General features: G+C 41.9%; 2 protein-coding genes across 10 annotated transcripts in view; both read right to left on the reverse strand.

Moving 5' to 3' along the window:
- DNAJC6 (DnaJ heat shock protein family (Hsp40) member C6) overlaps positions 1-19,894 on the reverse strand; it is a 144,100-nt gene extending 124,206 nt beyond the window's left edge. Inside the window, exon 1 of one of the 2 annotated variants that reach the window (XM_032427043.1) lies at positions 10,490-16,158. In XM_032427043.1, coding sequence (XP_032282934.1) covers positions 10,490-10,511 — 22 coding nt within the window. In that variant the 5' untranslated portion in view covers positions 10,512-16,158. Of the gene's footprint in view, positions 1-10,489; positions 16,159-19,707 lie in introns of those variants that run through there. The other variant, XM_032427024.1, reaches the window with a different exon arrangement.
- A 29,511-nt stretch (positions 19,895-49,405) lies between these two features.
- Positions 49,406-121,522, reverse strand: AK4 (adenylate kinase 4). Of its 8 annotated transcripts, none has more exons than XM_032427066.1 (6): positions 121,504-121,522; positions 116,667-116,944; positions 81,336-81,455; positions 59,902-60,074; positions 56,692-56,810; positions 49,406-55,136 (listed from the first exon to the last, which is right to left on the reverse strand). In XM_032427066.1, the coding sequence occupies exons 2-6, from the start codon at positions 116,809-116,811 to the stop codon at positions 55,022-55,024; spliced, it is 672 nt and encodes a 223-aa protein (XP_032282957.1). In that variant the 5' UTR covers positions 116,812-116,944; positions 121,504-121,522; the 3' UTR covers positions 49,406-55,021. The 8 variants fall into 8 exon arrangements, with proteins under 8 accessions (XP_032282957.1, XP_032282965.1, XP_032283004.1 ...); XM_032427074.1 differs by lacking the exon at positions 121,504-121,522 and adding an exon at positions 117,499-117,604 and having other exon boundaries at positions 53,782-55,136; XM_032427113.1 differs by lacking the exon at positions 121,504-121,522 and adding an exon at positions 117,410-117,484 and having other exon boundaries at positions 53,782-55,136.
- Between the last annotated feature and the right edge of the window lie 8,987 nt (positions 121,523-130,509).

A 130,509-nucleotide genomic window follows, 5' to 3' on the forward strand; every position in this document is an offset into this window, starting at 1 on the left:
TGCTGAGGGAAACATCTAAGGCTCTCAATCAGTACTCCTGGGGGCCTAGGATTGGGAAAACCCAGAAATAGACAAATCTTAAAAGTCTGCAAAACACACTTAATTAGACTGAGAGCCTGCTTAGATTGAGGTGATCTTTCTACTGTGGGCAAAGAATAGGGTAAATACTCTCATAAAGGAGATGACATCATCCACAGCATCTTCATACACAATACTGGACATTTAATTAAAAAAACAAAACAAAACAAAACAAAAAAACGCCAGGCATATGAAGAGAACCAAGAAGAAAAACAGAAAATATAAACAGATTCACAAACAACCCACACATAGGAGTTAATAAGTATAGTTTTTTTAAATGACTATGATTGGGACACCTGGGTGGCTCAGTCAGTTAAGCATCTGCCTTCAGCTCAGGTCATGATCCCAGGGTCCTGGGATCGAGTCCCACATCGGGCTCCTTGTTCGGCAAGGAGTCTGCTTCTCCCTCTGCCTCTGCTGCTCCCCCTGCTTTTGCGCTCTCTCTCTCTCTGAAAAATAAATAAAATCAAAAAAATAAAATGACTGTGATTAATATATTTGAAGAAATAGGTAAAATGGAAAACCTATTTTTTTAAAGATTTATTTATTTGAGAAAGAGAGAGAGAGCAGGGGGGAGGGGCAGAGGGAGAGGAAGAGAGAGTCCCAAGCAGACTCCATGCTAAAGCATGGAGCCGAACACAGGGCTTGATCCCATGACCCTGAGATCACAACCTGAGCCAAAACCAAGAGTTGGTCACTCAACTGACTGAGCCACCCAGGCACCCCTGGGTTTGGGTTTTTTTTTTTTCCTTCTTTTTTTTTTGGAGAATGTATTATTTAAAATAATCTAATAAAAATTTGAAAGCTGAAAAATAGAAAATGATATTAAGTTAACAGATTGTGTAATAATAAAGTAGACACAGCAAAGAGCTAGTGAGCTCTAAGACAGCAAAATATAATCAAAATGGAGAAGAGAAATGAAGACTAAGAATACAGATAATAAAATCAGACATGTATGGAACAGAGTAAAAAGTTCTAACATAAAAGTAATTAGAATCCCAAAAAGAGAGGAGAAAACAAAGCAAAAACAATATTTGAAAAGATAATGGCAGAGAATTATGAGAATTACAAAAAACATTAAGCTACACAGATTTAAGAAGATCTGAAAGCCCCAAGCAGGATAAACACAAGGAAAATCACACCTAGAAAAACTGCTGAAAACCAAATATATAAAGTCTTTTTTTTTAAGATTTTATTTATTTGTTTGAGAGAGAGTGAGCCAGTGAGCATGAGGGCGGGTAGGCAGACTCCCCACTGAGCAGGGAACCCGACATGGGGCTTGATCCCAGCACCCTGGGATCATAACCCGAGTGGATGGCAGATGCTTAACTGACTGAGCCACCCAGGTGCCCCAAGAAAAGTCTTTAAAAATTGCCAAAGAAAAAAGATGCAACATCAAACAGCAACAATAAAACTAACAGCCAACTTTCCAAGAAAGGAACAAAGCCAGCAACAATGGAATGGCATCCTTAAAGTGTTGGGGGTGAAGGGGGGGATCTTCCTCCCCAGAATTCTATAAATCCAGTGAAATTACCTTCAAAAACAAAGGCAAAACTAATCATTTCCAGACTGAAAGCTAAGAATATTATTTTATACCAGATATGCATTACAAGAAATACTAAAAGAAGTTCTTTTATTGTTGTTGTTTTGTTTTGTTTTGTTTTTTATGCAGAAGGAAAAGATCCCAGAGGGAACAGATGGAAGTAATGAAAAGTCATGGCTAGGGTAAATATGTGAGTAAATCTAAGCAGAGACTGATTGTAAAACCAATAATATCAGTGTCTCATGGGGAATTAAATATATAAATAAAATGAATTATAATAATGCCAAAAGAGGCAGAAGGGGAAGAGGAATTGTGAAGGGAAGGCAGGGAAAATAGAATTAAAGTATCCTCAGAGCCTAACTTCATCTGGAATGTGATTAAGTAAAAGTAGCATTGGATCAATCACATACACACAAAAAGTAAAATGGAAACAAATGTGTAACATGCTAGTAGAGAGGAAAAAGGGAAAATTGAAAGTAATGCTTGATTAATAAAAAAAAAGCAAAGAAGAAGAAAAATGGTACATAAAACAGGTGGAACACAAACAGGAAACAAATAGTAACATGGTAGCTGTAGACCTTAATATATCAATAATTACATTAAATGCTTTAAATACTTGAACTAAAGACTAAACTGTCAGACTGGATTTTTTTAAATTCTTGTATATGCTACTTACAGAGGATACAGATTAAATATAAAAGCAAAATTAAATTGAAGTATAAAGATGAAAAAAGATATACCATGTATGTATTAGCCCAAAGAAAGCTGGTATGGCTCCATTAATATTAGAAAGGTAGACTTCAAGATAGGAAGCATTACTAGATATGAGAGACATTTCACAATAAAGATATAACAATTCTAAGTGTATATGGTATGTACCTAAAATCATAGCCTCAAAGTTAAAGAAAGCAAAAGTTAGCAAATATAAAAAGAGAAACAGGCAAATCCAAAGTCATAATGGGAAAGTAAGGATATATAAGATCTGTGCTACAAGATTTTAAAAAGTGATATAATTGACATATATAGAACATGGAACCAAATAACTTCAGTATGCACATTCTTTTAAAGTAGACATGTAAGGGGCAGGTACCCAGCTGGCTCAGTCGGTAGACCATGCAACTCTTGATCTCAGGGTTGTGAGTTCAAGCCCCACACTGGGTGTGGAGCCTACTTAAATAAATAAATAAAAATAAAGGCCAAATCAGCCTCAAAAAAAAAAAAAGACATGTAACATACATATATAAAAATTGACAATATGCAGGGCCCAAAGCAATTGCAACAAACTTCAAAGAACTAAAATCATCCAAAGTATGTTCTCTGACCACAGGAAAAGTAAGCTAGAAACAAACAGCAAGGGAAAAAAAGCCAAAAACCTAGAAACTCCCCAACTGCTTAGTAATGAAGAAGTACACTTCTAGGTGGGTGGGGGGATGGGTGAAATAGGTGATGGGGATTAAGGAGTGTACTTGTGATGAGCACCAGGTATGGAATTGCTGAAGCACTATATTACACCCCTGAAACTAATATAACACTGTATGTTAACTAACTGGAATTTTAAAAGAACACAATTTTTTAAAAAAGAAGTACATTTCTACATGACGCTGTCAGTCCAAAAAAAAAAAATCACAATGGAAATTATAAAATATTTTGAACTAAATGACAACAAAAATATGACATAATAAAACTAACAGGATGCAGCTAAAGCTATGCTTAGAGGAAAACTGATACCCTTAAATGAAAATATTTTTTGGAAGAACACTGATAATCAAAGATATAAACTTATATGTTAAGAAACTAGAAAAAATTTCAGAAAATTGGAATCAAGTGTTAAAGTAAATAATAATGATAAAAGAACTCATGAGATCGAAAACAAATTTATAATATAAAAAACAACCAAATCAAAAATACTAGCTCTTTGCAAAGATTAATAAAATTCATAAAACTTTGGCAATATGCATCAAAAAAATGAGAGGGGCACCTGGGTGGCTCAATCTTCAAGCGTCTGCCTTTGGCTCAGGTCATGATCCCAGGGTCCTAGGATCGAGCCCCACATCAGGCTCCCTGTTTGGCAGGAAGCCTGCTTCTCCCTCTCCCACTTCCCCTGTTTGTGTTCCCTCTCGCTGTCTCTGTCAAAAAATAAAATCTTAAAAAAAATTTTAAAAAAATCTTTGAGGCTCAGTCTTTAAGCGTCTGCCTTCGGCTCAGGTCATGATCCCAGGGTCCTGGGATCGAGCCCCACATCAGGCTCCCTGCTCAGCAAGAAGCCTGCTTCTCCCTCTCCCACTCTCCCTGTTTATGTTCCCTCTCTCGCTGTGTCTCTCTCTGTCAAATAAATAAATAAAATCTTTAAAAAAAAAGAGAGAGAATTACCAGTATAAAAAACAGAGAGAAATATCAATATTAACAATAAAAATAGAGACAAGACCATACAACCTACAAATATTAAGATCTTAAAAGGATAAAAAGAAAACCTTTTACTAATAAATTTGAAAATTCAGATAAAATGGATAAATTCCTAGAAAAACACAACTTAACTAACACAAAAAGAAATAGAAAATCTGAGTAAATCTATACCTATTAAAATAAATGAATCCACCTTTTAAAATCTTCCTACAACAAAACTTCCAGGCCCAAATGGTTTCACCAGTAAATTCTTCCAGACATTTAAAGAACAATTCCAATCTTACAAAACCATTCCAAAGAACAGAATAAAGAGGAGAAATATCTCCTAACTTGTTTTATAAGGCCAGCAAAACCTTGATTACCAAACCTGGCAAGGGGACCACAACAATAGAAAATTATAGGTTAATCCTCTCGTGAACAAAAATATTCCTCAACAAAATATTAGCAAGTCAAATCTAGCAACATATACAAAGAATAACATATCACAACTAAGTTGAGCAAAGTTAACACTCAAAAAAAATCAATGTAATTCATATTGACAAAATAAAATAGTACAATCATGATATCATGATACTTTTGATAAAATTCATGATAAAAACTTAGCACACTAAGAAGATAACTTTCTTAATCTGATTTTTAAAAGCACCTATATAAATCCTACATCAATATTGTACTTAATGTTCAAAGGTTGATAGCTTTTCCTCTGAGATGAGGAACAAAATAAGGATACTCACCATCACGACTTCTAGTCAACATTGTGAGAGAGATCTTAGCTAGTGCAATAATGCAAGGGATAAAAAGTCTAAGGATTGGAAAGGAAGAAATAAAGCTGTCATTATTCACAGAAATCTAACCACCTATAAAAATCTAAAACTATTAAAATTAATAAGTGAATTAGGCAAGGGCCCTGAAATAAGGTCAACAAATAAAAATCAGTTATATTTCTATATTCTAACAACAAGCAATTAGAGAGTGAAATTTTAAAATTCCAGTTACAGTAGCATAAATAAAAATCAATTAACAGTGACATTTTTTAGAAGATTTGTAGCACCTATATCCCAGTATTTCTGCCTCAAAGAGGGCAGTTTATGCTCAGTTTAATTTCATTGTTTTAGATTGTTCTAATTTTTTAAATGAACCTGAAATATAGAATTGTGTATATAATCTCCAAAAGTTGTAATGTTGGCTCAAATTCCTTAAAATCATTAAGGAGGTCATTTTGTATACTCTGAGTAACACAAATATATATAAATATAAAAATATTTTGTATTTCCCTGTTTAGTATCTCAAAATGAAACTGAAAGGTAAAATAGCCTACTTCACAAAAAATTAAACAAAAATATATACACTATACCAACTATAATGTAAGTAAAAAAAAGTTATAATAAAAATATGGATTTCAATATGCAAATGCTCAAGCAATACTATATTAGAGAACACAGTAAAGTAGTCAGGTACATGTACCTCTATATAGATTGAATGAGACAGGTGTGTTTTATTGGTTTCTCAAATACAAGCAGTGTTGCTTTGGGTAAGTGGTTTTTCTGAACAAAATTAAGTATGATCTCTCCTCAATTTACACAGCATTTTTAATCCTGGAAATTTCACTGCATATATATATATTTCAGCGTAAAACCAATGTATGTTCTAGGCTTGGAAAACTATAGAGGGTTTTCACTTACCTCCTCAGCAAAACATTTGAAAGTTGCACCGGACACGAGATAATTTGTCACTGAATGTAACAGTCCAGAACATTGTAGGACATCTACAGCATTTCTGGTTTTTGCCCAGTGAATGCTTCTAGAGCCCCTAACATATTTCCAATGTGCCTCCCCCCCCCCCCCGGAAGCAGTACGTTGCCCATTTGAGAACCACTGGAATAGGCCAGGCTGAAAACCCAGTTTTATCCCATGCTAGCCCTGAAAACTAAGAAATCAGTCAGCTATTTACAGATCACCCCAGCCAACATATCATTTCTCCAACCTACCCAGTCACAAGCAGCAAATGACAAAAATCCTTGAAAGAATTTGAGTTTTCTCTAAAAGTATCAACACAGTCATAGTGGTTAAGAAAAATCACAATATTTTCTAATTTCCTTCCACTTACTGTATTTGGATTATAGATTGGGGGATGTACACCATAGTCTTTTTAATATTTAGCACCTAAAAGCCTGGATCTGTCCATATTCAAACTCCCAATCAGATTTTGTAATGATTTTCAGTGAAAAATCAAATTCTTTCAAGAACTGCTGGCATGGACAATGCTCCACACCTAGTTTTACCATGTTAAAACATTATCCATAACTCCCATGTGTTCAAAAAAATACCATGCTTATTTTTCTGAGATAAAATATAGAAAAATAACAAAGTTTAAAAGAGAACTTTTTGCCCTACACTCTTGCAGAAAAAAATTTTCCAACCAAAGTTTCAAATTCTCCACTCCTATTCTTTCAGATCCCTGCTTTTAAAACATTGTTGCACAAAATACTCAGAAACTTTCTAAATAAAAGGAAAATTTCAAGCTGAGTTGGAATGCCTATTTTCCAAATAAACATAATCCAGAAAATTAGTCAAAAGTCATCATTTCTATGGTTCTCATTTCCCTTTTTATAATAATCTATTATTCTTAATAATAGATGATGTTGAAAATTTTATTAATAACTATGCAATTTCACCATGCTACTTATTCTCAAGCCCTTGCCTACCAGGTAAATGGTTTGGGAGGTAAAATGACCTGGGTTTGAATCCTGACTCTGCTACTTACTAGCCATGTGTACCTATACAAAATTCTTAATCCATTTCTTTACATGCACAATACCCCCTACCCTACAGTGTTGTGACAACATGCAAAGCACCTCACAGAGCTTTTCACATACTAGTTGTTCATTAAATAGGAGTTATGGTTGTTATTATTATAATTAGCTGTCATGTTTGCCAATATCTACTTATTAATGCATTCAACGATTTTCTTCTTAGTTGTCTCATACGTATTTTTTTTTCTGGCTTGCAAAGCATTTTGAGATATGCAGGGTAAATGTTATACAATAGCTTTTGTATTTAAAAGCCTCACTGAGGGGCGCCTGGGTGGCTCAGTCAGTTAAGCGACTGCCTTGGGCTCAGGTCATAATCTCAGGGTCCTGGGATGGAGCCCCCAAGTAGAGCCCCACAGGGGGCTTCCTGCTCAGCAGGGAGTCTGCTTCTCCCTCTCCCTTTGCCCCTCCCCCTGCTCATGCTCTCTCTCTCTCTCAAAAAAATAAAAATTATTTTATACTGAACTGTCTTTAGTACAAGAGGTACCAAAAGGAGGAAAAAGAAAGGCATTTGTTAAACCACAACTCAACATTTACTGAACATTAGTCATGTGATGGTAGCTTATAAAAATTCAGTTTCTGCCTACCAATATCCTGATGATTTATTTGCCCCTGTCAACCTCCTCAGATTTTATCTGATTCTCATTTTCAGTCTCTGCAAGGAGAGTTGACTTCCGAACAATTCACAACATTTTAAGTTTTTCTGTGATAGTTTTCAGCATAAAGAATCAAATTTTTAGATATTTATGTTTCATATTCAGGTCACCAACTGGTACTTTGGAACCTACAAATAGCTCTCATGGTCTGGTTACCATGGTCACACCTTTTCCTCACCACTGGGCACAGGCACCCCCCCCCACACACACACACACACCCCACCTCACATTGTATACTCAGCTGCCCTCTGTCAACACATACACATCTCCTGGCCCTGAAAAGATTCTTTGATCCCTAAAAATCGGCTTGGGAGGGCCTTGGGAGACCTTAGAAAACAATCATTCAGAACGTGTTGGGGATCTTAGACCTTTTTGAAAATCTGACAAAAACTATTGATGTTCTCTTCATACATAAACAAAATGGACATGCATATAAAACTGCACTTCACAGACTCCTTGAAAACCAAATTAGTAAACTGTAATGTATTTCAGTGTTTCTCAAACTCCTGACTGAGATTCACAGTAAGAAACAGATCTGACATCAAGACAGCCTATACCTACATGCATAAACAAGCGTAAGTACCCAAAACAGAAGTTTCAGTAAACAATGTTTACCCTTACCATGTGTAATGGTGTCTGACATTTTCTATTCTATGTCATCTTTCTAAAATGTTGCTCAAGACTCACTACATTACTGTCTTACTACCCACAACCCAAAGGGCAGTGATCCAGTCTAACATTTCTCCATTTTAAGTAAACTAAGATCCAAAGGAATAAAAGGTCTTGTCCTTAGTCACTAATAAATTAGGTGAAACAAGCCAGAACCTAACTATCTTGATTCCCAACCAAAGGCTCTTTCCAAAACAAAGTGAAACAAAAATTCTAAATACCAACTCCCCTCAAAAAGCAGCTAGGGATTTGAAGCTTAAAACACGCTGACACGCTGAGAAACTGAGTGTTAAAATTCCAAACAGTAGTGAATATTAGCCTCATCCTGAGCCTCCGGTTGAGGCAGTCTTAACTTTTTCTAGAACATGAGCATGGCCTAGCATGACATGGCATATAAGCAATTTTTTTTTTCTTTCCAAAAATCCTTTCTCTGGCCACTGAAAACAACACAGGGAAAGCCAACACTACTGAGTTCTTTAAATACTTTGGATTACATAGGCACAGGTTTTATTTGTTCACCAGAGGCTGGCTTAGCAGTGGAGAGGCCCTGTTTCCACTTGCCAGGCCCATGCATACATAGTTCTTTCCCCCCACCTAAGGCTGCTTAATTAATATTTAAACATCAAAACCACACAGATCAATACGTGGATGTGAATGATCCAGAGCCTATTAGATGTTAATACTACCAACACCAACTACCCCTGCCCCTTTTAAAGCCTCACTTACAGAAAGCGGCATTGCTTGGGAGACTTCATTACAGTTTAGTAGATTAAAATACCAGTCTCCTCACTGGCATCAGGCTGTTTGTGGCTTTGGGGTTTTGTTTTTTGTGTTTTGTTTTTTTGGTTTGGTTTGGTTTTTTGTCGGGGGGGTGGGGGGGCGGTTGGTCAGGGGAGGGTGGCTTTTCTTTTTTAATGTGGAATAAACATCACAGACCATCACAAGGTGAGACTCTTACAACAAGCCAGAGAGTGGCTGGGTACTGGTCTGGGGAAGGCCAAGCCTGGGGGCCCTGGCGTAAAGGGAGGAGGTAAAGGCTTGGGGCCTGTGTCGTCTCCCTGGTCACCCAAACAACTTAACTCGGTGTGGGAGAGGCTCGGTGGGCGCAAGTAACCTGCCCGGGGTTGCTGCGTGCCAGCCTCCACCCGCGCACCCCAACCCCGGTGTCCAAGGGCAAAGTGCTGGGGCCTCCTTAACGCAGAGCTCACAGCAAGGAGAGGGTGGGGTGCAAATTGCTGCGCAGCGGCTCGGGTGCGAGAACAGCGAAAGCCCTAGGGGAAAAGGGGGGCGGGCAAACCCTAAAATTAGCGCCTGGGAAGCAGGGGCTGGGCACGGTGGCGCGGAGATGGCGTCTTCTGCTGCGGCGGCTGCCCTGGAGCTTTCCTGGGGGGCGGGGGGCTTCCCCGGGAGTCTGGCCCCTCTGCGCCTTCCACTGCCACTAGGACCAGGACCAGGAGCCGACGCAGCAGGAAGGGCTCCTTCCGGTAACAGGGTCGGGGAACACGTGTAGCCTCCGGAGACCTGGAGGTCTATCGCTCCTCCCCCAACTGCGGCAGAAAATTTAAGGAGCCTCGGAATTTAAAACACCAGAATCCTTCAGAATCCCTGTTGTTGAACTAAAAATTTGGTTGGCTCATTTTAGTGAGCCCTGTCCTTTCCTGAGTTTTCATTTAAATCCATTTTTCTCTTCCCCCTTGCCTCAAACGGAATTCGGAATTCGAGTAATGGGGTGGGGGGGTGGTGATAATGTACCAGGGATCTAGGGTCTGGAGGCTGGAGGGGTGGGAGTAGTTTGCATGCGAACATCTCTGCAAGATAAACAGTTCTGAAGGTCAGTGACGGCTCTCCATTGGGTCCTCCTGAACGGGTGAACATTCATTAAGGAATTCTCCGTCAACATTTTTCTTGTGAACCCAAACTGTAAAAGTCCTAAGTATTTCAGATATTCCAATTGCAATAATGCATCAAAAACCTACATATTAATTAACTATTGTGAACTCTCCTAAAATAAAATTATCAAAATCCTGGGAGCTCTTATAAGAATATCTGTGAAATGGAAATGTGTGTTATTCAGCCAAGATTAAATGAAGAATGCAAAAATATTGTTCTATTTGGTAGCACGGATATGGAAAATTAAATGACACAATCTTTGGAAACCAGAAGCCAGTCATTTAAAAAAAAAAAAGAGTCATGTTTATTATGTAACTAGAATTTTAAATATATATATACACAGTAATCTAAAGTCAGCCATTAATACAAACTAAGCATATCTGTGGAGTGACATTTCATCCCTAGCATCTTTTAGCCTCCCCTCTGCAGCTGGCCCCTTACCTTTATTTTCAGAATCTTTCATTCTCTCTTTCCTCCCTGTGCTGCAAATGAGCAGGAAAGTCCGGCTGATTCTGCAAACCTGACTTTTGATTTGTCATTCACAGAGAGTCAGCGGTCTCAGGGGCGAAGTCCCTCAACGGAGGAGCACCCGAGCTCTGATAATTGCATGCAAGTCAGTGTGCAGGGTGATAATTTTGCTTATGCTGGAGCAGAAAGGATGGGGATGAAGGCCGACGTAAACACAAATTCCAAAACATGGCATGGAACTGGATCTGGAGTCTAGGCTTGCCTTTCCTTCTCTTAGATTAGGGAACCAACTGTTTAGTGCCTCCTCAGCTCTGTAGAGATTAGGTTCAGGTTGAAAGGGGAATGTCTGTGCCATGTGACAAGCTTATTCTCAAACGGAGACCTTAATTTTGGAGGGAATTAAGAGACCCATGCTTTGTGTTCTTTTTCATATTCATTCATTCAACAAATATTTCTTTTACCTCTCTGTGGCCCAGGCTCCATGCTAAGTAGTGGGGATACAACAGTGAAGAGGACCAGTCCCACTCCTCAAGCTGCTCCCAGGCTGTTACAGTACAGAGGCATACGGTGACCCGTGTCTGCTGCATGGACATGGATTACTGAACCCATTTCATCCAGGCATAAGTTGATTCTCAAGGCTGAGCCAGAAGTGGGCATGAGGAAGCCAGACCATGAGAGCCCTCTCTTAGAGGGCAAGGAAAATTCAAGCAAATCTTTCAATCATCCAATTCTGGCTTACTTTCAATCATTACATAGCTCAGATTCATTCCTTCATCCCTTCATTGAACAAATGTTTATTTGTACCAGGTAGAATTCCATCTGTTAGGGATTCAAGAGTGCAGAAAACAGACCAAATCCTGCTCTTGTGGCTATTACATTTCGGTGAGTGTATCCAGACAGATAATAAACAAACAAACGTAAACATACAGTAAATGGCAATAAATGCCATGAGGAAAAATGAAGCGTGGTAACGACGTAACAGACATGCCATCTTAGCGTGGCCAGAGGAAGTGACCTTTAATTTATTTTATGAAAAATGGGTCAGAGGCATCATAGTCCCTTCCAAATATCTTCACTCAGATGTTGTTCTTTAAGTGCTGACTCCTCACAACCTCCTCTGCTCTAGGTGATAAGGGGTGTTTATTCCCCATTATACATGGGTAAACTGATATCCAAAAAGATTAACTGACCCAATCAAGGACCTCACTAAGTTGTAAGAAGAGCAACAACAAGAAATACACCTACCTGTTGCTCTCATCCCCAGAAATTGCGGGGTTAAATGCAATACTGACATGGAAAATCTGCTGGAGTAGGAGTTGAGATAAGAGGGTTGAAGACCTATCTCTACCACTATTAACTGAGTGGTGCAGGGTAGGTGACAACCTCTCTGGCACCAGTTTCCTCATCCATAAAGTGGGGCTAATCATATCTGCCCTGTGTATGTGCCCGGCCTTTCAGAAGATCAAAAGGGAGAATAGATGTGGTACTTTGCAAACTAAGCCCTATATAAATGCAAGGTATAATTATCAGCATACATGGGCACATTGAAGAGAACTAATTGCTAGTGTTCACCTGGTCATTACTGTAGCCCAAGAGTCAAATACAGCTGTAGAGGGAAAGCTTGCCACAGCCACTAGGGGTCCTGGAGTTGATTTCTAGCTGCCACAATTGAAAGACTCCCTGAAAGTTTTGGGAAATGTTAAGTACTGCTTTTTGTTCCCATCTTTCCTTGGCAGGGGGGTAATACCTTTATGCTTTTCTTTGATAACTTAAGACCGGTGAGGAAAATCTGCCTTCATTGGAACTCCTTGCTGGCCACCAAATGAGCCATGTTGGTGCATAGACCACATCAAAGAAACAGGCATCTCCATCTCCAAGGACCAAGTCCAGGACGGTCAAAATGTGCCCAGTTAGGAGCACTTTGGGGGCAGAGAGGGGAGAGAAGTAGGTGGTAAGAAGCCACCGTTTGTGCACTCTTTCATTCAATAAATATTCATTGTGCCAGGCACTGCTCTGAACACTGGGAATGACACAGTGCTGAAGAAAGCATTCTGTCCTCAAGAAGCCTGTGGCTTCAGGGCAAGAGGTTCCTACGAGGTATGCTGATTTACTGATTAGGTAGAGGAATGCCAAGGCCTGGGTTTGAATAGTAGGGCAGGGTCCATAAAGCAGGATAGATGGTTTGAACATGGGCTCTGCTATGTCCTGGCCCCTAAAGTAAGCTGGGACCCTCTCCTACACCTCTCTATGTCTGTATTTCCTGCTCTGTAAGATGAAGACAATAATGGAACCTACCTCCTAGGGTTGGGTGAGGCTCAAACGAGTTAATACATGTAAAGTACATGGCACAAAGCCTGACACATAAAGTGAGGCTTCCATAAATGCTGTAAGACTAATATTACTACCTTGTGACCTGGGTCAAGTTTACCCCTCTGCACCTTCTACAGAAAATAGTAACTAGCTGGTAGGGCTGCTGTGAGAGTTACACATCCGAAAGAACATACGGGCCTTGGCATAAAGGAGTAGCTCCCCCTTGCCAGCCTCGCTCCAGGAGGTGAGCTTTAATCAAGGAGGCTTCCCAGGAAAAAAAGACTAAGTCTGGGAGGAGTGAGGAAGTAGGAAATGGGCTGCCATTTATATTAAAAAGGAAGCCAGCTGTTTTCGAGAGTGTGGTCATTTCTAGGGGAACCTACATTTTACCCAACATTGTACTTTGAAAAGTTTCACACATATGGAAAGTTGGAAGTGTTGCATGGCGATCATCTTTGACTACATTTTGCTATTTGCTTTATCACATATGTGTTCATCTCTATCCATCCTTAATTGACTGGTTGTTGTTTTTTTTTAATTAAGTGGAAAGAGGTTTGAAGTCCTCTTCAAATAAAAAGAGCCTTTACTTTCCCTCCTGCTACAATATTTACAAAAGCCTTAGATCTCTGGTTCTGGGGCTATTCCAAGCAGGGTCAGGTGAATTCTCAGAAGTCTTGTCTTGCCCCACAGTAAACCTCAAGGCCCCATCCAGTCGAGGGACCAGGGCTCAAGCCTTGGAGCTTTCCAAAATAAAGCAGTGTCTCTGACAAACCCCACACTTCAAAGAAACTGGTATCAAGGACCTCTGTAAACACCCATTAAGGGAAATGATGCCCTATGTCAATAGCTGGGTTTAGCGAAAGCTCAAACAGGCTCCGCTGGCCACCAAGTCCTTTCACAGCTCTGCACAGTCCTTGTCTTGTTTGATGCCACTTCTGAGTCACTAGACCAGTGAGTCATGCCCAGTAAGGGAGGCCATCTTGAAAGCAAAACCAAATAGAATTTTCAAGAACAATGAGTGAAACCCTGAATTGAAAAAGAATAAGGCTTTTTATTGTCCTTGTAAAACAAAAATGAAAGAAAAAATGCTGTTGTTAATATTGTGGGTTCAACTTCCCAGCTGTAAATTTTACACTGAAGAAAAACTGAGCAAAAAAGAGCTTTTACATTCTTTTGGAAATTTGAGAGCAAAAGAGGCTTGAAGGCTATGTCCCAAATTAGGCAGACCTAATGACCTTTCAGTGACTAGCCCTGACCCTCTTCTAGCTGAGACATTCATTCCCAAAACATGCTGAGGTGGTGACAGCAGGGTGGCTTCACTTCGTCTTCCTCCAGCCCACCAAGCCTCTGGATGGTTTGCTCAGAGCATCTGAGCGGCCATAACCGAGATGAATAGAGAAAAATTGCTGCCTGGGGGTGAAGGAAGGTTAGTAAGGAGGGTCACCACACAGGAGGGCAGCATGACTATAAGAAAAGCTGCAGAGGTTCCCATGAAGCCACACTACAAGGCAAAGGGAAGGGAACTGATATATGGAGCATCTACTCTGTACCAGGCACTCTTCTTATCATCATCTTCAGACATTTATTGAGAACTTACTTGCTAAGCATTGTGTTGAAAGCAAAGGCTTTCACAGCACCCTGCCTGGGTTTGAATCCCAGTTTACCAGTTGTGTAACTTTGGAAATGTTACTTAACCTCTCTGTGCTTCAATTTTCTCATTGGTAAAACAGATGGCAAAACAAGGTTATTGTCAGAATGAAATGAAATAAAAATATGCACAGGTCTGGCCAGTGGCTGGTACAGAGTAAACAGTGCATACACGATAACTCTTGCCATTCCACCTTTTTTAGATGAGAAAAATGAGGCAGAAAGGAGGAGAAGTGACTTGCCAAAGGATACACAGCTAAAAAGTAGCATAGCTAGGATACTTTGTTCTCAAAACAACATTGTGAGGGAGGTGATACCATCTTCCTTTTACAGAAGAGGGACCTAGTAACTTGCTCATGCCATAAGCTGGCAAATGAGAGAGTTAACATTTTAGAACACACATTTGCTGACTTTAAAGCCTTCGCACATCCAGCTAGGCCAGTGGTTCTCAAACGTTAGCATACATCAGAATTACAGCAAGGCTTGTTAAGACAGATTGCTGGACCCTATCTCCAGAGTTTCTGATTTGGTAGCTGTGAGGTGGGGGCCAACACTGCATTTCTAACAAGTTCCAGGAGAGGTTGATACTGCTAGTCTAGAGACCACACCTGGAGAACTACTGTTGGACAATTATGCACCTGTATGCAGAAGAGATGGTAGGGAATAGGGCCTAAAGATCGTAGGTCAATGAGTTTTTCCCACTCTGACATAGGGTTGGTTACTTCGCAAAGCCTAGCAAATATCCTTATATTTACAGAGGTCTTTCATATTTATGATCTCATTTGATCTTTCTAATATCCCTCGGTAGTAATCATTATTTCCATTCAATGTGATTTGTTTTTAGGGGTATATGGTTAGAAATGGCAGTGAAGGATTAAACCGCAGATCACCTGTCCTCCTCTCCAAGTAACTTGTCCTGGAAAGCACCATCTGCTGATGGAGACTGGCTCAAGTTCCAGTCTCTGTCTTTCCAGGGAATATTGCAGCTCAGGAAAGGGTTCTTTGCCCCAGCAGGATTTCGGGCAGGTAATTTCTGGTGGGAGAAACTCGGGGCCAGTTTTCTACCACTGTTTCAAGACCTACTTCTTACAAAATACTTCCATCAACTGTTCACTCCCTTCTCTATAACCTAAAAGCTTTGATATTTGTCTAAAATACAGTTCTCTAGAAAGGTTGGAAGCATTTGGGGTGTTAATTTCCATTGGGCACAGCTTGTTCATATTCCCATTTGGAATAGCTTGCATGCTTAGGTATATTTTTTAAAATTGTTCGGACATATAAGCCAACAAATTATTAGTATCCAGAGTACTTAAAGAACTGTAAGTGGATAAGAAAAAGACAAAGCATCAAGTTAAAACAAAAAATGGGGAAGACATGAAGAGGCCTTATTCACACATGGCCAATAGTCATGTGAAAAGATCTTCACTTCATTATTTGTTAAGGAAATTCAATATAAAACAACCATGCAGTACCATTTCACACCCATGAAATTGGCAAGCATTAAAAAGTCTGACAGTACTCAATATTGGCAAGGATGTAAGGAATCCATAATCGCACACACTCCTGGTAGGAACTAGATTAGCACAAATGAATGGAGGTCAGCTATTTTTCCAAATTAAAAAAGCATATACCTTTTAACCCAGTAATTGTCCTTCTAAGTATTTATCCTACTTACAGTCACAAGTGATCATATAGTAAATTTCAGATGCATTTTCTTTGGCTATATATATATATAATATATAAATATATATATATATATATATATATATAGGCTCTTGTCTAGATAGATAGATAGATAGGATCTCCTAAAGGATCTTTTCATTACAAACATATTTATTGAATGTCTGCTATATTCAGGACAGGGTTTTAGGCTGAAAAGATGCCAAGAGTCCCCAAAAGCTAAACTACTTCTCACTTGCAGCCTCCTGGTGGAAAAAAAAAAAAAGGTGGGAACAAAAAGGATGGTGTGAAAGACCTTCTGGTTAGTACAGAAGGAACAGCTGCCCCTAAGGAGCTTCCCAACCATGTTTTATTCCCATAGGTTACTGAGCTTTCCAGCCCTGTGACTAACCATTGTTGGGATGTGATCATATGGTACACTATCTGGACTAATATTAATAAAAATAATAACTACCACCTTGTACACTACTGTGTACCAGGCACTTTATATACATTAACTCATTTAATCATCACAGTAACATTGTGACATAGGAATTATCATCTCTATTTTATATATGACATATAACTGAGTTTTAGAAAGATTTAGCACCTTGCCCAAGATCACAGCTTATTACTGTGCCACTTACTAATGACAGATTCAAATCAGAGTCTGGCACCAAAGCACATGATTCTAGATGCCCAGATTGGTGTCTATCACTTATGAGATGATGTCCCATCATTATGAGAAATTCAGGCCACCTTTAAAAAAAAATGGAGATATGGATTTCTTTCATTGCATCATGTTTATTAATTTTACTTCTCTCCATGAGTATAGATTTTGGAACATGTTTATTTTGTGCAGGGAGATGTGGCAGAAAGAATGCTATATGGGCAATCAGGCCTGAGTCTGCCACTCCATCAGTTATAATGACCTCCTGCAAGTCACTCTGTCTCTTGCTTCACCTTCCTCATCTATAAAATGGGAGAAATAAACACCATCTGCCCTCCCTCCTTCAAGGGTGCTGTTAAGATTGAAACAAGATCTTGTAGTTGACCTATTCTATAAACTGTAATGTACCATATAACATAAGACATTATAATGGCCTTACCCCAGGTTGTATGGGAGTAGGGGAAGTAGAGAAATAGTGATCAATCATGATTCTACTTAAGAAAAAAGAGGTGTGGGGATGCCTGGGTGGCTCAGTCAGTTAAGCATCTGCCTTTGACTCAGGTCATGATCCCAGAGTCCTGGGATCAAGCCCCACATCCAGCTCCTTGCTCAGCAGAGAGCCTTCTTCTCCCTCTGCCTGCCGTTCCCACTGCTTGTGCAGTCTCTCTCTCTCTAACAAATAAATAAATAAAATCTTTTAAAAAAGGAAGAAAGAAAGAAAGAAAAAAGAGATGTGGTATGGCAGTGGGTTCCAAGAAGCCATGGGTGACCTCTAGGACAGAAACAGAGAAGAGAGGAGAGGACAACTATATGCACAGTATAGACCTGGCTTTAAAAACTATTGAACCAGGAGACTTACTCTAACCCATTTTACTATGGTAGAAATATCTAGTTAGTCCTCTTTTGTAAACATTCACGCAACACCAGGAATTACATTCTGCATGTAATTATCACTCAAGGAATACTTGTTGCAGTGACCCTTCTATTCAACTCCTCAGGCAAGCTAAAGTAAAAGGGTGGTTAGCCTTCAGACCTACTAAGGTTCAGCAACAGTTCAACAGCAGCGGGGAAGGAATTTAATTATATATTGACTAAAAGTAATAACACATTCTTTGAAAGCCAGTGAGATGACAATACCAAGCCTTAGTCTAACTATCAACAATAGAAAAGCTTGTTTCTAACTCAATAAATAAATATTTAAAAGATAATTCTTGCATTGGGTCAAATTTAGTTTTAGAATGTTTACTCTGCGCCAGCACTTTACAATTATTAACTCATTTAACTCATCAATTCATTTAATCTTCAAAACAATCCTGTGGTGGAGGTGGAGGGCGGGGGGTGAGGACTGTATCGATGACAGGGCCCTGGTGCAGTGTAGCTTCTGCCCTGGATCAGGTCGGCCATTTTAGAAATCAAGGCATGTCAGCCTCTCAGAAAAAGAATCCTCAGATGACAGAAACAGATGGAAAGGACAAGACAGGACACACACACACACTAGCCAACAGGTATCTAGAAAGTACCCAGCCTGGACATAGCCTGGTAGGGGATGCAAAGATGAACCCGCCCACGTGGAATCTATAATACCAGATGAACAGTGACAGATACCCTACTCAAAAAGAGGTTACAGGTGGCAGAGACCCCAGGAAAGGCTTCCCAGAGGAAATGGCATTTGCGCATCCCTGATGGGTAGGCTGAGAGACAAGGGCATGGCCACTGCAAATACACACAAGGCAGTGAGCTAGCAGATCATGTCATGCCCTTGCTGAGAACACTTCAGTAGCTTTCCAGCTCACATTAGAAATAAAATCCAAACTCCTCCTCGTCATGTCCTACCTAGACCTGGATCCAGGCCCTGCCTCCCTCACTTTCCCCTTGCTAAGCTCAGGCACACGGGGAACCTTTTCCACTTGTTATTGTCTCTGGCAGGAATGCTCTCCCCAGGCTCCATGCTGGAGTAACTCCTACTCAGTCTTCTAGTCTTGGTTTAAATCACATTGCCTCAGAGAGGTCTTCCCTGTCCATCTGCTGTGCAAGCCAGGGCGCCTCTGCCTTTTTTCCTCTCCCAGGACACTATGTGATTCCTTCCCAGCACACATAGCAATCTGTAATGGGGATGTTTACCTATCTTATTTGTGTAATGTCTGTTTCCCCCTCTAGAAGTGCCATGAGCTGGGCCTTGCCTACCTTGTTCACTCCAGGCCCTGGCACACGGGAAGAGCTCAATACAAATTGTGGAAGGAATGAATGGAGTGAATCTGTGATTAAATAAATGTGAGTTAAGGCCATGGTGGGAACAGGGTGTACTGTGTTTGGTAAGTAGTTTACTGTGACTAGAGCTTAGGAGATAACAGGGAATCACTGCAGACAGGTTGGAAAGGGGGTGGGTCCAGAAGGGGAAGACCCTGAAGGTAGCCTTGGGTCCAGATTGATTCGCCCCAATGACTACTGCATTGCAGGCAACCGGCCAGGTGTTGGGCGGGACGCAAACCTGAGTAGACTGGGTCCCGGAGGCAGCCTGAATTCCTTCTGTCCAGAGTCAAAAGCACAGACGGGCTTTTGCAGGAAATAAGCTGCAACCACCTGGCCCAACGAGAGATGCTTAAGGGGTGAAGGGGTGGAAGGAGAAAGGAGACAGTGCCGAGACCGGCCCCCGCACTTCGGTGAGCAGCCCCGCGAGAGCTTGGGGGATTGGGTTTGTCACAGGGGCCGAGCGTCAGGGTGGAGGGTCGCCCGGGCCAGCCCGGACATCCAGGCCGCGCCGCCCCCGCCCTCAGGTCCCCGGGGCCGAGAGGTGGGCCTGAGAGGCCGCCCCCGGCTGCGGGAGCCACCGCGGCCCCCCGCCCCTGCAGTCCAGTCCTAGGCGGCCGCGCGCGGTAACAGGTCCCCCCGCCGCGGCCACACTCACCCTGCGCCGCCTTGGGAGCCGAGCGCGTCCTCCACAGCCGCCGGGTCGCCTTCCACGGCCGCAGAGAAGAAAACAGCCTCCGGCTCTTCTTGCCGCCCTTCTCAGTTGCTCCCATCTGTGCGCCCGCGCCCCTCCCCCGCCGCCGCCGCCGCCGCCGCCGCCCGAGGGTGGCTTCGCGCTTCCCCGGCCGCCGCGCGTCTGCAGGTGCCGCGCGGTCGCCGGGGTGGACGCGGCCGCCGGGGGAGGAGCTTGCGGCCGGGGGTGGGGGTGGGGGGGCTGGCTGCTCGCGCCCAGCCCGCGGGGTGCGGCCGGCCGAGGCGTGGACACTGCCGCGAGGCGCCCCCTCACGAAGCCCCGGAGCGCCAGGCAGCTGTGTAGGTGAACGCTTTAGTCCCCCGTCCTTCGATCAGAAGACGGCGATGGAGTGCCAGGTACTGCTAGGCATCATTAATTAACACCGGAATCCCCGGGGAAGTGCACTGATTTTTATCCCCAAATTCCAAATGGTAAAATTGAAGCTCCGAGAGGTGAAGTCATCTGCCCATAGCTGCTAAATGGTGACAGTTCCCAAGTTCTGGGCTCTAACCATATTTTTTCATACCTCGCTATTGTCTCAGAATGATCCCACATTATATATTTTTTTTAAATTGTTAAGTCTGACAGATACTCCTACTCGCCTCATACAACAACTTATGAATCACTAATGATTTTTTGAGAACCCAGTCTAGGTCCAGGCACTTTTACATACATGCCATTAAACCTCACAGCACCCCGTGGGGTGGGAGGCATTTTCCCATCTTCCCGTTGAGGAACCCGAAATGACAGAGCTGAGGCTGCCCCTGCCCCCACCACTTTGTCTCTGTCGTGATTTAGCTTGTAATTTGGAGTGTCTGAGAGGAAGATCCAAACCAAGATCCCTTAACACTTGCTGGCTGCAGTAAGTGTAGCCAATATTTATTGGGTGCTTTTTATGTGTCAGATTTTACATACATTACCTTATTTAACCCTCCCAATGATACTCATGGGAGAGAAATTATTAATCCACACTTAACAGGTGAAAAAAAAAAAAAACAGCATCAGAGAGGGCAAGTTACACATATAAAACCTTAATAAAGTTTATATGTTCAGTGGGATCATGAAATTGCCATTTTTTAAGGCCCAAACAAATATCATACAATTGCTTCACCTGGTGATCAAAATTAAAATGGAGGCAGATGAAATGTAATGCCTCCAGATGTGTTACACTAGAGAAAAACACATCAGCTTTGTAATATTTTGGCCACAAATGCACAACCTGAATCTAATCATAGGGAAATCTAAGATAAACCCGAAATGAGGACTGCACTTTAAAAGTGGGGGTGGGGATGGTTCAGTATTCTTCAAAAGTGTCAATGTAATAAAAGATGAAGAAAGGCTGTGGAGATGTTCTAGATTAAAGAAGGCTAAAGAGGGGCACCTGGGTGGCTCAGTCAGGCTTAGGTCATGATTCCAGGGTCCCGGGATCGAGCCCCCCCTCCCCATCTTCGGGCTCCCTCTCCCTCTGCTTGCTGCTCCCCCTGCTTGTGTGCTCTCTCTCTGTCAATTAAAAAAAAAAAAATCTAAAGGAGGCTAAATAGACATGGCAACTAAATCTATAAATCTAATACCAGACCCTAGACTGGACCCAGTGTTGGAGGCTTTTTTAAAACTCTAAAGGACATTACTGGGCCAACTTTCAAAAAAAATTGAAATATGAATAGTAGATTAGGTAAAAGTGTTCACCAATGATAAATTTATTGGAGTTGATAAGTATATTGTGGTTATGTAAGAAAATATCCGTATTTTTAAGAAATACACATTAAGGTATTTAGGAATAAAGGGCCATGATGAATTCAACTTAGCTTTAAATGATTTAGAAAAAAAAAGTATCAAATATATGTTTGGGGGGGCAAGTGATAAAGCAAATGCAGCAAAATGTAAATAATTGGTGAATCTGGATAAAGAGTACATGGGTATGTTTCATACTATTGTTATTTTTGCAACTTTTCTGTAAGTTTGAAATTTATTCCCAAGTAAAATGGTAAAAAACACAAGTTCTAAGTTCCATAGAAAAAGAAAATAAAGTGGCAAGAATCATTCTACCTGATATCACTCTATAGTTATCAAAACAATGTGGTGTTGACAGAGGGATAGACATATAGGTAAATGAAACAGAATAAAGAACCCAGAAATAGACCCAAATAAATGTGCCCAAGTGATTTTTGACAATGGTGTGAAAGCAATCCAATGGAGGAAAGATAGCTCTTTCAACAAGTGATGCTAGAACAATTGGACACCCATTGGCCAAAAAAATGAACCTCAACCTAAACCTCACACTTTATACAAAAATCAACTCAAATAGATTACAGACTTAAATATAAAATGTAAAATTATAAAAGTTATAAAAAAATAGGATAAAGTCCTCTAGGATCTACAGCTATGCAAAGAATTCTTAGACATGTTGCTAAAAGCATGATCCATAAGAGGAAAAATTGATAAATTACCTTATCAAAATTAAGTACTTTTGGTCTGTGAAAGACCCTGTTAAGAGGATGAAAAGACAGGCTACAGACTGTGCAAAACTACTTGCAAACCACACATCCAACAAAGGACTAGTATTTATAATAAATAAAGAATTCTCAAAACTCAACATTTAAAAAATCCAATTAGAAAATGTACAAATGACATGAACAGATATTTCACTAAAGGAGATATACAGATGGCAAATAAGCACATGAAAAGATATGCAGCATCATTAACCATTAAGAAAATACAAATTAGGGCGCCTGGGTGGCTCAGTTGGTTAAGCGACTGCCTTCGGCTCAGGTCATGATCCTGGAGTCCCAGGATCGAGTCCCACATCGGGCTCCCTGCTCAGCAGGGAGTCTGCTTCTCCCTCTGACCCTCCCCCCCCTCACGTGCTCTCTCTCTCTCAAATAAATAAATAAAATCTTAAAAAAAAAAAAAGAAAATACAAATTAAAACCACAATGAGATATCCCTACGCACCTTATCAGGAGGCTAAAATGAAATATAGTGGCAACACCAAATGTTGGCAAGGATGTAGAGGGAGAAACTAGATCAGTCATACATTGCTAGTAGAAATGTAAAATGGTACAGATACTCTAGAAAACAGTTTATCAGTTTCTTATAAAACTAAACAAACAACTACTATAAGACCAGCAATTTCACTCTTGGGTACATATCCCAGAAATAAGGAAAACTTATGTTCACACAAAACCCTATACACGAATGTTCATAACAGTTCTATTCCTAATAGCCAAAAAGGGAAACAACCCAGATGTCCTTTAATGGGCAAATGATTAAACAAGCTGTGGTACCTCCACACCACAAAATAATACTGAGCAATAAAAAGTAACAAACTACTGATATCGGCACCAAACTATATAAATATCCAGGGAATTATGTTGACTAAAAAAAAGCCATCCCAAAATGTTTCATATTGTATGATTCTATTTATAGAACTTTCTTGAAATGGCAAAATTATAGAAATAGAGAACAGGTTGCCAGGAAGGAGGGGGAAGTTGTTCCTATAAAAGAGCAACACAAGGAATCCTGTGGTGATGGAACTGTTCTGTACCTTGACTGCATTGATGTCAACATACTGGTTTTGATATTAGACTATAGTTTCGCACAATGTTCCCATTATGTAAAAATGGGTAAAAGTGATTGTGGGATCTGTTTTATTTTTTACAACTGCATGTGAATCTATAATCATTTTTTAAATAAGAAGTTTAATTTTTTTAAAAAGTTACATATCTACAATTTAGTATAATTCGTCCCAATATCTAAAACAAAGTTGGGCCAGGATTCAACATAGATCTGTGCCTTCATGGCTACACTCAACCGTGTCATGACTCCCGGCTCACTGTAGGAAGCCAAGGAACATCTGGTAGGTGTTGGGGAGGACTTCAAAAGGTGACAGGAGCACAGAGACCCAGGTCAGTGAGTGAAGGCTAAATTAACGGTCCTGTTTGGTATGAGCCCTTAGTGGTCTAGAGAAATGACACTCTAAAAGTAACCATAGGACAGCCCTATTTTATTCTTTCTCTAATCCAGAAGAATTGGAAGATTTGAAATAAGGAAGGAAAGTGGAAGTGACCGAGAAGAGAGTAGAAATTGAGAGTATCCTTGCGTTCTCTATCAGCAATAAGCTGACTTTTCTTCTCTACCAACCTTTATTCTCCATGGCATCCAGACTAAAGTCTGAAGAAATAGGCCCTAGAACAAGTGATCTAATTAACAATGCTGCTCAGAAATAGTGGCCACGTGCCACCAACTAATACCCTAGACTAAGGTTGCCCTCTGCTCCTGGGGGCTTCCTATCTCGCCTTGGGGTTAGGACATCTGGAATCTAGTCCTGGTTACCCAAATGGTCTATAAAATATTGGTTATGTCCCTTGTCCTCCTAGCTTACCATTTTCATCACCACCACCACCCTCATTCCCTTTAGTATAGGAGATTTAACCAGAGGATCTAAAAGTTTCCTTCTGGGATCTGCCACCATCCTTCCCTGTATGTCCTGACTCTCACTAACTGGTTTTAGAATTTTGCTAAGTGATAGCAGCCCCAGTGGGCCTGGCTTAGAGACTCATCTTTTTCTTCCATTGCCCTTGCATGTCTAGTGGACTGAAGCAGCAACTTGGAGGGACCCACCCACTTGCTCACTGCTTGGATTTCACTGGCCAGGGCAGGATGAGAGAGACATTCTTTGGCTTGCCCTTTTAGTCCAAACATCATGTGCTTTCATGGCACTCCTCCAGCTCAGAGCTGAAACCAGTCCAAAAGCCTCTGGCTCCCACAGTCACAGCTTGCTCCAGGCAGATCCAGTGGGGAGCCTTCCCCACAGTCCCTGGGGTCCATGGGAAAAGAATGCAGCCTGAAAGAAGATCTTCTGAGTAGAAACCCCAAGTGCCCTAAGGCACATTCATGAGCACTAGCAACATGGAATTTCTTTTCAAATGTCAAAAATGCAAAACAAGCCCACTTATTTGTACATCTGGATCACTGGGCATAGGAAAAAAACAAAAAACAAAAAAAAGAAAAAAAAAAACAGAAAGAAAATAAACCTTGAATTCCACTCCTGTCATTGTGTTTACAGAGCTAAATCCAGGAATATGAAAATGACGGTCCTCAAAGTCAATGTGATGCAAGACATGTGTGTGTGTGTGTGTGTGTGTGTGTGTGTATGTGTGAAGGGGAGAAGGGGCTGGTAGAAAGAACCTAGGCTCTCCAGCTAGGCAGAGCTATGTGAATCCTAGCTCTGCCACTTACCAACTTGCCCAGCTTCTCTAAGTCTCAGTTTCCCCATCTGTAAGATGGAGACAGCAAACAGCACCTACCTCAGAGGGTGGCAGTGTTTTATTATTACATGTAATGGACCCAACAGGCAAAATAAATGGTAATTTATTATAATACTGTGTCCATTTAGAGAGTCAATGACAGATTTTAAAAGAATGGCATCTTTTTTTTTTTTTTTTTGCAATGAATAAATGTAGTGTGTATGTATCTATAGAGAGAAATGGAAAGGTCTTGTTCCCCATCCTCCCTCACAGAAAGCTCCAGCATATCAATGAAACTGCCTAACCTAAAGGCATCTCAGGTGTCTTTGGAACCATTAGAATTAATGGTGGTGTTTCTCGTTACCCTAGTGGCATGCTAATAGGACTATTATTAGTGTAGGAAACAAGGGCAGTCTCCACTTAAACTTATTTTTCAGTCTAAAATTCTCCAAGTGTACAGCATTATGATATAGTCAGGATTTAAGGAGCAATACCTACATAAAGCCTCCCAACCATGACATTTTGGGACCTTGTGTGAGAGGAGGAGAAACTGCTCGTGTAAAATGTTTTCAGGGTTTCTAAGAAATTAGTTTCAATTACCTTTTGCTGCATAACAAACCACCCCAAAACTTAATGGCTTAAAACAACAATAATCATTTATTTTGCAATTTGGGCAGAGCTCAAAGGGGACAGCTCATTTCTGTTCCACATGATGTCATCTGGGGTTGTTCAGGGCTTGAAAGTCAGCTTCTCAGGTGGCTCACCCACATAGCTAACAAGATAGTGCTGGCTGTCAGCTGGGTGCTCAGCCAAGAGCCTCGATTCTTCTCCACATGGTTGCTTGGACTTCCTCACAAGACAGTGGCTGAGTTCCAAAAGGGAGGAAGCTGAAACTGCTGGGCTTCTCTCAAAGACTTGGCTGAAAAGTCCCCAGATGCCTTGGCACAAATGTTCCCAAAAAGTACTTCCTGCACATTCTATTAGTCAAATCAGTCACAGGCTCAGCTGTTCTAGACAGGAGCCATAAGCTCTAGCTCTTAATGGGAGGACCTGGCATGCCTGTACAAGGAGGGCAGAAGTATTTGAGGTCATCTTCAGGGACAAGCTAGCCTGGGCCCCCACCTGCCAAAGAATAACCCCAACCAGCAGGTGAATGCCCAGGGTCTCCTAATTAGCAATCAGCTTACCCTCAGGAAATTGGGGTTCTGCAAGAGGCCCATGAAATGGAGAAATGGGCACAGATAGAGGTAATCATTCAAGGGCAAAACTATAATATCACAGATTAAAACCATAAGAAACCTTTTTGAGCACCTTCAGTGCTCAAACTAAATCTTCTGCTTTTCTCTCCCACTGAGTAATATGAAAAGAGCACCAGGCTTGGGCTCAAAGACCTGGACTGAGTCTAGTTTACTTGCCATTTTAGTGCTCTTGCAAAAGTCACATAATTCGTCTGAGCCTCACTTTCATCATCTGTAAATTGAGGATAATATTTGCTTTACCCTGTTCATAACAAGGTAATTCCAATTATCCTGGAATGTGGAGATCCCATGAAAACATGTGAAAGTACTCTGTCTATAATAATCTAATAAGTTACTTTCAAGTGTTTTATTAACAAGTGGTGCACTGACTTTCAATATATCAGAACTTTAAAGGGAACAAAACCTCTGGACTTCACTTTCTGCCAAATCTGTGCCTGGATGAGGGTGGATTGAATCCATCACCTGAGATGCAGACTTGTCATGGCAGATGGCGGGTTCAAAGATGGGGTGAGGTGGGAGGTTAAAAAGTAGAAAGTCCAGAATGGAGTTTGTGTGCCTACCTCATGCAATAGAATGTTACTATAATGCACCTTGTTAGAGTACTAATTCAGCCCCTCAAAAATGCTGATTCATTTTTAAATTGACCTAAAAATATAAATGATGTCTATTGAGAGAGGTATATGGCATGGCTATCAAAAGCAATGACTCTGGTACCACACTATCCTGCCTCTACAGTTTAGTGGCAGAGTGATATTAGCAGTTGCACTAACATCTCTGCACTTCATTTCCTCATCTGTAAATGGAGATAATAGGGCCCAGCTCCCAGGTCTGTTGTGAGGTCTGTTATTATATATAAACACTCAGAACTGCACCTGGCAATAAATAAGTGTGAGCTATTGTTTTGATAATACTCCATGCTGGATACAGTGCTAAGAACTTTACAAACGTGACTTATTTATTTATAGCGCTCTATAACCATCAGCTAATCACCTACTGTATGTCAGATACTATTCTAGGCTTTTAGGATTCATAAGGAATGAATCAGGTAATGATTCCTCTTCTATAGAGCTTACATTCTATTGGGGGATGGGAAAGACAGATAATAAACAATAGGCAAAATAAGTAAGTAAGCTTTGAAGTTTGACCAAAGATCTAAGTGTATGGATAAAAGAAAAAATAGAGCAGGGGGTGGGGGACTAGGAATGTTGGTTGGGGAAGGAGGAACAGGAGTAGGTTGCAGTTTGGGGGAGTTTTGTTTGTTTGTTTTTTAAATAGGCTCCACACCCAGCATGGAACCCCACATGGGGCCTGAACTCACAATCCTGAGATCAAGACCTGAGCTGAAATCAAGAGTCGGACGCTTAACTGACTGAGTCACCCAGGCACCCCAGGTTGCAGTTTTAAATAGGGTAATCATGGTAGACCTGGTTGAGAGAGAAAGTTTGAGCAAAGACCTGAAGGAAGAGAAAGAAGTCAACTAAGCAGGTATCTGAAGGAAGAGCATTCCAGGAAGAAGGAACAGAGGAGTAAAGGCCTTGCATTGGGACTGAGCCTGGTAGGTTTGAGGAACAACAGGAGACAAGAGCAGATGGAGCGGAGAGAGCAAGGAAGGCTGCTGTAGGAGAAGAGGAGGTTGGGAGCTGGTGGGGGTGGGGAATCAGGTAGAGTCTGGTTACTACTAGGCTATCACTTTCCCTCTTGAGTAAAATGGAGCCAATGGCCAAAGACAGGAATGATTACTATTGTATTCATTAATGAAGAAACTGGGGCAGAGAAAGTTTAAGTAACTACACACAGTTCTACAACTAGGAAATGAATAGTTGGGATTCTTATCCTACAGATTCTTATCCTTTCTATGGGGCATAGACGGATGCTGCAAATGGGGCAGGGAAATCATGGCTTGCATATCGTTCTCTGTAAAATGAAGGGATTGAATCAATGATCTTGATGGTCTAGACACAATGGTTTATTGTTCACTGGCTTCCAGAGAACAGATGGACTAAAAGTCACAGAAGACATAGGTATGACAGCCATTATTCTTGCTTGGCCAATTGACCCTGATCTTGTGTACCCATAAGACCTCATGCATAGCTCTGTGGCTCTTTCCATATTGTATTGAAAAAATGTGCTTGGGGGCGCCTGGGTGGCTCAGTCGTTAAGCATCTGCCTTCAGCTCAGGTCATGATCCCAGGGTCCTGGGATAGAGCCCCACATCGGGCTCCCTGCTCCTCGGGAAGCCTGCTTCTCACTCTCCCACTCCCCCTGCTTGTGTTCCCTCTCCCGCTGTGTCTCTCTCTGTCAAATAAATAAATGAAACTTAAAAAAAAAAAAAAGAAAAAACTGTGCTTAAAGATCTGTCTTTCCTCCATAGACTAAGCTCCCCATTTTTGCATCTGATATATCACTTATTGTTTATGGGATTCTCTGCCCTCAGCACCAGACTTGGAAAGGAGGCGGTTCTCAATAAAGATATATTAATTCTGGTTTCATTTTACAACAGAACGAAGGATGTTACTGCAGGGGAGTGGTGAGCATGATGTAGTCCTGAGAATAGCAGCCGTACAAAGTCACTACCTCTTGAGGCTGGAAGGGCAGGAGGGATATTACACATATGCAGGGGCTGGGCTTACCGGGCAGAAGCCAGAATCGAAGTGATACCTTGGAGAAGAAACATCCTTTGCCAGAGATGATCAAGAAATGTTTTCTAACCTGTAACTTAATATGCAGCGCAACCTAGTCCAGAAAACTCCCCATTTCCAAGGAGCTTTTCCAGAAATCCTCCTTCCCTATCTTCTCCATCATGTCTGGAGCTTAAGGGCAGTGGAGAAGAGTGATCAAAGGAACAGAATGGATCACTTCTAGGTAACCCTGGGTGACTTGCTAGCCTCTCTGTGCCTTAGTTTTCTTTTCTGTAAAATTGGGAAAATAGTATCTGTCTCAGGGGGCTACTTTGAAGAGAAAATGTGAAATTACCTTTATAAAGCATCTAGACTTGTCTGACATAAAGCATGTTTCAGAGTATGCTAATCCTCACCTTCCTCTTTTGAGTGACACAAACATGCTGTAACAAAAGGTTTTTGTATTCGACTCTTTTCTGTTAGAGAAGAGCTTTTGTGTAGAGACTGGAAAATCTATCAAAGGGCAAAGGACCTTTCTGAAAATTTTTGCTCCATAGCTCAGAGTTTAAATGTATGCCTTAGTGGATGGGAAATGAAGTACAGGGTGAGTGGTTACCTATAGACTTGTAGTTTGGAAGCTTTCAAGGTGGAGAAAGGGCCATGGGAATGGTTGACAGGGCCTGAGGGAGGGTGATTTGGGGGTTCCCCCTTCTTTCTTCAATCTCCTTGTCAGAAGCCTTTTTGAAAATGACAACCCAGTTGTGTGATTATAAATTATTTTGTTCTTCATGTCTTTCTATTTCTTTTATTTTTTTCAAGTTTCCTTTGAATGGATCTTACTTGTATAATAAGAAAGAAAAAAATAGCATCAAGTGTTAGGCCCACTGCAAAAAGAAGACTTTGTTAGGGCAACTTTAAAATGGGTGGTGATAGGGGCGTCTGGGTGGCTCAGTGGGTTGAGCATCCAAATCTTGACTTCCGCTCAGGTCATGATCTCAGGGTTGTGGGGCTGAGCACTGTGCAGAGACCTGCGCTAAGTCCCACCCTCAGCACGGAGTCTGCTTGTCCCTCTCCCTCCCACTCTGTCCCTCACCTTGCTCAGGCATGCACTTGCTCTCTTTCTCCCTCTAAAATAAATAAATTTTTAAAAATGGGTGGTGAAAGGTGGATGGGAATAAGGTGGGCTTCACTAGGGACTCAGCTGCCACTCATGGATAGCAGCATCATCCGCTGGGCTTACAATCTTCACCTCTTCTGCTGGAGAGTGCCTTTGCAAGTTAGGATCTTGGTGTGATTCCTTCAGGAAAAGCACGTATGCTTTTAAAGCTTAAAATGTGTACATGCTCCCTTTTTTTGGTTGAAATAAATTAAAGTTAAAATTGGAGTTCTTAACCCCACTCCATTGGTTGTGTGTTGTTGTTATCATATTAATTTACTTTTGTGCCAGATACAGCTCATCCTCACCAATGCCCACACTTCCCTCCTTCCTGGGCAAGCAGGTAAACTACTTTCCCAGCCTAACTTGCAGTTGATCATGGCCATGTGATGAGTCTGGCTAAGGGAATGGGGGAGAATGATATCCACCACTTTGAGGCCTGGCCTCTGAAACCTTTTCAAGCTCTCTTCCTTCAAACATAGGCTGGCTGGAGTCAGAAGATCCAGTAGCTGACTTTGAAGTCCTAAATGATGGTAGAGCTGCCATTTGGAGGCAGCCTGGGCTCCTGAACGAGTGCATGAAACAAATCCCTCCCCTTCTCCATCAGTCACATTGGCCTGCGATGGGAGCAAGAAGCACCTTTGCCATGTCCAGCCATTGAGACCTGCAGATGTTTGTTAGAGCAGTTAGAATCCTCTTACTAATGCACCTACAGAGGCTATACACAGGGAGAGAAACATCGGACTCTGAGGGGTATCCCTGGCAGCATGATGCCAGGTGGACACTTCCAAGGGAAGATTAGCTGGAGCTGTAGATCAACATCTCCCAAGGGGCCACAGAAAAACAAGTAAGATTATTTGATGTAACCTCTGAGAACAAATTTCCCTGATTTACATTAGCTGGTGTATGTTTCCCTCTTTTATGAATAACTACCTCTGCTTCTTATTATAACCTGTGGGTTGTTAATGATGATAGAGAAAACTGAACTGGGTGAATAGAGTGAAAGGTGTTGTAAAGTGGAGGAGGGTCTTGACAATATGAATATTCGAGAGAGCTTGTTTCTATGAGCTTGACTTAAAATGATGGGTTGCCTTCTATGATACTAACATGGCTCCATGAATTCTTCCTTTCTTTAAACAACTACCTTGAACAGATACTGCAGTAGGCCCCCTGGACACAACTCTGAACAACTGAACAAGTATGGTTCTTTTACTCAAGAACTTTGCAGTCCAAAAGAGGAGAAAGACATTAAACAATCCATCACCCAAACAGATAATCATGTGAGTGGAACATGTGCTGGGAAAGAAAAGCCCAGCATTCTAGCACTGCTAGAACGTATAATTGGGGGTGGGGGGAGTGATAATTAAAACTCACCAAGAGGGAAAGTCTCCCTAAGAAAACGACATTAACTTTGAAACTTGCAGAATGACCAGTCGTCCAGGGGAAAAATATTTAAGGTATCGGAAACAAACACTAACATAGGAAGATGACAGTTATGACTAGTAATAACTAACACTTCATCATATTTATTATGTGTCAGGTAGTGAGATAAACACTGCGTATTCGTGCATTTAATCCTTCTAGCAACCTTATGAGTTAAGTACTATTATTATTTTCACTTTACAAAGGAAGAAACTGGGCCACAGAAATGTTAATTCCTTGCTAATGAGTGGCAAAGGAAGGCTCTGAACTCCAGCAGTCTGGCTAGAGTTTGTACTCTTAATCACAGTGGCTACTGGGACTTGGTGCATTCTAGGCAGGAACAGAGAAGACCTGGAATGGCTAAAGCTTGGTGAGAAATACAGAAGTAGGAAAGATATGGATTTGGGACTCCTTTTATGGTCCGGGTTGGGGGGAAGGTATGGCATGCACTAAGGAGTCAATAAAATATCCTGAAATTCCATAAGCCTTCCTGGTCTTTGTTTTTTCCACATGAATTTGGTGACCGTGAACTTTGGGAGTCAACTGAGTGACTGAGGAGGCAGTCCTGTCCCATTAGAAGCTCACAACTGAGTGACTGGGGAGGCAGTCCTGTCCCGTTAGAAGCTCACACAGCCTTCTAGCCATGACTTCTTCCCTAAGGAGTTGCCCTCTGGCCGATCTGCTTGGGGGTACCTGGGCATCCTACTAATGGGATCAAAGTTCCTGCTGCCCTGAGAAGTAAGTTTTACAGATGCTGCCTCTGATCCCTCAACCAGTCTGATACACCACCCAGGTGAGCCCAGGGTAAACAGACTGCATCTGTCAGCACAATTGTTATCCTTGTGTGCCCTCCAGTTTACAAGGCTTGAGCCTTTCTTGCAGTCATGGGCAGAGATGCAAGGGAAATCAAAGCTTCTCGAGCTACATTGTCCAATACAGTATCACTAGATATATGTGACTATTTAAATTTAATTAATAAAATTAAATAACTTAAAAATCAGTTCCTCTGTTGAACTAGCCATATTTCAAGTGCTCAATAGCCACATGTGGCTAGTGGCTACTATATTGGACAGCAGAGTTACAGAATGTTTCTATCATTGCAGAAAGTTCTATTTGGATAGCACTACTCCAGAAACATGCTTCGTGCCCATCAGGCTCATCTCAAGATCTCTAACCATGGCAGACACTGTGTGTATTTTATTCTGAAGTCTATTCTTTTTTTTTTTTTTTTCCCCAGTACCTATTCCTATTACATTATGTTTCATGCCCATTTATGATGATTCTTTCTCATTCAGCTAATGTACACTGAACATTTACTATTGTTAAACTCTATGCTGGATATTCACATAAGCTGAACTATTATTTTGCTAAGAAATTTTAATGATGAGAGCAAAAAGTGTTTGAAATATAAACATACTGGGCTATCCCTTCTTTTGTGGGTTTGTGTGGTGGGCACTAAAACCTCAGGCAATTTACTTAACCTCTCTGAGCCTCATGGCACTGTTGTGAAGATTAAATGAGATCATGTGTGAAAAACACTTAGTAAATAACAAATAGTAACCATTATTGTTCACATTATCATCATCATCATCCCAGTTGGCAGGGAACACAGTGGGAACTCAGCCCTATCCATAATGGGATACTTGTAACTGTTATAGGCCTTCCTTGTTTAGATTTCTCTTCATTTATAGCATTTAGTCACATGCCTTAGTTCTGCGTTGGGCTGCTCATCACAGCTCTTTGATATCTGAAGAATCTGCACTCTTGTCCCCTCCCCACACCCAGCCCTTCACCTTCACACCCTCCTTCTCCTTCTATGCCTTTTTCACTCTCTGAATATTTTCTTCTTTCACAACATCTTTATAAAAAGCAGAGCCCAGAATTTTCCCAAGTATTTCAGATACTGCCCAAATACTGCATATTCAATGTCTACAAAGATACATGGCCATGAAAAGGGATTCATTAAAATTTTTTTTTAATATTTTAAAAGTGCATTAAAAAAACACTTATGGGGGCACCTGGATGGCTCAGTCGTTAAGCATCTGCCTTCTGCTCAGGTCATGATCCCAGGGTTCTGGGATCCCTGCTTGGTGGGAAGCCTGCTTCTCCCTCTCCCACTCCCCCTGCTTGTGTTCCTACTCTCGCTATCTCTCTGTCAAATAGATAGATAAAATCTTAAAAAAAAAAAACACAAAAAAACACTTACGAAGGTTTTACTTCTGCAACTAAATTTTGAAATGTAAATGTAAGACTAAGTTCATATCTACTACACACATGCACATTTTTAACATAAATGGCATTATAATCTACATATTCATATTTTTCACTAATATCTAGAAATATTTCCAATGCTGAGTACAATGATATGCTGACCTCCATTAATCTGAACACAATACCACATTTCTATTATAGGAGCTAAGATTATTTCGGTTGTTTTTGGGGGAGTGGGAGATTTTTTAACATTAGGCTAGGGTAGAGTCTAGTGTAGAGTCATCTAAAATCTCACATTTTTTTTATAAAAATTGTGATCGAGCCAAGTTCCTCCCATTCTATACTTCTGCAAATGAATTTTTTTAAACTTAAATGTGCGACTTGGCATTCATTTCCATTAAATTGCATTTTACTGTTTTGATCTAGACTCAAGGTCTTTTGAAATCTTGATTCTTTTATCCAGACAGTGACCTCTCCCAGCTGTAAATGTAAATACGATTTTACTTCCACCTAAGTCACTGAAGTATCCAAGGTCAAGAAGAGAGGCCTGTGTATGATGAAAAAAGTGTGACCTTGCTCCACATACATGAATCTGCTTCCCCTTCCACCGATTTTTGCCAAGAGTCTCATTCTGGAACTACATGTTCTATTGGATCTGGACTCTTTGCTTTTCCCCTTCCTTCATGTTAGGTCTGCCTGTTTAGACTGGACCCAAAAGACAGTCAAGCATGGTGTCTTTGAGAATGTATCAGTGTACTTCACTACTCTCTGACAGCTTTGGTGACAAAACAAAATTCAATACAGGAGGAGTTTGAAACAATAGAGATAAAATAGGGTTTAGGGCCCACTGAAGAATCCAATTGAAAATTAAATATATAGAGATCAGAAACTCATTTGATGAATCTATCACTCATTAATCACAGCCCTGGTCTGGAGGAGATGAAAGAGAAGTGACACCTACTCTCTTTATAAAGAATCAGCAAGCAAGGAAGTAAAGGAAGAGTCTCTGTTGGCTCTTTTTTTTTTTTTTTTAAGTAGGCTCTATACCCGAGTGGAGCCCAACACTCAGCTTAAACTCATGACCCCGAGACCAAGACCTGAGCTGAAATCAAGAGTTGGATGCTTAACCAACTGAGCCACCCAGGCGCCCCAGGAGAAGTCTGTCTTGTACATGTCACTTTTTCCAAACCTCTAGTTTGGAGTTGTGCAGAGTCATTAATGGGGTTCACAAATGTCAAGCTCTGTCTCCTTCCAGGCACATGGTAGGGTTGAAGCTCCCCACATTCCACAGCCTTCCCCAGAGGCAGCCACTGTTAACTATTCAACATATACCTTCCCAGACCTTTCTTCTGTATTTCCACATATGAATAAATACAAGTAAAAAATATCACAAGAAAATGTCTAGAAATATTAACCAAATTCCTTCCTTGCCATAACACTCCAATTCAAACACCTTGGCTCTTTTGTGCTCACTGCCATGGTGAGAGAAGGAAGACAAAAAACAAATATATGAGTTGTGAGGGTCTTTCCCTGGCTTTGCTTTTCAAAAGTCTAGAACCCTTGGAATGAGGATGAATCCCAGTATATACAAAGCCTTTGGAAAAACATAGTAAGAAAAGTAGATTTGAGGACAGAGGAATGGCCCACGAGTCACTCTCCCACCTTGGGTATTACTCCCCTGGGAGACTGAAAGAAAATGGTGACTATAGATATTAGAGGCTCGTGAAATGAAGGGCTCAATGACCTGTCTCTGAGGCAGTATCCTGAGAAGTTGCCTATAGACAGTTTCTCGGACGCTCCAGTGCCCTGGTAGGGAGCAAAAACAGCAAAATGAGTCCTGGGCCTGAAGAATGATTTCTGTGCCCATGGGCAGGGTGAAGTAGAAGGGAGAATCTCTGGGGCTGACAGGACAGGAACACCTGTGTGAACTGGATGACCAAGCATCAGACAGGAAGATGAATATCTCATCAGATGCCTGTGCTGACAAATGACCTCAAGTACCAGATATGGACTGACTGCTGTCCCTTTGAGTGTATCCTTGGAACTCAGATGCAGATCTGCAGAAAAGGAATGAGAAACTTCAAATTCACTGAGAGTGTATCTACAAAGTTGATAAGGTGGGGATTCAAAACAGAAATTAGACTGAATTATAGAATTAAAAAAGTTCTATCTCTCTCTCTCTCTTTTTAAAGATTTTATTTATTTGGGAGAGAGAGAGCATGAGTTGGGGAGGGGAGGAAGGGCAGAGGGAGAGGGAGAAGCAGGCTCCCCACTGAGTAATGAGCCTGACGAAGGGCTTGATCCCAGGAAGAGCCTGGGAACCTGGCAAGGGGCTCAATCCCAGGACCCCAGGATCATGACCTGAGCCAAAGGCAGACACTTCACGGGCTGAGCCACCCAGGTACCCCGAGAAGTTCTATTTCTTATACACCTGAGTTATGAACCTACTATCCACGACATGCACACACAGTATTTTTTTACATACATGACATTGTAATTTACATATTGTTCATATTTTTTATTAACAATATATCTGAAAATTTTTCCAATGCCTAATAATCCGTAAGGTATAGATTATGGTTTATTATTTATTAACCATATCCTTACTGTAAGATATGTAGGTTGTTTTCAGTTTTTGTTCTTCCAATCAAGACTTCAGTGGATATCCTTCATATATGATTTTGTGCACATACGTATTTCTATAGGATAGATTCCTTGAAATGAGATAATAGAGTCAAAGGAATATGAATTTTTAATTTTGATACATCGTGCCAATTTGCCCTGCAAAATGACTCTATCAGTTTATATATCTTGTGACAGCATATAAGTTTACCTTTACATTATAACCTCACAATCCTGAATCTTATTAGTATTTTTAATTTTGAGAGTTTGATAGTTAAAAATGGTTTACATTGTTCTCCTTATTTCTCTAAGTGAGAGGTTTAAACAACTTTAATATGTTTATTTACCATTTGTGTTTTTTTTGTGTATTATCTGTTCATATCTTTCACCCGTTTTTCTATTGAGTTTCTCTCTTACTGATTTATAGGAGCTCTTTATACATTAGGATACCAATATTCTCTCTATTATATATACTGTAAAATTTTCCTCCACATTAGTCACTTTTCTTTTAATTCTTTAAGATTTATTTATTTTAGAGAGAGAGAGAGAGAGGGAGAGAGCACATGAGCAGGAGGGGCAGAGGGAGAAGGAGAGAAAATCCCAAGCAGACTCCAAGCTGAGTGTGGAGCCCAACATGGGGCTTGATCTCACGGCTCTGAGATGACAACCTGAGCCAAAACCAAGAGTCAGATGCTTAAGTGACTGTGCCACCCAGGCATCCCTTCTTTTAGTTCTTTATTTTCCTGTACATAAAAATTAAGTCTTTATTATAGTCAAGGCTCTTGATCTTTTATTTTATAAATGTTAATTATAAATGGCTTTACACTTCAGTATTATAAAACTAAATCTTTTATATTTTCTCTTAATGCTATTATAGATTTAAATGATTAGATCAACTTAAAGCATATTTTTCAAAATTTCCAGTGGACTCTGTTTACTAAGTTTTTCCCTCATATCAGGCCCTGTGGCAGGCTGGCCCCCACCCTGCTTGAGTGTTTGCTCAGAATGTGTGGTGTGATAAGGGCAAAAGTAGAAGTAGTACAAAGTGGTACAGGAATATTCACAGGAGGAGTTTAGAGAAGTCTGCATGGACAAGGTGATGTGAGCTGGACCATGAAAGGTAAAGAAAAGTTTGACACACAGAGAAGAGAAGAAAAAACATTTCGGGAGAATGGAATAGCATATACAAAGACACAGAGGCCCAAAAGAGCAAGGCATGTTTGAAGAATGATGTGGCCATATCTTAGTTTGAAATAGCTTGAGTATAGGGCTAATTGGGATATGGCAAGAGATGCAACTGGAAAGTTAGTCAGGACCAGATTGCAAAGGGCCTTGAAAAATGTGCACTACTTCATGAAGTTCTGAGTCATCACTGAGCCTGGAATTCAATGAATTACCACAGATAATCTGAGAGTGGGGAAATGGGTGAGGATATAAATGAAACAAGATTGCCCAAGAGTTAATGAGTGTTGAAGATGGATGGTAGTTACATGGGATGCATTGAACCATTCTCTCTCTCTCTACCAATACGTATGTTTGGAAATTTGAAACAAAAAAAAATGTCATCTTACACAAGGTCATTTTTTGGCGTAAAATAAGATTGGAGGGTTTTTGTTGTCGTTGTCATTGTTAACAGCATTGCTGAGTTTAAAAAAAAATAAGGTTATAGACTAGCTCACTATGATTGCATTTATGATAAGTAGGGAGATACCCAGAAAACTGGGAACCAAGATATTGGTAGAGTTCACCCTCTAGGTGAAAGAATTAAGGGCACTATTTTCTATTTTTCTGTACTATGTGAATGTTATATATCAATTTGTATTGTTCATAAATTAGAACAGATTTTCATTTAGCAAAAAAGTTAAAAATCCAATTATAGAAGAATAGATATGTCCACATGTGAAGCTACTAAAAACAGTATTTAGGAAGAGAATATGTTAATATTTGGAAATTCTTTCCCTATAATGCCAACAAGAAAAAGGGCTATAAATCCATAATAATTGTTATTATAACTATATGTAAGGAAAATGTATACACAGGTGAAAAGAAATTGGAATGACATTAACCAAACTATCAACAATGGCTATACCTGGGCAAGGGGACTATTATTAATTTATACCCCACCCCATTTTTTCTTACTAAGCACATATCATTTCTATAATCTTTGAAAATGTAAAAACAAAAGCAAAAACAAAACCTCACATACCTCTTTGAACTCTCTTTTTGACTCTGAAAAATATATAACCAAGGAATAAACAGCAGAGCATAAAAAAGAATACTTTAGGATAATTGTAAAATATGAAATTTTCTTCCTTTTTCCAGTTTTAGCTAACTGGCACATCCCATCTTAGGAGTTTGAGAAGTACAGACTTCTAACAGACAAAAGTAATCAACCAAACTTGATTTCTAGTAGATCTAAAAAGTTATTAGATAATCTTACGTTACTATATTACAATGTAATCCTGATTAACGGTCTCATTTTTCTCAGACATAATACTTAATAAATATAATTAAACTCTTTTATAGTTGTCCATAACTTAAATGCAGATGTGCAATAACAGAAAACACCTTCTTTTCAAGTATTCATGGAAAGTCACAAAACTTGACAAAAAAGTTCAAAAGTTCCAAAAAGTAGAAATAATACAAAAAAACTTTTACCACAATGGAATAATGCTAGAAATATCAAAATTTTAAGAATCAAAAGCCCTCTCACATAGAAATTTAAAAGAAAAACTATGAAACAGTTTTTGTATAGAACTACACAAAATGAAACTGAAGAATTTCTAAGGCTATTAATAAATAAAAATGTTACAGTTGGGAATTTGTGATATATAATAATCACATGAAAATTCATAGCCTTAAATTCACATAAAAATGATACAATGAATATAAATTAATTAAATTCTCAACTCAAAAGGCTAGAAAAAGCTAAGCTGACTCAAAAGAAAGCACAAAGAAGCAAATAATAAAGATAAAAACAGAAATCAACAGAATATAATATAGTCGTGTAATTAAAACTTCTTAGGAAAAAAATCAATGGAAAACACATACCCAACTTCTGAAACAGGAAATTTAAGAATTTCTATTTAGTGGAGAAACAGGAGCGGCATTCCTTCTAAGGTCAGGAACAGGTAAGGGTGCCATTGTCTCCACTGCTATTTAACAGTGTGTTGAAAATATTAGCCGATTCAGTCAGGCAAGAGAAAACAATTAGAATTAAGAAGTGGAAGATGAGTAAAACTATGTGCAGATATTATATGCATACGGCCCATGAGAATCAATGTTATAACAAAGAAATAATAAAAGAATTCCTTAACATAGTAGAATAAACTGGCATATAAAAATCAATAGCCAGCTGCCAGTCAGCCAACTGCTACCCATGGTCAAGAAGATAAGGAGCTAGCACTAGAATGTAAATCAACTAGATCACCAAGCAGACTATTTAACTGGCAATTTTTTAAAAAGAAAAACATCCTAGCTTCTGAAGAACACAATGAGTTGATTTACATGACACTAGGAGTAGCACCTGGATAAAGCAAATAAGTAAATATGTTATTAATAAAAGCCCAGATTTTCAGTGTAAGAAGAAAGATATAAAATAAGAGAGAGTATGGAAAAATTTTGTAATGCTTAAGTTTGAATTAGAACTAGCGGTACGAACTTTTAACTTAAATGTATATTTAATATATATTAAATTTATATTAATTTAAACATATTTTAATATATGTTAAATGTTATATACATAAATATAAAATATAATAAGTGTTAAATATGTTAAAACAATTTAAACATATATATGTTTCCTTTTTTTTTTTTTTTAAGATTTTATTTATTTATTTGACAGAGAGAGACACAGCGAGAGAGGGAACACAAGCAGGGAGAGTGGGAGAGAGAGAAGCAGGCTTCCCGCTGTGCAGGGAGCCCAATGCGGGGCTTGATTCCAGGACCCTGGGATCATGACCTGAGCAGAAGGCAGACGCTTAATGACTGAGCCACCCAGGCGCCCCCATATATATGTTTCTTAACATGTCACCGCAATAACAATGAGCACACCTGGTGCTAAGATCTTAGTAGTTTTTGCAAAAGAATGAAACTGGATGACTTTTTAATACCATAAACAATAAATAAACTCATAATGGATTGAAGACCTAAAAGTGAGACCTGAAACCATAAAACTCCTAGAAGAAAACATAGGCAGTAATTTCTTTTCATTGGCCATAGAAACATTTTTCTTTCTTTTTTTTTTTTTTCCATAGAAACATTTTTCTAGGTTGCCTGGGTGGCTCAGTTGGTTAAGCATCTGCCTTTGGCTCAGGTCACAATTTCAGGGTCCTGGGATCGAGCCCCTCATCAGGCTCCCTGTAGGGAGCCTGCTTCTCCCTCTCCCTCTGCCACTCCCCCTGCTTGTGCCCTCTCTCTCTCTGTCAAATAAATAAAAAATCTAAAAAAAAAAAGAAAGAAACATTTTTCTAGATAGGTCTCCTGAGGCAAGGGAAACAAAAGCGAAATCAAACTCTTGGGACTACACCAAAATAAAAAGCTTTTGAATAATGAAGAAACCTATCAACAAAACAAAAAGACTGAATGGGAGAAGATATTTGCAAATGATATATCTAATGAGGGGTTAATATCCAAAATATATAAAGAACTTACACAAATTAACAACAAAAACCCCCAAATAATCCAATTAAAAATAGGCAGAGGTCCTGAATAGACATTTTTCTAAAGAAAACAGTTTTCATACACATGAAAAGATGCTCAATATCACTCATCATCAGGGAAATGCAAATCAAAACCACAAAGAGATATTACCTCACATCTCTCAGAATGGCTAAAATCAAAAACACAACAAATAACAAGTGTTAGAGAGGATGTGGAGAAAAAGGAATCCTCGAGCACTGTTGGTGGGAATGCAAATTGATGCAGCCACTGTGGAAATGGAGGTTCCTCAAAAAATTAAAAATGGAATTACCATATGATCCGGTAATTCTACTACTGGATATTTACCTGAGGAAAACAAAAACATTAATTTGAAAAGATATGTGCACCCCTATGTTTATTGCAGCATTATTTACAATAGCCAATATATGGAAGAAACCCAAGTGTCCATCAATAGATTATTGATAAACACACACACATACACAAACACACACACACACACACACACACACACAGGAATATTACTCAGCCATAAAAAAGAATAGATCTTGCCATTTCCTAGAGGGTATAATGCTAAGTGAAATAAGTCAGATGGAGAGAGACAGATACCATATGATTTCACTCATATGTGGAACTTAAGAAACAAACAAATGAACAAAGAAAAAAGAGACAAAAAACCCAGACTCTTAAATACAGAGAACAAACTGGTGGTTGCCAGAGGGGGGAGGTGGTTGGAGGCATGGGTGAAGTAGTAAAGGGGATTAAGAGTACACTTATTATAATGAGCACTGAGTAATGTACAGAACTGTTAAATCATTATATTGTACACCTACACTAATATAACACTGTATGTTAATTATACTTCAATATAAAAAATAATAAAAAATAAAAAGCAGAAAAAAAAATATATATATTTCTTAATCCTGTCTAATGTCACTAGAATAACAATGAGCACACTTGGTACCAAGATCTTTGTGGTTTCTAAATATCATACCCCACTAAAAGAAACTAGAGCTCTGCGGAGAAATGGCTAATACCAGGTCTTAGAAGGGAAATTTCAAGATGTCTCTGAGATCTGATGTCAAAAATCAAGTAAGTTTTCAAACATTGATGGAGCCATATCAAAAAGAAACGAAGACAACTTGAAGACATCCTACTTGCCAAATTTGGGACAATTTGAGAATGAGAAAGAATATTAGAGTTAAATAAGAATTTCAGCAAGATGTCAGGATACAAAATCAATATACAAAAATCAATTGTATATCTATACACTAGCAATGAACAATCTGAAAATATTAAGGAAACAATTCCATTTACAATTGCATCAAAAGAACAAAATACTGAGGAATAAAAATTTTAAAAAGTGTACAAGACTTATACAGTAAAAATCACAAAATATCAGGGTGCCTGGGTGTCTTGGTCAGTTGAGCATCCCACTCTTGATTTCAGCTCAGGTCATGATCTCAGGGTCACGAGATGAAGCCCTGCATCAGGCTCCACACTCAGCGGGGAGTCTGCTTGAGATTCTCTCTTTCCCTCTACCCCTCCCCTCACTCATGCTCTCTCTCTCGCTTCTCTCTCAAAATAAATAAATAAATAATCTTTCTTAAAAATCACAAAATATCACTGAAAGAAACTGAAGAAGAATTAAATAAAAACACATCACATGTTCATGAATTGGAAGACTATATATTGTTAAGATGGCAATATTCCCCAAATGTATCTACACATCAAACCACAACCCCTATCAAAATCCCACCTGTCTTTTTTGCAGAAATTGATAAGGACAAGCTGATTCTAAAATACATATGGAGGGGTGCCTGGGTGGCTCAGTCGGTTGAGCGTCCGACTCTTGATTTTGGCTCAGGTCATGATCTCAGAGTCCTGGGATAGAGCCCTAGGCCAGGCTTCATGCTGGGCATGAAGCCTGCTTGAGATTCCCTCTCTTCCTCCCCCTCTGCCCCTCCCCCCCATTCTCTCTCTCTCACTCTCAAATAAATCTTTAAAAATAAAATAAAATAAAAATAAATAAAATATAAAATACATATGGAAATGCAAGGAACCCAGAGAGTGAAAACATTCTTGAAAGAGAACAAATTTGAAGAACTCACATTTTCTATTTCAAAAGGTACGACAAAGCTATAGTAATCAAGACTGTGTAGTACTAGCATAAGGATAGATGTATAGATCAATGGGATAGAATTAAGAATCTAGAAATAAAACCATATATGTATGGCCAGTTGATTTTCAACCAAATAATGAAGACAATTCAATGGAGAAAGAATAGTCATTCCAATTAATGGTGCTGGGACATCTGTATATCATTCAAAAGAATTATTGGACCTCCTGCCTCACACCATATACAAAAATTAACTCAGATTAAAGACTTAAATGTAAGAACTATAGAATTCTTATAAGACAATATAGATGTAAAACTTTGTGACTATGGATTAAGTAATGGTTTCTTAAATGACACAAAAAATACAAAAGCAAAAGTAGGTAAATTGGACTTCATCAAAATCAAAAAAATTTGGGGTACCTGGATGGATCAGTCAGTTAAGCGTCTGACATCAGCTCAGGTAATGATCTCAGGGTCCTGGGATCGAACCCTGTGCTGGGCTCCCTGCTCAGCAGGAAGTCTGCTTCCCTTCTCCCTCTGCCCCTCTCCCTGCTCATACCCTCTCTAATAAATAAAATCTTTTAAAAAAATTAAAATCTGGGCGCCTGGGTGGCTCAGTTGGTTAAGCGACTGCCTTCGGCTCGGATCATGATCCTGGAGTCCCGGGATCGAGTCCCACATCGGGCTCCGTGCTCAGCAGGGAGTCTGCTTCTCCCTCTGACCCTCCCCCCTCCCATGCTCTCTGTCTCTCATTCTCGCTCTCGCAAATAAATAAAATCTTAAAAAAAAAAAAAAATTAAAATCTTTTGTATTTCAAAGGACACTATCACAAAAGTGAAACACCCACATAATGGGAGAAAATATTGCAAATCTTAGATCTGAAGAGTCTAGTATACAGTATAAAGAATGCTTAAAACACAACAATAAAAAGATAACCCAATTTTAAAATGGACAAAGGATTTAAATAGAGGTTTCTCCAAAAAAGATATACAAATGGCCAATAATGAACATGAAAAGATGCTTGACATCACTAGGAAAATATGTCAAAATCATAATGGGATAGTACTTCACATCCACAAGGATGGCTATAATCAAAAGGACACAGTAGCAAGTGTTGACAAGGATGTGAAAAAACTGGAACTCACATTCATTGCTGGTGGGAATGTAAAGTAGTGCAACCACTTTGGAAAATAGTTTGGCTGTTCTTCAAAAAGTTAAACATAAGGTTACCATATGACCCAGTAAGTTGACTCTTAGCTATACACTCAAGGGAATTAAGAACATATGTGCCCACAAAAACTTGTACACAAATGTTCATAGCAGCATTATTCATAATGGCCAAGAAGTGGAAAAAAACACAAGTATTCATCAGTTGGTGAATGAATAAACAAAATGTTGTATATCCACACAATAGAATATTACTCAGCTACAAAAAGGAATGAAGTATTGATCTATGCTACAAAATGGATGAACCTTGAAAACATTATACTAAGTGAAAAAGCCAATCACAAAAGGCCACTTATATGATTCCATTTGTATGAAATGTCCAGAATTGGCAAATCCATGGATAGAATGTATTTAAGTGGTTGCCAGAAGCTGGGGAAAGGAATTAAGAGATCAATAAATAGTCAATACTTGTTTAAACTTGAGATATTTCCCCCAACTTAGTATTTAGAAAAGTTTCTATCTACAGAAAAGTTAATACTACCCTTGGTCCCTTTCACCCAGAGTCAGCAACTGTAAACATTTTTTGCCACATTTGCTTGATAATTGAAAGTCAGCTTGGCTGGATATAATATCCTTAGTTCACACTTTCTTTCCTTGACAATGTGGTTCCATTGTTGTTTTGCTTTGTATTTGAATCACTTGGTCTTTTTACCCAGAGGCCGAGAGGTATTTTCCTAGATACAGTAGAATGTCTTAAAGTTCACTATACTGAGTCAGTTCTCGCAGTTCCACAGTGTACCTTTTTAATATGTAGATTCAGGGTTTCTTTATTTACCTTTTGGTAAGTTTTTATTAGATTATAGCTTTAAACATTGGTTTTCATTTATTGTTTTGTTTTTTTCTTAGATAATTCAATTATAGGTGTGTTAGATCTTCTTTGTCTTCTATAACTATTATTTTCTTAACTTTTCACTTTTTCTTATTTTAATTCTCTTGGAAATTTTCATGTTCCTATGTCTCCTTCGTATGCTTGTTGAATCTTTTCTTCTTTGTGTACCTTGTAGTTTAGTCTTAATTTGGGGGATCATTGTCTCTTCCTTCACTTTTTGTTCAGGCAATTATTATTTCACAAATTTTTGTTTTGTGTCCACTTTTCTTCTGCGTTTGTGAATTTCTGATTCGTGGTGTTTTTTCACATCTGTTATTGTCTGACCATATTTGACTCATATTGGAGAGTTGTGGTACAGTTTCTTCTGCCTCAAGTTTGGGTCTTGAGTATTTTTATCCGCTGAAGAATTTTTATTTTAATTTATTCCTTTTGAAAGTAACTTCGTGTGTCTGCCTTTTCCTCTTCATTTTTAAGACTTTGGATTTTCCTGGATCAGGTGTTTCTACAGATGAACCCCATCTGTAGTTGAGTGGCTTACCAGTTTTCTTAGTTCAAGAGTGCCCTCTCCAGTTGGTACAGTGAAATGCAATTTCTTAAATGAAGAGCATCTTTTTGGGGCTGGGGGAGGAGCTCTCATGAAACTCTTATTTCTGTAGAACCCTTAATTTCCACCAACTTCTTTATTCTTCCCTCTTCATCACCAGATCTCTAAGAAGTGCCACCTCCTTTCAAGTTCCTTTGTTGTCTCCCAGAAGCTGTGCCCTCTCAGTACTTTTCCCAAATATTTCCTGCCTACTTCTCCACTTCCACATGGGCTACACAGCTGGTGCTACTGATTTCAGATACGTATTTTCCCACTCAAATGAAATAGGACTTTGCAGTCTTCTATTTCCTGGCTATGTGGTGGATATAATTGTGTTGTGTGGTGAGTTAATTGTGATTTTATTTGCTGTTCTTGGTCTCTGTGGTTTTTGTAAGATGTGTAGAAAGATTAAGGTTTAGACATATGCCATTTATCTTCAACGAGTTTAGCTATCTAACCTCAATTGATAAATGCCAACATTTATAAATTTTTAGGTGAGATTTTCATATGAGCATTAGATTATTGGGCTGGTTTTTTGTTTTTTTGTTGTTGTTGTTTTTTGCTTCAGATGGGAGAAATGCAGCAAAAGTTTTTATACAGATAACACACCCAAGATGGTTCATTCAAGTCTCTAAGCAATTTTAGCCTGCACCCCCTTCTCTCTGACCCTGTCACACTGATAAGAGGTTTCCATAATGTGGTGGGTGCATATGATCAGTGTCCAGGATAGCTGATATGTCTGGTGGCCAACATGTCCAGAGTAATCTGATATGGTAAGTGCACCCAGGATGGTTGATGTATATGACATAGTGGATCTAGAGTGGTCAGTGTATGTGGGTTATTCCTGTGACAAGAGTCGCTGATCTGTCCTGACTTAGAGATGAGCTATTCATTTTTGTATCACTGATTTTTCCTTGTCAGGAAACCTTTTTCTTTTCTCAGGGTACATGGCTCTGAAATGGGGGAATGCAAAGTGTCAGCTCCTGATGGACTATGAGATCTAATCTTTCCATGGGAGGCCTTCTAGGCTTGTTAAAGAATCCATAGGATTCTGGCTAGGAAAAAAGCTGGCCACTGGAGACCCAACACAGCTCAAGTCCTAGTCACCTCCACGTGGCAGGGCTCTCCACACCGACTCCTGGAATTCCTGCCCAAAGCCAAAGGTGCCTTGGTTGCAGAGCCCTTAATGTGGTCCCTTGGTGTCTTTGGGCAGTGAGAGTCAGAATGAGGAAGAAGAGCTGAATAATCCTAAGTGACGTGGAGTTGAAGTCTTCATTCTACCACTTACTGGGTGAGTGGTCTTGAGCAAATAACTTCATTTCTCTGAACCTCAGCTTCACTACTTGTAGCTGGTATACAATGCTTGACCTATTGCCTGGCACCACAGAGCAAACCCTCAATAAATTTTAGCACCTTATATTACATATGCATATATGTACACATATATATAATTCTATTACACATACATATATTATATATACACACATACACACACATTTAATTACTGGATGTTTAAATATTCACTGGCTGAAAGGAATCACACTCAGGGGAACTCTAGGGGTAGAAAAAACTCAAGTGATTCATTGGAATAGGTGGTGTCCTGACAAAGCAGAATTCTAGAAAACTACACAATTTTATTGTGTAGGTAGAAAATCCTCACCTTCATATTCTTGCCTTTACATACCTCCTTACTTCATAGACATCTATCCAGCCACTAAGATCATCATTCCTAACCTCCTATGTGTCTCTAAGCCAGAAGTCCCAAATTGACTTAATACACTGTTTGGCCTGTGGAATTTTTTTTTTTTTAATTTAAACTGTAAACATTTAAAACATTTCACATGAAAACATTGATTTCTGGCTTCTCTTAAACTGAATGATGGGCAGCACTGGGTCAGCAAGCACAGGTGGTGACAACTGGTCAGAGCTGAGCAGCAGCAACTCACCTTTGAGAAAAAGCAGTGCACGGCAGTCTTCACAGCATCTGCCACTCCCCACAGCCTTATACTCACCCCCATTTCATTGTTATCCCCAACCCCTCCCCTGGAGACATTTAATTCTTCTTTACTCCTGTTATAATCCAGCTTCCCTTTTTGTTGAGCTCTACCATATCTTAGTTCAGACCTGTAGTACAATTTTATCATGCAAATGTGATGAGTCACTTTATGGCGTAGTCTATGGTCTACAGCAAACAAAGTTAAGACCAGGTCAGTACAACTTCCCAATACAACTCAATCTTATCTTTATCTCCCCAGTGCTGCCTCATACCTTTCTGGCCTCCACTTGGCATAGGTGCTCATACTTCTGCCCACATACCATTCCCTCAGCTTGGGTTCCCTCTTTCCTGCATCATTCAGCTCAAATATTAGCTCTTACTTGGTCTAGTTGGCCAGCCAAGAAAGTCACTACCTCTGTATTCTTTCAATTATAATCCAGTGATTAATTCTAAGTCATGTGTAGTTATCTAAATATATTTCCATTTCCTCCAGGTGACTGAGGAAGTCAAGGGCAAAAACTGGGTCTTACTCATCTTTGCATCCCCAGAGCCTAATAGTGCTTGATAAGAGAATCAAAGGTATAACTAGATGACATGATATACTTGTCTTAGGCCCATTTTCTATCAGTCAGCTTGAACTAAATTATGCTATTGTACCAAACTCCACCCAAATCCCGGTGGATGATAAAAACAAAGGTTTCTTTTTCATGCACACTACTAATCCATCATGGATTAATTCTGCTCCACATCCATTTTAGGATCCCAGCTGGAAGAAGAGCCCTAGGAGACTGACAGTCTCACTGGAGAGGGAAAGATTGGTGACCATGCTCTGGCTCCTAAGGCTTCTGCTCAGAAGCAGCACACTTCATCTTTGCTCACATTTCACTGGCTAAAGCAAATCAGTATGCCCAAGCATAAGGCCAATGGGGCAGAAATGTAAAATTCTCCTCAAGGGTGAATAGCTTTAACTTTAATACAATCTACCACATTGCCATCATATCCAGTTTGCCTTCCAGGGGCATGGAAGCCTGTGGAACACATTCCTCAGGCTCCTATGCCAGGTGGCTTTTGAACCCAGCCGATGGGAAGCCTCTGCAGGAGACAGGAGAATGTGAGGTTGGGAGAAGCCAGGGCATCCTCCACACACCCCCCCCACCCCCGCCCTTGTAGGGAGGCTTCTGCAGAAGCTCTATTTCCTCCATGACTCCAGCTTCCACTAGCCAGGCCTGTGGACTTTTCTGTTTCTGCAGAGTGGCCCTGGACACTATGACCTTGGACTCACTCTGATCTGGTCTCCCGATCTGCAAAAATAGAGGGAGAATCGACTCACATCGCTCTGTTGTTTCAAGAACAAAACTAAAGAATGTTTATGAAAATATGTAAAGAATAAAGTGCTAGACAAATAAGGTGCTTGAGTGTATACAAAGTGAGGCAACATGGTGTTGCAGAAAAGAAATTGAGACTGGGGATCAGAATGCTTATGTTCATGATCTTGCTCTGCCACCAACTGTCACCTCATCCAGGCAACACTGTGTTCTCTATTCTCTTCATCTGCAAATTGGAGATAACACTGTTGATAATGAAGTGGTTGCAGAATGGCATAAACGAGAAGATCTATGAAGACGTATACTCTCAAGTGTAAAAAGCTACACAAATGTTAAATTAATTCACTAGTTATAAGCAGAAAAAAAACCTTTATTTCTACCAAATTAAAAAGTAGGAATCAATCTTCAAGCAAGATAATCAAAATAGTCAATAACACAATTAACAGTTAGGAGAGCATGTACAGATTAGACTACAGGTCTAGATACTTTGAATTAAGCACATACACCCAAATCAAGAGGGCTGACAACTTTCGCACTGAGGAGAAGCAATGACTCATCGTAAACACACAACTTCTGGGAAACTGGAGCTGACTTTTCACAGGACAGTAAACCTAAGTGACAAGTTGTCATTGGCTTAGAGAACAGATTTGAGCTTGAGAGGAGTCACAGTGAAATGCCATTGTAATGCAACAATTTCCCGAGATCTGTTCATCTCAAAAACAGGAATATATAAAAATCAGTAGTACAAATTCTCATAAAACTAGAAAAGCCCTCTAAGCCCTAACACCTTGAAGCTTACATAAACACTGAGGTTTTTTTTCTCCCCTTTACTCTTCTCTAAATTAAATACAAAACAGTTTTTATTTAGTACATTTCTGACTTTACAGCCAAAGCTTCAAAACGAAGAAAGGTTTTATGAAATGGAATTAGACACACGCCAACCCCCAGGAGAATCTCAAGGTGCGCTGCTCCTTGGCAAAGTTTTAAACAGGAAACCTTTATTTCCACAGAATGACGCTGTTTCCTGGAATAGTCTAATTATTACCAGGAAGGAATGCATACCCATCCCATCCAAGGGTTCTCATCCTTTTGGAGGCGTTTACCATCTCTCCCTCCCCAACACACAGACCCACATAAGACACACACACTGATCAAATTGGGGGGGATTCCCTGAAGCACACAGATAATGGCATTTATTTTGGCAAGACTTGTGCAATTTGTTAAAAGACAGGTATGGCATGTATGAACAATTATGATTATAGTATGTCTCAACAGATGCAGGAAGCAGATTTTTCTTCATAGTTGAAATATGGCCTCATGGTTTCCCCACATCTGGGTCTTGCACACTTTTCATCTAGAAACCAGACTGGATCAGTTATAGGTGGAAAGGGATAACTTATGACCAGACCACACTCCCATTTAAAAAAAAGTCTCCATTGCTAGGTTCTTCTTTTGAGACACTAAGTAAAACAAGGGAGTTACTAAAAATGCAGGGGAATTGAAAAGAAAGCAATTCAGACTAAGAACACGACCTGGCCTCACGAATTGCGTCTCTGGCAAAATTCACCGCAGCAAGAAAAGATACCTTTAAATAAAAGGTAATAAATGAAATGCATCAGGTAGATACGAATGTCTCCCGAGATCCTGCAACCCAGCAGAGTGCGGATGAGATGTATGCCCTGTGCATGTACAGTGTGCAACTACCACCAGGACCCACTGAGTGCTCATTTCTTGCCTCAGCACCAGAGCGCCAAAAGCAAAGATTCCAGGTACAAATAACACTGTTTTACCCATTAATTAGAATGGGGAGCTCAAAGGAGAAAAAGGTACACAAAAGGCCCCTCTGAATTTCCTGATTCACCCCTACAGGTACATGAAAACACAAGTCTAAGTAAACAGGATGACCTCAGTTTTTACACAAAGAGGCAGGATAACTGAAATATCTGTTTTGTAGGGTAATTGTTGAGGATTTAATTAGACAATGCATATAATGTGCTTAGCATGAAGTACTAATCAACAGTAACTACTAAGAATGTCTATGTCTTCACACATTTGGAAATTTGCAGTCTTTATGATTTAAGCCAGACCTCCAGCAGAGGCTGATAAGCTGTTTCTTCAGCTAAACAGCTAAAGTCAAATACTGAAATCAGTTGACAGTGAACTGAATGTTCTAAAAGTCCTATTTATGATCGTGCACAGGCACCCTTCCATCTACAACTATCCTGTCTCAACATTTTACGTGGTGGGACAAGCCACAGCAGTCCCTCCTTCCAAGAATCCCCCTCACCCATGGCTCTTACCTTTTTCCTTCCCTACCAAAGAGAGGGGCAGAGCCTGGGTAAAGCTGGAGCTCATGCGAGCGTGGCCGCTGGAGGGGGGCAGGGAGGGCCCCTAGGGAAGGCAGGAAGCCAGTCGCCCCTGGTTATCGCCAGAATCGTGCACGCCAAGCAGAGCAAAGGTGTGCATTTGGCAAAGGTGTGCATTTGGCATTCAGCATCAGGTTGATGGGTCATGTGATACAGGGAAGATGGTACAAAAATCAAGGGTTGCCCTGTGTTAGCGGCTCAATCACCTCTGTTCACCTGCCAGCACTTCAGGCAGGAACAGTTTATTATAAGGGCCTTACTTGGGGGTGTGAGTGAGGGAGTGATTTGTTCTGGTATCAGGGAAAGTGAGTAGCATCTGGAGAGCTCTCAGCAGCCCAGGTCTAGAGAGAGCACGACAGCTGGGGGTGGCTCAACGGTAAACGTCCCTTCCGGGGTACAACACCATGGACACCAAAAGGGTAGGTGAGGAACATGAACCTGACTCCTCCACAGACTAGCTTGGACCCAAGCCCAGCCTATTTCAACAGCCATTCATTTTATAAATGAGTAGTTATAAAAGATCAAGGGCTCAGACCTTCCTCTAGCAGCTCCCTTTGCTTCAGCAAATGGAAAAAAAAGGAACAGTCCCATACAGAGCTGAATGTCACTTTTGCTACTTTTTTTTTTTTTGCTACTTTTGATGTGAGGCCACTAGCAAAATCAAGCAGGCTCAGCACCCCGGGTTTGTTGGGATAGGGTACAGTAAACATCCAGGAGCCAACTCACGCTTCAGAGTCGGGGAAGCGTGTGTGTGAGTCCTAGCTGCACTAGTCATCGGCAGCAAGAGCCCAGGCAAGACGCTTCACATCTCTGACCCTTGCCTTCTTCAGGCCTATCTCAAAGGATGCTTGAAAGATTAAATGTTTGCAAATGTCCTAAAACTGCACCTAGCACCCAAAAGGCCTTCAATAAATGGTACTTATTTTATGTCTGCCTTGGTGTTAAGAGGATATTAAACATGGCAATGTTTCCAAGTTCTAAGTTAAGTGGGAAGCCTGTTCAGATAATGGAAAGCAAAATGAATTCACAACTGACTCGAATCACAGGATATGAGGACAGGTAGGAATTTGAGAAACACCCAGACTACTTTCTTCGCGTAACTCTGAAGGAACCATACGTGTGGCAGTGGAAGGAAAACCAAGGAAAGATGTCCCCTTTGCTTTTGTCAAAATATTTGCAAGAGGATTTTAATTTTTTAGTTAAAAAAAGTTAAAGTTATTGGAAGAAAAATTAGAGAGCTTGTTTAAGAAAATGAGAAATAGACTTTTTAGGCCACTAAGCATGAAATAAGTATCATCTTTAAAAGACCATGGAAAAGGTGTTTGTCTTTTTTTGGTCTCACCAAGCACAGGACCCCCAATTGCTGGGCTGCCTCAGAAACAGCAAATGCCACTGACACACTGAGGGGCTCCAATGCTGACTAGAACTGTCTATTTTTCTGGAAGAGAGGAGGGAAGGATGGAGGACTGGAGCATGGCATCAGGGACCAGCCATTTCCCATTTCCCACATCTCTCTCGAAAACTCCAAAGGGAGTCTGTTAAACAAAAAGGGAATAAAGGAAGAGCTAAGATGTGTCTGCTTCTAGAAGGGCACACACTTTTCTTTCTTGAATTATCCACATAATAACCTTAACTCTCTACTTTTCCTAGTTTGTGGAAATGGTCTCCATGGCAGTACTAGTCTACATTGTGCAGTTTTCCTCATTTCAGACTTGTTTTCTCTACACCTGGTTCCCCCCGATACCTGAGCCTTACCCACACGTCTTTTCACCCCAATCCCACCAACTGGCATTCACACATGGATCTTCTAAAGCACTCAGAAGTCTGGATCATGCACTGATGTGTCACAGACCTGAACTGGGCATTTCCACTGCATAAACCTAAAAAGTAACACAGTGAGGTGATTTAGAGAATGAGGAGGAGACCAGTCTATGTTTCCACTAAGATAGTCAAAGAATACTCACGTGAAGGAATAGAGGGAGAGGAACTGGCAAGAGTAGGGCAGTATTTGTAAGGAAGATGCAATCATTACCATACAGAACACATGTGCCAGGGAACTGACTAGAGATTTGCTGGGACATCTTCAGAAAATAAATAACATGCTGCAACACAAGTGGCGTGCTGAAATAGGCTTTTTTTTTTTCTTCTCCAGTATGAAGAGCTAGACAGAAGTCACTTCCAGGAATAGCAAAGGACCTTCTTTAGGGACAACCACGATGCATGAAGAGGGTATTTCTTTTTAAGGCAACAGGAATAAATTTCATTGTCCTTCTCAGAGAAGAGCAAAAATTACATTAGGTGGCCACCAAGTCTGGAAACCGGGCAAATCTTTAATAAATGGTTTATTGTACATTACAAAGAATGACAAAATTGTATTATCTATATTTCTAGACTTAATGGCCACCCCACAGAAAGCATCTTTGGAATAGAAAAAAAGTTTTAAGAATTTGTTTTCCCATAATCATAAAGCTGTCATACTCAGTTCTGGGCACAGCTGATGCAACATTTTCCTCAACCCACAGGCTCCATTCCCTCTACCAACTATTTATAATATGCTTGGGTCACTCACAGGAGAAAAACACTGTCAGCATCAATATTTAGCAGCATTTCAAAATACATTTTTTTTGTCTTGAACAAAAAGCTAAACTATTCTTTTAGTGCAGTAATTTCATATGGTCTTATGACTTCTATACACAAGATATGATCCTTTAACATTTATGTAGGTAAGTATCTCCCATTTTTTTGAAGACTCCCTAAGACTTTGAGGACTTTTTCACAATAAAAGAAAAGGGCAGTATCAACCCATGAAGAGTCAGCCCAGCAGCGTAAGAAGACCCTCTGCAGAGCCCAGTTCCTGCTGCAGGAAGCGATTTGACAGCCTCCCCTTGCTCTCAGTTCTTAGAAAGGGATCTGAGAGGGATCAAAGCAGTAACTATCTGTATTACTTCATAGCCTAGGGAGGGAGAAAACAGATGTAAAAAAAGTACAGTCTAATAAAAATAGTGGAAGCCAAATCCGTTCATTCCAGGATGTCTGCAAAGGAGAGATTCTACGGACCATGGATGCAGAAAAGGTATCACTCCTAACAGAAAAAATAAATTGTGGACAGTCACTCACAGCGAGGGAAGCAACCACAAAGAGCAACTGGCTTCAATCGCATGGTCACCAGGAAGGGCACATACCAGAGAACTTGGGACAAGGCCTCCTGATGCTCTGATTCAACAGCCTTCAGGGGACGGAGGGAACCAGAGGCCAACACTGTCACGCGTGAAAATGCTACTATGGCAACAACGTGACGGTCAGAAATCAGCTAGAGTTTGGGTTAGACGCCGTTCGAAGTCCAGCCTGTACTTGTTTTCTTGTGAAGGGCTTGAGACGTGCAGAGGCATCTTAGACATGTGTAGGTGACCCTTCTCGTGAAAGGCAGAGAGGAGCCTCTTGAGGAATGCTTTCTACTCATTCGTTTTCATTTCAGTTCACCATTTAAACTAGAAAAGATGCTGCAAGCTATCCCCACTAGCTTCTAACTTGGGACACGGCACCAAAATACTACACATACAACTGAATGAACGACATTTTCCTGGTTCTTCCACTGGGCAGGCTCAGTATGCTTCTTTGGACTGAATAGGCGTGATCTTGTTCGAGAAAAGCGTGTAAACATAGGGCCAGATTTTGTTAGTCTCCGTCCCAGAAAATTGGTGAAGCACTCCTCGGCTCCTGAAAAACAAAATCCAACACATGAAGGCATTTTAGGCTTCCTTTTAACATGCTATTAGGGCGAGGGAAGATCCTGGGTATAAAACAAGCACGATCTCGTGGTCTACCACACACACTGCTAAGTGCCGACACCCACACTGCGTGTACCTAAATAAGACCGGCATGCTTGTCACGATGCCACCTCTTCTTCTCCTGTTTAAAACATATCAAAGAGGGGCGCCTGGGTGGCTCAGTTGGTTAAGCTTCTGCCTTCGGCTCAGGTCATGATCCAGGAGTCCTGGGATCGAGCCCCGCGCTGGGCTCCCTACTCAACGAGGAGCCTGCTTCCTCTCCCTCTGCTCTCCCCCGGTGCTTGTGCTCTCTCTCTCTCTCTCTCTCGCTCTCGCTCTCTCTCAAATAAATATATAAAATCTTTAAAAAGCTAAAAAATAAAAAAATAAAACATATCGAAGAATAACATTATACGGACAATCTCAAATCTACCTCAGTATACACTTTCAAAAAATAAATCATTGACAAACTTTGGTACCGTAAAACCCTTATTACTTACAACAGATCATGAAACACAGGATATATCATAATGACATGATCAGGAACTTCTGATCTAAAGGGCTGCTAAATTGTTTGGGTGCTAAAAGGTCAGAAATGGATTCCAGCAGTGGTTGTTAGACAGCTGTCCTGAATGCAGTCTGCAAATGGGTTTTGTTCAGTGTGCATGCTGTTAAGAATGTTATGTGTTGGGGCACCTGGGTGGCTCAGTCGTTAAGCGTCTGCCCAGGGTCCTGGGATCAAGCCCCACATCGGGCTCCCTGCTCAGTGGGAAGCCTGCTTCTCCCTCTTCCACTCCCCCTGCTTGTGTTCCCTCTCTCGCTGTCAATTAAATAAATAAAATCTTAAAAAAAAAAAAAAAGAACGTTATTTGTTGCCAATATAAAAATTGGGATTTTTTCCCCCTGACTCACAGACAGCCAGATTTCTGCTTCTCTTAAAAAACAGGGATCACTGGCCACTCTGGGCCTGAGTGCCCCCGTGGAAATAACTGGCTGGAGCAGCACAGAAGCTGTCACTCAACTGCCCAGAGGAACACATCCCCCACCAGGTTTGACACTCATTTCCAACAGTTGCCTGGCCCCCGCAGCCATCTGTAGCTTATAGTTTTCACTTTTTTTGGTTAAATTCCCTCTAGACATATCTAGGTGAAAGGTCCCTTCTAATCTTCTATCCAAAGAGATATTTACATGTGGGAGTGTCAAAATGCAAACCATATTTCAGCTCCTTGAAAAGAAAGATGAAAATAATCCTAGACATACTTTTACAACCAGAGAGAGAAGATCAGGTTTTGGCCCTTGTATTACAAAAATTTCAGCATAAAAGAACTGGACTCTATCTCCCACGTACAACCCCAGCATTTCACCCGACTCCCAGGGAGGTACTGGGCCTTTAGGGTTTGTCTAGCTTAAAGAAACACAATCCCACCTCAGCCTGGTGTCCTTCCCACTGGGCGCCACATGGTTCTAACTGACCATCTGCCATGAAAATGGTAAAGCACACTCACTTGTATAATTCAATGACTGGCTTTGCCACATCCTTGTACTGTCTTAGCCTGGCAGCCACGGCTTCAGGTTTATCATCCTCCTGCTGGACTAACGGTTCACCCGTGATGTCATCAATCCCCTACAAATACCAGAGAAACCAGTTAATATGGCCAACACCTGGGCCATTCCAAAGACGAGAAACTTTCCTGTGCAAAATCCATGTATTCACCTTGGTCTCCCACCGAATGATCAATTAGGCCTGAGTGACAATGGTAACAGTGAAAGTAATTGAAAAAGAAATAACACTCCTAACAGTCTTGTTAACCTTATTTCGTGAGAGCTGACATGGAATCTTTATTAAATTCTCAGATCTTTCCAAACACGTTTCAGTGCTATTGAGAAATGATACTTTCAATTTACAGTTTAAAACTCCATGCTGCCTCCCCCAACAACAAACAACCTTTAGACAATGACACTCTGGTCCTCTAAACATTCCTAAAACTGCCCTGCTTTCTAAAGTTTGAGTTGTTAATACAGAAAATAAAATGTCTGGGGCGCCCGGGTGGCTCAGTCGGTTAAGCATCCGACTCTTGATTTCGGCTCAGGTCATGATCTTAGGGTTGTGAGATAGAGCCCCACATGGGGGCCCGTGCTCGGTGGGGAGTCTGCTTGAGATTCTCTCCCTCTGCTCCTCCCCCTGCTTGCATGTTTTCTTTCTCTAAAATAAATAAACAAAATTAAAAAAAGAAAAAAGAAAAGAAAATATCTCAAAGAACCAACTGGTTTACTTAGGAGAACACTGATCTAGGAGAAGGTATCTCGGTCCTACCTTTGCTAGCTTTCAAATTCTTTCCTGAGATTAATCTTACTCAGGTTATTTTCCTAGATCATATAATGACTTACTTAAAGGTAGGTTAAAATAGGCATGGATTATATGCCTATGACAATCAGGAACAAACATTCTGAGAACTAAAAAATGGCAACTTAGAAAACCTGATTTTTGATGTATTTTAACCTCCTTGGGAAACATATCTACTTACAAATAGCAACATGGACATGAGGATCTTGCCTCCCATGTCCATGGCTATTACCTGCCAGGGGAGAGAGTCACAAGGAATAAATCTGTCAAAAGGCAGGCTAGAGCAGAACCAAGGCTCAGGCAACTCAACTGGATAATCAGAAACCAGCTATAAATTTGAAACACACTAAAATTCCATTACAGCTCAGGGCCTTGGGTCCATAACCTGCACTTATGATTTATTGGTGAGCCCCATAATCATCACGTGTATTCCACGGTTGTTAACCTGACACAACAGGGGAGATGGGGGTGGGAGACGGCTGTACATCACCTTTATTCTCTTCCCCTTTATTTTACTTAGAGCTGCAAAGCTCAGAAGTCCTTTCCAGGACCTCAGAGCACCAATAAATACAACAACTGCTTCTAAAGAAGAAAATGATGCTAGGGTGACCGCATCCCTCCTTCTGGGAGAGCTTGGCCACAGTGGCAGGTAGAGGTGGCCCAGACTAGCACCTTTCCCTGCTGTCTTTGGAGGCAGCACTGTAACTATGGGTGTTCGTTTAGGATACCCAGTCTTTCGAAAGCAACTCAGTGTTAAAGGTTCTCAAACTTTATGAGAATCTTTGCTTCAGCAGGTCTAGGCAAAGCTAAAATGTGAAGCATCCGTGTTGGACATCAGTGCATATGCAGAATCCTCTTTTCCTCTCCATCCATTTTTTCCCCTTATACCAGTTTCTTGAGAGGGAAAAGGGGAAGGGACCTAATAAAGGAATTCCAGAATTACATTTTAAAAAGAAGACTTTGGGGCGCATTAAGCATCGCCGAGTTTAATCCAGTCAGTTAACCGAGTAGGTTAAGCATCTGCCTTCGGCTCAGGTCATGACCCCAGGAGCCTGGGATCGAGCCCCACATCGGGTTCCCTGCACAGCCGGGAGCCTGCTTCTCCCTCTCCCTCTGCCTGCCGCTCTGCCTACTTGTGCTCTCTACCAAATAAATAAATAAATAAAATCTTTAAAAAAAATAAAAATAAAAAACAAATAAAAAGGAGACTTCAAAAGGCAACTAGTACTTTGTCCAAATGAACAAGACTCACTGGAACTTTACCAAATCTATGGCACTCAGGAGCTGGGAAGGCATCCTTACCCTCTTGAAGTTGGTTTTCTGTAGTAATTATTGACTCCATCTATATTCAGATCTACCTATCCCATACACATTAATCCATTAAGATGCAACTGTCACCCCTTCCACATTTGGATGATTACAAGTAATTCTATCTAACATCCAATAACTAGAGGTAAGAATCACATTGAACTAATTCATGTCTTTACCAGAAAGAACAATAATAATTCTTTTGAATTTGTTAATTTAAAAAGGTTCTTTAAACATATACCTTTACATATGTTTATTTCATGTAAACACATGTTATTTTTGGACCTGTTTATTCCTCTAGTCCTCCCAGTCCCTTTACACCCTCACTGCCACCACTCCCACGACCCCAGCCACTCTGACCCCAAGTCTTTATTCAGTCCCAGCCCTAACCATTTATCCCTGCTCTTATGAAGCTAGAGAGCATATTTACACACACAAACAGATAATGTGTAAAGAAGGAGGGTCACTATTTTACAAAAATGGAATCATTGTGCTATTTGCTTTTGATATTCAACAATACCTAGAGAAAGTATTTCTTCAGGTCAAAGGCGATAGCACGAAGTCATTCTTTTTACTGAGTACATAATATTGCACAATGTACATAATTTCTAATTCATTTAGTCATCCCCTGTAAATGAACATTCGTTTTCAGATTTTGTTTTGTTTTTCTCTAAAATCAACACTGAAATAAGCATCACTGTGTACATGACCTTACTGGCTAGTGCTTTCATTTCCATAACCTATACTCCCAGCGGTGGCTTGAATGAAATACATGTATTTTAAAATGTTAATGTACATTGCTAGGTTGCTTTTTAAAAACACTATTAATACTTCATATGCCTAATAAAGATGAGTACCATTTTTTCCAGATCCCCACCAGCAATAGACGTTATAAACTTTAATTTGCATTCCTTGACCACTAGTCAATGAGAAATTTCAAATACTTTTGGCCACGAAGATTTGCTCTTTTTTGAATAATCTATTCATATCCTTCCTACACTTTACAGCTGGAGTGTTTTGCCTCTTTCTTGTCAGTCTGTAAAAATGCTTTGTATATTCTTACATGTACATGAGGTGGATTGAAGTCCAGGTTATATACCCTTCCACTAGGGGGGTGAATCCAACGTCGGCTGAGACGATCTTTGAGTGTTTCAAATGGAATGTTCAAAGTGATCACTAGATCCAGCTCACAGATTTTGTCCAGGGCTTCAGCCTGAACTAATGTCCTAGGAAAACCTAAATGCCAAAAACAAAACATATCAAATGCAAGACATTTCCCAATTCCAATGAGTCAATGAAATATTTTCAGTTGACAGAATAATCAAATCTATACATATACTACCCAGAAAGAAACTTCTATCAGGAATTTATGTCTACCTCCAAAAATTTAAAATTAGAAGAAAATATGTCACTTTATAACCCAACTTTAGCATTTGGGATACTCAAAGATTAAGAAGTCACATGACCCAAGTAGAGCATGCACTAAACTAAAAATCACTAGACTAGTCCTCACTTTGCTCTTAACTACTCATGTAACCTAAGCAAGTTATATCACCTCCATTTCCACTTCTGTTCCTCTAAAATTATATTTGTGTTCTTTTATAGCTTTAACAGCTGATGAGCATATTATTCTTAGGCTACGCCCCAAATTATATTTTTATCCGTACGCTACATCTTACAAAACTCAACATGTGGTCTGCAATCTAGCATAGTAACAACAGAAATGAGAAAACGCACTTAAGAATTTTATAGTAATTTCACAGTAATTTTAAGCCTAGTGAATCTAAAATTTATGCTTAAATTTGTGTTTTTCTTTTAATTTTTCTTCTAGTAATTTGCTCTTATTGTATTTGATAAAAGGACTGCTCTGCAGTGGATTGGGGAAAAAAAAGAAATGCAGCTTTCACTACTGATTTTGTTCTAGGCTTCCCTTGGAGCTTATTTTCTAATTTCTCCAATAAGGGAAATTATCTAATGGCCCCCACAGTATCTAACTGATGTTGTTTATTACAGAAGATATAGATTAAGTTACATCTCTTCCCAAAAAGACACAAGAATGGAGAGAACCCAACCTGGGGCATGTTTCAACTCTACTGTTATGACAGGGAAAGAAAAAGCAAGTAAACAGAGGTGAGGAAAAGCTTATCTTGCAGGGCAGATCTCAGATTCGTTGGCTATCATGTGTCGAACCCAAGGTACTCACATGTTCCCACTGGGCAAAAGGGTTACTCCAACATTACAGGTAACACCAGAAGAAACCTGTCATGAGCACGCTATGAAGGCACACACACGAGCTGTGTCCTTCCACAATGTCAGCCTTATTCAATCATAGAGCAAAGTTAAATCACGATGATAAAGCAGGTTCAGGATTCCAAACTCAATGACAATTCACCATGTGATTAAACCTGGCTTCTTACACAGCACACAAAGGACAGAAGACAAGTCATACAACAAAGTAACAGAAGGGTGTAGGAAGTGAATGGACCACACACGAAGTCAGTCTGTGGGCTCCACTGGGTCCAGGTCAGCTCTCGGCACTTACTGCTTCTTATGTTCAAGCAGGGAAGGATCTCGGTTCTCTTCGGAGATCCATCGGGTAGAGCACCTTCGGAAGAAGCTGCCTTTTCTAAGTGGTCAGACGTAGAGGGGTCAGGTCTGAAGAGTCTGACAGTGCACTGCCCAAATCCTTCCCTTTTAAAGGGATTTAATCGGTTTTGGGTCTCTACAGACCTCCTCTGGTTCTACTCATTATCAGTTCTGTGGTGTCAGCTGACGCTGGTCCGGTGATATCTCCTAGCTGCAGTACCTTAACTGCTTGTGTCACTGCTTGATAGAGGTCCCTGCTTGACATGAGAGACTCCATTTTGTTCTCTACAAAACTGCTTTCACATCCTTATATGCTGTTCTCTTGTGACCCATTATGCATTTGATATGGTTTTGGAATACAGATGAGGGCCGGTGGGATGAGGTCCGGAGCCGACGACCAAGAAAGGATTCTTGAGACGTCTTTGGTGCAAAATGGTGGTTTATTAAAGCACTGGGACAGGGACCGTGCGCAGAAAGAGCTGCTGCGCCTGGACCTTGAGTGGGGATTCTATACTCTCAGGAGTTGGGGGAAAAAGAAGAAGGGAGGTTTCAAAAGAACTTCCATATGCTAAAGAGGACCCACCTACAAGATACCTAACAAGATACCAGAGGCCATGCCATTGTCAGGTTAAGGTTGTTTTCCCCTCTAGCAAGGTATTAACATGAAGACAGCTGGGAGATTCCTGGAAGAATGTCACACCTGTCCCTCCCAGGGGGGGGGGGGGGGGGGGGGGGGGGGGGGTGGGGAGGAGGTTGCAGGGTGTCAGCTTCTGCTTTGTCTTCAGCCAGCCCTCATCAAAGTGGGACTGGCTTCAACAGAGAAAGAGGTATTTCTCATGTCGCAGCCCGGGTGTGACCTCCTGTACCAAGTCACCCACCTGTGTGGTCTCCTTCCTCCCATAGTGACTCTCTGGCTAAGCATCCTCTTCACAAAAAAGGCACCCCCATGTTCGGAAATTATGTGGGAAGTATATTCATGGTGGTTTTCTTTGCGGTGGGAAGATGGGTGATTCCTTTCTACTCTTCTAATTTCTAATAAACTGAGCATACAGTACTTTCAGAATGGAAAAAAAAATACTGCCCTTAAATAAAGAACTGCTGACTAACTAAATATTTTTCAAATCTCAACATAATTTGTTACATGAAGTTACGACTACTTGACATTTAGGGAAGTGAAAGGTCAAGCTTTATCTGCCTAAGATCAAGTGCACTGTGGACACTTGGCCTTAGCACTGGAAGACAGCAATGCCTGGCACACTGGGCAAACCCCTACATGTAAGACTACAGTAGCTGTCTTCTGGTCTTCCATTCCGTGGCCGGACTTATGTGACCAGCTACCTTATTTTAAACTCCGAATTTAATTCTATGAAATTATAGGACTCCGTCAAGCCCTGTAAACTCAATATGTCATTTTTACTTTCTACTATGGAATGGTTTGACTGCTTGCATATTAATTTATTAAGCAACTTCTTTTTTAAGTTCAAAAACACAATTTTAGAACTGGGGCTTCACAGCAACTGGGTGTATCCTGGAGCTTCAAATACATGATAGCTACCAAGTAGGTGACAAAGTGATATTATCTGGGTCGCCAAGGAGCAAGATTTGGCCCCAGGTGGGACCTCACGACTCAATTCAATCTACGGCAGCGTAGGCTGGGCGATGAGCAAGGAGTTTCAGGTTCCTTATTGAATACTAGACACACCCTCAACCAGGTCCTTTTCTCCACCTCCCTCCCCCAAAAAGCTCACTGTAGGTCAAGACAGGGGATGCTGTGGAGAAGTTTGGTGGCAAGTCCGGGACCTATGCTAAGTCTATTAGTCAACTTTGGCCTAACTTCCCCTACACTGTGCACCACAGCCTGCTTTAGAAGATGAGCTTCCTGAAATGGGATTTAAGACACACCTTACTCCCTTTGTTATCCTCTGGTACTGTGCCTGGCTCATTCTACACTGAAATTCCAGCAAAATGAGGGCAGTGAGCCTTCCACAGAAAGGCACTCTCCCTCGCTGACTGCCAGGTCCTGCCTTTTCCCTGTATAACCTCCTCTTCACAAAGGCTTCAAATTGACAACTGGAGTTAGATGCCTGCAGCCAAAACAACCCCAAGATCAATCTCTATGCTATTCCCCCAAATCCCTTTATAAAGAAAAACCATTTTCTAAAGCAGTGGCTTCCAGGGACGCCTGGGTGGCTCAGTCAGTTAAGCGTCTGCCTTCGGCTTGGGTCACGATCCCGGGTCCTGGGATTGAGTCCCGCGTGGGGCTCCTTGCTCTTTTTAGCTTCTATTTTGGAGGGTACATTTTATAAGGTATATATTAACAAAATCATATGTGCACATAATTCACACATATCCATTATTTTGAAGATGTAATCAACATTTTTACTGCTCAGTGTGCACGAAGAATTTAAGGGTTCACTCCTCTAAAGACCCAAGTGCCCAGCCTCAGGCCCTGGCCTTGGGTTCTAGCATCACTAGCCACTACCCTGACAAGAAAACATTGTTCTTTATCCTTTGGATGGAGGCTGGAAGGTGAATAAAGCACTAGGAAAGAATAGGAAGCTCTGAACAAGAATATAACAGTTCCTCCAACAAATAAAAGCTCAAATCTTACTAGCTAAAGTTTCCTAGTCAGATGGATAGAAGTCCGTCTGCCCGTCTGCTCAACAACCCCACAACTGTTTCTGAACTCTGGAGCCCTCTGGAGGAATGGGTGGAAAATGCAACTGTCTACAAAATAAGCTGAACTCAGAAGGAACAAAACTGTTGGGTAGTGTCTACCTTTGGGGCTCTCACATTCAGACCTGCTAATGACCAGAGAATAATTCTGGTGGCTTGGAGGTCGTCTGTTAAGACAGTGGCTCTCCTCGTATCCTCCCAACCTCAAAACAGGCTAAAGTTGAAAGAACCAAGGAAAATACAGAAGGCTACAATGAAAGCTAAAATGGAAGAGTTATGTTTTAAGATGTTTATATTGCTGGAATGCAACCATTTTAATGGTTTAGAAGAAGTACCAACAAGAGAAAGAAGTCATTCCTCAGCTTCAAGGGTTCTCCATCTGATGGGGCACATCAACATGATCAGGGAAGACTTAAAGGGTGGGGGGAAGGAGAAGAGTTTATTGACTGCCCAGATTCCATACCATTCTTCCTAGAAGGGAACATCTAGGAGCAGGAGCAGGACTTAGGTATTTTTTAAGAAGTTATCCAGGTGACTGTGGCTGGTTAAGAACCACAGAACTTCTCAGTGACAACAACACTGCCAAGGGCAATATTAACTATGTGTATCTATCCCATCATGGGAAGGTTTAACAGCACGCACTTGTAAGCAGGTCCAAACCACTCTGAGTAGAGTCTTCTTTACCTCGGTTTCATTGCAAGAGAACTGGGAAAGAAATTCCCAAACAGAGGCCAATCTTTCCAGATTCACTAAGCCCCTATCTCAAGCCACCTGTTTAACACCATTCCTGGCCAGGATCTTACCTCTACAGAAATTGGTGTGGCAGGCGAGAAAGTACAGTAGGATAGTTAGAACAGTGGCCCAGTCAAAGATCTGGGTGCCAGCCACGTTTTCAAAAGTGAGGAGAAGCCGCGGTAAGCCAGGAACCTCAGGGCTCAGTGGAACATGTCAGTTACGGGCAAGAGCTCTGGAACCAGACACAACTGGGTTTCAATCCCAGCTCTACCCAGCCTTGACTGCACGAACTTCCACTAGCTTTGTAATCTCTCTCTGGTCCTTAGTTTTCTCAGAGAGAAAACAAGAATGTATTAATTTGCTAGGGGCTACCACAACAAAGTACCAGAGAACAGGTGGCTCAAACAACAGAAATTTATTTTCTCATAGTCCTGGAGGCCAGAAGTCTGAGATCGACGTGTCAAGACGGTTGGTCTCTTCTGAGGCCTCTCTCCTTGGCTTGCGGACGGCTGCCTTCTCCCTGTGTCTTCCAGGTGTCTGTATCCACATCCTCTTCTTGTAAGGACACTACAATACTCGTAGTACATTAGGGCCCGCCCTCAAGACCTCCTTTAATTTAATTATCTCTTTAGTGACCTCATCGCCAAGAAAGAGCCAAACTGTGAGGTACTAGGGGTTAGGACTGGAACAGATGAATTTGGGGGGCAGGGGGGGACACACAACTCAGCCCATAACGAAAGGTAATGCCCATTGCACGGGACTGTTTTGAGGATTAAAAGAGGCAATCTTTGTAAAACGTTTAAGATGTAAAGTGTCAGGCACACAGTGAGCACTCAATGAACGGTGGCTGTCGCTCTTGGTAGTGCTCTCCCGGGAGCCCTGCTGCCCCAACCTGCCTATTTAACTCCTTTTCCGAGATCTACCAGTCTGGGGAGTCCCTGGGGCCCTGTGCTCTCTGCCACAATGACAGCTTAGCCCTTCCAGTGACTGGCCACACAAGACTGCACATTCCGGTCCCCACCCACTCAAAAGGAAGCTCGACCCAGGCCAGCTTCTGCCACAAGCTTCCCACTCCCCCGTTTGCCCCGCACCCCGCCCCATCGCCTACTCATGTGTGACAGTAAAGCACCGGAAGTCAGACTTCCCTGATCCAGTTCCATACCTTATCGTGATGAGCTTTACTTGGAGTTAAACAGACCGGTCGGTTCAGCACAAAGGTCCAGCCTTAAGCTGCTGACAGTGCAAGTGTCCTGAGGCAGCCGCTGGAGGTATGTTCTGAGCAACGAGCCCATGTGCAGACTGCATTAACTGTCACACAGAATCCAAGTCAAGAAAGGGGACAGCCGTGCAGACTTTCCCATCAAGTGAGCGCCTCCTTTTGGGAACCATTCCCAGACGAGGCGACTGTGCTTGGGGAGAACCTGGATTCAGTGGCTTCTCAGTGCCACGTCCCAACAGTAACTCCGCACACACAGCTACTGTTTACAAAGCACTTACAGACATGTATGTATCTCTTATTCTTCCCATCGACCCCGTGAGGTGGGCAGAGCAGGAACAAGCACCCACGGTGTAACCGACGAGGGAGCCTGCACTCAGCGAGGGTCGGCAGCGGAACAGGACTCAGGCCTCCGGTCTTGCCAAGTGCTCACTCTACTCGTTGCTCTTCCACGGGTATAAAAAAGAATTATTATAAGGATCCTAAAGGTCACTCCATCTACCTCGCTTCAACCAAAAGAGCGGAACATCCTGATAACATCCTCACCACCACAGTTCGCATTTGCCGAGCATCCCTGATGTGCCAGATCTACTTTATTCCAAAGAAAAGCCAAAACTCTGCAGGGACCTAAAAGGCCTACTCTTGCTCCTGTCACCTGTCTCACCTCACGTCCCCGTCCATCGCTCTGTGCCCGCCACGCTGACATCCTTGCTGTTCTCGAACCGGCAGGTCCGTTCCCACCTTGAACACTTAGTTTATGGTCTCTCGGCCTGACCCACTCTTGCTTCAGGTATCTACGTGTGCCCTCAGCTCCTGCAAGTCTTGGCTCACAAAGTGCCTCGTCGGTGAGGACTTCTCTAACCATCCTGTTAAAGTGCGCCTTCACCCCACCCAGGACACCTGTATTCACCCTCCCTTTGGTTTCTTTTTTTTCTCTTCATAGATTTCAACATCATTTCCTGTATATGATTTACTTTATTTTGTTAGTGTTTCTATTCCCACCAGAACGTTAGCTAAATAAGGGCAGAACCTTTATAGTTGTTTCCTGCTAAATCCTTAGGGCCTCGAACAGTGCCTAGCACATAGTGATGCTGAATAAATACTTGTTGAATGAGTAAATAAATATTATCTGAAAACTCACAAGAATTCTGCCAGGTGGGTATCATTCCATTTTTAAAGTTACAAAAACTGAGGCTCAGAGAGGTTAAGTGACTTGCCCCAAACCACACGTGGAAGAACCGAGGAACCTAGACTGGTTCACCAAGTGCTGACCCCCAGAATCGCACATCTGTACCACTTGATGTGGTCTTCCTTCCACGCAGAAAACCACAGCCTCGGAGAAATGCCTGCTCACAGTGACTGCAGTCGTCCGTGTACGAGGCGGTGTGAGAAATCCAACTCCTGCGCGGCGAGCGGGGCACTGCCTGGCCCGACGCCACAGGCGCGGCCACACCCAAGTCTCTCCTCTCTCCACACGTACACCAAACAAATGTGCGGCACCTGGCTTTTTTCTTTTAATGTATCTCGGAGGTTTCTTCCTACACAGTACATACTGCTCTCTCACTCTCCCTGAGAACTGCAGAATACTCCAGGGTGTGGATGTACCATCGCTGAAGCGACCGCTTACTGATGGGCACCTAAGTTGCACACGACTTGAGGCACACTAGGGAAAAACTAGCTTAGCAGAGAGGAATATAGGCTCCAGAGACAAACTGCCTGGGCTGGACCCGCAGTTACGCCACCGACGCACGTTCTGACCCTGGTTACCCACTTCTCCGCACCTATAAAATGAGCCTGGTAATGTCCAGGTCAGAAAGTGGTGAGGAATAAGCAAATTAGTGTATGTAAATCCCAGCACAGTGGCTGGCACGTGGTATAAACGGCTGGGGGGGAGGAGTGATAAATGGGGCAAGAGCCAACACTGGCGGAGAATGAGGCAATGTGGGACTGGAGGTAAAAGGACAGAGAGCAAGTTCGATAACAAGAAAAACACGAAGGATAAAGACAAGTCTGAGCTTTTATAAAAGGATGGAAGGAGCAGTGGGGAGACAGACTAGTCCCATCACCATCACCCAACACGCTGCGTTCACATGGGAGAACAAGTCTCCTCCGTAACAGAAGAGACAAGAAGGTCGCATCCTGATGGGAGACCCAGGTTTTCTTTAAGGCAGAAGGTAGAGAGAGTATTCTGCAAGGAGTCAGAGAAAAGTGTAGTGGGGAGGGTGGAGAAGGTTATAAGGAAAGAGGATCCCAGAGGGTACAGTGGAAAAGTAAAAGAACTCGGGGGAAGGAAGAGGAGAATCAGTAACAGAGAAAGAAAAGAGGATAAAGAAGAAAGAAGGACACCGAGAGATGACTTACCTTTCCCTTAATAACCAAGCATCACAGACATAAAAGGCACAGTTGGAAGTTACGAGCTTCAAATAGTATTAATTTCCAGGGCAGTTGTGCTGTCCTAGTCTCTGAAGGTGTCACCAACACCTCACAAAGGCCCTGGCAATGGGCTGGGGCTCTCAGTGAAGTTTGGGGTGCAGAGTCCCAGGCCTGGGGGCATCACAGGTCCCGGAGAGGGGCTGTCACCCTGATTAGGCATAAGGGCGTCCAATATGAAATGGTGTCCTAAAAGGCAGCTTCCTTTGAAGTGATTTACATCAGTGTCTCAAGTTGGGCTGAGCAAATCAAAGTACTTCTGATGTAATTCTCACACCCATCAGCTGCCAAGAACAGACTGTCAGATAAGGTGCAGTCTGACCAGAACGTTTTCAACCATTTTTAGCAGAGTGTCATTATCCAGCCACACATATATTTTTAAATGTCAGAGGAGCACAATATGAAGCCTAGTGGAAACTGTCTATCAGCCAAGAATGTCCCTGTATCAGGGCATGAGATGTTCGTTTTGACTCTGGTGAGGGAAAATGTGGGTATTTTGCTCTTTAATACATTTAGTTAACATTTGATACCCACTGATCTGCCTTCTCTTCTAAGATCTACTCACGGTATGAAATTCAATTCCTTGGTAACTCAAGCTGCTAGGAGACTGGGATTTGAAAGGAAATAAATAATTAGCAGGTGTATGGAACTTAAAGCATGATCCACAGAAATCTTGTAATGGAAAAGCTGCATCTTTTTTTTTTTTTGAAGAGAGAAAGTACGTGGGCGGGGGGTGGGGGGGTCAGATGGAGAGGGAGAGAGAGATTGAATGTGGGGCTCAATCTCACAACCCTGAAATCATGAACTGAGCCGAGATCATGAGATCATGACCTGAACCGAAATCAAGAGTCAGACGCTTAACCAACTGAGCCACCCAGGCGCCCTGAAAATCTGCATCTAAATAAGAACAGCCATTCTCAACATGAAAATACTTAGATAACATACATATTTAAGTACATTCTGACTAAGTGATTTAGACTAGACAAGCTATGGTTACATTGGTGGGCCATTCTAGCTTTGGGTATGTATTCATCTTTAAACATGCTTGCTTGTAGCCCCTATTAAAAATTACGAGCTCCCTGAGGGCTGGGGCTGTGTTTACTCCCGAAGTGCCCCGGATACAGTCAGATTCCATGTGGATATGGTATTCCTGGTAGGCAGGGATTACTGACCAAGTGGACTAGATGCACACTCAAGTTCTGTCAACAGGTGGCAGCATGAATAATTCTTCAATTTAGAGAGAGCTGCAGTAAATTTTTGGTATGCTTTTATTTTTACTAAAAGTAATCCTCAAAGACATGCTTCCTAAATGACTAAAGCAGAATTCCAGCTTCCTTAGATAACCCAATCCAAGTGAATAGATTCCACTAATTGTTGAGGAAACCAGAAAATCCAATCAGTAAAGTAAAATAAAGAACCCACTTAAGCACAGAGTTTGCTCTCCTCCCTTTAACTACACATGAGACTGCTCATCACACAGCTTCTCACCAGGAGTACAGAAAAACCCACTTCATGCTTCCAGACTAAGCTATTCCTCTCCCTTGTCTCTTAACCCAGCCTAGAAAAGCTGCTATGTCCTGTTGAATCAAATAGCCAATCCATGCTGAAAGCTTAAATTTTATGTAGTTAAATTTCTCCCAAAATTTGTCATGCTATATATTACTAATTATGGTGCCTACAGGTTATTTTTTAGACACCCCCCCACCCCCATCCAAAAAAAAGATTCACCATGCGCAGGAAGATGTCGCTAAATCCCTGACCTGGTATATTCCCAGGAGTGCCGGCCACAGGGCCTTGGCACCTGCTCCTCTGAGCCATGCCAAGAGCCTGAGGGAGGGCAGCAGAAGCAGGAGGTGCCACAGCAACAAGGAAAGAAAGAACTGGGACACTTCTGTTTTTCTAATTTGGAGTGCCTTTACTCCAGAGGAAGGGCACAGAGCCAGAGTCCACCACCACATTCCCAGGCAGAAAAGCAAGCCCTTTCCATGTGATGAAAATAAAAGGGCAGTTTTGCAGGGCAACTTCCAACATCCGCCTGGGATTGGCAGCTTGTGAAAAGGCCACCCAACACCAGGCCCCCTACCTACGTCCATTAAGATCTGGGGCCGACATGGTTGCTTCTGACCACCCATCTCTTCCTGGTTGTTGGGAAAGCAAGAACCAAGTTAAAAATATGCAAGCCATTGTCCATCACAATTAATCACTGGATGATTAAAGTTGAAAGCAGGCAGTTCCATAGTCTTCCCTAACCCAGGGGCACTCAAACTATTCATACCACCAACCAGAAGCCTCAGTGGCAACTTAAAATTAGTCACCGTCGAAACCTGTTTTATGAAGGCCTTTTCTGTCTTACATCTTATAATTACCTTATCTGTTTGCACAATATTTATTTGTACGTGTATCCAAGACCTCCATATTCCACTTCATCCAGTTTTTATTAACAGATGGTGAGAAGAATAAGACACAGCTGTGCTCCAGATGTTGGCAAACAGAGCTTAAGCTTCACCGTATCACTTTGTGAGTCCCACATTTCCCACTGAGCTGAGAGCTTGGGACCTCCTGCCTGCTCACTGAAATCTTCCAGGGACACTTGGAACTCTTCTATTATATATCCTAGAGTTTATCCTAGATTGGCAATAAGTAGGTCCTGCTCTCCAGGAGTAGTAGATGATTTAAAAACCTAGATATGCTATCATCACTACTTAGGGATCCATTGATAGAAGATAGATACTACAGAAAATCTGGTTTTAAACCATAAATTGGGATCTTCAAAGTGGCTTAGTGAAATAAAAGATGAATGCTATTAGGTAGGGATTCTTGGAGAAATCTCCAAGTCGTGTTGAGATCCTCTGGCATCAGTGTAATGATTTTTCCTGTTTAAGGATATAAATGAAACTCATGGCTTATAACCTCTGTTCTTAAACAAGTTATACTAGAACTATGAAGCCCTTTTCCCAGTAAAGGAAGATGTATACTACCTTGAGGAAGAAGCAGTTCACTGTAAATCCTTTGCTTAAAGGCCCTTCTACTTAAGAATTCTGTTTACTTGTTCTTTGAACCTAAGTCTCTATATAAACAAATTAGGGGAAAACAGGCCCCACTATATCTCAATTGAGACAAAAGGAATTTGTAAACGATTACACCATAGGCCCGTATTTTTACTCCAAATAAAAAAACGAGTCCCAGTATCCCCTATATGGCTCAGCTACTGGCTGCAGGTGAGACTTTTCTATCATCAGACATGTATTTATAAGCTTTTTCTATGTGTCAAACACAACTGTGCATACAGGAAAGTACAAAATATCAAATATGCAGATAAATCCGTAAGTCACATTATAAGGTAAGAAGAAAGAATGAAATGGGTAGACAGGATGGTAGAGCAAGGACCCAGCGAGGAAGGGATATTTGAGTAGAGATCTGAATGAAGCAATCCTCATGACAATCCAGAGGCACAGCATTGCAGGTAGAGGGAACAGTAAGTGCAAAGGCCCGGCATCATTAGCACACCCAGCACATAAAAGTAAAGAGATTCTGAAGTGGTTATGGAATAGAAACACAGTTTTGCTCTCCCCTGCCCTCAAGAAAAGAGGTCTGAACATATATGAAAACAAAAGGAAACATAAAAGAACAAAAATTTTAAACAAAATATGATAAGGACAAAGACTATTCAATATAACATCTGATATAACTGGCATTCTTGAAATAAAAAAACTGAACTAAAGGACAAAAAAGATGTAACACAGGAGTACCTCCCTGAAAGGTAGGAACTGGAGATCAAAAGGACACACTACATACAGGAGGGAGGACAAAAGACAACACTGAGATATTCTATGTACTTCAAGTATGAAGAAACAATTTCTCAGGAAGTCTATACAGGAAGAAAAAAAAATCATCTTCAAAAAAGGGGAAAAGTCAGGGGAGCCTGGGTGGCTCAGTCGGTTAAGCATCTGCTTTCGGCTCAGGTCATGATCCCAGGGTCCTGGGATCGAGCCCCATGTCGGGCTCCCTGCTCCGCAGGAGCCTGTTTCCCCCTCTCCTCCCTGCCTGTGCTCTCTCTAGCTATCTCTGTCACTATCTGTCTCTCTCTCTCTCTCAAATAAATAAAATCTTAAAAAAAAAAAAAAGGGAAAAATCAGACTGGCTTTCGGGCTTTCCAGAGCAATAACCCGGTCCAGAAGAAGATGGAACAATGGCTGCAAAGTTCTGAAGGACACAAGGACCGCCGGCCCGGGAATATCACGGCCAGCTGAGCTGCGGACAGATGAGCAGACATTCTCAAACAGGAGAACTCAGGGAGCACAGCACCTCGTGAGCCCTCTGCTGTGAGGGAGGGAGAGGAGAGAGAGGGGAAAATATCCAACAATCCAGCTAAGGTAATGACCAAGGGAAAAGCCGTGGTTAAAAGCAGTGCAGCTTTATTCAGATAAAATTCGCATGCCGAACAATTCACTCATTTAAAGTGTGTAATTTGATGGTTTCTAGTCTCTTCAGAGATATAACCAAAAGATTAATCAAAATAAAAGGAACAGAAGACGTGGCAATGGGCAACAAAATCAGAGCCCAGAATCCATTTACATCTTTTAGATGTACGACAAGAAAAAACAACAACAACAACAACAACTAGGAAATTCAAGTTACAGAAGAAAATTTGTAATAGATTTTCCCAACAAAAACCGATGAAAATTGAGACGGAGGGAGGGGAGAAGAGGCGGGAGGAAGTATAAGTACATGAATCCTCTTACTGTTCACTGTAGAAAGACAATATCTCTCTGTCTCAATCTGAAACATGAAATAAAAAAACAAATATGTCAATCTCTTAATGGCTTTCATAATCTTAAAGAGCTCCCGGAAGAATTAATATCCCTGGTGATGAAGAAAGATTTATCTCAAATTCAGTAGTAATTCCTTCAGGTTCACTTTAGCTTTGCTATTGTTAAGTTTTGAGTAAAATTAAATACTTTAAAAAAGTACATGAAGTATGGTGCCATTCTTACACATTTCTAGGTGCATTACGTGCATGAGGTGGTCTCTAGAATGATGGGTTTTCACCTGTTAACCCTGATTAGTTCTGGCTAGGGGGATTTTAGGTGACTAGTTGCTTTTCTTCATATTTTTCCATATGGCTCAAATGTTTACAGTAATCATGTATCATTTTTATAAGGACAGTTTAAAAAGATAAAATTCCCTGTATTTTTCCACATCTTATTCTTTTTACCCTAATCAACTTTTTCATCTTTCCAAAATCCGGGTTTCTCTTATTAGTGATAGGACAATTAACAGAGTTTTAGATGATGATCTTTACTTATTAAAATGACATTTTTAAGTTTCTCAGCCATTTATTAATGAAATTCTAAGTTCTAGGTCAGTGTCGGTATGTGTTTGTATGTATATACAACATCGATAATAACACATAACTACCATCTGACCAGCTACTATGTTTCAGGATTCTGCCAAGAGTTTTACATTTGTTAGCCAATCCTCGCAAACCTATGCCATAGGTACTATTTTACTGACGAGGAGAAAGAGTCCAAAAAAGGTAAGTCGGCTTGCTCAAGACTACGCAGTTAATAAATTACATAACGATATTCAGGTAGGAGTTGTAAGTCCATGCTTTTTCTACCACATTACTGTTTTCTCAGTATGGTGCTTTGTGTATACTAAATGCCCAGTAATTGCTTCATTGTTAAACTAGCAAAGTATGCCTCAGATGCTTTGGATGAAGCTTTGCAATGAATATTCGCAGTTCATCCAATTCCTGAGATACCTGTTTCATAAATTAGAGAAGCAGGCTCTCCTACCATCTAAAATTAGGAGACTGTTTCATCCCTGTGCCTTACTTTATAGACTTCTAATTAAGTGGCAATAGCAAATGGGCTAAGTGTACCTCAAAGTGTACGAGACATGCCCAAATGGAGAGAAATCCTAGTTTAATATCTAAAGTAGATCTTAATTTAAGATGTTAAAAATCTACTTAATTTTAGGGGTGCCTGGGTGGCTCAGTCAGTAGCTCATTGACTCTTGATCTCAGGGTCATGAGTTCAAGCCCCACACTGGGCGTAGAGCCCACTTAAAAACAAAGCAAAACAAACAAAAAACAAACAAAAGTCTAGCTAATTTTAAATTGTTGGTTAGAAAGTTAAAAAATAAGTTATTCTTTCAAACTCGAAGTTTTAAATTTTAAAGTTCCTTCTAACTCATTTCTAATGTTAACTTTGATGTTTATTCAATGACCTCCTTTTGAATTTCCTGAAGTGTTTAACTTTTGCCCTCACCCACTTTTCTGACTTTGTATGCTCCTATTTTCAAGCTCTAGGACTATCCAATTACCCGTGGTTTCCAGAACACATCCCGTTGTTTAAAGCCTCTATGCCTTTTGCATATGATGCTCCCTCCATCTAGAAGGTGCTTTTATTCTCCCTTTCAAAATTTAGCTCTTGGTGTCACCTTCTCCAGGAAGCTTTCCTAACAGCTGCCCCCCTCACCCCTAAGACAGGGTCAGTTCCTTTCTCCTCAGTGCTACCTCTCACCTTTCACCCCCTCCACTGGGGCTCCCAGGGTCCTAGACTGCAAGTGCTTATGCTGCATTTGCCCCTCCTGGACTAAGCTCAGAAAGTATGCCATCCCCGCCTCAGACAGACCAACGCCCAGCTCACGGGGACACACAAAAACTGTATACTCAATCTGTGTTTTGATCTCTGAACCATGTTCTTCTAGGGTGTGCTCAAATATCTGTATACATATGTTTTCCATATGGCCCTTGTTAAAATCTAGTCATTCTCCAAAATCACAGAGTGAATAAACAAAGTCAGGGCTGCCTACTATATTAAAATTGTTCCCCATCCCAAAGCAGCAGTCAGATCAATCAGAAGAAAGCCACCAGAAATGGACACGGGGACAGGGTCTCAGGAAAGAATCCAACCAAATGAACAAGAGAAGAGACCCAAGGCTTTACCATCTTCAGTCAGATCCTCTGAGCTCATACAGACACCAAGGACACTGAATATAGGAAAGTCATAGGATAAAAACAAAGTTCTTTAAAGTTTGGATTTCAATCACAGAAATCAAAGACAATCCTCGCTGCCAGGGAAGCACAGAGGCTGAATCACCACTAGATCCTCAGTGCCACAGGGGCTGGTCCCGCCCACTATGCCGCTTGCTCTACTGTGGTCTTGGTAGTGCCCAGCACAGAGATGGTGCTCAGTTATAGAAAAAATTATGAATACTTAGAACCAAAAGCAATTTGCACAATCGCCTGGGACCATTAACAAAGAGGTTGCAGCAGCTTTAATGGAATCAATAGCTAGACATAAAGTCTGAACGGGCTCCACACTTTGGATAAGGTATATCACAAGATCAGAGTGTGCTCAATTTCAAGTCAGACGTCTCCAACATGACTCTTCATAACCTAACCCTGCTGGGCAATGGTCTTTTCCTCTGTAACTCAACCAATATTATTACTGTTTAGTTTTATTTAAAGCAGATACAGACACCATTTCTTCTTTTTGCCCACCTTCCCCTGATGAAGTCATGTGCTCTCCCCTGGTACACTATTCAACCTGAAATTAATGGTATGACTACAAACCCTTTCATTTAAGAATATCTGAATATTTAATAAGCATGTTAGAAAGTATAATCAAACACAGGTCTCAGGGATTATAATTCCTTCTTCCAAGAAGATGATAAAAAAGGTCAAGTTTGTCTTATAACAGAACCTTACAGATGCTCATTTTGGAGAAGATTATTATGGCTACATGGCTACCACACGCAGTTGGGTGGTGTGGCTTTTACTGGCTTGCCCAAGGCTCTGTGTAAGGACATACCCTGGAAGTAGTGCAGGTCTGAGATCATTTAACTCTCAGGGAAAACACACACACACACACAAACACTACACACACTCAAGCAGCTCTGACTTCTGTGGAAGTCATACATACATACACACACAAATAAATAGAATGTAAAAATCCCAGAATTATCTGCAGAAAGCAGCAGTGTTCAATGCTGCGCCAAACCACAAATGGAACATCCCACCGTGGACCAAAGGATGACTCTCGTTCCAAAGGGATCTTTATTCCAATGAAAGGTTTAAATTATATCCACTCATAATGCCAACACTGAATGCTTCTTTTTATGAAACCAAACTCTGACAGCAAATCTGAAATATTTTGATACCTCACCTAAAATCATATGGTAGACAACTCTGTTACATCTTGTTACCCAGAGATAAATTAGGACTGAGTTTGAGAACTTGCAGGTTTACTATTTAAATACACAGGTTGGCAGTCAAATTTAGAAATGAAAAACTCTATTACTAACACCTCTCCCCACTGGCCCCATCCAACTGCCTGTCCTTTTTTTAAAAAGTGAAGAATTTATATTTGTTTTAAAGAGATGGTTACTGTTCTCTACCTACCATTTCACCTCAAGATCACCTAGTAAGCAATAAAGACTCTCTTTATAGCAAACTAAAAAAAAAAAAAAACCCATGGTTTTATAATAAAATTAGAAGGCTTACAGTACATTCCATTCCTCTAGTGGAATATTTGTCTTAAAAATTAAAGTAAACTATTTTTTAAAACTGTTCTCACACGTTAAACTTCCAAGGAAATTAAAGAAAGAGGGAGCGAAAAAGAGAAAAAAGGAGAAAAAACTTATATATATATATATATTATACACACACACACACACACACACACACCTACCAACACATAAAACAGTGTTTCTTACCCAACTGGAAGGTGCACCGCAAAGGTAAGGTACTGCGGAACTATTTTTAGCAAGGACATAGCTGACCAAGCCACTGAGCACTCAGCCACCCCATCCACCAACCCCCCTTGGCCTTCCCTTGGCTTGCATCCACTCTGTTTGTTTCCACCCACCATTTGCAGTTGCCTCTCTACAGACATATGGACCAAGATGATGAGTCATCTGTCATCCAGAATTCTTTTCTTGACCTTTTCACATTCAATCACCTTTAGCACACTCAACAGGCACGTCCTCCGCAGAGCATGTGGCCTGTAACATAAGGAGTTGAAGGCTGAACACAGAACGAGGCATTCCTAACACTCCTCACTTTGCCAAGTGGATTTATTCCAGAGCTTTAAAGGAAAATCACAACTGAAAAAGTGACCAGATGGGTCTTCAAGGAGAAAGATACAAACGACATCAGCAAGGATACTGACGCACTTCACTAAAAACAGGCCTGTGATGTAAAAGAACTTCACTTACTCGTCCTGAGAAGGAAAGTTATGGAAAAAGCAAAGCACAGGAAGCATTCCATAACCACAACTGACTTCCAACTTCACATGGCTAAATATTTTTAAAACTATTTCTGAACTTAACACTTCATGTAGCCCCCCCCCCCCGCAAAAAACACACAGAACAAATAATAACAACAAAATATCCTATCTATACAGCTCTTATTATATGGCAAGCATTCTTCTAAGGACATTCCATTACAGTCACTTACTTCATCCTTACAGACCCTTTTCTAACCACGGTTAGTAATGAGGAATGAAATGCCCACAGAGGTAAGGTGATCTGCCCAAGCTCACAGATCGGCAGTAAATGGCAGAGCTGGGATTCAAGTGGGTAATCTGGCACCCAACTGGGCTTTGTGGTTCTTACACTAACCGCCTTTCCAAAGGAGTTTAACCTAGACGATCCTTTTTTAAAACAGATTTTTAAGTTTACTAAAACTACACAAAGTTTGCTTTACAAGGTGACAAGCTTTACAATGAAAGAATTTAAAACAGTCAAGTGGTGGCAACGTCAAAGCTTATCCATCATGGCAGATACCTACACAACGAGTATTACAGGACTACCCTGCGTGAGTCAATGTGTGGCACCTAGAGAAATTAACATGGCCTAGAGAAGTGCAGGGAAGGTGATGACAGCCTAGACACAAAAAGCTCAAAGCTCGGAAGGCAATAAAAGAAAACACCAGGGCTGTAGCAGCTAACCTCAGTCATGACAGCTCCTGTCAGTTCTCGCCCTCTGATCCATTCTCTCCTTTCCATCCCACTGCCATGGCTCAAATTCAGGCTTTGAATCTCCCTTGGTCCAAATATTCCAACAGTCTCTTATTTGGCTTCTAGCCTCCAGCTCCTCTCTGCCCCAGCACCTACTCCCTCCTCTGCTGCTAACAGAATAGCCTTTCATCAACTCTCAACAACTTTTCAGTGGTCCCTTTAACCAACAGTTTCCAGTTCTACCATCTTTGTACTGAATCAAACACCATCCACTCCAGGACTTCCCCTGCCAGCCTCTGCTTATAGGCCCAGGAAAATACTAAGCTATGTCATCCTTCTCTTCCCCAGTCCACCTGCCCCTCGGCGGAGAATATCTGCCTTCCAACCCCCATTCATCAACCTGTGGAACCTCTTCTACTTATTCTCCTTTTCCATAAATCCCTCCCCCACCACTAAAATATAATTTTCTTCTCTGTGTCTGCAGGGTACCACATATATATGCTTCTATTATGCCATCAGTAACTAATATTTTACACACCTGATATAAGCCCCTTAAGGAACAGGGACAGTGTTCTAGCATTTTATCAACAATTTCTGACACGTAACAAGAGCTTCATTCATTACTGCCTAATGACAAAGAACATGCCCTCCATAAGCCATAATAGCCTTTCTCTTCCGGTTCCTCTAGTCCCATGAGAAAAAAGTTCCAAATTTCTAAATCCAAATTCTAGAAAGATATGATCCAATTTATATTCAACTATTCAGAATACCTACAAAGTGAGGAATATATGTTAAACAATAGTTCACAAAGAATGCTCCACAGAACAAATCCTGCAGGGTCTCAGTGGGTGTTGGGAATAAGGTGGGGGACTCCAAGATCAAACAAATGCAGAAGACGCCTTATGATGTCTCCTTCTGTGAAGAGTTGAATTGCATTGTGAAGGGGCGCCTGGGTGGCTCAGTCGTTAAGCGTCTGCCTTCGGCTCAGGTCATGATCCCAGGGCCCTGGGATCGAGCCCCGCATCGGGCTCCCTGCTCCGTAGGGAAGCCTGCTTCTCCCTCTCCCACTCCCCCTGCTTGTGTTCCCTCTCTTGCTGTGTCTCTCTCTGTCAAATAAATAAAATCTTTAAAAAAAAAAAATTGCATTGTGAAGAGCTAAACTGCTTTCTCATATTAAAATTAAGTAAAGAAAACTTGTTTAACTTTAACACTACCTTTGCGCAGTTACCTAAAGCCTCTGTTTTCTCATCTATGAAATGGGGATAACGGTGTATACTTCATATGGTTATTGTAGGGATTGAATGAAATAATAAATATCAGGTGTTCAGAACAATGCTTGCACACGGTAAGTACTCAATAAATGCTAGCCATTTTTAATATTTAACTTGACACAAGTTCTGTGTCCTTGTCTAGCAATTACTTACACACTACATACTTTGAGAAACACTGATATAGAATAAAGACCCCACCATATTAGTCATTTTGGACATTCATGGCTCCAGACTTTAACAGAAATAGAGGCAATCCAATAGTTTAAAGGTAGGACAATGCCCCGGGCTTCTCTGTGGCTGGCAAACATCAAGGTTTCACCTGTCCCAACTTGCTGAAACTTTAGTTTCACCAAATTAAGATAGGATTGAGTGCCTTGTGTGGACTAAACACAGCTGCTCTGCAATGCAAAGAGGTTTCTGACAGACAAATCTCATTGTCTGCCATTTTGTGATCCTAGAAAGTAGCATGTTCATCAAGTTTCTATTCTCATTATATCAAGGAATCTTGCTATTTAAGAATAAGACAAATAATCCACCCAGTCCATTTTTTTTCCCCTTTAATAATGGACACACTTAAAGTAGAAGATTCTTAATTTCAGCTTCGTGGAGAATAAAAATTGTGCCATATGTTATGTGTGAGCATCTGCATGCATTTCCTAGGTGAAATATCACAGCTGTCATCAAGGGGCCCACACGCCTAAAAAGTTTAGGAACCACTAACTGAGTCTTTAAATCAGGCCCAGGTATTACTTAAATACATATTAAAAAAATCAAACAGTATCAAAGGGTATAGCAGGTTTTTTAAATATCCTTTCAAAAAGAGGTTATGCATGTATTTCTATGTGTATATAGTAATACCATACCATCCTTCCATGTTTACATAAATAAGAGTATATGACATATACTCTCCTGCAGCTAGCTTTCTTCACGTGACAGTGTATCTTAGAGATCTATCCATGCCAACACAGAGGTACACGTTATTTGGTTAACAGACATACCAATGTTTAAGGCATCCCTATGACAGATACTTAGGTTGTTATTAGCGTCTTGCTATTTACAAATAATGCTGAAAATAGACAACCTTGACGATACATCTTTAGGAAGAAAGACGGCAGGAACTGCTGAGTCAAGAAGTATAAAGATTGCTCAACTACCCTCCAAAGGTTGCCCGTTTTATACTCTCAACAGTATTTATTTCCTACACACTCAATAAAAGACTTTCAAATTTTCTATCTTTGTAACCTGACGAGTGAAAAATGGTAACTCGTGGTTTTCATTTGTGTGGCCCATTATGAATGAAGGAACCTCGGATTTAAGATGAGTTATACTTATGACAACTCAGTCATGGAAACAATCAGCACCATCAGAACTGGCACAATAACGGGAATTCAGTATGGTTTGCTTCAAGTCAATGGCTCCAGGAATGGCAGTCTGGAGACAGGGAAATGAAATGGCGTCACCACGGTGGGTTTCTATCATGTTGCCAAATTGGAATACGCTTAAGTAAATGACTGAAAGTTGAGAAGAAAAAGTATTCCGCAATGTGTAATAAGTTAAGGGAGTGGGCATAACCAGCTATTCACAGAAGTCCAGCTTACCGGCGGGTTCAACTCACCATCTAGCAGCCAGGGCTCACCGCGCCTGTTCTCCAGCTCCGACATCATGAGGCGTGTGATCACATGATCCGGAACCAAAAGACCTTTCTCTATGTACTGCTTTGCCATATCACCGACTTCTAGTAAAACAAAACAAAAAAACAGGAAAAAGAAACACTCAAAAAAGCTTTCAAAAAAAAAAAAAAAAAAGCTTACGAACTCCTGACGGTTTTGCCTCCTTTCCCATTCCTCCCTGTGGGAATGCAGGGAAAGTTATAGGTAGATGTTTTTGGGGTAATTTTTAAAATACTGGTTTCAAAAATAGTGGCCCTGGGGCACCTGGGTGGCTCAGTCATTAAGCGTCTGCCTTCGGCTCAGGTCATGATCCCAGGGTCCTGGGATCGAGCCCCACATTGGGCTCCCTGCTAGGCGGGAAGCCTGCTTCTCCCTCTCCCCCTCCCCCTGCTTGTGTTCCCTTCTCACTGTGTCTCTTTCTGTCAAATAAATAAATAAAATCTTAAAAAAAAAAATAGTGGCCCTGTCTCCCAAAGAATTATAAAAACAGCTTTTGAAGATATACACAGACAGAAATAAAAATAAAAGAGTATAAATGGGGCAGAGAAGGGGTGCCTGGGTGGCCCAGTCATTAAGTATCTGCCTTCGGCTCAGGTCATGATCCCAGGGTCCTGGGATCGAGCCCCGCATCGGGCTCCCTGCTTGGCCGGGAAGCCTGCTTCTCCCTCTCCCACTCCCCCTGCTTGTGTTCCCTCTCTGTGTCTCTCTCTGTCAAATAAATAAATAAAATATTTTTTAAAAAATAAATAAATAAATGAGGCAGAGAAGATAAAAGCAAGAAACAAAGTTGGAGTCCAGAAGGAGGGTGGTGCACAAAAGGCGGGGAGAGAAATCCTGGTACTTTCCAGGAGAGCCACAAAGTGGACACTGAGTCTCCCAACAGTTTCTGACAACAAGGAAATGTGATCAATGACATGGTTCATGGTTTACAGAAGATTAAAGGAAGCTGGGAAACACAACCATTCCTTAGAGACCAAAGGAAAACATTTCCACTGGTCTTCTAGAAAGAATGCAGGATAATACAAACAGGTTTACTTCTTTTCATGAACCTCAATATAAATAAATGGCACCTTGCTGACACAGTTGTAAACGCAACTCATTGTTATTAGTGGAATGCCAATTTCATAAAAGGATAAGAATTTTAAAAACTGAGAGAAAAAAATGCTTCTATCTTTTAAAATAACCACTTCTTGTCTGTGGAACTCGTGAGTTGGTTCAGCAGAACAAGTTATCAGTTTAAATTTGTTAAATTTCGAGGAACTGATTTTTTTTTTTCAAACCAAGATGAAGTCCCCTACTCTCCAGAGAACTGGAGAGGAGAATGAACCACTAAGAACCACATTCTTGAGAGGCCAATTACATTCTTATAAAAACATAAAGCAGAATTATGTTACTGGAAAAAAGCTCAAAAATCACTTCATCCCCACCTTCACCATGAATTTAAGGTAGAACCTTTCCTTCCCCAGGCTGAGTCTACACTCCTCACTCCAACTTCAACACTGAAATAATGCCCTGTGAAGCGCTCCATATCATTTGATGACTACTACTGGACAAGAAGCTCAAAGTTAGATCCAATGATGCTGATTCAGTGACCTGCTGAAGGAAACAGCAAAAGGCAACCACACTGGCGAATGTGGCTAAAGAGGCATGTGAACAAAATACATCCACTCAGCAAGTATTTATTGACTCTATACTGGGTAATAGGTAATAACCTGCAAAGGGAGCAGTGAATAAAAGCTGCAGCTTACTGATAATGTAAGCAGTGTTACTTTCATGAAGAGTAACAGTAACAATCACTAACAAAGTAACATACTATGTTAGCATCCTAGGTAAGGTACTATACAGGCACTGAACTTGAAACACTCCGTAAAGTGTTAGTGCACTGAATCCTCGTAAGATCCTCACCTTCAGATAGGAAGTAATACCCGTATTTTTTATGACAGCTTTATTGAGATACAATTCACACACCATAATACCATCTTAAAGTGTACAACTCAGTGATTTGTAATACATTCTCAATGTGCAAGCATGACCACTACCTAATTTCAGAACATTTTTATCACCCCAGAAAGAAACCTTGTACCCATGAGCAGTCGCTCCCCATCCCCCTACCTAGCCCCTGCAGCTACTAATCTACTTTCTGCCTTCACAGATTTGCCTATTCTGCACATTTCACATAAATGGAATCATAATATGTCGTATTTTGTGTCTGGTTTCTTTCACTTAGCATAATGTTCTCAATGAGTACTTCATTCATTTCCATGATTGAATATTATCATTCCATTGTATGGATATACCATATTTTGTTTATACACATCAGTTAATGGGCATCTGCATTATTCCCGCTTTTTGGCTAATATGAATAATGAATGCAACAAGAATGTTCACGTGCAGGTTTGTGTGCGAACATATGTTTTCAGTTTTCTTGGTTATACCTATATGGTATGTATGTTTTATATCTGAAAAATCACCGTCAGTACACTTGGAGCAACTGGCAAGTTTGGTGCTGTCCTACTCTGCAATGGGCAGGCCAGCCCCAGAGCCCTGCTCTTAGTCCCATCTGCCAAACTTTAAGATAGCTTTAAACAAAAAATATGCATCTTCCAAGGTGAGAGACGAAGATGTGGACTGGGTCCAAACATCCCATGAGGAGACAGTGAAAGAGTAGGAAATGTCTTAATCGGAAAAGACTCAGAAGGACATAATAACAATTTGCCCAAAATGTTCCCATCATCCTCTAGTCTCTTATCCTACTGTGTACCATTTTCTAGAACTCCGGATTGTATATATTATTACATTATAGATTATAGGTTATTATTATTATAGATTGATGTATTTTTAAATTCACTTTCTATCTCCCCCAACCAGAATATTAGCTCATTCAGAAAAAATGAAATACTTTGTTCAATGCCATATCCTCAGTACTTAGTATATAGTTTGGCATGTATGAGATACTTCATAACAATTTGTTGCATGAATGAATGAATGAATGAATGAACAAATAAACGAACACTTTGAAGATGATGGATACCGCCCCCAACACACACACATACAAATCAATCTTATCTTTCTGTATATCTATTATGGAACCATGATCCCAAGATCAAATATGGCTCTACCTTGCCAGGTATCAATTTTTTCAAGGGAGATAGGGGACAAAGTATGATTCAGTACTACCTGAGGTGGCCATGTCACGTTTCACAGTTCAGTCTTATTTCATCAGTATTTTAAACCATGTACAACAATGAACCAGGTCGAGTAGGTGAAATGAGGAGAACGAAATACCATGAGCCAATGATGCAGAAGCAAGGGGCTGCTTGTCGTACCTGGAGGAACTTCAGCATACCATGAGAGACAGAGAGAGAGCTAGACAGGTAGGATAAGGAGTATGGACTTCGAAAGATTTTTTTTTTTAATACATAGCTTTGGAAATGCCATTCCCACAGCCAAAATACCAGCTACTTCATTTACAGGGCCCAGTGCAAAATGAAAATACAGAGCCTCCCTGTTAAAGCATTTAAAATCTCTAAGTGGCAACAGCAGAGCATTAAACTAAGTGCGAGTCCTTATGTCAGTACACAGGTCACATGCCCACAACGGTGTGACATTTGGATTGGGTTGGCATGGTGAAAGCAAAGGAGCCTGTGACAACAATCCAAGAAGGAGACAAGGGACCACACTAAAGCAGAAGTGATGTTCGAAGGAATTCTGGCTCTTGAGAGAGTACCTTAGAGATAGGGAAACTGAAAAGACCCCAGGAAGGACTGCTTTTTTGCTACCTCTATTCTTCCTAGGACCTCCAGAGACCCCTGCCTTACACATGCCTTAAGGTATATCCTCCTTGTAAAGGTCGAGGAGTTAATTACTTCGTTGAAGTCATCCAGCACAACAGGTGACTGGGCAGGACTGTCATGAAGGCTTTCCAAGATCATTGATTCCAGACCCCTTGACACCAAGACTCCTGGCTCCAGGGCAAAAGCGACTTATAGAGGACACCTAAGCACTCATCCTTGTTTTATCCAGTTCCCAGATGCCTGAGAGGACATGTACACAAGACCACCATCTTCAATAAAAACCCCAGACCCCAAGCAAAGATGAGACTCATTCTCCTCTTCCTTTCTGAGTCTCCCAGACACTCTGTATCTGCACTCTCTATATCCTCAATAAACTCTGCTCTCACTTCCTACCAGCTCCCCTCTGATTTCTATCCTGCACAAAGCCAAAGACCCTCTTGGCTGCTCCTGCAGGACCCCCTTTGGGTCCTGAGACCCAACCTATCCACATCACCTTGAGTTAACCCAACATAGACAAGTTTAAAGTAACTCTGTGGAAGACTTCCAGAATCATCTTAATCCAATCTACTAAGTAAGAGAAAGATCTAAGTGCAACATACTTTTCCAACTGTTTTTGGCAACCTTGGATCTTCTCTGGAGCAGGACAGAAAACATTTCATCTAATCTGATACAAAATCAAATTTCTACCCCACCCCTCAATCCCCATCTGAATGAAAACCTGGAAAGGTCAAAAGCCAGAGTAAAACAGACTTAGCAGCGTATCTGCATCTGAATGAAGACCTCACTACCACAGCAAACTGAGATAAAACACTGGTCAGAAGGCAGGGGCTCATTCCAAAAACCAGGACCTTCCTCTGCCCTGGTCAGTTTGCTTGGAAGAGAAAGTAGCATCATTAAATGCTAATGCTAGCTAACACACATACCCCGCTCCAATTTCTCAAGTAGTGTTCCAAAGAAAGGCTGTGGATACACACAGTCTTACAGAGCTTTTGAATCTTTAGTGTGTATAAACACGTGCATGTGCACATGCACACACACACATAAGTCATAAACCACCACGAAGTTTTCAAGAATAAACAATACATCTAGAATGCCAAAATAGGCCAAAAGCTCTGCATTTTTTAAGCTTCATAACAACCAAAAAGAAAATCCATCATGGGGGCACCTGGGTGGCTCAGTTGGTTAAGCGTCTGCCTTCCGTTCAGGTCATGATCCCAGGGTCCTGGGTTCGAGACCCACATCGATCGGGCTCCCTGCTCGGCAGGAAGCCTGCTTCTCCCTCTCCCACTCCCCCTGCTTGTGTTCCCTCTCTCGCTGTCTTTCTCTCTGTCAAATAAATAAAATCTTAAAAAAAAGAAAAGAAAAGAAAAGAAAATCCATCACGTGTTTGTAAGACTGAACAGAACACGAATAATTAAGGCCACACTTGGAAAAACTTTCCTCAGAAAGGAAAAGACGAAGCGTCAGATTACAAAATGATACATATTACAAAATTATGTGTGTATATGTATAGATATATATTATCATCATCTGTGTTAAATATATTAGAAAAAAAGCAATATTCCACCTATTTTACAACAATATAAATTTTGTGCATCTTAACCTATTTCATTCAATTACTACCAAAAATTAAAGCAAGATAATCTTGGTAACCGAGAAATACATATTTTAAATTTCTTTGTTTTTTAGGTTTTATTTATTTATTTGAGAAAGAGAGCATGGGGGGAGGGGGCAGAGGCAGAGGGACAAGCAGACTCTGTGCGGAGTGGGAAGCCTGATGTGGGGCTCACTCCCTGAGATCATGACCTGAGCTGAAGGCAGATGCTTAACCGACTAAGCCACCCAGGCACCCCTCTATTTTCAATTTCTAACTAGATCAGATAATATACAAATTGTTAGAATTTAAGGCTAACTAGTAAGTTGTGTATTTAATACCAAGCTTAAAAATTTATGATAATACAGAACTTAAGACTACCTGTTAAGTCAGTCATCTCTAAATTTTATGCTTCCAGGATACAGAAAAGTTATTTTTATTGGCTTCATTTCTTTCACATTAAAGTTTACCACTTTCATATTAACTGACTGACATAGATTATTGCTTTTTGTTTGTTTGTTTGTTTTTAAAGATTTTATTGTATTCAGGGCAGTAAATATGACAAAACATTGTCAGCCGCTCAATGGGGAGGATGTTAGACTCATATTATGAATTAAGATTGGTTAAAAAGAAAGTTATCTTTTTTCTAAATAACTAGGAGAGCCAGTTTGGCAAATGACATTTCTTTAGAAAAATCCACAAGAACACACACACATGCACACACACAGATATTTAGGTAGTACAAAATCCATTCATTAGCCCCTTAAATACTCAGGACAGCTTAAACATTCCAGAAACTGAATGACCTCCAAACAACATGGGAAAAACAGATTACTGTCATGAAAGAGGAGGAAAAATGGTCCACTACTCACTGAGGGGGTTAATTTGAGAACATGAGGTCTGGTTGGTTTTGTAGTTCACATACTCTCTGAATCCATTATGTATTCATTCAGCTGATACTGATTATCTACTACATGGCACGCCCTTTACCAACCTGATAGGAGCTTAGAGCTTAGAGCCTAAACACTGGGATTGGGTGCGAACCCACTGAAAACTTTCAACAGCCAAAGTTTATAGAATATCACTCTGTCGGGCAGAAAAAATTAAACAACAGGGGCACCTGAGTGGCTCAGTCAGTTGGGCATCTGCCTTCAGCTTGGGTCGTGATCCCAGGGTCCTGGGATCAAGCCCTGCGTTGGGCTCCCTGCTCAGTGGGGAGCCTGCTTCTCCCTTTCTCTCTGCTGCTCCCCCTGCTTGTTCTCTCTTGCTCTCTGTCAAATAAATAAAATCTCAAAAAAAAAAAAAAAAAAAGAAAAATTAAACAACAGTTATCACAACTAAGTTATACAACCTCTTACACTGCCAGTAAAGTTCCACATTAATATATTATGAAACAGAAATAGGTGTTTGGTCACAAACTAAATGAATTTGGTAAAACGCTAAATCTGCCAGCTAATTCACCACTGACCACTGAAAAGTCATCCCTGAAAATACTAGTCCAGAATTGCAGAAAGTCAACCAGATGCCCTTAGTTCTGGACACTGGAGACAAAAAGATTTGTTTTAACAAAGGCAAGGATTAAAATTTCAAGATAATCAACTTTAGTCCAATAAAATCCACCACTGGAATGAAGCCTTATGGGACCAAACCTCAACTGCTATTACTACTTTAAGCAAAAGCAAAGGAGGTCTTTTATTTCATTTGAAAACATCTTTTCTCTCTTTAGCATGTACTTTTCTCAATAACCAACCCAGAAAGTGCCAGCATAAGGACAACTGTGTCACATGTTTGGTGGCAAGGACATCCAATCAGCTGTGCAAGAAGCCTGCCAGCATCCTGTAAGAGAGCCCCCATTTTACCATTTTAATTTTCTGTGCATCTACTACATGCCGGGCACCACGTGAGGCACTACTGATACAGACAGAAGAGTAACCTCCAGAAGCTTATTAATTCGGAGAGAAGTGGAACAGAGTCATGGACAAATCATTATTTAAAAAGTGTGTGCACTGGTGTGCATGTAAGGAGCTTAGAAACAGCCACTCTGTCCATAGAGGAAGAAAAAGTTGAACAGACTGAAAAACCAGTCTTCTTGCATCAGGATCAATGAGAGAAAGGAGGACACAGAGCAAACCACTGCCCCCCAGATTAGAGGGACAGACAGGCAAGTACAGGGGTCACCTGGTCCCTGAGCAGAGACACAAATGGGAACCACCTAGGCAGGAAAACCTGAACTGTAACAACTCCAGGGCACCCAGGCGTAGGGCCCCTGCCCCAATATTGTGAGATTTGCTTCCAGGAGCTCGACCAGGGTCCCACAGTAATAAATACTGGAGAAAAATCCCCTCCAGCTTCCACAGCGGGAGGGGAAAAGGAACCATTCTGAAATAGCCAGCGCACTCTGTTCTTAGCAATCCGTGGTCCATGTGGAGATGGAAGGCAGAGGTTTAACCAAAGGACTCCACGTTTAACCTTGGAAAATAAAAAGCCACAAAGAAAGGGCTCATAATTAGGCAACTGAAATTCTAAATGTCACTTTGCCTCTGGTATAAATCTCAAACTGATCTTATTTCCCCTTTAAGGCTAGGCTTTGATCAAAAGATAGGATCTAATCATCAGTAGCTTCCTCCTACTACTACGTTCCCCCACATCCCACGACCTCATGCCACGGGTTTTCCACCCTGCAGCCAGAGTGGACCAACGTGCACATTTAATCATGTTGCATCCCTTCCTAGCAGGCATCAGTGGGGTTCTATCTACTGCCCATTTGGTGGCTTCTAAGTCCTTCCAAGACCTGGCCCGTGCCTACATCTGTAGCCTGGTAGCTTTTCTCCCTTCACCCACATGCTCCATCTCTACTCTCCAGCCCCAGGCCTCTCTCCCCTCTTCAACTTCTCCAAATGAGGGTAGGTTCCCCCCCCAGCCCCCCGCTGCCAAATTATATGTAATTTCCTGTCCTCCCACTCTGTGGCACTCAGCAGGTTTGTATTTCATTTCTCATGCCAGTCTTCCCCACCATACAATAGGGGGGATCATGTCTGTCTCTGTCTCTGCACACCGATTCAAAACAGACATTCATTCAATATGCACTTGAAGACTGACTGGTCCTTCCAACTCCATTCATCCCCTGGAAGGCCAGGGCTAACTCAATCACTTGTAACAGAGGTAGCTACTCCTGACACAACAATCAGATCTAGGTACAAATACTTCAACTACTTACCTGCACTCCAGATTAAGAATTTACACTGGAATCTTTCCCAGTGAGAACTTAACGTTCAGTTCAGTTGCACAAAGAGGTATCAAAAACAACTACATGGAAGTTATCATAAGTGAAGTTCACTGTCGTTGCTATTCTAAGTCAGCCATTCACTCAAAAATATTTAATGAAGCAACTATACTCTGTGCCATGCTATAGGCCATTTCCCTACCACATCAGGGAAACAATGCAGCATCAGAAGTTATTTCTTGTATGCTTCTAATAGCTTGGCCAGGCATCAAACAGTTGACAAATTGGCCTATTTCAAAACAAAGTCAAGCTCTAGGAATGGTGTCCTATCTTTTACCGGCACAACCAGAAATAAAAATAAACAAAGTTTAATTTTATGTTTTCTTGCCTAAAGAATCTGCCCATTTTTATAGAAGTCTAAAACTCACAAAATTAAACTTGTGTATTCCTCAAAGTACTGCTGAGGGATACATGCATATATGGCAAAAAATATATGGTAAAGCAAAGCAGTTGGGAGTAATGGAGAAAGGGCATATGGGGGCGTTCTTATCCCTCAGGCTGAGTGGTAGATACACAATTGTTATCCTTTGAAACATATACACACTACATACCCTCTTTTTGTTCTGATTGCCTATAAAATGAGGGCAAACTGGATACAGAAGACAGAGCTGGACAAATGTCCACAAAGCAGCAAATTCCCAAGATGCCTGGCTAAAGCACCAGAACCAGATAACTACTCAATGTACTTTTCATTGTTCAAGCTAGAAAATGCTGAGTGACAAGCCCCTGTAGGAGAGCTTCATTTCCTCATAATGCTACCTAGAACCAGTAGAAACCACTGCCCACTTCCAGTACCAACCCCCTCCAAAACTTTTGTCACTGAGAATGCCAACACACACACACATCCCTAAAGGCATGGTCAGAAATAAACTGTAGTTTTGTGATTCTGCAAACTACAAGTTCTATAATCCCCCCACCCCCCATAAGAACATTTTGGCACTAAAGTCGTCACAAAATGAAGAAAATCTTCATTCTATAAACTGTTTATCATTGATACCACTTTGATGAATCTCTTTTAGTAAGAAAATGAGCTTTACAAAAAATCGTTGTTAATAGATATCCAAGTCCTTTAAAGGCAGAAATTATGGAAGAAAGGCATTTTGGCACCTAACTCAAGTGACTCATTTCAGATGTCCGGTATCCACCCTTCAATTGGCCTTGTTCAAAGCCAGGCTTTCTTTTCCTTCACAACAGAAAGACATGGTTTTTTAATCACACTCTGACACTTGTTATTGGTAGCTATGCAAAAACGTCTGAACCTCGGTAATGGTCAAGAGCTTACACTTTAGAGCCAGACTGCCTAGGTTCAAATCCTGACACTGCCACTTCCAGGCTCTAAGCCTGGGTCTGTGCTCCACGCCCAGTGCACGTCACAGTCTGCACGACCGGATGTGGTTATATTTCTATCTACATTTCACTCTTCTTGTTAAGTGAGGTTGTTTACAAATCCTCCACACCAGATTATAATGCCTTTGAGGATAGAGACCATCTTATTTTAAAAATAAGTACCACTTTACTTGAGATGACAATCTATCCTATCTTTAAACTCTCCATCCTCCTGTCTCCAAGGTCCTACAGATTATCAGATGAACTTTCATCTCACTACACCCCCTGCCTTACCTTATCTGTATTATACTGTATAATCCTAGTAACCATAGTCATGACTTCAAGGCATTAAGACTCAGAAAAACCTTCTCAATCACACAGTAAGAATTACAGGCAGCAATGTTTCCTTTAAATGTTATCTTAATTCTTTGGCACTGAATAACTGCATAAAATACTAAATTAAGCAAAACATTGTTATCTGATTTAACTACATAAATGGACATTTCATCCCTTTTGTCAGTGGTTCTCACACCTATTGCTTCAGTCTATTCAAGCTGGTGCAGAAAGATCCTTACCACAGGGTGCACTTCGATCCCAAGCTGACCTCTTAACAAGAAAGGATCTGTTCCTACAAGTGAATATTTGCTCCTCCTAAAGCTATCTGACATTCTTAAACACCCACAATATGTGAATGAGTCAACTCTTACAGATTTCTGAGATTAAGACTCCAAGATATTCTCTAACAGAAGAGGCAGCAAGTTTGACATGAAGAAAACAACTCATTTTCACACTAACAGGTATGTACATGGAAGTCACCCCAAGTGAGAGGTTATATTAGGCTACACTGCCAAAAATCTGCTACCTCTTTTTGAGTTGAATCTTCTTCTGGGTGTCTGTGGTGACAAAGATAAGCTTTACCTAAAAAGCTTCTTGATAAATCACAAGACATTAAGGACTGTAAACTATTTCTAAAGAAGGTAACGAAGACAGCTTTATACTTCATTTTACATAAAATAATACAAAACTTTGAAACTATAAAGTAAGGCTTTCATCCTATTTGTACTTTGTTCCTTTAGACCAAGACCCCCTCCCCCCCCCCAAGGGGATCAAGTCATTGACCACATGTCTCTCCTGACGAGTACTGACTTTACATGGAGCAGCCGCCCTTTGCCATTTAGCCTTAGGGTACAATATCTAGCTCATCATGGGGACAATTATTATTGGTGTTTTAACCACAGCAAATTGTAGCTAACATTATCTGAATCTGTGAACTATATAATCAATCATTCCCTAAGTCAAAATAAGGGTTAATAGTAAAAAGATCTTTCTTCTAAATTTGAACTCAAATTTATGTAAAGTATAAATGTGTACCTCTTTACCACTAATTGTGCAATTAGAAATGAAAAAATCTGTAATGTGATTTTTTTTATTGAGGTAAAATGGACATATATTAGTTTCTGGAGTACAACATAATAACTTGGTATCTGTAGATATTACAGAATGATGACCACAATAAGTCTAGTTAACCTCTGTCACCAGACACAGTTACAAACTTTTTTCCTCCTGATAACTTTTAAGGTCTATTCTGTTAGCAACTTTCAAATATACAGTACAGTATTATTAACTATAGTCACCATTTTGAACATTACTCCAGGACTTATATTTATTTCATAACTTTTGACTGCATTCGCCCATTTTGCACCTCCTCCCCATCCCCACTTCTGGCACCTGCCAATTTGTTCTCTGATCTATGAGCTCAGGATCATTTTGTTGTGTTTTGCTTTTATATTCCACATATATGTGAGATCATAGTTGATTTTTTTTATTGCTATTTACATTTTTATCACGGGACGATACCCTTTCAAACACACCGGAATGGCTCCATAATGAGTCAAAGAACCAAGATGATTCAAGGAATTACCAGCAGGCTGAAAATCAGGCGTCTTGGCTCTTAAGAGTTCTGCTTCCAAGTCACTGTCCACAGGACCGAACACATCAATGTACCTCACTTATCATGGCCTCAAGTATCCTCACTTGCATGAAGGCACAGGACCCTTCCACCTCTGTCATCTCCAATGTGGAATTTCAATTTCCTTTACCTGGTTTTGTGGCCACGTGTGGGGGCCAGAGGACCAAGCTTCCCCAGTATGTGTCGAACCCCACCAGTATGCTTCCAATCACCAAGATTCCACTGGAGTTGAGGAGAGGGACCTCAGAGACTAAGGAGCATCTCCCTGCTTTCAGGGGCAGCCACAGCATAGGTCCTCACATCCATTCTAAATGTGAGGAGTGCAGTCCACAGACAACAGGCCTGCACCATCTTAGTGCTCCATCACACTTTGCCTGCAAGACCTCCTGCAAATAAGGGCCAGTGCTTTGCCTGGCCTCTCTGCTCTTTTCTCTCTAGTCAGGCGGCATATACATACATTCACTTAGTCTAATTTTGTACCCTGGGTCCAGAGAGTGTGTTGCTATAACAGCCAAGATTAAAAATAAAAATATGTATGGACAAAAGCCATGACTTTGTGTAGGGGAGGGGCTCGCATTACTGAGAGAGAAGGTGATCCAATATCTAAGTACAAGGGAAATCCAGCAGATTCTTTATCTTTAAGCTTTCTGCCCACACCAGCAGATCAATTATTATTTGACACTCCATACGGATTCAAATAAAATAGTGCAGTAACCTCATTTTAAGAATTTAAATAGATCATGAAAGAAAAAGATACTGGAGTCCTAGAAGCCAAAAAATTTTGGATGTCCTATGTAAGGAGCATTTTTTTGGCCCCGAATGGGAACACATGCATTTATAAACATACCATGAACATCTGGCCCAGTACCACATGCTGCCTTATATAAGCAGCAGAGGAGACAAAGCAGATTGGGGTGGAAGCAACAGAAGTTGGGCAAGGTAACAAATGGGAAAAGGCAAGTAATCTGAAAGGCTTGCCAAAATCATAAATGAGTTTTAGACCCGCAGCATTTCACAGTCCCCTCAAGCTCCCGTTCTGCAAGTCGGCCTCGGTCACCAGCCTACCAGGCACCTGCAGCCCTGAGGAGCAGGAGTGTCCTTCAAATTCTCCTGTGACCTCACCCATGACCTTCTCACAACTCCGTTACTAGGCGCATTCAGAGGACAGGGAGGAATTTCACTTTTAAAGCTACATAAAAAGGAATTCCTTCGTCTTGCAAAAGGCCCGGGGTGTGGATCGCGCTGTGCCAGGCACCTTGTCGGCTGCCTCTCTGGGCAGGATCCTGGCGGCGGATCAGCGTAAGGGAAGACGCTGTTTCCTCCGGTGCCATCTGCTCCAACAGGCTGGTGGCTAGTGCTGCCCATGAGGGCTTCTTCCCTCCTTCCCTCCCTCTCCCCCACCCTCCACCCCCCTTCTATCTCGAGCCTTCTGGCAATGCTCTGGAGAACTACAGCAAAACACTGAAGATGTGCCGTGCTCAGCAGCCTCCGAGGGCGGAGAGCACACAGTCGGACAAAGAGAGAGGGGAGGGGGAGCAACTCGATGCTCACACTCTATTAAGACAGGGCTCCCAGCGGGGTCGTAAGGGCCGCTGAGTGGGCTGACATGCAATCATCCTCCGGCATCCAGCAAGAACAGCAGCGATAGCACCAGAGGGCAGCTACTATGAAGAATAGCATGCAGGTTCCTCAATAAATTAAAAGTAGAATTACCATATAATCCAGCAATGTCGCTTCTGGGTGTTTATCCGAAGAAAATGAAAACACTAACTTAAAAAGGTATCTGCACCCCCATGTTCACTGCAGCATTATCTACGATAGCCAAAATATGGAAACAATCTAGGTGTCCAGCACTGGATGAAGGGATAAAGAACACACCATACACACACACACACACACACACACACACACAGGAATATTACTCAGCCATAAAAAAGAATGAAATCTTGCCATTTACGACAACATGGATGGAGCCAGTATTACGCTAAGTGAAATTAAGTCAGTCAGAGAAAAACAAATACCGTTAGGATTTCACTCCGATGTGGAATTTAAAAAACAAATGAGCAAAAGGAAAAAAAAGAGAGAGACAAACCAAGAAACAGACTCTTCACTACAGAGAGCAAACGGACGGTTACCAGAGGGGAGGTGGCGGGGGATCGGGAAATTGGTGATGGGGACTAGGGAGAGCACTTGTACGGGAGTGTTCAATCACTATATTGTACACCTGAAACCACAGCATGTTAGCTAACTGGAATTTGAATAAAAACAATAAAACCAATGACTGACTAACTAGAGTGTAACAAGAAAATAATACCAGAAGCATCAGTCATTAACACCTATGAAATACTGGAACAGTGGCTGCCAAACTGCTGTCAAGATCACTATTTTGTTATCTTGAAACTAAAAAAGTATTTTGTGGGGGCGCCCGGGTGGCTCAGTCGTTAAGCGTCTGCCTTCGGCTCAGGTCATGATCTCAGGGTCCTGGGATCGAGCCCTGCATCGGGCTCCCTGCTCCGCAGGAAGCCTGCTTCTCCCTCTCCCACTCTCCCTGCTTGTGTTCCCTCTCTCGCTGTCTGTCAAATAAATAAATAAATAAATAAAGCTTGCTTGTATAACCTAAATCGTCTTCTTTAATCATTTTTTTAAACAGCAGGAATTCGTTTAAGCTTGCAATTGAGTATACACATACAAATCCATCCAAAAATTTGCAATATTCTCCCTTTTTGTGAACAAAACACTTTTGTGCACAAAATATATATATATATTTTTTTTAAAATATGTTAACACTACACGAAGTGGACAGTTTCCTTTCAGAGAACTACAAAATGAGGCAGAAGGGAGGAAGGTTTTATAGGGTAAAGGACAAAGAACAAGAAAAAATGGAAACTATCTGACTGGGTGGGGCCACAGAGTCAACCTTCTTTCCGGTGAGAAGGCCAAGAGCGGGCCTGGCCATTTTGGGGACTGGTTGATGGGACACACTGCCTTTCTGGTCACATGGAGCATTTTTACAGGGGCACACAAGTTATCTAAGTTTCGGTTTGCTGACATAGCACACCGGGAAGGAGCGGTTCCATCTTGGGCCTAGAAAGTTACATCAACACTTTTATGGGGCACATTTTTTAAGATTTTACTTATTTGACAGAGAGAGAACGCACAAGCAGGGGGAGGGGGAGAGCCAGGCAGAGGGAGTGGGAGAAGCAGACTCCCCAGTGAGCAGGGAGTCCGACTCAGGGCTCCATCCCAGGACCTTGGGTTCATGACCTGAGCCGAAGGCAGACGCTCAACCCACTGAGCCACCCAGGCGCCTAAAGGGCACATTTTAAAAAATTAAATATTGGACCAAACCTTATTCTAATCCCATATATGCATTATCTCGTTTAATTCTTACAATATTCGGAGGCAGTACCATTATCATTCTTGGTTTGCAGTTGAAGAAATGGAGCTACAAAGTGACTGAGCCACTTGAGGGCTGGCTTCCCGTGGAAGTGGGATCCCAGAGCCCGTACTCAACCCAGGTCCAATAAATGCGCAGCTTCCCACCCCGCCTCCAAAGCCCACTTCCACTTCCTCAAGCAACTGGTCTCTTCCAATTCCTCCCACCCTTGAATCCTCTGTTCAGCCACCTACCCTCCCCTTCGGAAGGAGAACACCTCAAGGGCAGGTCTTGTTCAGCTGAGTGACTTAAACTAAGCCTCAGGGAGCAAAGGATTCCTTCAATAGTTTTAAGTTGAATAAATAAAGATGGGATTTTTTAAAAAGAAAAAAAAGCAAAATAAAATGTAGCAAAAAAATAATAATAATAATAAACCCTGACTTGGAGGCCTGTCCCAGGCAAAGGGAAACTAAAGTCTTAGTAACACTTAGAGCTACTACAGGAGGAATAAGAAACTTCCCATCTAAAACTTTAAATCAGATTTAAAAAAAACAGTCACACTAAAGTTTTAAAGCATGCTTTGTTCCAGGTTCTTTGTTCAGGGAAAACAATAAGTTTTTAGCTCAACAAAGGTGGGACTGGGATTGATTTTGGGAGTTGATAGTGAAATGGGAAACTGTTCTGGATAAGTAAGTTCAGAGGACTGAAAGCTGGGAGTTTAAAGAATAAATAAGTAAGTAAAAAAAGCAAATTCTCCAGAAAGGAAAAGAGCAAAAAAGTAACAAATTAAACTAGAGGATGGGCAGGCAGAGCTGGGGGGGTGTGAAGACTGGCTGACAGGTTTTATGACAGTTGCTTGTGCCCGACTCCAGTCATCATGCCCAAAACTACAGAACGACCACCTCATATAAGGGGTCCTTTGGGAGTGGCCAACGGGGGACAAAGGAATACAGAAAAGGGTGGCCCTTACAAGACTGAAAAGCAGAGGTGAAGATCCCTAGAGAAGCAGGAAATCTGAGAAAGAGGTAACAAGGGAGTGGCCAGCACTGTAAATGGTAGAGTGCTGTGTGCCCACCAAGTAGGTGGTGAGGGCCCAGGTCTTTCCGATTCAATGCATAATGCTGGAGGACCAGTCAAGCGCCACGGACCATGCCCCAGTGTTACTGATCACCCCCACAGCGAGAGAATGCCTGTCCCATGCAGTGCAGTCACTCCCATGCCACACATCGTGATGCAACACCAACAACCAGGTTTGTGGTTGACAAACCACTTTAAAACTGAGTGCAAGCTGGCCCAGAAGCAGAAAAGAAACAGCGAGGAGGAAGAGAAGAAAGCATTGCATGTCATCTTGGGCCTAACTAATCCAAATATGAGCTGGTAATGAGACAGAGAACCTGAAGGGACCTCATGAGAAAATTTGCTCATTTTCTTGCTAGGACCTGCACCCTCTCCCTACACACGGCTTATGGTACTGATGATAACCTTATGAAGGTCAAACAGTTAATGATTTCTTTGGAATCATCCAGCACAATAGATAACATCTAAGGGGCTGTCATGGAAGGTTTTCTAAGACCACGGCCTCCAGACCCCTTGACACCAAGACCCCTGGCTCCAGGGCATAGAGACCAGTTCCTGGATGCCTGAGAGGGCACATACACCAGACCTCCGTCCTCAATAAAACCCCCAGGCCGCAAGCAAAGACAAGACTCTCCTTTCTGAGTCTCCCAGACACTCTGTCTGTATCTGCCCTCTCTCTGTATCTTCAATAAACTCTGCTCTCACTTCCTCTGGGCTCGTGCTTGATTTCCATCCTGCGCAAAGTCAAGGACCCTCGGACCCTGCCAGCCTGCATCAGTAAATTACCCAACAGGAAACAGTAAACTCTGCCCATTACACCAAGGGATCACTGTCAGTGTAGGATGACTGACTCCCACAGCTGCCTCTATTCCAAGTATAAGTTCCTAGACATCTGAGGATGTTTGCCTCATAAATCAAACAGCCACCAATGTACTGGCCGCTCGGTTTCAACCCCTGAGTCTACTGTCAAGTCTCTACATCTTCTTCCGCTCACCATATTATTCCAAGCAGCATATACATGAAAGTGAATGCTCCACCAGACATACTAATTTTAGAACTCAATTTAAAACTTTCCCACTTTCTCCACCTGCCAAATGAAAAGGACAACAAAGCAGCTACCACAGCTGTTCTCTAAGAATCGGCATAAAGGTGACATACATTCTTTTGAGACAAGAATTTTCTAAGTCTTTTTTTTTTTATTTTTTTTTTATGCAAAGCCAGAAGATACCTGGCGCCTCTGAAAATGACCAGACTCCCGCGGCAGAGCGGCTCCGCCAAGCAAGGCAGCAATGTCTGGCTTGAAATAAAGTTTGAAACTCCGTCCCCTCCTCAAGTATATCAGTGGATTCCACTGCTTTGCAAACTCAAATCAAAATGATAAAATCTTGAGATAAATTTAAACCTAACCAAAGCCAGGGGTAAGTGCTATAATGATAATAACCAAAACTATTATTATCGTAATAATAAAAACTATTATTTAGTTCCACATATTTTATGCAAAATATTGGCCAGATTCAGTTTATGTGACCTTTTAAGAGCAACTACTACTACTTTGTGTAAAAAGCAACATGAGATGAATCTGTATCAAAAAGAAAAAAGACAGGGGCGCCTGGGTGGCTTAGTCATTAAGCGTCTGCCGTCGGCTCAGGTCATGATCCCAGGGTCCTGGAATCGAGTCCCACATCGGGCTCCCTGCTCGGCAGGAGACCTGCTTCTCCCTCTCCCACTCCCCCTGCTTGTGTTCCTGCTCTCACTATCTCTCTCTCTCTGTCAAATAAATAACTAAAATCTTAAAAAAACAAAAAAAAAAAGAAAGAAAAGAAGAAAGACAAAAGGAAGGAAGGAAGGTAGGAAGGAAGGAAAAAAGCAAGCAAGCAAGCAGGCAGGCACTTTAATAGGGATCATGTCCTAACATACAGCTGCCTTGCCTTGCGTAACACTTCAACTGTCAAGAACAAAGCTTTACAAATTGATCCTGCAACTTCTTTTTGCCTTTCACTGGCCAGTAACTATGAAACAGATTTCCAAAACATGTTTATAATCAGGTCTATACAACCAAAGGCAAACTAGAGCAGAAACAGGATTTCAGAACGATTCTATCTTCTTAATTTAACTTCTAGAAACACCACTTCCCACCCTGCAATGGGTTCCTGGCTTCTGCCACTTAGAACATCTCGAGCCGCCTAACAGCAGTTCCAGCTACGGCACAGCCAACCATCTGTGGCTGTCTTTCACAATCCTGGCCATTAAGGAAATGCAATGTTTCAATGCTTTTTGGCCTGGCTAGATTCCTCTAGACATAAGCTAAGTGCACGCATTTTTTATTCTCCAGGGTTTGAGCTCCAGCAGTGTTTGTAACATGACATTCAAAACCTAAAACTGACCTTCACTGGGAGATTTGAACTGGCATTCTGAGACAACCTAACAGAATTATCTAAGCTGGGGGGAAAAAAAATTCTTCCATAAGGCTCTTAAATGCATTTCCTCTACAAAACTAACATCACTGCAATCAACTATTAACAACAAATATCACACTGGCCTGCAACTAGGATCAGATGGGTGAGGCACTCACCTTGGGGAAAACAACTGAAGAGGGCAACAAAAAACCAAACTCCGGTAATCAAGATAACTAATATTTTAGTGCCATATTTTCAAGTATCAAAATTAGTGCAAAAAAAATCCACCATGAAAATCAATCCAACTCATTTATCCAACTCACTCTCACCCATTTCAATCCTGCCTCAATCTGTCAGGTCTGGTCTTTATTTAAAAATTTTTTATTTTGTTCCTTTTGTTGCATTAAACTACCACTTCTCTTACTGAATCTTTGGGGCACCCCCTTAAATTTTTCACTCGAGGACAGTGCTTCACTCACCTCACCATAGCTTCAGTCCTGCCAACACATATTAACTTAATACTCACGAGGAAATCCTGTGAGGTAGCCCCACCATTACTCTCATTTATAAATGAGTAAACACAAAAAGTTAGCTACTTTGTCCAAGATTGTGGAGCAAGGGTCGCCAAGTCAGATTCCAAACCCAGCCAGCTATGTAGCTCAGAGCCCACACTCTTAAAGACAAACACCACCTCTCAGGGTTTTGCATCAACAAAGGCATTTGGCATAAAATCATATAGTCCTAGGATTTTAGGAAATAAATAATATATGAAAACTATTCAAATAAACTATAATTAATGACAACCTGGGCAAATTTAGTTATGATTTGTTCATCACATTTATCGATGTCCTACAATATTTAGGCTAAGTGGTCGTTCCACCAAACTCGCAGAATTTTTCTAATTTGTCCCTAATACTTTAAGCCATCCTAATCCTCAGAATGAACCAAGGGGGAGACAGAAGATCAGACCTCTCACTCAAAGGACATGAGTACAGATTTGAGTAGCCTAGAGTAGCTAGTGTCTATGCTTAGGTTCGGAGATAGCCTCACATACTGTGGGCTTTACAAGGCTAATTGAGCTACAGTGGGCATCGCAGGACGATGTTCAGAAATACTCCCTAATAATGTGTTCATTTAGTAAGAGAGTAGAATTTAGAAGTACAGCCATGACAGCTACAATGGTCCTACCGTATTTGGCCAGTTGTAGTGATGGAGGTCATCACAGTTTAAAAGGGTCACAATGAAACCAGGCTGAAAAGAACCTAGAAAAGTTATCATGGGAAGAATGGTTGAGGGAACGAGGGCTATTCTTTTGAGGGTGGTGAAAAAGACAACCTCAGTCAGGGAAGTGGCTCCTTGCAACTATTTTCAATTATCTGCAGAGTTAGTGGATTTAATGTGTGTGACACCAAAAGACTGAAGTTGGACAAGTGGACGACAGTTTATGGATGGCAGTTTCAAGGACTGGCTTTCATCTCAGTATAAAGAAAAAAATCTTCCAACAATTAGACCTGTCCAGCAATGAAAAAGCTTGCCTCCAGAGGAGGTGAGCTGGCTGTCAGCTGCGGTAGAAGGGACCCAGCACAGAATGGCCACTTGGACAGAAGGACTCAAATCCCTTCCAATTCTAAGACTTTAAGAAATGGAACAAATAATTAAACTTAACACGTTCATTGTTATGCATAGTGTTTAGTTCCTAAAAACCCTAGAAAACTAAAACAAAACTCTGAGCTCAACGGGAAGGAGGTCTTGCACTTTCATTGTATTCCAAGCTAGATTCTTGATTTTTTTTAAAACTAAGCCACCGAAATAACGCAAGTTAAAAATCAATCTCCCTCATGGAAAAACTAAATGGTGTCCTGAGACAGTATTTATAGTTACCATTTAAGAAAATTAGGAAGCTGTATTCATATATGCAATCAATATTTTATCATTCTCCCACAAACTACATCGGCTATTCTTACCAAGATCTACAGAAATCCTGCAGAAGAAAAAATACAGAAGCAGCTGAATTAGAATTTAGGAAAACAAAGCAAACCAAAAGTTGAATCAAATGCATCAGCAGCACCCAGGTGTGCCCAATGATGACAGGATTTCTAAAAATCAATTTTGGGAGTCTTCCAAAAGAGGTACACACATAACTTTAGTGTAAGTAAGTATTTTTGTTTGCACAAGAATGGGAACAAGACAAGTTAAAAAAAAAAAAATAGGAGGAGGACACAATTAATAGTTTAAAAACAGTGAGTTTTTGGGGTGCCTGGGTGGCTCAGTCAGCTGGGCATCTGCCTTTGGCTTGGGTCATGATCCCACAGTCCCGGGATCGAGCCCCATATGTCAGGCTCCCTGCTCAGGGGGGAGTCTGCTTCTCCCTCTGCCCCTCACCCCACTTGTGCTCTCTCTCTCTCACTCTCAAGTAAATAAAATCTTTTAAATAAAATAAATAAAATAAAAACTGAGTCTTTTAAAAACTCACTGTAGCTTCTTGTAGCTTCTGCTGCGTGGTTGAGTGGGTACACATACGCACACATACATGTACACACACATACATGTACACACACATACACACACACACCCTATATATTGCCTAAACCCCACTGGATTATACTAGTGATTCCATTCAAAGCACCACATTTACTGAGGAAGATTTTCAATGAAATCAAAGTATTATGACTCCAGGGAAGAAGCAAACAAACCAGAGAGAACCTTCCTACTTGCCAGACATTTTACACAGATGACCCCGTCTGATCCTCCCAATAGCCCTGTGAAGTGGGGGTTCTTACAAAGGAGCAAATCAAGTTAATTAACGTCCCCCAAAGTCGACCAAGCCAGTAAGGTGGAGCCACAGGTATGACCGACTCCAAAGCCCAACTTTATTTCCTCTGCCTCACAGCCAACTGCTGGTGCCGATCACTTACTATGCCAAAACCCACTAGAGAACTTCCACCTGGAACTTCCTGCAGGTATGTTAAACTTGTCATCATCCCCAACCCTGGACTGCCCTCCTTCGTTAACCCTTCGAAGGGTTGCCTTTGGCTCTGCCATTCCCACCATTCGCACGTACAGACAATCAATCCTATTAGGTGCTCCTGTCACGACGTCAGCTTCTCCCAAATCCCCCCATTTCCATTACTTCTACCCTGTACCTGATCTAAACTGTTGTGACACCATCTTAGGTATGTTCCACTTTCTCTCCACTATGATCCACACCACACTTCGATATGAAAAACAACAATCGTGCCACTAAAGGAGTTTGAGGAAGGCACCAACTCCCCACCACCTTCCTATTTATAAACTCAATCTGGAATTATATGTAAGCCCCAAAGGACAATTCCAATTCCCATGCCTATATAATTCTTCCACCTCTAGGTTTCAATCAAAACACCCTTAATTTCAATCGCCTCCTCTCAGAGATGATCCCTCCAACAATAACACCCTGCTCCCACTTTTCTACCTGCCAGTACTTCTGCCCATCCTTCAAGGCTCGGTTCTAACGCCATCTCTCCCTCAGCTTTCACTGATTTGTTTATCCAGAAGTATATCAAACAACTATTAAGCATTAACTGTATGTGAGACATTGGAGATACAAAAAGAATTCAGTAACTTCATAACAAGTAACTTCAGTGTTCCTATTTTAAAAAAAAATTCATTCTTTTTTTTAATAGCACTCAGTATAATCTGCCATATAAAACAATTATTTGGGTGTATGTTTTACCTTATCAATTCCTTAAACGTAGAGACCACTTTTTATTCCTATTAACAGGATGCTATTGGAATACACTGATTTAACAAGTACTTACTGAAGTTAAAAGTCTGTTTTTCCTACTTTCACTCTAGAACCTTCCAATCCAGTTTCTTTTTTTTTTTTTTAAGATTTTATTTATTTGACAGAGAGAGACACAGCGAGAGAGGGAACACAAGCAGGGGGAGTGGGAGAGGGAGAAGCAGGCTTCCTGCGGAGCAGGAAGCCCGATGCGGGGCTCGATCCCAGGACCCTGGGACCATGACCTGAGCCGAAGGCAGGTGCTTAACGACTGAGCCACCCAGGTGCCCCTCCAATCCAGTTTCTAAATAGCCTGAATGATCTATTTAAATGTGAATCAGAGTGTCAGTCCCATATTTAAAAACAAGGGCTTTACCTTGGATGAGGCAATGACACGAAAAACCCCAAGCAACAAAGGGAAAAAAAAAACAAAACAGATAAACTGGACTTCATCAAATTTAAAAACTTGTGTGCTTTTTATTTTTTTGAAGATTTTATTTATTTATTTATTTGACAGAGAAAGACACAGCAAGAGAGGGAACACAAGCAGAGGGAGTGGAAGAAGGAGGCTCCCCACTGAGCAGGGAGCCCAATGCAGGGCTTGATCCCAGGACCCTGGGATCATGACCTGAGCCGTAGGTGGACGCTTAACGACTGAGCCACCCAGGCGCTCCAAAACTTGTGTGCTTCTAAGGATAACATCAAGAAAGGTAAAAAGACAACCCAGATAATGGAAGAAAATGTCTGCAAATCATTATCTAATTAAGGGACCTGTATCCAGAATACATAAAGAACTCAACAATGAAGGAACAAATGAGCCCACCTGCAAATGGGCAAAAGATCTGAATAGACATTCTCCAAAGAAGATATACAAATGGTCAAGAGCACATGAGAAGATGTTCACTATCATTAGTCCTTAGGGAAATGTAAATCAAAATCACAATGAGATACCACTTCACACCCAGAAGGGTGGTGAAAATCGAAAAGACATAATGTAAAGACACGGGAACCCTCATTCACTGTTCGAATATAAAACGGTTGAGCTGCTTTGGACGACTGCTGGCAGTTCCTCGAGATGTGAGACATGGTGTTACCTTGTGATTCAGAAACTCCACTCCTAGGTATGTATCTATACCCGAGAGAGAGGAAAACATATATGCACACAAAAACTTGTATACTTGGGGCGCCTGGGTGGCTCAGTTGGTTGGGCAACTGCCTTCAGCTCAAGTCACGATCCTGGAGTCCCAGGATCGAGTCCCGAATCCGGCTCCCTGCTCGGCGGGGAGTCTGCTTCTCCCTCTGACCCTCCCCTCTCTCATGTGCTCGCTCTCTCTCTCAAATAAATAAATAAAATCTTAAAAAAAAAAACTTTCATACTAATGTTCATAGCAGTTAACAACCCAAGTGTCCATCAACTAATGAAGAAACAAAATGTGGTATATCCATACAATAGGATATTATCTGGTAATAAAAAGAAATGAAGTAGATGCATAACTACACAGCTGAACACAGTTTAATCTTGAAAACGTGCTTAGTGAAAGAAGCCAGATACAAAGTCACATCTTGTATGAGCCCATTTACATGAAATATCCAGAGAAGGCAAATCCATACAAATAGAAAGTAAATTAGTGATTACCAAGGGCTGGGGTGGGGGGGTAGAAGGGAGCCACTACTAATGGGTGCAGGGTTTCTTTCTGGGGTAATGAAAATGTTCTCCAATTAGACAGTGGTGATGTGATGATTGCAGGATTCTGTAAGTATACAAAAAACCACTGGTTTATATGCTTTATAAGGAGAAATGTTCCTGTATACAAGTTATCTCTCAGTAGAGCTATTATACATAAAAACTAGTAACAATAACAACAAAACCCCAGTCACTTCTCATCCAGTTGCCCCGGAAGCCCAAACTCCTGATCATGCCTCAAGGCCTATGCAACCCTTGCAATTTCCCTTCTACCATCTCCTCCTCACTCACAATGCTCCAGAAACACCTGCCTCCTGTCCTCCATGAAAAAGGCTCACCCCTTCATGAGGTCTCTCCATGTGCCGTTCCGTCTGCTCCCAAATCTTCACACACCTGGCTCCTACCCCTTCTCAGGGCTCAGCTTAAATATCATCTCCTCAGAGAGGCCTTCTCCGACCTCACAGGCTAAAGTGGTCTTCCCAGTCACTCTCCATCACTGCACTACCGTAATTTTTTGGTAGTACTTATACAGGATATAAGGCATAATGTATATAAGGTTACCTTGATTATCTTTCCCTTGTTTATAGTACATCTCCCCTCCTGCCTTAATAGGCTATCAAAACATTTGTTGAGCTGAACTGACATAAAGGAGTTTACTATTCAGGTGCTGAGAGACTATAACTGATGTTACAAAATAGATCACCTGACAGGGAGGTGATAATGAATGCCGTATTAGAGGTACAGACGGGTATAAGAGAAATTTCAGGGAAGAAAACGATGTGTAGCTGCAACAGCTGTGGAAAATCTTCATGTAAGCAATGAGATTGAAAACTGAGAGATTAGGGCGCCTGGGTGGCTCAGTCGTTAAGCGTCTGCCTTTGGCTCAGGTCATGATCCCAGGGTCCTGGGATCAAGTCCCACATCGGGCTCCCTGCTTGGCGGGAAGCCTGCTTCTCCCTCTCCCACTCCCCCTGCTTGTGTTCCCTCTCTCGCTCTCTCTGTCAAATAAATAAATAAAATCTTAAAAAGAAAACAGAGATTAAGTGTGAAAGGCATTCCAGGAGAAAGGCACACCTAAACAATACCCTCCCCACCTTGTCCATGACCTCAACTCTTCACCCACACACACATCCCACCATGACTCATGGGAACATCATGTGAAACCTAGAACTTGAACCCAAGTCAGTAAGTGCCTCAAGGGTACTTCTGCATGCCTACTCATACCTAATGCAGGCATAGAAACATCTGCCAAATGACTAATGAAACAGCAGGTTCAGGTATTATTCCAGAAGTCTTAACAATTACATTGAAAGGCAATTTCTACCTCCTCACAATTGCGTCAAGTTTCTATTTTAGACCCTTTGGAGTTCTTTTGGGGGGAGGGAGGAAGTCAGTGTTTCCTTATTTAGATTTTAAATAAAAATGTTTGAGGAACAGAACAACAACAAACCACATACCTCTAGCCTACCCTTAAAGAACCTTCTGAATCTCGGTGTACTTGTGGACAGCTAGCTGCAATCTGCTGACCCAGCGTGCTGTTTATAAGGCAGGAAGGGGGTATTTCACTAGGTACTGGAGTACCTACATGACCTAATGGGAACTTTAACCCTACCTATGGAGTCCCAAGTTTGAATACTAGCTTCTCTATTTAACTAGCTATTTGACCTAAGGCTAGTAAAGCAACCTCTCTGAGGCCATTTCTTCATTTGTAAAATGATGGAGTAACAAGTGCTCTGTGGATCTGTGTGTAAACTAGAGGGCAATGTAGTGGGCGAATCCATACAAAGAGAGCACATGCTTGACCCACTGCAAACGTTAGTTAGGATGACCGAGTCACAGGAATTACGAAGTGCCAAAGTCACAGGCTGCTGGTCAATAAGAAAGTGCTGAAGAACAGAAAATAATTAATTTCTAGCCTCTTGGGAATTTGATGAGCAGGAGTGACTTTGCATTATTTCAATACTATCAGCCTCTCCGGCTAAATAAGGGATGCTTGCTGCCAGGCCTGTCGTCTAACTAGTACAAGAACTCTTGGAACTTGGACATGAGACTGTTAAAATATAACATCAGCCATCTAATTGCACTTCATGATCATGAAACTGTACAAATGAGACCTTTTGTACCATGTCTTAAAGGCCAACTTGAGAACTAAACACTAAAGTGAGGAGGGTGGGGTGGGGAGAGGCACAGAGTAATTCAAAGCCTCTACCACCTGCTCATGCTTTAAAAAAACAATCTAGTTTGCTGAAAGACAATACATGGTCAAGCTATCTGACCCACTGTAAAAGAATACTAAGAAACACAATTTCCAAGTCCTTAAATCTTCTTACAACATGGATTACACAGAGTGTTAAAGAGCACACTAGCCTAATACAATACCATTTAACAATTTACTTGGTAGATTTCAAGGGAACTAGGCAACTCAGTATGTCTGTTATAACGGGTGGATTTGTAGTTAATAGTCTGGTACCCAATTTACTACTTTCATGATCAGGTGCCATCACTTGAGTTCTAGGACGTTTGAACCAGAAGTTTAAAAGTTTCATAAACTATGATGTGGCTATATGCGTGTGTATCTTAAAGGTAAGCCCAAGTAATGAAAGCTGGAAAAGGTAATATGGAGAAGGTATAAAAACCCTTTCCTTTGACAGTATAATAAGAGGTGAATAAAGACTAAAATGATACCATAAAAGATGTGATGAAGCCACAAAAGCAATGATCTCTTGTGGACCACAAACAAGCTCTAGAAGGCGTTCAGTTATGTGGTGGCAATGACCATCCCATCTCTCCACCTGGTAGTTGGACTCATCTGTCAAAACTCAGCTCAGCAGTCATCTCTAGAAAGCCTTCCTTAATCCCACCACCTCCTCAGTGCTGGGTTGGCCACACTTCCCCATGTGCTACAGGACCTACACAGGCACATCTTTCAGTCTCCATTACTTTCTCCTGGTTTGCCTGCCTCTACCTAACAACTCAGAAGCTCCTTCAGGAAATAGACCTAGTCTCACTTCTTTGTATTCCACAAGCCAACACTGCTTGGTACTTACACATCTGTTGAAAAGACCTATTTACTAGGATGTTCAGGGAAGCATGCTTTGTATACCAAAAGACTGTAAATAGGGGCGCCTGGGTGGCTCAGATGGTTAAGCGTCTGCCTTCAGCTCAGGTCATGATCCCAGGGTCCTGGGATCGAGCCCCACATCGGGCTCCTGGCTCAGCGAGGAGCCTGCTTCTCCCTCTCCCTCTACTATTCCCCCTGCTTGTGCTCTCTCACTCTGTCAAATAAATAAATAAAATCTTTTAAAAAAAAGACTGTAAGTAACCTAAATACTATCAACAGAAGACTAGTTAAATCAGCAGTTCTCTAAATGTGGTCCAAGGACCCCAAGGGTCCACGAACACCCACTCTTTCAGGGGTGAGTTCCCTCTTTCTCTAACTACACATCCGTGTGAAGCCAAATATTCTTTCAATACTTTAACCAAAACAACATAGCATATGAACTGAATTAAGAAGCAGATATAAGAATCCAGCTTTCAGAACGCCTGGGTGGCTCAGTCAATTGAGCAACCGACTCTTGGTTTCAGCTCAGGTTGTGATCTCAGGGTTGTGAGATCGAGCCCCATGTGGGGGCTCACGCTCAGTGGGGAGTCTGCTTGAGATTCTCTCCCTCCCCCTCGCTCACACTCTCTCTCTCTCTCAAAATAAAGCTTAAAAAAAAATCCAGCTTTCTTTTACAAAGCAAGACATTGAAGAGATTTCTGAATATGTGAAAACAACATTACTCTTCTCAGATTTTGTTTTGGAAAAGTTATTTTTCATACAAATATGCTAATAAGTAATGGGCTTATTATTGTAACTTTCAATGAGTTCATAAATATTTTTTAAATCTCTCAGTTTTAACTTCTAATATAGTTAATATCTGTAAGTATAACCCATATCAAAGGCTCTATGGAGTTCTCAATGAGTTTTAAATGTGAGACCAAAATGTCTAGAGAACAGCTGGTTAGAAAAACTATGGTACAGCTGTACAACAAGAGTATGTGGCAATTTTCCAAAAGAATGAGGTACACTGGGCGCCTGGGTGGCTCAGTCGTTAAGCGTCTGCCTTCGGCTTGGGTCGTGGTCCCAGGGTCCTGGGATCGAGTCCCGCATCGGGCTCCCTGCTCGGCGGGAAGCCTGCTTCTCCCTCTCCCACTCCCCGTGCTTGTGTTCCTGCTCTCGCTCTCTCTCTCTCTGTCAAATAAATAAATAAAATCTTTAAAAAAAAAAAAAAAAAAAGAATGAGGTACACTGATACCTGCTAGTAGAAACCAACATCTAAGCTATACTGCTAAGTTTAAACAAAGACGTGAAAACAAAGTATAAATTTGTACCTTTTAAAAAAGAGGCTACTGCTTTGCCTATATATACTATATATATGTATGCAAATTCTCTGGATGAACATCCAGGAAAAGTAACTAGTAGGTATCCCTGTACAGAGTAACTGGGGAAAGAGGGTCAAGGAAGGGGAAGAGACTTTCCACACCATTCCTAGTGTATTAATTTGAGAATTTTACCCTCGGGGCGCCTGGATGGCTCAGTCAGTTAAGGGTCTGACTCGATCTCAGCTCAGGTCATGATCTCAGGGTCTTGGGATCCAGCTCCACGTTGGACTCAATGCTCAGCGGGACATCTGCTTGAGGATTCTCTCCCTCCCCCTCTATTCCTCCCCCCCCACCCCCCGCCACCAGCTTGTGTGCGCACTCTCTCAAATAAATAAATCTTTAGAAAAAAAGAAAATTTTACCATCTACATGTATTACCTTCTTGAAAAATCAAAGATGGGTAAAAATTATACTGAAATGGCACAGGGGCATTAAACTCACATTAAAGAACAGACTGTAATGGCACTGGAAAATATTAAATGATATGCTGTAAAAGTAAAGCAAGCAATTTTCAAAACAGTAATACATAGTATCTTTTTTTTTTTTTTTTTTTGAGACAGACAGCGTAGAGGAGACGGGGGAGAGGAAGAGAGAAAATCTTAAGCAGGCTGCACTCTCAGTGCAGAGCCAACACGGGGCTCAATCTCATGACCCTGAGATCATGACCTGAGCCGAATCAAGAGTCAGGCGCTTAACCAACTGAGCCACCCAGGCGCCCCATTAGTATATTCTTGAAAATCAGCCTGGGAGGATATACTGTATATAAAAGTATTAACAGTATTTTTTCCTTCCAGTTAGTGGAATTACAAGTGTTTGTCTTATTTATTTTTCTTGGTTTTCTAAACCTCTGATAACTTACATATGCTATTTTTATAATCAGAAAAACAAGGAAAAGAGTTTAAATACATATGTATCAATGTATGCATATCTATGTCTATACTTAGACATAAAACATTTAATAAGCAAAAAAGTACATGAACAAATTAGAATCTATTATCAACTTTTATACCAAGACTTTGGATATTTGTAAGCTAAGTTTAAAATTCCCTTCTTCTACAGTTTAAAAACTACTCTGGTACGTCGTTTTATTTCTAGTAACCTATGCCATGGAAAGTATATTTGCCCCATGATTTACCTACAGTGACGTTCGTAAGATCATTACTAAACAGCAAGTAACCCAATGTTTCACACCAGATTGGTTAGGCATGCTCCAGTTCAACCCTTAAGGCAAATTCACCTAAGGTGCTCAGGCCAAAATTCTAGGACTGATTGTGGGCTGCTTTCTCTCCATCACCCCTCACAACCAACTCATTCTGTCCAGTCGACCTGGCCTTCATACACATCCTAAAGCCCTTCATTTCTCTCTACCTTCGCCACTACTGCCCAACCCAAGCCATGGTCCACTCTCCTCACCTATACTGGTCTTACTGGTACCACTCTTGCTTAACTGGAGTCACTTCACACAGCATCCCAAAGGTCAACTTTTAGAAAGTAAATCCATTCATGTTAGTATCCTAATTAAAACCTTCAATAGCTTTCCAGTGCCCTTAAAATAAAATCCAATCCAATTCACATTTTCCAAATTTTCTACAAGGCAGAACTCCAATCTAGGCTAGAAAAAGCTCCTTTTTGATGACCACACTGGGGGCACCCGGGTGGTTTAGTTGGTTAAGTGTCTGCCTTTGGTTCAGGCCATGATCTCAGAGTCCTGGGATCAAGCCCCAGGGGAGTCTGCTTCTCCTTCTCCCCCTCCCCCCATCATGCTCCTGCACTCTCTCCTTTCAAATAAATAATCTTAAAAAAAAAAAGACCACACTGGAAGAATGCTCAGATTCAGCTGTGCATGTGGCCAAAGCAGACATACTGTTAGGGGACACCTTATTCAAGTCACAAATAGTTCCTGGGGCGCCTGGGTGGCTCAGTCGGTTAAGCGGCTGCCTTCGGCTCAGGTTCTGATCCCAGGGTCCTGGGATGGAGCCCCCAAGTCCAGTCGGGCTCCCTGCCCAGCGGGAGTCTGTTTCTCCCTCTGCCCCTCTTCCCTGCTCATGCTCTCAAATAAATAAAATCTCAAAAAAAAAAAAAAAAAGTCACAAATAGTTCTCTTCCAACACCCATGAAAACCCTCAGACAAAGAAACCAGAAAAAGTAAGATGTTGTAGAGTGGACCTGTGGAATCGAGAGATGCCCCAAACTGGTCAGACCCTTTGATGTGGTTTTGGAATGTAAGTGAGGTTTGGGGGGGGGGGGGGTGAGGTCTGGATCGGAAGACCAAGAAAGGAGTCGTCTTTGGTGCAAAATGGTGGTTTATTAAAGCACTGGGACAGGACCTGTGGGCAGAAAGAGCTGCTGCACCTGGAGCTTGAGGAGTGGGGATTATATACTCTCAGGAGTTGGGGGAAGTAAGGAAAAGGGAGGTTTCAAAAGAACTTTCATATGGTAAAGAGGACCCACCTACAAGACACCTACAAGATACCAGAGGCCATGCCATTGTCAAGTTAAGGTTGTTTTCCCCTCTAGCAAGGTATTAACATGAAGACAGCTGGGAGATTCCCGGAAGAATGTCACACATGTCCCACCCAGGAGTGGGGGGGGTGTGGGGGAGGTTGCAGGGTGTCAGGTTATGCTTTGTCTTCAGCCAGCCTTCTGCTCCCTCATCACCTTGACCTGGGCTATACCCAGGGTCTTACCAAGCTAGGAAAAAAAAAAAAAAAGAACAGAGACTATTCTAGAAATCCTATAAGCCAAGACACTCTATAATCTACACAAAGGTTAACTATTAAAAGTTGTTTTAGATACCTTGTTCAACTCTGTCAAGTCTCTCGAATACAACCTTTCTATCCTCCAAGGCTCAGAAGTTATCACTCTTACATAAGAAAAGACACACATTTATACTTAAAGAATACAAAAACAAAAACAAAAACATGAGCCCTCTGAACTAGGTCATCTTTTCAGAGAAAAGAGGCTCAGGCCATAGTCTAATTTGAAATGCTGGTCCCATCTGCAAACCCCAGCAAGAGCTGCAGTTAATATTAATTAAGAGCAGAAACAGGTTTGTTCTTGAACATCCTTTCTCCCAATCAAGTCCAGGATGCTTCCAAATGGAAATCTGCCAATTTTCCTGCACTTGAGATAGTAGATCCAGTACAGAATAATGTGATTTTTTTAAAATGCCACTATTTGTCCAACCCTTAAAGCAGGATTCTCACATCCTTTCAGAGGGAGGTTTCAGTCACCATCACTCAACAGAAGAGATAAGGAGTTTTAATAGGACTCACTACTAAGTGCCAGCCGTGTGTGTGCATGCACATGCTTATACACATGTATGCACACACACACAGAAAAGCTAATAGTCCTTAGGACGGAGTGTAGGACCCCCTCCTGGCAATCTATGAGAACTCTCCCTTCTATTTACTCATGCAAAGTACTAAAGAAAACCAAAGAGGACCAAAGATTTGGTTTCTGATTTGGTCTTCATTTTTTTTTTTAAGATTTTATTTATTTGAGAGCACCTGGGTGGCTCAGTCGGTTGAGCGACTGCCTTTGGCTTGGGTCATGATCCTGGAGTCCCAGAATCGAGTCCCATGTCCGGCTCCCTGCTCGGCGGGAAGCCTACCTCTTCCTCTGACCTTCCCCCACTTCTCATGCTCTCTCTCTCTCAAATAAATAAAAATCTTTAAAAAAAAAAAAAGATTTTATTTATTTGAGAGAGAGCAAGCAAGCACAGAGGGAGAGTGAGGGGGAGAAGCAGACTCCCCGCTGAGCAGGGAGCCCGATGTGGGGCTTGATCCCAGGACCCTGGGATCATGACCTGAGCCAAAGGCAGACACTTAACGACTGGGCCACCCAGGCGCCTGGGTGTGGGTCTTCATATAAAGTCTTTGATTAAATCTCAGCCTGCACTGCTCCAGGCAGATGAGGCAGTGCCAATGGGTGACAGCTATCTTGAGGCTAATCTGATCCATAGTAAACACAAACTTTTACCATAAATCGAGGCTAATTAAACAGAATGGACTCAATTACTGGAGGTTATCTGACTTCTGAGTAGCAGACAGAATTCGTGACCCATGCCTCCAACATAGACTTGAACTCTTTTTATGCACAATGTACTTCGCCATCCATATCCCTGACCCTGAAGTCTCTTCATCGGGAACTGGAACACGGTGAAGGTAGAAGGGACAACAAGGGGCGCATGATTATCTTAAATAGTGCTACAGCCCCCAGTACCTTGAGCACTGTCTGACACATAACAGGTACTCGGTAGGTATGTACCGGATGAATCAGACATTTGCTGCACTGCATGTGACAGCATCAACAAGTTATGTGCAGAGCAAAGAAATGAATTCTGCCAGGGCAGACGAGGGAGGGCTGCCCAGAAGCAGTGAGGAGCCCCTTCCAGGACGAGCAGCTTCTCAGCAAGCAGTGGGTGCAGGAAAGCCGTGTGGACAGGAGTATGCCAGAAGCAAGGCTGGAGGACATGGCCTGAGATACTTTCCAACTCAAATTCCCACCAACATTTTATCTCCTGGGGTTTTGTCATGCTTCATCATCTCCTTCAAACCTTCAACTTTAATAAAGGGGGTACATACAGAGGGGCTGCTGTGTTTCTCTACCAGAAAATTAGCTAAAAGCAAACAGAAGGTAACAGAAAAATACTGTGGAATGTTTTCTTATTTACCAGGCACTGAGCCTGTAAGACTCTTCGAACCTTCTGTGAGAAAATCTGAGAACACCCTCCAAGTCCACCAGAAACAAGCCACTTTGAAAACAAATTGCTGCCCTCCATTTTTCTTCTCTTTCACTGATAAACAGTTTTTAAATTGGTTTATGCAAAAACTACTTGGTTCCCAAGAGGAAAAGAAAATCTAAACACTTCATAGTCACAGTCTTACAGCAGGGAGAAACTCTGGGAGAAAATGAAGGCACATGAAAGAGAACAGAAACTAAAACCCAAAAACCAAGGAAAGTTTAAAAAAAAAAAGTGAGAGTAAGGGAAAACAGCAACTGGAAAGTTTTCAAAACCTCTATGAAAGTTCGGAAGTAAGCTACTTCCCATCACATTCTCTTTAAAAATGGAAAGGGCACTAATCCAGTTTGGGACGGACAGGGTGCAGCCCCTCATGCCAGAATGAAACCAGCCCCCGGGTCAGGTATAGAGAATGCTAAGAAATGGGCTCAAAGCCACCGCACCCTTTCCTCCCCTCACCAAACCTCCTGGCTCCCTACCTCAGAGAAACCGGAGCCAATTACAGCCCCTCTCACACAGCTCTTCCCCCAAACTGCATTCCGAAACAAAAAGAATAAAATGCAGCTAAATGTGGTATTAAAATTAAAACAGACCCAATTGAGGTGAGAGAAAATTCAAGGTGCAACCGGGTACACAGAACTTTTCCTTCTGAGAGGGGGGGGGGGGGGGGGGGGGGAGGAGGCCGAGTCTTTTTGAGAATCAAAATAAAATCTTGCTTTTGCAATAGCTGAAGAGATAATGAATAAAACTCTGCCTTGGAGAGGTTTCTTAATTCCTAGCTGTTACGCTGTTTTTCAGCACGGTCCTCCGCCCACCTCTGCAAACTGATCTGTGCTTCTGTAATGAAGATCTCCGGATAATTAGCCCACCGATGGGCAAATAACCACCCTGGACACCGCTGAGGGCAGCAGCGAAGTTAAAGCACCCCGTTTGCAATAACAAGTTTTCATGAAGGAGTTGCTAATTATGAGCACATATATGCATCCCAGAAGGGTTATGTACCAGCAGCGCAAACTGCCACCTCGCGCCTTTCAATGCCAATTCATCGGGAACTGGGGTGGACGTGGGACGGAAGGAGAGGGGTGAAGAGCCCTACTGAAAGACTAAGCAATCAGGCGATCTGCATCCCCAAATCCACGACGCCAGCCAAGGGAGGCTTTCTCAAGAAGCCATTTCCAGGGAAGCTGGATTTAAAATGTAATTTATCAGATCGAGTCTCCTACTACGTAGTCTCCTAACGGCCAGGCCCCGGCTTGGGAAGGAGGGCCAGGGAAGGAGGGGGAGTTCGTGGTGAGAGTTTACCTTAGAAGGCGGCCGCGGACAGACAGGCCTTTCAAAGCCACCGGGGCTCTGCCCCAAGGCCCGGGGCGGCGCGGAGGGGCAGGAATAGCGCGCGGCTGCGAGCCCTGCGGTGCCACTGGTTCCCCAGCGCGCAGTGGGACCCGACTCCCACAGGTGGGCGGCGAGAGCAGGGGGCGCCCCAGTTCCCTGGGGGCGCGAGGGAGGTGTGGGCAGAGAGGGCTTTGCCTTAAAGAAGCAGGGCGAGAGGGAAGCTCGGGGTTTTTCGGCTGTCTGGATGGTTACCCTTAGCTGGATGGTTACCGGCTCTTCCCCAAGACAGGAGGAGCCCGGGCGGAGAGAGGAGCCCCATGCACCTCCCACCCTCCTCCCTGCGAGCCTCGGCCTCCTCCAGGGGCGCGGTTAAGCCGCACGGCCGCGGGCCACCGTTTGCATGCTCCCAGGCACGTAGGAGCCTGCACGACCGCACGCGGGCGGGGGAAGGGCGCCCGGGGGCCGAGGAGACCCGACCCAACCCGATCCCGCTACGGCTCACCCCCGCACCCCTCACCGGTGTTGGCTTTGATGTTCTCCCGCAAGAAGTGGCCGCTGGAGAGATGCTGGAGGCCAAAGCTCTGAGCGATCCTCTGGCACACGGTGCCCTTGCCCGAGCCGGGCGGCCCAAGGATGACCGCGCGCAGGAGTTTGGAAGCCATTGCCTTCGCCAGGCAGGGAAGGGGCGGCCAAACAGGCAACCCGGACAGCAGCCTCGGAGAAGCCCCGGGAACTTTGTTGCTGCTGCTTCTGCCTCTGACACTCTCCGCTCGCGCGGGTACTCGCCGGGCGCCCCTGCAGGGGGAAGGAGTGACTTTTGAGACAACCCCTCCCTTCAGCCCCGCGCCGGGGCCGGCTCGAAGGCGGAGAAAGGCGCCACGCTACCCATCCCCGCCCTCCTCGCCCCCACGCCGCGATTCAGTACGAGTCCCGAATCCCCGGGCCGACCTCAGGGGCTCGGAGGGCCGCCCGGCCAGGCCCACCTCGGTCCCTTCCTCTTTTGCTCCCCACGGCGTTCGAGGAAGGGACCAGGCGGCCTGGCATCCCCGCGCCAGGCTCCACCGAGGGGGAAGCCGGGAGGGGCGGCGACTCCACGCGCGCGCCCCGTCGCCCCACGCACCCGGCGGCCTGGGGGCTGAGCCCCTGCCCCGGCCCTCGCACGTGGGCAGCGCTGAGTCTGCGCCGCGGCCCCTCCCCAACGGCTGTCAATCCCCCGGAGTCGCCGCCGCCCGCCGCCCGCGCGGACCGCCCAGCGCCCACCTCCGCCGAGGGTGAACCAATGCGCTCCCCGCCGCGGGGAGCCCGAGTCCGGTCGCCTCTCCACCCCAAGCAGTCAAGTAAACACACACCTCGGCTGGGACGCGGCGCTCCGCGAGGCTTCCAACCCGGATCCCGCTGGGCGGCGCCACCTCCGCCCGCCCCCACTCCGAGCCCCAGCCGGCCGCGCGGGACTCGCGCCTTACGTAAGCCGAGGAGACCGGCTCCGCGCGAGTCGCCGGCCGGCGCCCCCTCCCCTTCCCGCCGCTCCGCTCCCACCCCGCCCTCCCGGCCCACGTGCTCCCCACCACCCAGCGGGGGCTGTGGGGGCGCAGGGACACACCCTTCTCTTGCGGTCGCCTGGGGACCCCGTCTACTGTTGAGGGGAAGGAAAAATACAACTTGTTGATCGCCTACTGTGCGTCAAGTTCAGGGCTAGGCGATTTCCTTACGCAACAACCGTTCCAGATAGAGTATTCACAGATGAGGAAAGGAGGCTTGGCGTATCGCCATTCATTCAGCAAATGTTTATTGGGCTTATACCATGTTCCAGACACTGTTTTAGGCGCTTGGCCTATAGCTGTGAACCAAAGAGATGGATGGAGGTTTGAACCCTCAGCTGCCTGACTCCAAAGCCCAGGCTCCTTAGGGAAGAGGGAAGGAGGGGATGATCTCTAACCTGTGCTCAGGTTCTTAGAGCGAACTGATTTCAGGACTTCAGGGCCCAGGATGTTTGGCACTACAGTTATAACTCACCAAGTCCAAAGGGTGCTATCTCCTCCCTCCCCTCCCCTGCGTATCCCACTCCATATTCTCTTAAATCTGTTCCCACCCACCCAGCCACCCCCCGCAGCCTTCATTTCCCACTCGCGCTAGTGTGATAACTGCCAGCCCTTAAGTCTCTAGCTTCCGCCGGTCCATCCTCAGTGCAGCCGCCAGAGACGTTGCTAACGTGCAAATCAGTTTCTGTTATTTCCCCATCTCAGATAAAAATCGTCCCTTCAGGAGAAGAGCCTCCTCTAGAGTCCTGGCTGCACTGTTGGCGCGGGGGGGGGGGGGGGGCAGGCAGTAAGTAAGAGCCTGGCAGAGTATTTCTTTCTCTCTGTCCCTGACATCCCCAGCCCCTCTCCTCCAGTACCTCCTCCAAAGACAGCCAGCCAGACAACGCCTAGTCTCCATCTACCTGAGAGCACATCCAGGCCACCAACCTCAGCTCATCATTTGTTCAATAGGCTCATTCCCTTGTCTAAAATATCTCAGAGTTTGCTGTAGACATCAGGAGGTTGTTACACTGAGCCCCTTCCGCCCTTCACCTGGGAACAAAGAGGAGAGCTTCCGGGGATGTGGGGGTGACTTAAATCTCCCCTCCCTTTCCCTCCATATGCTGTGTAATATATAGTAGATACGTTGCAGTCCTCCTCAGACCTGAGCATGCATCAGAATCACTCAGAGGGCTTGTTAAAACAGATTTGCTGAGCCCCCTCCCAAACAGTTTCTGAATCTGTGGGTCTGAGGTGGGCATTTTTTAAAAATTTATTTGACAAAGAGAGAGAGCGAGAGAGGGAACACAAGCAGGGAGAGTGTGAGAGGGTGATCCCAGGACCCCAGGATCATGACCTGAGCCGAAGGCAGACACTTAACGGCTGAGCCACCCAGGCACCCCAAGGTGGGCATTTCTAACAAGTTCCCAGGTAATGCTGAGGCTGCCAATCTGGAAATCAGCCCTTGAAAAGTGTGGTTTCCACACTCTGAAAACCTGCAGCTCTGCTGCATTGAGCTGCATTGAACACATGGGAGATGTGTGGCCTCATGGTTCCTCTGCCTGCTCTGGGAACTTTGGCCCTTAACCTCTTCTTTTTCTAAAATGAGGACATTGGATTTACTACTCCCAAAGGTCCCTTTGTATCCATCAAGCATTGATTCTGTGAGTTCCCACAGGAAATAGTTCCTAGCCCTCACAAACTAGATGAACTATATCCCCCCTTCCCTATCACCCAGTTCTTTTGCCTACTTTTTGGAAAGGTGTTTACCAACATCACCTTATAATTTCTTGGAGCAGCATTAGCCACTCACGTGGTCGTAGGACTTAGTGCTTTAGGAGTTTAGGAGCTTATATTATGAAACAAAGAGTTGTGACATAGGTAAACTCAATAAAGAAACCCAGCCGAGATTGGAAGGAGCCCTCCATGAACCTTCGCCATGCACAGCCAAATCAGGCTCCTACAGTCCAGCAGCTGATTGGAAGCAATAGAACTGGAAGAAATGGGTTTTGGAGTTTAACACCCCTGGGATTAAATTGCAACAGCACCATTCACCACCTCTGCAAGTCTCTTCATCTCTGTGAGCCTTGGTTTGCTGATCTGTAAAAGGGAGCTAATACTTATTTCTTAGGCTAGTAGGGAGGCTTAAATGAGCTAAGGTACATATTGGATTCAGCACAGTGCTGGGCATATAATAAGTACTCAGTGGTGAACATCATCACTATTATTAACCATGGGACAATTATTTAGCTTCTATGATTTCAGTTCCCTAATTGTGAGGAATAAATGAGCTAATGTGACAAAGTATTTCGCAGACTCCCTGGCCCTCGGAAGATACTCCATAAATGGTAGCTATTTTTATCACACATATACTCATTTAATCAACGTTTTCCTATTTCCTTTGCCTGGGATTTTATTTTTTTTTATTTTTTTTTTAAGATTTTATTTATTTATTTGACAGAGAGAGACACAGTGAGAGAGGGAACACAAGAAGGGGGGTTGGGAGAGGGAGAAGCAGGCTTCCCGCTGAGCAGGGAGCCTGATGTGGGGCTCAATCCCAGGACCCTGGGATCATGACCTGAGCCGAAGGCAGACGCTTAATGACTGAGCCACCCAGGTGCCCCTGCCTGGGGTTTTAAATCTGTTTATAATATTTATCACAGTGTACAAAGTAATATATATCTATGTGTTTGTCTCCCCTAGAGACAAACTGTAAACTCACTCTAAGAGGAGGGGCCAAATTTTATTCATCTTTCTATCCTCAAAAATATACAGCACTTTGCCATAATAAGTGCTCTGTTAATGTTGGCTGTTCTCCCCCCCCCCCCCCCCCACACTCGATGTCAAGCCCTGGCGTCTCTGGGCAACTTCACTGGGTGGTAATGCAAAGTCCACGTTTGATCTCACTTTACACATCCCTTACATCAGATTCTCTTACCTGGACTGCAGTGCTCCTGTTTAGTAAGCGTTCATCATTTCCGTATCACTGTCACAGTTTTGCCATAACCTTGTACCACCTTGGTTCTTATCCACTTATCATGTTTCTTGAAATATTGACTCAGTTTGTTTAAATAATTTATTTAAAAAACTGAATGTAACTCACTAACCATAAATAAGAGGACACACTAAAATAAATATGAGAAAAATAAAAGGTTACCAAATTGTAGCTGGAATCTACTAAAGTCACCCGTGTGCAGACCAGTTTGGCTCCCTCAACAGCCAGATACTTATGAAAGGCTCTTCCCACTAGGACTTCCCTCTCAGGAATCTCCACAGGTTTTAACTTACAGCTTCCCTTCCTGAACCTGCCAGTTCATCTGTCAGTATCCTGCTGCCAACCAACAGCCACATCATTGCTGTGTCCCAGGTTTTGGTCTTGCTGCCAGACCCATTTGATCTGACGCTTGGCTCGCTGTTGATCTGGCTCCCGAATGGCATTCCCACTGTTCTTCACCATGGCCACAGGCCAGCCTGCCAACTCTAGGGTCAAGTTCCAACTGTCCTCACCTGCCACCACCACCTCTCTACCACAAACGTGGCTAGTCCCAAACTGGCAAGTCCCAAACGTGGCTCTCAGATCCCCAACCCAGATCACAGGCCCCACTTGTCTGAGAGGTCACCAGGGACAAACCAAAAAGGTATCCTTTAAAAGACGTGTCTTGTTGGAGAGCTGTACAGAAGACCCAGAAGAGAAACAAAGGTCAGAAATGCGCTCACCAGTTTAAGAGAAACTGATTCAGCAAAATTCTAGGCAAGGAAGGGCAAGTTAGCACAAGGGTTAAGAGGATGGACTCTAGAGACAGATCGACAAGTTCAGTCTTCAGCTCAACTGCTTACCAGACATGTGACGTGTTCCTTAATCTGTGCTTCATTTTCTCCACCTGAAAAATGGGAATAGGAGCAGTTTCAATCTCATAGGGTTGTTGTGCCTACATGAGTTAGTATATGCAGAGGCTTGGAACAACGCTTGGCGTGTAGTACGCATTATATAAGCGTAAGTTTCATTATTATTGGTTCTTCAACCCCCACAAAGTGCAAAGTGCTTCATGCACTAGAGGCAGGTTCTTGGAAGAATTAAGCCTTGCCAGACAAATTTATTCTACTACCAGGGCTACCCTCGTGTGATTTGTGTGTGTAATTTGTTTTCACATAGACTTTCATATATTAAAAAACAGCTGTCTTGGGGCGCCTGGATGGCTCAGTGGGTTAAGCATCTGCCTTCGGCTCAGGTCGTGATCTCTGGGTCCTGGGATCCAGCCCCATGTTGGGCTCCCAGCTCGGCAGGGAGTCTTCTTCTCCCTCTCTCACACTCTCTCTCTCTCTCAAATGAATAAATAAAATCTTTAAAAAAAATAAAAATAAAAACCAGCTGTCTTGTCCCATCTGAAGCTTCTCTCTTTATTTATTTATTATTTTTTAAGATTTTATTTTATTTTTTATTTATTTGACAGAGACACAGCAAGAGAGGGAACACAAGCAGTGGGGAGTGGGAGAGGGAGAAGCAGACTTCCCACCGAGCAGGGAGCCCGATGTGGGGCTTGATCCCAGGACCGTGGGACCATGACCTGAGCCGAAGGCAGACACTTAATGACTGAGACACCCAGGCGCCCCCCCCTTTTTTAAAGAGCTTCTCTCTTTTTTTAAGTTTATTTATTTAAGCAATCTCTACACCCAACGTGGGACTCGACCTCATGATCCTGAGATCAAGAGCCACATGCTCTACTGGCTGAGCCAGCCAGGCACCTGGAAGCTTCTTGCTAAATATTCTGAATTACTCGGCCATTCCTTAAGTAATGTGGTATCCTGCTAGAAACTAGCATGCCAGTGTGTTTTTTGCTGCTTAAGTAAGAAATACCAGAAAGCTCTCCTGTTCAGTCTCAAAAGATTTATAGATAGGTAACATATGGAAAGAATTTTACCTTCTTAATGGAATATAATAATAACAATAAAACTAATATGTATTGAATATTACTGTGCCATCTACTAGATCTCATTTTGCACTATGCAAATTCCTGGGAGTTAGATGAGCCACAGAGGATCCCCAAAGAGGATGACACGGGACTTTCCACATAGTAGATTATATTTCTGTCCATGAAATGTTCTGATTTCCCTTCATGAAACAGCCCCCCCCCCCCAATCCTGTTATCTCAAGAGTGGCCACATGACTTACTTTGGCAAATGAAAGCAGAAACTTTAAGAGCTGGGGTTCCCATTGTCCCCTTTCTCTTTGCACAATGGCCAGCAAAATGGTTTAGGTCCCACAGTAAGGATGACCTCACCTCCCTACAAAAGACTGAACCATAATGGACGTGTAACATGAGCAAAAAATAAATTTTCATTGTTGTAAGCCACCAAGATTTTTGAGGTCAGTTATTATCCCAGCATAAGTTAGCCTATCTTGACTCTTACATTCTCAGTCTTCAATGCTAAATGTTGTACAGAAGTCTTATTGATTATATTCATATAATATGATTCAGAATCCCTTCCCACACTGGGTATTCTTTGGATGAATATGTTCCTTCTAAGGTGCCATACACAGCAACACCTAAAGCATTCCAGATGTAGTCTGATAAGCAGTCTCTTCTTCTGGACACTATTTCTTCTGTAACAGGATAGTATATATATATATTTTTTTCTTTTAGCTTTATTGAGCTATAACAGACATATAGCACTATGTAAGTGTAAGGTATATACAGAGCATCTTGACTTACATATATTGTAAAATGATTATCACAATAAGTTTAGCTGACATCCATCATTTCATATAGGTGCAAAAAATGTATTTTTCCTTGTGATGAGAACTTTTAGGATCTACTGCTTTGACAACTTTCAAATATACCACACGGCAATGTTAGTTAATAGAGCAAGATAATATTTTCCCATATTTCAACCCATGATCCTTCTCCCTCTTCATGTAATAGCTAAGGAATTTTATGCCCATCACCTTAGAAAGAAATAATGCAGCAGAAGAGAGAAACCAAGCTTTGAGTTTTGGGCTAAGCCCCCAGAAATGGAAAAAATGCTTGTGTTTGTATAATACAATTCATTTGGGAGTTTGTAAATGGTTGAAGGCTTCCTACTCTCCATACCCTGGACTAGGAAAAATCTCCTAGGGGTGCAGCTGGGTGGCTCCGTTGGTTAAGGGTCTGACTCTTGGTTTCAGCTTGGGCCACAATCTCAGGGTCATGGAATTGAGCACCATGTTCAGCGCAGAGGCTGCTTGGGATTCTTTCCTTCTTCCTCTCCCACCCCCTCTTCCCCTCCTCCCCCTGCCCCCACCCCGCACTCGTGCTCACCTGTGCTCATGCTCTCACTCTCTCTAAGAAAGAAGGGAAGGGAAGGGAAGGGGAAGGGGAAGGGAAGGGGAAGGGAAGGGGAAGGGAAGGAAAGGGGAAAGGAAGTGGAAGGGAGGGGGAAAGGAGGGGGAAGGGAGCGGGAAGGGAAGGGAAGGGAAGGGAAGGAAGGGAAGGGAAAGGAAGGGAAGGGAAAGGGAAAGGGAAGGGAAGAAGGGAAGGGAATCTCCTGGGCTGGAGAGAGGGGAGAGTCAGAGGAGAATTTATTTATTTTTTATTTTTTAAAGATTTTATTTATTTGTCAGAAAGCAAGTGCACAAGCAGGGGGAGCAGCAGGCAGAGGGAGAAGCAGGCTCCCCACTGAGCAAGGAACCCAATGTAGGACTCAATCCGAGAACCCTGGGATCCTGACCTGAGTTGAAGGCAGATGCTTAACTGACTAAGCCACCCAGGTGCCTTCAGAGGAGAATTTAAGTGGAAATGATTCCTTGGAAAAAAAGGACATGCACACCTGTTTACTTCCCAGGACTGAGCCCCAGCATGGAGGATAAAAGTAGATAGGCTGGAAAGATCCAAAGCCAGAGGTTTGTATCCCCTTTCCCAGGCAGGACCTAGAGAAGGGGCAAGACTCCAGAGTGAAGTGTATCACGTACTGAATCTGGTCTATAAGCAGGTCTTGTTTGGCAAGCACAGAATTTTTAAACAATTTGGTTTTGAATGACTTTGAGGGGAGCATGCCCTCTCCAGGTTCTTCTGTCCTTACTCCCTATTATCTTACACCTGGTCTACTATACCGACTTGCCTCTAAAGGCATTTGAGTTCAAAATCCCTGAGTTGCCTCTACAGGCATTTGAGTTTAAAATCCCAGATGGACATGAAAAAAATCTCACATGATTCCCCATATGCCTCAGCAGCGTAATTCCATTTACTCAAGAGGGTGGCATGAGAAGGAGAGAGGGACAGGTCTCCTGTGACTGAAAACCAGATGTAAACAATGGTGTCTCAGTGAATGCTGATGAGGATGGGTGACAACCAGACCAGGATGCTTCCTCAAAGTTACGCACTTCCAAAATCCCAGTCTCCATCAAAACTGGGGCAAAGCATAGAGACACAGATTTGACTGAAATGAAGTTTTTACCACTGCCAAAAGTTTTGAGTTCGACATTGTGGTTGGCTCCTCAGCATCTATTCCTTTTCTCTCACTGAGTACCAGCAATGAAGCTTGAGGAACTGACCTTGACTCCAGTGACATACCTGATTAGTCCAAGAGAATTTCAATTACCCCTTGCTATTAATTATAATTCAGGAATGGATAAGTGACCCAAATCTGAGCAATTCTGAGGAAGCAATTGCATGGAAGTTTCTGGGAAGGTTCACAGTAACCAATGGGAATCAATCATTCGTTCTTTCAAACAGGATGTCTTTGTAGCCCAATTGTTTTTGACAGCCACCCTATAGTCATGAGGGGGACTAGCATTAATTTGAGGCCAACAGTGTAGATGGCAGAACAGAAAGATGAAAAGAACTTGGTCCTTGATGACATAATTTAGCCTCTATACTAACCCTGAATTCTTCCCTACTTTTTTGACTTCCTCTTACATTAGCAAATAAATTCTTTATTATTTAAGCCAGAGTGAGTTGGATTTTCTATTGCCTGCAGTTAAGGCATCCTGGCATAGGCTCATAATAAATATTAATTTTAGTCATAGAAAAATTTTAAGACCAGTCTTCTTTTTTTTTAAAGATTTATTTATTTATTTGAGAAAGAAAGTGTGCACACATGCATGTGCATGGGGGGATGCAGAGGAAAAGAATCTCAAGCAGACTCCCCATTGAGTGTGGAGCCCACTGTGGGGCTCCATCTTACAATCATGACCTGAGCTGAAATCAAGAGTCAGAAGTTTAACAGACTGAGCCACCTAGGTACCCCAGTCATAGAAAAATTTTAAAGTTACAATTTTTCACATTGTGGTTGAAAGACCACGATTCTTTTTGCTAAAGTTTCATATAATCTAAAATTGTAATTGTTGCTTTTTTTGGCAAACCCAGTATTACTTCCTACTGACATAAAACTCTGAAGATATTTTTCATAATTGTTTATGGATAATCACAGGAAACTAGACAGTTCCTACTCTCTGCCTTATTCATTCATGTAACAGTATTTATTGAGTGCCTACTGCATGCCAGGCACTGAATAAGCTCTGATAACACAATGGTGCTTAAAAGAATCCCTATTTTCATTGACTTACAGAGTATCAGATACAAGGAATTCAGATTCAGAAGGTTTAAATGCTTCTGTCAGGAACCATTTATTTTTTTTATTTTTTTTAAAGATTTTATTTATTTATTTGACAGAGAGCAAGCACAAGTGGGGAGGGTGGCAGAGGGAGAGGGAGAAGCAGGCTTCCCGCTGAGCAGGGAGCCCAATGCAGGGCTCAATCCCAGGACCCCTGGATCATGACCTGAGCCGAAGGCAGAGGCTTAATGACTGAGCCAGGCAGGCACCCTGTCAGGAACCATTTAAATGAAAGAAAGAGATTGGGTTATATTCTCAGATGAAGGAGAATTGTGAGAAAAGGAATTGGATGCAAGTTGTTTCTTTGAGGGGTGATCCTCAAAAGCATGGTGAGGGAGAGGAAAAGTGAAAAAGGAAAGGATGGAAAGCCAACAGAGTATATATGGATGAGTGGGTCACCTCTGTGGGCAAATGGTGCTCATTCTGAATGACTGCGTGGAATACACCTCAGAATTGTCCTGGAACATTAGTCCACCAACTTGTTTTTCATTGGTAGAAGGTTGCTCTGGAGGCAGAAAGACACGGAGCTGTCTGCACACAGGGATTGTCTGCAGGTGATCTCACAGAAGGGTTACAGGGCTGTGGGTGAGGAACCAACAGCTCTGCTACGCTAGCAGAGGGCCAGGCATGTGGTAAACCCTGGATAAATACATAAAAGAAAAGAAAAGGGGAAATCATTAAGTCTTGTCTAAGAGAGACAAGGGAACCTATCCAGAGAGACTAATAATTCATCTTTTTATTAAAGATTTTTATTTACTTGGGGCACCTGGGTGGCTCAGATGGTTAAGTGTCTGCCTTTGGCTCAGGTCATGATCCCAGGGTCCTGGGATCGAGCCCCGCATCAGGCTCCCTGCTCCGCAGGAAGCCTGCTTCTCCCTCTCCGGCTCCCCTGCTTGTGTTCCCTCTCTCGCTGTGTCTCTCTCTGTCAAATAAATAAATAAAAATCTTAAAAAAAAAAAAAAAGAATTGTTTTCAAATTTGTAGGAAGGAAAGCACATCCTGGGTGTGTGAAGAGAGAAATGTAGAGCCAGGAATAACGGTTAAGAAAGTAGGCAAATGGGGCACCTGGGTGGCTCAGTCGTTAGGCGTCTGGCTTGGGCTCAGGTCATGGTCCCAGGGTCCTGGGATCAAGCCCCGCATCGGGCTCCCTGCTCTGAGGGAAGCCTGCTTCTCCCTCTCCCACTCCCCCTGCTTGTGTTCCCTCTCTCGCTGTCTCTCTCTCTGTCAAATAAATTAATTAATTAATAAAAATCTTAAATAAAAATCTTCTTAAAAAAGATGAATTAGAGAGACTAATAATTTATCTTTTTTTTTTTAAAGATTTTTATTTATCTGAGAGAGAGAGCATGAGCGGGGGTGGGGGGGAGAGAAGGCTCCCCACTGAGCGTGGGGCCTGAGGTGGGGCTCGACCCCGGGACCCTGAGATCATGAGCTGAGCTGAAGTCAGATGCTTAGCCAACAGAGCCACCCAGGTGCCCTGAGGCTTATAATTCTTGAGGTTAGGTTTGGAGGATGCATCAGCTAAGAGAACAAAAGCACCAAAGTATCCCAGGCAAAGGGGATGACATCAAGGATATGAGATATAGAGGGAGAAGACCCAGAATTACTAGAGGTTAGGGAACGAAGGAGTAAGAATAGAAAAGGCAAGAGAGGTGGCAGGAGTCAGATCACAGAAGATTTCTATACAGTCCTAAGGAGTTACATTTTATTTTAAGGGAATGGAAAACCACTGAGTTATACAAGAGTGATATAACTGATTTTGAATTTTAGTAAGATAAATTTGTCCTGCTTGCAGACACGCTGGTAGAATGGATTGAGTCTAATGTCAGGCAAACTAATTAAGAAGATGTTAACAATGTTCTAGGAGAGACAGTGGCAGGGGAGATAGAAGAGATGAGTCTGAGAATTATCTAAGAAATAGCATAAATTGTTCAGATGTAGGGGAAGAGAGAAAAGTAAGGATGCCACTCAGGTTTCTGGCTTTTATGGCTAAGGGAAAGTGGCACCCCCTCACCAGGCCAGGAAACACAGGAGGAGGAGGAACGGGTGAGGGGTGAGGGATTCTTTTCACATATATCAAGGCTTTGAACCTTTGTGCCCCAATATCTCCTAAAATAAATTTGAAACATGTAATCCTAACACATTTTGACACTGACTATTAAAATTGTACATCATAAATGCAAAAGCAGTAAGGGGTGTCATTTCCAGCCATATTATAAGACTGAAATTTTAAAATAAAACTTACATCATTCTTTTAAATGTATTGGAATTTAAATACCATAGCAAATCAATAACCACCATCATCCTCTTGAAAATTACATGAACAAGCTCTTCTACTCAGTCAAATTTTTTCATCAATTCTTTTGCACTTTGAACCAACATCCCCATCCCACTTTCCCTCCATTTTATTGCAAGGTGATATATTTTCATTTTTGGAAGTCTTTTCTCGATTACCCTAATATTTTTGGCAACAAAAAATATACAGATGGAAATTAATTTGGATAATTTCCTGTGATTTTAAACTCTTTTTTAAAGAACTCGATTATAATAAAATCTTTAAAAAAATAAAGAACTCGATTATAGGAATTAAGTTATCATTATAATTAGTCATATACCACTAATAATTTTGATCAAAATTGTGAAATAAAAATATGTTTTTATAAATGTCTCTTACTAAGATGAATTATAATTTAAAAAACTAGTTCATGTAAATATTATTGCTAGACTGAAATAGTGTTCAGCATTAATTTCACTCTGTTTTCCATTTTTATAGACGTTAAGTGTTGAGAAAACTTGTTCACAAAAATCAGAGGATGAGAATTGAAGTTTTGCTGCAGCAACATCATTCATTTATTTGAACTCCTTCCAAGTTATATTCCAAAAACCACAGAGTGATCTATCATTAAAATGCATTTTTTAGTCATCTGTTAGTTGAAACTTGATTTTTCCCTCAATTCTGTTGTAAGCAAAGAATTAGAAAGCACCTGACTTGCAAAAGTGTTACCCCGGACATGACACCCATTCACTTTCTGGATTTCTGAAGTTTATCAAAAAGACTTTCTCAAGAATTATCAAATGATTATTAAAATCATACCTGTTACTTTTCCATCTAGAGGCATTTTAATTAACCTGACATGTACAGAAAGGATTAGAAGATGAAGATACTATTAATTTCAAAATACCTTGAGTAATAAAAATTGTGACAAGGAATTCTTCTCTCTTAAATCATGTGATTTAAATATATTTTATTCAAAAACCTTGGTGCAGTATTTTTAGCTCATTTGATTTATGGAAAATACCCATCTATCATCTAACTAGCAAAGTCACCCTTCACTGTCAAACCAACCGGCCAAATCAGATTTTTTTCCTGTCACAAAAGATCTAACTACATGTTTTCTATTCAAATAAACATGTTAAGACACATCCCCATGACAACCAGCTCACTTCTGAATTCAAAGAGTGAGAGAGAGAAGAACCTTGCTGAGAATTTGTTCCTGAATGAAATAAAGTGCCATTCTGTTTGATATTTTTTTTATCAACATGCCCCCCTCTTTTGTTTGGTCTCACAAGACAGTCAGAAGTGGTATGACAGTCGTCAGAGGATGGAAAGGCTTAGGTGGTTAAAGTGAAAATTGTCATCATGCCCTACTTATTCTGCAGTGGAATTAGATTCAAAACATCCCAACAGGGGCTGAAAGAGTCCACTCCAAATGCCACCTTTCATTCTTCTTAGGATGTGGATAAGTCAAGGAAAAACACAAGCCCTGCCTTGGGAGCACACCGCCTGGATTAGAAGAGTCTAGCCTACCCCAGTACTTTGAAAGGTCTATGTGGAGCCCTGGGGGGGTTTATACCCAGTGCGAGGTATATAAGATGGGGCAAGTGTACCTTTTTAGTTCATCAAAGGAGATAAGGGGGATTATGAAAAGGAGTTGAGAAAGGAAAATTAGCGTAACACCGCAACACTCAGCATTTCCTCAGAGAAATCCCTTCTAGCAGAATCACATAAGGAAATCAAGATCAGAAACTGGTTCCCTTAAAATTATCTCAGCCACCGTATCTCTTGGAAAGTCTCTGTATCTGCCTTTGAAAACCATTTGATTTATACCGTTTATACCATTTGATCCTCACAACAGCTCTGTGAGTTTGGTACTTAAAATCGCTATTCATGTGACTTATTTAACAATGAGGAATCTAAGGTGTAGAGACATCACACCAATTACCCAAGGGCACTTGAACCCAGTTGAACTGACA

Source organism: Phoca vitulina, unplaced genomic scaffold (assembly GCF_004348235.1).
Source record: "Phoca vitulina isolate PV1807 unplaced genomic scaffold, GSC_HSeal_1.0 scaffold2, whole genome shotgun sequence".
In the NCBI taxonomy this organism is placed as follows: domain Eukaryota; kingdom Metazoa; phylum Chordata; class Mammalia; order Carnivora; family Phocidae; genus Phoca; species Phoca vitulina.

Coding starts and splice junctions, on each gene's coding strand:
- AK4 (XM_032427066.1), bottom strand. CDS start 116,811: ATGGCTTCCAAACTCCTGCGCGCGGTCATCCTTGGGCCGCCCGGCTCG. Junction 56,811..59,901: donor TCAATCCACCTCATGTACAT/GTAAGAATATAC, acceptor TGGTATTTGTAG/GGGATTGATGACATCACGGG. Junction 55,137..56,691: donor CCAGTCATTGAATTATACAA/GTGAGTGTGCTT, acceptor TTTGTTTTTCAG/GAGCCGAGGAGTGCTTCACC.